General features: G+C 39.8%; 1 protein-coding gene across 1 annotated transcript; it reads right to left on the bottom strand.

Moving 5' to 3' along the window:
* Positions 1-49,317: 49,317 nt before the first annotated feature.
* Positions 49,318-125,891, bottom strand: MBD2 (methyl-CpG binding domain protein 2). Its single transcript, XM_004266110.3, has 7 exons — positions 125,132-125,891; positions 110,099-110,258; positions 84,060-84,197; positions 59,120-59,210; positions 57,635-57,812; positions 53,447-53,585; positions 49,318-49,793 (listed from the first exon to the last, which is right to left on the bottom strand). The coding sequence occupies exons 1-6, from the start codon at positions 125,665-125,667 to the stop codon at positions 53,459-53,461; spliced, it is 1,230 nt and encodes a 409-aa protein (XP_004266158.1). The 5' UTR covers positions 125,668-125,891; the 3' UTR covers positions 49,318-49,793; positions 53,447-53,458.
* Between the last annotated feature and the right edge of the window lie 18,288 nt (positions 125,892-144,179).

Here is a 144,179-nt window from a genome sequence, read left to right as displayed (position 1 = left end):
GGACACGGGTTTGAGCCCTGGTCCGGGAAGATCCCACATGCCACGGAGCAACTAAGCCCATGCACCACACCTTCTGAGCCTGCGCTCTGGAGCCCGTGAGCCACAACTACTGAAGTCCGCGCACCTACAGCCCGCGCTCCGCAACAAGAGAAGCCAGTGCGATGAAAAGCCTGCTCACTGCAACGAAGACCCAACACAGCCATAAATAAATAAATAAATTTATAAAAAAAAAAAAAAAAAAGGTCTGAGGGTTTTATCCGTTAAGAGCAAGGCCCTATCCTCCCTTATTAGAAATGCCTCTTCCTGACTCTGTTCACTGGCAATTCTTCTCTGGCACTCATTCCTGGCAGCCGATTGAACACATTAAATCAGCCCATAGGAATAAGTCAAACTCTATTAGTCACTCTGTAAAAATGCTAGGTCTACTTATTATGAGTTATTCATAAACACCAAGACTAGACTCCATAATTTAATACCACCTGCCATGATTCCTGAAAGTGGCAAGGTTTTACCAGTACAATCTGATTAATTGACCTGGTCAAACAGAGCTCCAAATCAAGCATAACTTCCCCTTGACAGAAGTATATTCATCTTCATCTAAAGGCAGCCTTCTTGACTCATCAGGGGAGAGCAAAACAGCTCATCAGCCAATTAACATCATCTGGATAATATGGACGTTCCACTAAAGAAATATTTACAAGCTTCTAATATTTCCTTAATATATATATATATATATATATATATATATATATATATATATGCACACACAAGGAAGTACACACTTTATGATTTCAACTATATAGTGTCTGAAAACACACAAATGTAATATATGCTGTCAAAAGACAGGACAATGTTTTTTCTTGGTGGCCGAGGTGGGGAGACCCAACACCTGGGACGGGGCAGGAGAGGGGCCGCTAAGGGACTGGGTGTGTCCTGGGTGCTGGTTTCATGGCTGTGGTCACTTTGTGAATACTCTTCATATGAACATTTATATATGCTATACTTTACTAAAATGTTTGCCAAAAATTAAGAAAAAAAGAAACTCATACTTAAGTAGCAACATAAGCCCGGCATTTAACTAAAAATGATGCTGTCTCAAGTCTCCCAAATTCTAGAGGCATTTTGATGGTCAAGTCACATTAAATTAGCCTTGATTTGCCCACTTGTAAAATGAGAATAATATGTACGTGATAGATGGATTAAATATGACTAAATGTATAAGCAATATATGTATATACATGTTTACATATAAACAATATATATATACACAATCTGTCAACTTGTAACTTGCTATGCAAAGTAAGCACTGTTACTATTATTATTATAATTATAATTATTGCACAATCCTTGCTTTCAGCGATAATGCACATCACTCTTCCTGACAGAGTCTGAGCAGAGAAGTCAATATGTTGATTTTTTTTTTAATTTTGTATTTGGTTCATCCAAACAGTAGTAAGAGGGTAAAACTAATTAGTTACCACAATTTTGCTGTTGTCTGTGAGTCATGAAATCCCATTGTCCATGAAATTCCCAGGCAGGGCCAGCCTTTTTCCTGGAAGAGTCAGCAGCCTCTTACCCAGAATTTTTCCAGACCTTTTCCTCAAGCCTTGAAGTAAAATTCAAACATGAGTCATTCTTTTGATTGACAATAGAGAACAACACTGTTCACAAGGCAATCCTTTGGAAGAGAGAATTTCAGCCATTAACACCTTTTCTTAAATTACTCACTTTTCCAGCCTCTCACCAGGGAAGTAGGGTCCTGGGGGAAGGAGAACAGGAAAGGTGGATGTATGTTGGATGTGTAGGGGCAGATATCTTGTCCTTTTAGTTCTTAGGTCACCAGTGTCTAGGGAGCCACATCCAGTTCTGAGGAAGAACACTGTAAACTCCTAGGATACTTTTTCCCAGCAGGAAGAAAAGTCACATATTTTATGTGACTTAATTCTTTTCCAAGGTATCTCCAAGAGCTCCCAGGTGATGCCAATGCAAATGGTGCAGGGCCCACACTTTGTGAAACACTGGTCTACTTTAAAGGTATATAAATGTGCCTGGCATGAATGATTCTGAAAGATCTTAAATCGGTTTGGAGGGAAATAATCTTAGAGACGTCGGTAGGATCTGAACTTCCATTTTAAGGAAACAGTAAACAGTTTCCATCAGTGTCCAGGGGCGCTCCCCAGGACCCAAGAGAAACAGTCAAAATGGCTAAAAGCAAACACAAGCTTGAGGTAGACACTGAAATGGAAAAGAATTTATTTGCAAGAAGAAATTGCTATCACAAGGACAGTAAATACTTATGCAGCATGACTAGCCCACTAATCCCTTATGTAGACCTACAACCATAATAAGGCCAAATCTGGAAAAAAAAAAGAAAAAAAAGCAGTATATGCTTTCAATATTTAATGTACCAGTCTGGCTTGACACATTCATCTCATACAGTGGAAGCATCAATACTCAAAATTCAGAATCCTCTACATTAAACTCAAGTAAGAAGATAGGCTTATTCTTAGGACCAGAAATACTCAAAGGCTAAAATCCTCCCAGCTGGACATGTCCAACGTGTGCTGTTAAGACACCACTTTTCTTGTATTTCCACAGACAACTGCCTTCAGATTGTCTCATTCTAAAAACAAAACAAAACAAAAAAAGATTCTCTCATTCTTTTCAATGATATGTTAATGCAGTCAAATCGTTTACATTCAGCGACATTCATGCCACGAATGATTGTGAATACATGTCAGGCGTTGAAGGAAACCCCTTAAGCTCCCTCCTCTTACTGGGCTTACAGTCTAGAGACTGTAAAAGGGTTTCATGGTCAGGTAAGTACAGTAAATACTGCATCGATCCACTTATCAGAGATTCACAATATTCACTAGGAATAAATAAACCTGTATTTCTCTTTTATCACCATGTCTCAAATCTCATTAGATGCTTTTAGCATGGCATACACATGAACTCTTACAGAACCCTGAGAAACAGTGATATGGATTAAAATAGCTCCAAGAATTAAGGAAAATAAGCCAACAGTAAAAACGGTGACAGAAGGGCTTACACAGAGAAAAATGAGAAATGCCTGGGTAACTTGGTGAAATTCAGCCTCTTGTTCTACTAAATCCTCCAATGTAAGCAAGCTTGGAACTGAACTGGCTTCCCAAGGACGTGCTTGACCCAAGCCTACCTGCATTATAGATTAACCGTGTCTATCTCTTGGACCTTCTAGAATGAAGCAGGAATCTGGAGGAGGAGGCTTAAAGAGGAAGAGCAGAAGATTCTGCAAATGAATGTGGCCCATTTCAGGATTTCATCTAAAGCTGGTCTGGTGGCCAGTAGGCAGCCACTAACACCCAGGATTCCAGGAGCTAACATGCCTCCCACCAAATGGAAGATGCAGTAAATCACATTTTCATCTGGCAAAATCTAGTCTGATTACTTCAAATATGCTGACAAATCTCATAAAAGGAAAGAGCTATTCATTCACTGGGAAGAGGTATTTTCTTACTTAGCAGCAATTCCATGATCCCTCATTATTCTACTTTAGAGTTTTTCTACCTAAAAAAGACCTTAAACACTACCTAGGGCTTCCCTGGTGCTGCAGTGGTTAAGAATCTGCCTGCCAATGCAGGGGACAGGAGTTCGAGCCCTGGTCTGGGAAGATCCCACATGCCTCCAGCAACTAAGCCCATGCGCCACAACTACTGAGCCTGTGCTCTAGAGCCAGTGTGCCACAACTACTGAGCCTGCATGCCACAACTACTGAAGTCCACGCGCATACAGCCCCCACTCGCTGCAACTAAAGAAAGCCCGTGCACAGCAACGAAGACCCAACGCAGCCAAAAATAAAATAAATAAATAATATTTTTAAAAAGGAAGCACACACATGCACACAATCCAAAGAAATAAATGGAAACCAACTTTATAAAAATAAAAAAAAACACTATCTAGCCCAGCGTTGATAAAACTTGATTGCAACCACCTATGAGTGAAATGAGTTCAGTAAGTCTCAACCAGCATTTTGCTCTAGATGAGATAGAATGGAATGAAATGAATTAGAGGATATCAGAGCATCAGAGGCAGCAGGAGTGATTTTTTTTTTGCAAAATTTTAATTTACATTTATATATCTATTCATATATGTATATATGCACAGTTTTATAATATAAAATGTATTTCTTACTGTGAGCTGTAACCAGAAATATTTAACAACCAGTGATGCAGCCTAATGCCCTCATTCTATGTATGAGTATATTGAAGCCCAGAGAAGTTAAGCAACTTGCCCAAAGACACACAGCTAGAAAAAGCCATACTTAGAATCTAGCAACTCTGACTCCTTGTTCAATATTCTTGGCATTCTGCCAACTAATTTTGTTCAAAAAACAAAATTATACCTCATTTCTACCTTTTAAAATAGAACAATCCTGCCTATAAGGCTTGCTAAAGATGTCTTTTCGATAACTCTCCACTCATTGCCTTAAACAAAACTCTTAACAAAATAGTAATACTGACCTTCGCTGAGATCTATGCCAGAGAAACATGAAGCCTGAGGCAAAACCTGAAGGTGTTCAATGTTTTGCCTTGTAAACTTCCTCACTAAGTATGACAGAAGGGAATATAGCCAGAAGCGCTATAAAATTCCTATTAAACAATGTAGCTCTTAAGTAGGTACTGCTTACAAAATAAACCATACTGTCCCATTTTCTCCTTTATGATCTAATTTTCTTGTCATCAGAGCTTAGATATTTTTTTTCTGAAGAAGAAGGAAAAGATTACTTCAGCAGCAGTAGTGACCTTCCCCCAACCAATGAGAGCTTATTATAAACAATAACAATGAGACCCTAAAGTTTTATAATAGCCTTTAAATTGCACAGAACTCTCTCAAGAGCTTTGAGTCAGACATAAAACCTGAAAACATAGTATTTTCAATGAAGCTGTAGATGGACAGAATTGGTAGAGAAAAGGAGGAAAGTGGATATGGCAGGGGGGAGGGTTTCTTTCTTTTTCTTCTTTAATTCTTTTACAAATAATTATGCAAGGAACTTCAAGCCGCTCAAATTGAACTCAGAGATGGCCAAAAAAAAAAAAAAATTGTGCTCGTGGGTTGTTTTTGTTTTTGTTTTCTCTTTTTGCGGTACGCGGGCCTCTCACTGTTATGACCTCTCACTGTTGTGGCCTCACCCGTTGCGGAGCACAGGCTCCAGACGCGCAGGCTCAGCGGCCATGGCTCACGGGCCCAGCCGCTCCACGGCATGTGGGATCTTCCCGGACCGGGGCACGAACCCGTGTCCCCTGCATCGCCAGGCGGACTCTCAACCACTGCGCCACCAGGGAAGCCCGTGCTCTTGGTTTTGAAAACAATTCTCTACAACAATAACTGGCATATAGGAAGATGCTTGCTGACAGGTGTTTCAAAGACAACTTTTATTTTTGTTTTGTTTTTCCCCTGGGGCAACTTTGCAAGCCATCATTTTTCTTGAAAGATTTCTCTCCCCTGAGGTGTTCCACATATATGCTGTAATAAGAAAATGAAACAGATGCAATTCAAAATGTATGTAAGGGAGAATGTGGACAGAATAGATTTTATAGTATCCCATGGTACTAGCTTGAGTGATGGGAAGATTTTCCACTGAAATGCCCCAGTCCCCTGATTTATGTTATATTCAGAGGAATAAGAATTTCTTAGTATCCGTCCTGTACCTAGTTTGTGGGCCCACAGAGCAATTGGGTTAATTAATATGACAGAATGACCTCATATGAACCATTCATTAGGCCCTGACACATCTCCAATGAAGTCAAGTCCTGACTTACCAACATTCACCTTTCACGTATTGGCTTTTAATTCAGCTATTTGCTACTAAGCTCTCGTTTTGCCATTAAAAAGTGTGCAGTGCTCACAATAACAATCATTGTAATATGTATTAAATAGTTTCTTTATGTCAGCCATTGTTCTAATTGCTTTACATGTTTTAACTCTAATTTTCACAAGCTGATAAAGTAGATGAGGGTAAGTTCTAAGAAGGCAAAGATTTTTGTCTGTTTTGTTCACTGCTTTATCTCTATCACTGAAAATAGTTTCTGGCATACAGTAGATGCTCAGTAAATGTCCACTTTATAGAGCTGAGAAAAGTGAGGCCTAGAGAGGTCTCTTGTCCAAGGTCAAACAGGTAGGAAGTAGCAAAGCCCAGACGTAAAACGTGTACCTAATGGCTCATAGTGTTAGTCAGTGGTGACTTGCTATTCAGTTATTCCTCGCGCTGTATTTTTCAAAACATCCAATTTTTAATTGAATGTTTCTAACTTAAAAGTTCTTTTCATTGAAAAGTTTTAAAATTCTGAAGATATACACAGAAAACAAACAAAAAAAATGTATCTCACTAATTGAATGATAACCACTGTTAACGTTTTGGAGTGTTTCAAAATCTCTGATAAATTTCTATGAATGTACTTATGAGATTAAAGGATATGGTCTCCAAAATATGCATTCTGAGTTTGGAAATTATATGACCCACCAATTTTTATGCCCACATAAAAAAAAAAAAAAAAAAAAAAAAGCAGGGTTAGCCTTGCCCAGTGATGATGGAAAAGGTCTGTAGGTGCCAATAATTTGCTAAAAGTACATTAGATACAACGTTATAACAAGATATTACAATTATATAATATAAAAATATAATGTTACAATGTGTTCTATCTCCTACAAACAGAGCTACTTTCCCCTGTAGTCGGGACTCAGAGTCTCCCAACAACCATTCATGTGTAGGAGCCCAGAAGTTTAACCGTCAACAACAACCCACCTAACCAAGAAGTGAACTTGGATGGCCAAGTAACCAGGTTCAAGTTACGAGGAAATTAAATCAGTATGAAGACATGCCTAGAAATCAAGGAAATGCATGAGAATGCCTAAAAGAGATAGCCTAAGACAAAATCAGACTGGTGGCCTCCAATTTTCCTTCGTTTCACCACTATCAGGAAAAGTATTTTAGAATATGCTTTTAATATAGGGGTTTTTATTATAACATATATACATGTTGGTATATTCCATTGGTATATTCTAAACCACAGGAAAAATAAATATTTTTAATGTGATGAAATTAATTTAAAAATAAATGTTAATGGGGATTTCCCTGGTGGCAGAGTGATTAAGAATCCACCTGCCAATGCAGGGGACACAGGCTCGAGCCCTGGTCCAGGAAGATCCCACATGCCGCAGAATGACTGAGTCCGTGTGCCACAACTACCGAGCCTGCACTCTAGAGCCCACCAGCCACAACTACTGGTCCCGTGTACCACAACTACTGAAGCCTGAGCACCTAGAGCCCGTGCTCCGCAACAAGAGAAGCCACCTCAATGAGAAGCCCTCCCACCGCAATGAAGAGTAGCCCCCGCTCACCGCAACTAGAGAGAAAGCCGGCATGCAGCAACAAAGACCCAACGCAGCCAAAAATAAATTTTAAAAAAATTAATTCCTTTAAAAAAATAAAAAATAAATGTTAATGTTATTTTTCCACACACCAATGGATCATTGCATATCCTGGAATACTTTCACTCTCTTATTAGAAACTACTGATGAGTTGACTGAGGCAGTCTATGTTCTTAAGGATCGTGCCTGCTTCTTTTCAATTCAAGCCATTTTGCCTTACGGTGGTTTTGCTCATGGTAGTAAATAAAGTCTAATTTTTTTTTTTCTGTTCACAGTTTTACCTGATCCAGATTTTTTTTTCACACAAAAGTCAATAAAAGACCGATAATGCCCAAAGTGCTGTGCTGGGTCCCATATCACAAAGTCATTTCATGTCATTCCCCAAAACCAAGAGAGATTAAGAAACTTCTCTTTTCAGATGAAAGGATAAAGAAGATGTGGTATATATATAGGCAATGGAACACTACTCAGCCATAAAAAAGAATGCAATAATGCCATTTGTAGCAACATGGATGGAACTAGAGATTATCATACTAAGTGAAGTAAGTCAGAAAAAGAAAGACAAATACCATACGATATCACTTATATGTGAAATCTAAAATATGACACAAATGAACTTATCTATGAAACAGAAACGTACTCACAGACATAGAAAACAGACTTGTGTTTGCCAAGGGGGAGGAGGGGTGGGGGAGGGATGGATTGGGAGTTTGGGATTAGCAGATGCAAACTATTATATATAGAATGGATAAACAATAGGGTCCCACTGTATAGCACAGGGAACTATATTCAATATCCTGTGATAAACCATAATGGAAAAGAATATGAAAAACAATATATATATATATATATATATATATATATATGTATGTTTAACTAAGTCACTTTGTTGTACACCAGAAATTAATACAACATTGTAAATCAACTATAATTCAATTTTTTAAAAAAATAATCACCTCGGGCTTCCCTGGTGGCACAGTGGTTGAGAATCTGCCTGCCAGTGCTGGGGACACGGGTTCAAGCCCTGGTCTGGGAAGATCCCACATGCCGTGGAGCAGCTAGGCCCGTGAGCCACAACTACTGAGCCTGCGCGTCTGAAGCCTGTGCTCCGCAACAAGAGAGGCCACGATAGTGAGAGGCCCGTGCACCGTGATGAAGAGTGGCCCCCGCTTGTCGCAACTAGAGAAAGCCCTCGCACAGAAACGAAGACCCAACACAGCCAAAAATAAAAAAATAAATATAAAAATAAATAAAATTTTAAAAATAATAATAATCACCTCAAAAAAAACACAAAACTTCTCTTTTCACAAATCAAATGAATACGTAATTAACTGCAGGCATTAATAGGCAATTCAAAAAAGAAATAGAAAAATTAATCAAATCATTAAAAGAATAACCAAAACAATCTTGAGAAAGAACAAAGTTGGAGTACTCATATTTTCCAATTTCAAAACTTCTCCAAAGCTACAGTAATCAAGACAGTGTGGTATGCTAACACATATATATGGAATCTAAAAGAAAAAAAAAAGGTTCTGAAGAACCTAGGGGCAGGACAGGAATAAAGATGTAGACTAGAGAATGGACTTGAGGACACGGGGAGGGAGAAGGGTAAGCTGGGACAAAGTAAGAGAGTGGCATGGACTTATATATACTACCAAATGTAAAATAGATAGCTAGTGGGAAGCAGCCGCATGGCACAGGGAGATCAGCTCAGTGCTTTGTGACCAGCTAGAGGGGTGGGATAGGGAGTGTGGGAAGGAGATGCAAGAGGGAGGAGAAATGGGGATATATGTATATGTACAGCTGATTCACTTTGTTATAAAGCAGAAACTAACACACCATTGTAAAGCAATTATACTCTAATAAAGACGTTTAAAAAAAAGAAAAAAAGACAGTGTGATACTGGCATAAAATAGATGTACATATCAATGGAATAGGATTGAATGTCCAAATATAAACACATACATTTATAGTCAATTGATTTTTGATGAGGGTACTAAGACAACTCAATGGGGAAAGAATAGTCTTCAACAAATGATGGTGAGACAACTACATTTTCACACCCCAAAGAATGAACTGGACCCTTCCTTTACACCCCACATGAAAATTAACTCAAACTGAATCAAAAATTTCAGTGAAAGAGTTAATGCTATAGAACTCTTAGAAATCATGAAAAAATATTTAAAATCACTGACAATAAAAAATAATTAGAAATTATTTCCATCTCTCTAACTGACTAAAGAAATTCTAAAGAATAGTACAGGCTAGGTTTGGAGGAAAAGGAACTCTGATGTACTTTTGATGATTATGTAAATTGACAGCTTCTGGAAAGCAGTTTGGTAACATGGGCCAATGTTAGAATGCACATCCACTTTGACTTAGTAATTCCACTCGAAGGAAACTATCCTTTAAAAAAAAAATTGATGAGAATACAAAATTGTATGTGTGAAGATGCCCATCTAGGCATTGTAAACAAAAAGAAAATTGGAAGTAAAATTGCCATCAGTTAAGGTTTGGTTAAAAACATGTATCCCACAAAATAATAAGTAGCCATTAAAATTGTTGATGAATACATGTATTTCATTGAAATGGAAAGATGCAGACAATCTATTATTAAGGTAAAAAATAAAGTAGGCACCCCCAGGCCAGATAGGGAATACAGAAAAAGGAAATTAACACCCAAAGGGAGTACCCAAGGTGCTAAAGTTGAACATTGTGTTCCTCTTTGCTTTTTCATGGGTCAGACCTGGCTGTATACATCTTCCAATATGCTAAAGGTTGATTTTTCCCTTATCAGTATTCCCCGGCTGGAAACCATTTGAACATTTGGGACCAACAATCATAGGCTAATGTAATAATTCTAGATTGGCTGGCAGATACTAAGGAACGTGGATGCATGATTAGACAGCTTTTTCCAATTACTCTAGCCAGTGGCAAGAGGTTCTGATCTTTGGATAACTGGGACTGATGACCCTAAATTACCAGATAATCCCAAAGATTCTAAATCTGTTTAAGAAAAAGAAATAGTAACAGCCAACGTTCTCAACTAAGTGGTGGTACTCCTTTGTAGTATAAAACATGAGTCTGAGGAATATTTCCATGTTCACCCTTAGTTAGAACCCTCTGGAGAAAGGGGCTGTCTGACCCAGGAATATATTTATTCCTCCCAACAAGCTCCCAAAGGACAAACATCTGTCAATACAACTATAGCCTAACCTCCCCCAAATGGAGCAAAAGTCAATAACTATGTTTCCTAGCTCCTTCAAGAGAGTGCTTAGAGTATTAAAACAGCCCATAAAAGATTAGAGATCAACTGTTTTAACACTTGTCAGCTGCCTGAGCTACATTTTGTAACAATTTTGGTCTTACCTCCAACAGTCACCAAAAATGTTCCCTGGATGAACTACCTTATGCTAAAGTCCAAGGTATCAAGCAGCTTGGAAAGCCCCAAAGAAAGAAAATGCTGAGGACCTATCTCAGACGCTCTCCCTCCCTCCCAGGTCTTAGCCCAGAGCACACACTCTCATAAATTATCCATGCATCGCCCAAGCAAAAAGGAGCTAGACATTCCAGGGAATCACTCAATCAAGTGCATATTTAGTTTCACTTCTGAAATGCTCAGTTAAATGTGGCTGTAGAGAGGAGACCTTCAAGATGGCAGAGGAATAAGACGTGGAGATCACCTTCTTCCCCACAAATACAGCAGAAATTCATCTACAGGTGGAACAACGCCTACAGAACACCTACCGAACGCTGTTAGAAGACCTCAGATTTCCCAAAAGCCACTGGGCTGACAGGGTCTTGGTGCTCTGGCCAGCTGTCAGGCCTGTGACTCTGAGGTGGAAGAGCCGAGTTCAGGACATTGGTCCACCAGAGACCTCCCGGCTCCACATCATAGCAAATGGTGAAAGCTCTCCCAGAGATCTCCATCTCAATGCTAAGACCCAGCTCCACTCAATGACCAGCAAGCCACAGTGCTGGACATACTATGCCAAACAACTAGCAAGATAGGAACACAACCCCATCCATTGGCAGAGAGGCTGCCTAAAATCATAATAAGGTCACAGACACCCCAAAACATACCACCAGATGCAGTGCTCCCCACCAGAAAGATAAGATCCAGCCTGATCCACCAGAACACAAGCACTAGTCCCCTCCACCAGGAAACCTACACAACCCACTGAAATAACCTTAGCCATTGGGGACAGACACCAAAAACAACGGGAACTACGAACCTGCAGCCTGCGAAAAGGAGAACCCAAACACAGTAAATTAAGCAAAATGAGAAGACAGAGAAACACACAGCAGATGAAGAAACTGGGTAAAAACCCACAAGACCAAACAAATGAAGAGGAAATAGGCAGTCTACCTGAAAAAGAGTTCAGAATAATGATAGTAAAGATGATCCAAAATCTTGGAAATACAATGGAGAAAATATAAGAAATGTTTAACAAGGACCTACAAGAACTAAAGAGCAAAGAAGCAATGATGAACAACACAAGAAATGAAATTAAAAATTCTCTAGAAGGAATCAACAGCAGAATAACTGAGGCACAAGAACGGATAAGTGACCTGGAGATAAAATAGTGGGAATAACTACTGCAGAACAGAATAAAGAAAAAAGAATGAAAAGAATGAAAAGAATGAAATGAAAAGAGGACAGTCTTAGAGACCTCTGGGACAACAATAAGTGCACCAAGTTTTGACTTATACGGGCTCAGAAGAAGAAGAGAAAAAGAAAGGGACTGAGAAAATATTTGAAGAGATTATAGTTGAAAACTTCCCTAATATGGGAAAGGAAATAGTCAATCAAGTCCAGGAAGTACAGAGAGTCCCATACAGGATAAATCCAAGGAGAAACATGCCAAGACACATAATAATCAAACTCTCAAAATTTAAATACAAAGAAAAAATATTAAAAGCAACAAGGGAAAAATAACAAAAACAAGGGACTCCCCATAAGGTTAACAGCTGATCTTTCAGAAGAAACTCTGCCACCCAGAAGGGAGTGGCAGGACATATTTAAGTGATGAAAGAGAAAAACCTACAACCAGGATTACTCTACCCAGCAAGGATCTCATTCAGATTTGATGGAGAAATTAAAACCTTTACAGACAATCAAAAGCTAAGGGAATTCAGCACCACCAAACCAGCTTTACAGTAAATGCTAAAGGAACTTCTCTAGGCAGGAAACACAAGAGAAGGAAAAGACCTACAATAACAAACACAAAACAATTCAGAAAATTGTAATCGGAACATACATATCGATAACTAATTTAAATGTAAATAGATTAAATGCTCCAACCAAAAGACATAGACTGTCTGAATGGATACAAAAATGAGACTTGTATATATGCTGTCTACAAGAGACCCACTTCAGACCTAGGGACACATACAGACTGAAAGTGAGGAGATCGAAAAATATATCCCACGCAAATAGAAATCAAAGGAAAGCTGGAGTAGCAATTCTCATATCAGACAAACTAGACTTTAAAATAAAGACTATTACAAGAGACAAAGAAGGATACTACATAATGATCAAGGGATACAACCAAGAAGAAGATATAACAATTGTAAATCTTTATGCACCCAACATAGGAACACATCAATACATAAGGCAAATGGTAACAGCCATAAAAGGGGAAATCGACAGTAACACATTCATAGTAGGGGACTTTAACACCCCACTTTCACCAATGGACAGATCATCCAAAATGAAAATAAATAAGGAAACACAATCTTTAAATGATCCATTAAACAAGATGGACTTAATTGATATTTATAGGACATTCCATACAAAAACAACAGAATACACTTTCTTCCCAAGTGCTCATGGAACATTCTCCACGATAGATCATATCTTGTGTCACAAGTCAAGCCTTGGTAAATTTAAGAAAATTGAAATCATATCAAGTATCTTTCATGACCACAATGCTATGAGACTAGATATTAATTACAGGAAAAAAATCTGTAAACAATACAAACACATGGAGGCTAAATAATACACTACTAAATAACCAAGAGATCACTGAAGAAATCAAAACCAGAAACAAATGACAATGAAAACATGACGACCTAAAACCTATGGGATGTAGCAAAAGCAGTTCTAAGAGGGAAGTTTATAGCAATACAATTCAACCTCAAGAAACAAGAAACATCTCAAATAAACAACCTAACCTTACACCTAAAGCAATTAGAGAAAGAAGAACAAAAAAACCCCCAAAGTTAGCAGAAGGAAAGAAATCATAAAGATCAGATCAGAAATAAATGAAAAAGAAATGAAGGAAACGATAGCAAAGATCAATAAAACTAAAAGCTGGTTCTTTAAGAAGATAAACAAAATTGATAACGCATTAGCCAGACTCATCAAGAAAAAAAGGGAGAAGACTCAAATCAATAGAATTAGAAATGAAAAAGGAGAAGTAACAACTGACACTGCAGAAATACAAAGGATCATGAGAGATTACTACAAGCAACTATAAGCCAATAAAATGGACAGCCAGGAAGAAATGGACAGATTCTTAGAAAAGCACAACCTTCTGAGACTGAACCAGGAAGAAATAGAAAATATAAACAGACCAATCATAAGCACTGATATTGAGACCGTGATTAAAAATCTTCCAACAAACAAAAGTCCAGGACCAGATGGCTTCACAGGTGAATTCTATCAAACATTTACAGAAGAGCTAACACCTATCCTTCTCAAAATCTTCCAAAATATAGTAGAAGGAGGAACACTCCCAAATTCATTCTACGAGGCCACCATCACCCTGATACCAAAACCAGACAAAAATGTCACAAAGAAAGAAAACTACAGGCCAATATCACTGATGAACAGAGAGGCAAAAATCCTCAACAAAACACTAGCAAACAGAATCCAACAGCATATTAAAAAGATCATACACCATGATCAAGTGGGGTTTATCCCAGGAATGCAAGGATTCTTCATTATATGCAAATCAATCAATGTGATACACCATATAAACAAATTGAAGGAGAAAAATGATATGATCATCTCAATAGATGCAGAAAAAGCTTTTGACAAAATTCAACACCCATTTATGATAAAAACCCTCCAGAAAGTAGACACAGAGGGAACTTACCTCAACATAATAAAGGTCATATATGACAAACCCACAGCCAACATCATTCTCAATGGTGAAAAACTGAAACCATTTCCACTAAGATCAGGAAAAAGACAAGGTTGTCCATTCACACCACTATTATTCAACATAGTTTTGGAAGTTTTAGCCACAGCAATCAGAGAAGAAAAAGAAACAAAAGGAATATAAATTGGAAGAGAAGAAGTAAAACTGTCACTGTTTGCAGACGACATGATATTATACATAGAGAATCCTAAAGATTCTACCAGAAAAGTAGCATCTGGTAGCATCCTAAAGATGATACTAGAGCTAATCAATGAATTTGGTAAAGTAGCAGGATACAATATTAATGCACAGAAATCTCTTGCATTCCTAAACACTAATGATGAAAAATCTGAAAGAGAAATTAAGGAAACACTCCTATTTACCATTGCAACAAAAAGAATAAAATACCTAGGAATAAACCTACCTAAGGAGACAAAAGACCTGTATGCAGAAAACTATAAGACACTGATGAAAGAAATTTAAAATGATACAAACAGATGGAGAGATATACCATGTTCTTGAATGTGAAGAATCAACATTGTGAAAATGACTCTACTACCCAAAGCAATCTACAGATTCAATGCAATCCCTATCAAACTACCACTGGCATTTTTCACAGAACTAGAACAAAAAATTTCACAATTTGTATGGAAACACAAAAGACCCCGCATAGCCAAAGCAATCTTGAGAACGAAAAATGGAGCTGGAGGAATCAGGCTCCCTGACTTCAGACTATACTACAAAGCTACAGTAATCAAGACAGTATGGTACTGGCACAAAAACAGAAATATAGATCAATGGAAGAGGAAAGAAAGCCCAGAGATAAACCCATGCACATATGGTCACCTTGTTTTTGATAAAGGAGGCAATAATATACAGTGGAGAAAAGACAGCCTCTTCAATAAATGGTGCTGGGAAAACTGGACAGCTACATGTAAAAAAATGAAATTAGAACACTCCTTAATACCATACACAAAAATAAACTCAAAATGGATTAAAGGCCTAAATGTTAGGCCATACGTTATAAAACTCTTAGAGGAAAACTTAGGCAGAACACTCTATGACATAAATCACAGCAAGAACTTTTTTGACCAACCTCGAGAAATGGAAATAAAGACAAAAATAAACAAATGAGACCTAATGAAACTTAAAACGGTTTGCACGGCAAAGGAAACCATAAATAAGATGACAAGACAACCCTCAGAATGGGAGAAAATATTTGCAAATGAAGCAACTGACAAAGTATTAATCTCCAAAATTTACAAGCCGCACATGCAGTTCAATGTCAAAAAACAAACAACCCAATCCAAAAATGGGCAGAAGACCTAAACAGACATTTCTCCAAAGAAGATATACAGATTGCCAACAAACACACGAAAGAATGCTCAACATCACTAATCATTAGAGAAATGCAAATCAAAACTACAACGAGATATCATCTCAGACCAGTCAGAAATAGTTCTATGCCGTTGTTCAGGGTTCTGCAGGAACGTATCTGCTTTCCCTTTGCAGGATTTTACTACCAGAGAGGATTACAGCCTCAAACCAAGTGTAATACCACTATTACTATTCATCACACTAAAGGGTCATTTTTCTGGGATTCATCTTTAGGTGTCTTCTCTGCTAATTCAATCCTGGTGAAGTCCTTGACTTCATAGGGATGTGAAGCGATAGATTTATATGAGTTGGTAGATGAATAAAAAGAAGTCATTCCAGATTATAGACTTAAAGAAATTAGAATGAAATGGAGAAAAGAAATGAAACGGGTGGTCCACAGCTCTTTCAGAAATGTATTAATAAGATGCCCCAAACTACTATCTGTGCAATCATGTCTCAATTTGTGTATTACATGCCATCTCAGAAATTGGACTGTGAATCAATACTTGAGTCAAATTCTATTTGAAATGTACCCCAGGGCAATTTAAAGAAATAATTTAGTAAATCTCCTTCTAAAGCAGAGACTCTTACAATGTGAATAATCACTTCCTCATTTTATGTCTTGTAAGTTGGAGTTTTGTCAAGTTTACTTAATGCAAGGCAAACCGCACCTTGTAGTTTATGTAAAAAAAAAAAATTACTATGAAGGAAATGGCAGCACACTGGCCGACTTTATCTCCATATGCATTCCAGTCACTAGGTTCATGAGATCAGTTGTTCTAGTTTTTAAATCACTTGTACCAGGTAGACGAGTATCCCAGGACAGAGGCAGAATAGGAAGAGGAAAACTGAGTTGCAGACAACAAAGGTAAGGAAAGGAAAGGAAAGGAAAGGAAAAGAGAGGAGAGGAGAGGAGAGGAGAGGGGAGGTGAGGAGAGGGGAGGGGAGGGGAGGGGAGGGGAGGAGAGGAGAGGGGAGGGGAGGAGAGGAGAGGAGAGGGGAGGGGAGGGGGTAGGGGAGGGTAGGAGGGGAAGGGAAGGGAAGGGAGAGGAAAGGAGAGGAAAGGAAAGGAAAGGAAGGGGAAAGAAGGGAAAGGAAGGGAAGGGAAGGGAGAAAAAGAAAGAAAGGAAGGAAGAAAGAGGGAGGGAAGAAGAAGAGGGAGGAAGGAAGGAGGGAGGGAAGGAGGGAGGAAGGAAAAAAGGGAGAGAAAGAGGGAAAGAGGAAAGAAAAAGGCATTATCTAAGCCATCACTTATCAAAATTTAATGCACATGTGAGTCACCTGTATTTTGTTAAAATGCAGATTCTGATTCAGGGGTCTGGGGTGAGGCACAGAGGTTCTGCTTTCTAACAAGTTTCTGGGTGACGCAAATGCTGCTGGTCCATGAACCATACTTTCAGTAGCAAGGGTCTAAACTGAGTCTCTAAAATAATGGTTAGAAGGATACCTTATACTATGCAGTTTATCAGCAACTTGAACATCCAGGCAAAATGACTTTGAGGTCTTCATATCAGTGAGGGAAAAAGATCAAGAGAAAAAGGAACTCACTGAGACAATATTTCCTGATCCTCATTTTTCTTTTCTATTGCACTTCCAACCCCACCCTCACTTTTGCTGGGGAGGGCTTTATTTGAAGCAGGAAGTCAGCTACCATAACACTTTTCAGAGGAGTCTTCATAGTATTTCATAACAGCAATGAAAAGGCAGGGCATAGTGGGGCTGGTCAAAGGTTTTAGCTTTGATCTCACGCAATATCATTTCACTGAGCCACCCAAGCTCACTCTCCGAGCAAAATTAAGGCAATGTCTTTTACTCTGGCTCTCTCCCCCTCCTGAGATGTCTCTGGAACAATAGTGCTATATAAGTAAAGTTTTTCCTTTGAACTAAGGCAAAGGGAGTACATAAGCCCCAGAACACCTTTGGGTTCCAAGCACTGTATCAACTTTGAAACTAACTATGAGACTATAGCTCTACATTTTTAGGAACACAATATTTACTGAAAAATTGTAGGTATGCTATTGCACCAGTTTTTTTAAAAGCCTTGGCCCAAATAAAAGCTTATAAAGAACTTCCCCTTATCAGGGCCTCAGGATAATTTCTACACCTTGATTTTCTCAACAGCCAAAGAGAAATATATAATTAGTTGTACCTCACATTGCCATTATAAGGCTTCCATTTCTACATGGTTTAGAGAATTCCGTAAAACCACAAACCAGCCATAACATTCACCAGGATTTAACTTCCTACATAGTAGAAGTAAATTGGCAAAAAGGATACTCAGAATCAAAATAGTCCCACTTAGAAATTGCACATAGCTCTTCTCCAAGCTGATGAAAAAATATCTTGAAATAGAAGTAAATCAGTATATCAGAATTGTTATTTCAAATATATATCAGGCAAAACTAGGATATGACCGCAAATGTTCTTGCAAAATGGCATGCCATGCCAATTAGTTCAACATTTATGTCTTCTTAAAATCTCCTGCGATGTATGTTTCAAAGGAAATCTGGGGTAACACAAACCAATTTCTATTGCTAACTACCCTTTCCAGGTCTATAAAAGGTCCATAAAACCACTATAAGTGAAAGTATAAGTAAAACCACCATAAGACTATACATATTCACTTAGGATAGATATCAGTGTTATACATACTAATATACCCTATAGAAGCTTATAAATATTAAAGATATACAGAGAAAGATACAGGAACATAATTTTTATGTTACATTTTTTTATTAACCTGGTCTTTCTTTATTGCAAAACATACGCTGAGTGTTTCAATAGCTATGACATATCTGCCCTCTGGTGGAAAGATGGGTTTAGCATGTCAGGCACCACTGTTGTGGATCCTGCAACAGAAATTTGCCTGCAACAAGAGGGACATCTTTATTGAACCAGCGGAAGAGTATAATTCCATCCTGACTTGATGTTAAAGACACATCTAGGGATGTCTTTCAGAATAATCAAGTCAGCCCTGCAGGGATATAGTTACACGAGAAATGGAGAAACCCTGGGTAAGAAAGAGCAAGTCCTACGGGAAGCCAGCAGACCCTTATACTTGGTTGCATGACAGTGCCCTAGAATCTGAGGGGAGGAAGAATTTTGAGTACGGCAGGTATCCTTCACTCAGAAGGTCCTGTGTTAGGGTCTTAGAAAGCTAAGGGATGCTTACAAAAACTGAAAGATCTATTTTCAGTATTATTTGGGGAGCAGAAGGTAGCACTGCCTTGGAACCAAGAGGATGCGGCAGAAAGCTAGGGAAAGGATGTCCCCTCACTTCATCTGTCCATGAAGCATGGTACTGTCGCATCGAGGGGGCTGGGCATCAAATGGCTTCAGCAGCATCAGTGCTTTAGCACAAGGCAACGCTGCAGGGCCCTTTGGGTTTGGCACAGCACAACTTCATGGGCATCAGCAGATGTTGGTACCCAGAGCAGCTCTGCCAGCAGCATCACCGGAACCAAGAGCATCGCCTTGGCAGAAAATGTCGGGATGTGTCGTCAAAGAGAAGAGACATGAGGATGCCTTGCAGGGGCTGAAAAGGATTCTATTCATGAGCAAAGTGAGATTCTCAGAAGACCCCTAGAAATAACTGGCTGTTGGAGGTTTTGAAATTGGAGGAGAGGAAAGAGCCAGAAGAGTAGTATTTACTATTATCGTCAGCATCTTTTTAAGCTCAAACTGATGTGGTCTGATAAAGTTACAACAGTCTTGCTGTGTACAGTTGAGAACCTTTAGACGATGTCATAGAATTAGCCTTGTCACGACTCACTGATATTCAACATAAATACTGTTGCTGATAAAAGAACAACAGTTCTTATGAGTGAACGTAGATCAAGAATGAAGGAAACAGAAGAAGGCTGGGAGAAACTAGTTTAGTTAAGGATGGAACAACCCAGTCTTCACAGAGAATAAACCCTAGAGAATCTTTAGTTGTATAAACTTCAAACATACAAGCAACCTGTCAGCATCTTCATTGTATTTAATCGTTCCCACCACTGGAATTCATGTTTGGTGAGTATATTTCAATAGGCCTTTCATTCAGGCATCTGATTTCTCCGTTCTGTAAACTCTATCACAATTCCTGTTATACTGGTCCCATGAGTTTCCACCTGTAAATCTTTTCTTGCTACTTCTTAATGTCATTTCCTCCACAGTGCCTGGCACAGAGTAAGGGACCAATAAGTTTTAAATAAGCACATTTTTATGAGTGAAATATTTTTTAAGACACAGAAGGCAAACCATTTGAAAAACTCCCATAGAAATCAGGTCTACCTTCACCCCTCCTGCTGTTCCACCTATTTCTTTAGAATTAATAGGCCATCAGGAATATCCCAGGAATGGGACGCATCAAAATCACGAGATGCTGAAATCCTCTTCCATAATTCCTGCATTTTCCAGGTTTTCGAAAGTAAGCATGTAGTTACTCTTAACATCAAAAGCAAAAGCATTTCAAAATCTCCCAGCTTAATTATTTTCCCCCAAACCATTTCCATCTACTTTTTTATTTTGTTAACTTGGGGCCACCACCCTCCCAGTCACCTACTGTCAAAACCTCAACTTTCCCTGGATCCTCCCTCTTTCCATTGCTTGCCTCCTCTATGCAAAAAAGTCTTCAGATTTCATTTGTTTTTTTTCCCCTCCACAAAGTCTCTTGCAAACATCTTTCTTTCCATTCCTCTGCCACTCAACATCCTTATGACCTAATCTAGACTCTAGCTCCATCCTGAAAAAACTGCCAAGTCAACCTTAATTTAAATATATATGTATACATATTTGCTTTGTTTTGAGCAAATCACTTCACTCAAAACTGTCACTGCCTTGAGTAAGAAATCCAAATGTTCTAGCCTGACAGCTTGGCTTTCACCTTCCGCTCTGGCTTCTACACCCAACCACTCCACCCCGAGAATCACCACCTTCTGGGAACCCTCTGATCCAGGCAGATGGATCTGCTCTTGGCTCCTTTATACAAACCCTTGGTTCTTCCCTCATTATATTCACGTTCACCCCCTTTTCCACACTTCAACATTTTCTCCTACCTCCTCTCACCAAATCCTCCCCTTTCTCCCCTTTCTTCAAGTCCTATAACAAGGTGCCCTTCCCCAGAGATTCTGTGACCCCTCACCTCCTAATGATTGCATTCTCCTCTGAAACTATGACATTTATAGTTCACGTTAAACATCTGACAGTTTTCCTTAGCGTGACCGTATGTCCCGGTGTGTGTGGGACACTCCTATTTTGCATCTGTATTTCTGGTGAAATACTTAATAGCGCCCCCTTTCATGCTCAAAAATGTTTCCGTCCAGATGATAAAACATGATCACCCTACTTATCAAACCCAGCTTTGCGAGAATCTTGCCTCCAGAGCAGGATTGTCCATGACTCAGTGACGAGAACTTTATCGCATTCCTCTGACACCTCTGCACGTGCTGCACATTTGCCCAAAGTAGCAGCTCAAACAGCCCTTGAAAATCAGCTGGTCTTATTTGACAGTGGGCAAGCCAGGAATGCTTATTTTGCTTATCAACAGTCTGCCCAACAGATAATTCTATGGGGAATTACCTACGCTACTCCTCACTACCCTCCCCTACACACACGCACTCACACGCACACACACTCACAGTCTGGCCAGAGTACATGTCTGAGCTCCTTCCACAGACACTATCTTTACCGTGAGCCTCATTCCAGGTGGGTGGGGCTAGGGGCGCCTTTGTGTCTTGCAAAACCCAGAACTTCTAGATTGTAAATATCTTTACTAAGGATTGGTCTGAAACATAATCTTAGCAGTCTGTTGCTGATGACACTCATTTCCTGTTTTAGCACATCCACCGGCTCCTTCATTCACAAAACAATTGATGGTCATCTGCCATGTGCTAGACACCATGCAAGGTGCTGCGGACTCAAAAAATAAGCAGACGTCCTTCCCTGTAGGAACTTAGAATTTTGGTGGCCAAAAAGACACCCAATCAGGATTCTGCATGGCACGTGCTACTGAGAAATGTATAATATCATATGCTAAGGGGACACAGAGCAGAGAATACCTAATTCTGATTGGTCTACTTGGATGAGTTGGAGAAGGTTCCACAGAAGTGACCTTTGAGCTGGGGGACCAAACAGAGAATTACGAAGAAAAGCTACACCAGCAGATAGCTGTAAGAACAATGTCCTGCACGGAAGGGGGAAGGGTAAGCTGGGACGAAGTGAGAGAGTGGCATGGACATATATACACTACCAAATATAAAATAGATAGCTAGTGGGAAGCAGCCGCATAGCACAGGGAGATCAGCTCAGTGCTTTGTGACCACCTAGCGGGGTGGGATAGGGAGGGTGGGAGGGAGATGCAAGAGGAAGGGGATATGGGGATATATGTGTACGTATAGCTGATTCACTTTGTTATACAGCAGTAACTAACACACCATTGTAAAGCAATTATACTTAAATAAAGATGTTAAAAAAAAATGTCCTGGAAACATGAACTAATTCAGTGTATAACGAACATGCCAGGCATGAGGGCTGGATGTGAAGGGGGGAAAGGGCAGAAAAATATGGCTGAAAATGTGGACTGAAGCCAGGCAGAGCCTCGGATAACATGCCCAGAGTTTTCGGCTTTACCTTACAGGCAAAGAGAAACCAGTAAAGGTTTATTAAGTTGGGGAATGGTGTGATTAGATTTATGCTTTCTTGCAGAGAACTCCAGAATTCACATACAAGAGGTTAAGGGCTGCTTTTCTGTAAGGAGAGGTTGGATAAGTATACTTAGAGTGTATGTTTTCAGGGTATGACCGGTTGGGAGCGGTGGTTTAATAAAGACTATGGAGAAGCTAAAGCCCTTCCCACCAAATAATTACCCATTTGTCATTTATCATATAGAGTCTTTGTTACTGGGTGGATTTTGAGGGGAAAGCAGTAGTGATGTGGGGAGTAGGAATGGGGTGGGTAGAGATTGAACAAAAAAGAAGAGAAGCTTCTAGCTTGGGCCACTAGATGGACTATGATGCCGTTAACAAAGTTGGAGAATACAGCAGACCCAGATTTGGGAGGTATGATGACGAGCTTGGTTTGGGACATGCTGAATTAGAAGCACTTGTAGGCATTCCAGATGGGAAAATCTAATAGGTTATAGAACTATCAGTGTTAGGGGTCGGGGGAAGATGTGTTCTGGAGATAGAGATTGGGGTGTTTTCAGCATATGAGTACTCATTGGAACTGTGGGAAGGGATGATGTCATCCAGGGAAAGGATGGATATCAAAATGAAATGGAATCAAGGATTGTAGGAGAGGCACAATTAAGGCAGGCTGAACGGGAGGTATCATCCAGCCTGCCCACTTTGATCAACTGGCAGTGTCTGCTTGGAGCCCCGAGAGAGCATGCTAGGGCCACAAACAGGTGCCAGGATGGATTCACAAGGTCGTTAGTGGGGAACGAATCGGAGACACCGGTGCCATGAGGCTACCATGCCAGGTTTAGGAGGTTGTGAAATGCAAAAGTGCAAAAGGCCAACAAGAAAGCACGTCGGAAAGAAATGTTCAACACGAGCAAGTGCCCCAGGGAGAGCTAATAGAATTAAGGGCTGAAAAAGGGATGCTGGAATTTGGACCTTTGTGATTTGAGAGTTGTCTCAGTGATGTAGTGGGGGCAGAACTGAAGAAGGTTGAGGAGTAAACGGGAGGAGTTGAAACTACTTCAATAAGGAGAGACTACGGCTCAAGAAATTCCCAGCATCCTTCACACGCTACAGTGCCTGCCCAGGGATCTCAAGTTCTCCATCGCCACCTGCCGTTTCAGTGTGTCCTGTGGCTGTTTATCGTTCTCTCCCCCAACACTTCCACACCATCTCCACTGCGCCCTAAAACTGAAATATCCTTTGGTAACACAACAAAAGAAATTAGGACTTTTCAACGTTGAAAAACAAAGGCCAAAATGACATATGTATACAAAAGGGGACACGCACACAGACACACACACACACACATACACGGGTTCTTTTACTACGAGGGAAAAAAGGGGGAGTTAAAGTGAGGTGAAAAGGCAACAGGCTTCTGCCCACCCTGGGGGTGAAGCTTTGAAAGGACAGTGGGCAACCTTCCAGGTTCAAACAGAACAGGTGAAAAGCAACATATTTGAAAACAGCACAAAGAGTCCTGAATTTCAAATTAGAGCTGCCTTTGATTGTACATGTTTAAAGTTACATTAAAGGAAAATGGCCATCTGGGGGATTGTTCTGGAGCCAGCCTCGGCAGGAAGTAATGGGACGGGTCCCTCATTATGATGAAATAGGGACAAAGCTGTGATTGAAATCTCTGGGATTCAGCTCAGCTGCGAGCCTTGGCCATGTTTTACATTGCACTGACCCCTAGAGGTTCTTCATTTCCTTCAGAACATGCTAGGCGTTTGGCTCAGGGGAAAAGAAATAAAGTATGGGAAAATGTTGCTTCGCTTTCTTAAAATCAGAAAGGGTGTGGAGAGTAGCGGTAAAGCAGAGAGCGGGATCTCACTGCCAAGTGCCATCGATGAAAACCGCCTTAGTAGGAGCAAACTTCATCAGCGTATTTCTCACGACCCGAGCACCAGCAGTTAAGCTTGCTGCTGTATTAGTCAGACCGATTGGAAACAAGCGCTTGCATTTTAAATGTGCAACTTTGATTTCCTGCCCCGTGTAGCAGCTGAGACCCTAGGCCAGCTGCCAACCACTCCAGTCCCTCCCAACACAGGGAAGGCAACCGGGAGCTGTGTCACTGCGTGGAGGCCCCGGGCTGCCTGGGATGCGGCATCACTCGCGTCACCCCTTGCCTTGCTTCATTCCTCATCGAGAAGAGGAGGTTGAGTCACACTAGATGGAAATACCAGCGCTGCCACGGAGGCTGGGGGCGCGGCGGACACAAGTTGCAGCACTGCCACCGAGTGGGGGGAAAACAGCTGTGGCGTGTCAGCTTCTCCCAAGAATCTTAATGACACACTTCTGGCAACTGAAATTTTGATTTGTAATACACAGATCACCCAGAGATCTGTCCCCATATACAGGGGGGATTGAAGGAAAAGAAGCACATGGAACACTGAGGGAGCTGAGATTCCGAGTCTGCAAGTCTAACTTTGAGGGATGGGCGATTTGGGGGGTGCATTCTAGGGTTGCAATAAGGAATGAACCCCCCTAGGGGCAGACAGCCCACGTCAATCAGTCCGGAAGGAGCTGGGATTGTACTCTGAAATTCAAATGATCCGGAGTTATGGTCAGGGAATCTACATAGTGTCACAAATAGGGACAAAGGAAAAATATAAGGAACTTTGGAAACAGCTCCAAAACCATAGCTCGATCACCCTCTAAACGTCATGTAAAGCCTCTTTAGCCTTGAAGCAGCCCAGACCTACCTAAAGGGGCCCTCCCCTTCCAGGACATCTCTGGTTGAAAGCGGCTTTGTTTGCACCTGGTTGTACACCGGGGCTCAGGGCTACCTGATTGGAACTGGAGGATGCTCCCCAAAGGGATTGCCAACTAACCTGGAGAGGTCATTGCAGTCCATGGGTGAAGCAACATGGTGTCCACTCCTCGGTCCTCGATTGTCTTGGTCTGAGCAGGCAAGAGTTCGGATGAGGTTTCTAATCTATTTTCCTCTGGGCAATAATACTCTCACCTACAAGATCGCTACCCTAAAGCTCCTTTCCTCAGCAGTGGTAATCGTTAACATCTCAAACAAAGCCAGCCTCTCCAGAGCATACACCTGGGAAGAGGCTGAATTTATTGAAAAATGGTGAGTCTGAGAAATATAATCGCAGATAAATCTCTTTATCCCTATGAACTGTGGAAGAAGGAATTTTAAGCCGGTATATACGTAGGTGACTTTTTTTCTTTTTAAAAATGAATACCTGGTGGGGGGAGGGGGGATGACTTCTCATCTAGACACTTGATTTGACACCAAAATTAGAAACATAGGGCTTCCCTGGTGGCGCAGTGGTTGAGAGTCCGCCTGCCGATGCAGGGGACGCGGGTTTGTGCCCCGGTCCGGGAAGATCCCACATGCCGCGCAGCGGCTGGGCCCGTGAGCCATGGCCGCTGAGCCTGCGCGTCCGGAGCCTGTGCTCCGCAACGGGAGAGGCCACAACAGTGAGAGGCCCGCGTACCACAAAAAACAAAAAATTAGAAACATAGACGGTAATTAAACAACTCGTGTCTTGTGGCTAAACCAGTTACCCATTTCATGAAAATAACAACTGTTAGTGTCACTATCCTTGACGTTATCCATTTGGAATTTCAGGCTGTCTTTACTACTGATACTCTAATAATTGATCAGGCAGTGATCTGATTTGATGGGGGACTAGCTGAAATAATTGGATCGACAGTTTCCACAGATGAGGGGCTTACACACCATCTTTTGCCCATTAGGATCTCATGCATTCCCTTCAGTAGATCCATAGAGCATCATAATTAGTCACAAAATTTTCCAGCGCCCCACTGCAGTCATCACTTAAAAAGTATGTCCAGAAACCAAGGAAAAGAAATACATAAGTATGTGAGCATTTATCAAATGTTTCCACCTTACTGCCAGTCTAAGGGGTTCCCACTTTCATATACAAGGAATCCTGATGCAGTCAGTCCTAAGACTTATAGCACTGATTGTGCCTTCAAATATATCCCTTTTCCCCATGTGGAGTTTGAGTTCTAAAAAAGTATCAGAGCAAGCACTTGCTACCAACTTGTAAGCCTTCATAGTTACGTCTATAATTTCTAAAAAAAAAACCTGGGAGAATACCAATCTTCCCAAATTACAAGAAGATGTGATTTATACTTACTTTCCTTTTCAATTGTGTTTTGTTAGTTAAGCACCTTTTGCCCAAGGGTAATGAGGCATTTCTAGTTGTCCTCTGGGCTTGGAAGGTAGAAGAAAGTAGAAAATACAGCAGCTAAGTAGGCGGAAAAAGCAAGTGCTAGTTGGCTAACTCCTGTACCCACCCCAGTCCAAGGATGCAATGTCTCCTTTAATTTCATCTTTTGGACTAGAAATGATAGAATGTTGTTTGGCTTGCGTTCTCAGGAGTTCCCCTGGTGAAATTCAAAACCGGCCCCAGCATGCAGAGGACAAGGAGTGACCATAGGCAGGCCACTCCAGATTGGTAAGTGGCAGGTGTAACAGGCAAGAGAACTTACCTACAAGGCTTGTCTTGGGCCGCTGCGAGACGAGTGACTCTCCGCACCTGCGCACCAGAATCTTAAGTTTATATAAAGCCCTTAATGGAGTTCAGTCACATACAGGGTCCAGGTGGTCTCAACCAGACATTACTCTCTCAAGCCTTGTTCCTTGCAACTGCTGCTAATATGAGAACAGTGGACGGGTGGAACATACACCCCAAGGACAGGGGACGGGGTGGGGAGCCTCTGATGTCATGGTCAACTGGTGGCCATATCCTCTCTGTGACCTCCTCCAATTGTATTTAAAGAAGCCTAATGCATGCACATGTATACACTACCAAATGTAAAATAGCTAGTGGGAAGCAGTCGCATAGCACAGGGAGATCAGCTCGGTGCTTTGGGACCACCTAGAGGGGTGGGATAGGGAGGCTGGGAGGGAGACACAAGAGGGAGGAGATGTGGGGATATATGTATATGTATAGCTGATTCACTTTGTTACACAGCAGAAACTAACACACCATTGTAAAGCAATTATACTCCAATAAAGATGTTAAAAAATATATATTACCTTCCTCTCAGTGTCCCTGTGAGGATTAACTGAGTTCATATGTGGGGCATTTGAAAGAGCGTTGGGTACGTTATAAGGGCTGCACAGTGTTGTGTATGCGTGTGTCGAATGTGGAGACAAAATGTAGAGTGCTTGTTATTTATGGGAAAGGTATTCTAACAACACCACCCGTATGTCAACCACTAGACCCTAGCATTTTTTGCACTACAAACGCACTACGAGTCTGATGGAAGTGTGCTCATAATGTAGGACACAAGTTTTGCTTTATGATTTCAGCATGTGTATGGACCCCAAGTAGTCCATGGGCTCCAGATAAGAAGCCTCGCCTTATGCTGAAATCAGGTTTACAGTGAAAACATGATGGCACAATGAGCATTAAGATATTTTTAAAACTTCAACATCTAAGATGTGGTATCAAGGATGTAGGGAGTTATGGACTGAAATGTGCCCCCCCGCCAAATTCATGTCCATAAGTCTAGTCATAGCCCCCGGTACCTAAGAAAGTGACTCATTTGGAGATAGGGTCTTAAAGAGGTAAATGACTTAAAATGAGGTCATCTGAGATGACCCTAATCCAATCTGATTGGTGTCATTATAAGAAGAAACTGGACTCAGCCATATAGAGAAGGAAAATGATGGGAAGACACAAGGAGAAGATGGCCCTGTACAAGTCAAGGAGAGAGGCCTCAGGAGAAATCAAACCTGCTGACAGCTTGATCTTGGACATCTAAGCTCCAGAAGTGTGGGAAAAAAACATTCTGTTGTGTCAGCCCCCCACTTTGGGGTGCTTTCTAATGGCAGCCCTGGCAAACTAACACACAGGGTAATAGAAACAGTGACAGCATTGGGGTGTGCTGAACCGAAGAGCTGAAAAAGTTGCAAAAAAGAGGGGGAACACTTATTCCTTTGCACTTAGATGTGTGAATATGGAAAAGAGGTGAAGAAAACCAGTTGCGATTATGAATTTTACTGAGACATTGTTTGAAATACTACATCCTTGTTTTGAAATTCTCAAACTGTTATCCCACGTGAGACTCTGTGAGACTGTCCGAATGCACCAACAATAAATACAAAACCTTTGTATCCGGATGAACTTAATTACGTGGCAAGAGGAAAAGATTCCATAGGCAAGTGTATGCAAGCATGAATGATGCAGATGCAGATGTTCTATTTCTGAGAGGGGGAAAACTGTCGCTGTCCTTTGTCAAAACTCTAATCACGCTTGGCCAGAGAGCAGAGATTGAAATCTCCCTGTACAATACTCAAGCTACGGCCATGCATAATTGAAGGTAATGGTAGGGCTGCTACTGCAAGCAGAAAGGACATGAATGTTAGCACCAAATGTTGCTTCTAGGAAAATAAGAGCCCAAGTCTGTGAGCCAGGTTGTTTTTCTCTTTTAGAACAGGTCCTGAAACAAAGCCCTGCGTGCCGTGGTGATGACTAAAGAGAGGGAAAGGGAAGAGGAGAGAAAAAGCAAAGAAGGAAGAGCAGCCCCATCACGTCAAGGCTTCCCTTCGATCCAGCCTGGGCAAGAATTGCCTATTAGCTCTGGAAAAGACTCAGGACAAAATTCTGAAAGAGTATGGTAAATGGAACCTCAGAAGAGTTCTCTTGGAAACTCAGCACTGACTTATCAACACGTGCTTCTTGGAGCACATTTCATTGTAAGTAATTCGTGGACATTGATGCGTGAGCTGGCAATGCTCCTCTTAAATTTTCTTGAATAAAAACAATTCAGGAACTAGCTTGCATACATTTTGTATATGATTTTTAGAAAGAATGTAGCATTCAGGAAATATATTATGTTGATGACTTATTCCCAAGAGTACAGAAAGTTTTCCATTTACCCTGCCTGGGTCATTACCTCGGCTTGGCCCATCTGAACCTGAGCTATCTCGACAGCCAGTAAAAAATAAAGGTAATGAGGCTGCCTCTCCAACCAAAGGCTAGGAAAAGCGAAGCATTAAAGAAATAAAGCATGTCATTTGAGTGAAGATGCAAAGTGCTGAAGAAGCAACATTTTCTAAAATATCTAAATGTGGCTTCTTTCAACATGGGGCTCTTGATCCTGTTTTCTTTCCGATTTTTTATTATTTTTTTTGCAGTACGTGGGCCTCTCACTGTTGTGGCCTCTCCCGTTGCGGAGCACAGGCTCCGGAAGCGCAGGCCCACTGGCCATGGCTCACGGGCCCAGCCGCTCCGCGGCATGTGGGATCTTCCCAGACCGGGGCACGAACCCGTGTCCCCTGCATCGGCAGGCGGACTCTCAACCACTGCGCCACCAGGGAAGCCCTCTTTCATATTTTGACACAGGCTTTTTCTTTACAATTTTCTTTACCATTCCCTGTTTAAATATATATATATATATATTATTGAATATGAATTTATATATATATATATATTTCTATTTCAAGTCATATTTTCTCACCTTTTCTCATTCCCAGGTCCACTACTCCACTCAGATATCCCTACTTTCCACTCATTTGAGTTCATGCCATTTCTCTCAGTTCTGGGGTTTTTACAGAAATGTTGCCAAAAAGGTTGTTCTCCCACTTTAACATAATCCATTCCTCTCTAGAACTGGGGCACTCCCTCATTCTGTTCTTTCTGTGAATATGCTAACCCGATCCACAGAGACAGAATGGAGAGGTGAAAATGGTGTCCTGAATGGACTCTGGCACCCGCTGGGTGGCCTTGATGAAGGTCCTCTAAGACTCAGTTTCCTTACCTGCAAAATGGGGATAGTAATGCCTTTCTTGCAGGGGATATTGTGAGTCTAAAATGAGTGTATGTAGACATCTGTCATTATTATATGTTATCTCATAAGCTATTTTCTGGGAGTTCTCCAACTCAGTAGGAACTGATAAGGCTTTTCATGGAAAGAAAAATGGATTGTAATAGGAAACAGAGTAATGCTTCTCCTGGAAGTGTTTGGTCTGTGTCACTTCCCTCTGTGCCAGCAGAACCACATGGAAGAAGGTCCAGTCACTGCAAAGATCATCTCCCTTCCTTACGTGACATCTTAATGTGATCACAAGGGTGACCCTGGGCTTATGCCCCATGGATCCTTACTCCCGCTCATTTGTATCTTCATACACAGTTCTAAACAAATTGGATCTTTTGAAAGCCCATCATTGGGTCAAACTGAAAGTTAATTATTAAGTTCACTAGTCCAGCCTGCCAATTTTCCATTAAACCCCACCACAGAGTGTGAAGTCAGAAGTCAGCATTTTTCTTCAGGAATTAACCAAAACCGCCACCAAAACCATCCAACAAAAGAAAGAAACTGGTCACAAGGAAGGAAAGAAATTAAAAACTGAAATTTACAATAAGGGAGATGCTATGGTAACGTAAGTTCCATATTTGACAACTGCTGACCAAGATCCATCTGCAAAGTCTGCCTCTTCACGGAGATTCAGGAGGGTCACACACTGATAGATGAGAAAGGCAACACACTCCTTTCCAGCCAGATCAGCTGGATCCACCCTCTGGATCTACCCACTGGATTAGCATCTCCTATAGGAGATGTTGCAGCCAGAAAGCCCTCCTATCCATGTTTGTTTAGTACTAGAGCAGCCAAAGAAATTCTGATTGCCAAAGGTGAAAGTAGCTAAAACAAGAAAAAGGTCACTCAAAATACTTGGTAGGGAAATGTTCAGGTGAATATACAGTTATGATTCCAAAAGAATATCATTAAGGTTATATAATAGTGTTTTTTCTTTTCCTCTTTAGACCCACAATGACTGTGACTACCAAGCAAACAGCATTCCCGTATTATGCTGGGTTAGGCCAGAGGACAAAGGTGGTGTCTAACTCATGTGCTGCATTTGGAGAGTATTTTGTACTTTCTTTACTGTATCCAGCACAATCCCGAGCATATATTAAAGTGCAACTCTCTGAAACAAAAAGCAGAATGATTAAAAACAGAGCAATTGTCTCCTATTTGAATTTGACTTACATTGAATTTGGAAGTTCACTATGCATAGAATATGATGCTACTCTTTTGTTTGAACCTCTCAGCCATAAGATGTGTTAAGATGATCAAGTTTTGATCCTAAAACAAAGTGGAGTAATGTCCTTCAACAGACGAATGGATAACCATGGATAAACAAACCTCCACAGCAATAAAAGAATGAGCTTTCAATACATGACTTATTCGCAGGTGTATTATGCTAGGTGAAAGAAGTCACTCCTGTAAGGCTACACACTACATGATTCCAGTCATATGACATTCTGGAAACAGCAAAAGGCTGTGGACATGGAGAACAGATCAGTGGTTGACAAGGGTTTAGGGTAGGGAAGTGGTTAACAACACAGGAATTAGGAAGGGTGATGATGATAGAACATTTCCATATCAACTATGGTGGTGGACATATGACTTTCTTCCTTTGTCAATACTCACAGGCCTGCACATCAAAAATTTTAGTGTGTATAATTTTTAAAATAAATATTTTTTAAAACCAAAATTATATGAAATCCTCCAGGCAGGCAGCAGCACTTTAGAATTCTCTACCCACCCACCCATCCACCAACCCCAATTCACATCTAGAGAGTGACATTTACTTGAAAGGCAAAATGCTCCGATATATCTACATTTTGACCATATGTATTTTGGAACCTCAGGACCCCCCAGAGATCATGACTCTATTGGAGAAATAATGTGTCAAGACTTGTTCTCCTGTCCTATAACCTCACTTATTGGTTTATCCCTTTTACTAGATTTTTATGCCTAGCATCATAAGATTAGCATCAAGAAAGTTCTAAGGTGATATAGATGAAAGGATGGATTTTTTAAAAGGTCTAAAAAATATTGAATTAGAGGTAGGAAAGACCTATGACTTTGTAATTGCTGCAATAATTATTATTGTTAAAGTTTAATGGAGATTATTGCTTTTTCTTTCTAGGAGGTAAAGTGTTTGCATGATTACTCAGTCTGTGGCCTTGTTGTTATTCCTACACCATTTATTTGCTCCAGATTGAGAAAAAAGAAAGCAATTATGTCTTAATTATCTTATATAACTTGTGAAGAAAAAGCAACAGAGAGATACTCTTGCTTAGTTTACATTACAAGTGCAAGGAATTATTCCTGTATAATAAGAGCAAAGTTGAAAAATAAGGTTTTAGTGGAATGGCACAAAATGCTAATTGCTGTTTAAGTATGATCATTCTATAGTATATCTAAATATTAATTTGATTATCACAGTTCTTTGCTGAAGGCTCTAGTAATAACCAGGTTAGTCTTTGTTATTAGTAAAATACTTACCATGAAGCGTGTAGTAAAGAATTTGGCCTTGCCTAGAGAAAAGAGTGGCCATTGCCCTTGGCTTCTGGGAGGTAATCTATGTATACCTGAAGGGAGTCTCTCTTTTTATGGGAAGGCCTGGTCACAATAGATTTTAGAATGGGGCTGACCATGCCACACTGTCTTATGGGGAGAGGGGCTAGCCACACCAGAAAGAACCAACCGTGTGAATTGGGTAGAGGCTTTGGGTCAAGCAGTATCGTGGAGACTGAGTTTGACCCTGTGGGCAATCAATCAATCAGCCATGCCTAGATAGTGAAGCCCCAATGAAACAATGAACCCTGAAGCTCAGGTGAGCTTTCTGGGTTGGCAATACCCAGTGCATTTTATCACGTTGATGCTGGGAAGGTAGTGTGCCCTAACTCAGCAGGGAGAGGAAAATGGGGATTTTGCAATTAATGCCAGGTATTAAACTGACAAACTCACCCCCAAATTCACTGCTCACATCCTGGAGGAACTTAACACCTAGTAAAGATGAGAAACATTTGAGGAATGCGCCATATGGAGTCAAGGGTGTGTCAGACAGTGTGTCAGACAGAGTCCTGCTATCTGGAAGGGATAGATTGGAGGGAGGGATGCATGAGAAGCACTGCGGAAAGCAACGCGATGTTCTCGGGCTTAAAGGAAATATAGGACTTGGATGATTGTGAGAAAAACAAGCTAGTTTTTACAAAGAAACAAGTAAAACTGAAAGCACAAATGTGGGGAAAGCATGACACAGAAGTATAGTGAGTCGTTTGAAGCAGGTATTGTGGTTGACTCCTAACAGCCATGTCACTCCGATATGATTAATCTAAGCCATTTGGGGTAATTCCAACCCCCTTCTTCAGTGACTAGTTTAGGAATGGGCAGGTACCCAGATCCAGCCAGTGACGTAGGGAGGAAAGTGTGTGGGGCTTTTAAAATGCAGACGTAGGAAGAAACAGTCTGTCTTCTTCCTCTGGCCACTGTCATGTCTAAACATGTCATCTGGAACCATCCTGCTACTGAGATGAGGATGTAGCTAATACATGGAGGGGAGGCCAGAAACAGAAGACTACGCAGAAGCAAAGCTGGGGGCAGCGCTGATGGTGTGCCCTGGGTGTCTGTCCTCCACTAGGATTGTCTTTAATATACATTTATTATTTAAACCACCTAAGTCTGATTTTTCTGTTACTTGTAGCTAGCAGTATGTGACAGACAGAATGGCTCCTTCAAAATGTCCATGCTCTAATTCTTAGTAGCATCCATATATTAGGTTCCATGGCAAAAGGGATTTTGCAGATGCAGTTAAAGTTGCAGACCCTAAAATAGGAAAAATTATCCTGGATTATCTGGGTGGACTCAGTCTAATCAAATGAGCTCTTAAAAGCAGAGAACTTTCTCTGGCTGGAGTTGGAGACATGAGGCAGAAGGGGAGATGAGAGAGATACAAAGCGTAGAATGGATTTGACCTGCTTTTACTGGCTTTCAAGATGAAGGGAGTCATGAGCCAGGGAAGGTGGGCAGCCTCTAGAAGTTGAGAATGATCCCTGGCTAACAGTCATCAAGGGGGACCTCAGTCCTATACTGCATGTACCTGAATTCTGCGGACAACCTGAATGCACCCGGAAGCAGATGTCCCCCAGAGCCTCCACATAAAATCTCAGACCAGCCAACACCTCCATTTCAACCATAATACTCTGAGCAGAGAACCAGCTTGTCACACTGTGCTGGGATTTCTGACCCACAGAAACTATGAGATGATAAAGAGATGCTGTTTTAAGTTTCTAAAACTTTAGTAATTTGTTACCCCAGCAGCAGAAAACGAATACACAGTGTCTGAGCTGATTAAGGGGTTTAGTTGGGAGTATCCTCACTCAGGTAAGGTGTGTCGACCAAGGGCCAGATGTCATTTGAGGAGTACACACCTGGTTCAGAAGGATAGAAGCCCACTGTACACATGACCGAGAACATCAGATTATCTAAGAGGTATAGGTGAAACATCTGGCAGCAATAGACAAAATGGAATGGAGCTGGAAAAACTAGAGGCAGGGACAGCAGATAGAAGCCACTGCAGGAATCCAGGCAGGGGTTAACAAAAGCATACGAAACCATGAGAATGAGAAGGGAAACTGGGTGGGGCTTCCAGTGACTAACTGAATATGAGTGTTCAAAGCTGAGTCTAAAGTTTGGGTACGTACTAATTAGCAATGGCTGCTGAAGATCTAGGCATCCGATCTGAATTAGGAGCATAAGTGTGGCACCAGTACATCTGTGAATGGCTATCGGGTCAGCCAACCTTCTCTGTCTGCCACACATCACATGGTTAAATAACCAAATAAGGGGTTTCCCTTTTTTGGGACTTCCCTGGTGGTCCAATGGCTAAGACTCTGCGCTCCCAATGCAGGGGGCCCGGATTCGATCCCTGATCAGGCAACTAGATCCCACATGCCGCAACTAAGAGTTCTCATGTCACGACTAAAGATCCTGCGTGCAGCAACGAATTCCGCATGCTGCAACTAAGACCAGGCACAGCCTAAATAAATAAATATTTAAAAAAAAAAAAAAAAAGAAGTTTCCCTTTTTATTTGAGAATATGAGCCAAGATTTTTATAGATATTTAAATAAGCGAGTACTAAGTGGACATATTTGTGAGAGTGTACATTTCTTCACTGTCACATTTGTTTCTTCCCCAAATGTCCTCTGCGATATCTCTGTGCCAGGTAGAAATCTCCTTGAGTGGTTTGAGTTATCTCCATACTCTACCTCTCACCTGTATTTCCTCTTGCCTCTCAATTGGTCTTTAAGGATATGGCAATGGAGTCTATCGGATTTCATTAAAAAAAAAATTCAGGGCTTCCCTGGTGGCACAGTGGTTGAGAGTCCGCCTGCCGATGCAGGGGACACGGGTTCGTGCCCTGGTCCGGGAGGATCCCACATGCCGCGGAGCGGCTGGGCCCGTGAGCCATGGCCGCTGAGCCTGCGCATCCGGAAACGGGAGAGGCCACAGCAGTGAGAGGCCCGCGTACCGCAAAAAAAAAAAAAAAAATTCAGAAGAACAAAGATTGTGATCATTCTTTGAATGAATTTAAAGTTCCAGGAAAGTTGTACGTGTTTTTGACTCACTGAATAATACTGCATTTCTCCCCAGCGTTAAGTGTTTTCAGGGTTAGGTGACTAATCCATCCCCTTCTCACAGCAGACTCTGATAAACTAAAATCTGGCTTGCTACAAAGAGCCACAATGTTATTTTTTTAAAAATAACAGTCATAGCTGTAAGCCTGTGGTTTTCTCATTTACAACATTATACTAAGTGACTTTAGGTTTTGGGGCTGACAGAAGAAAGAAAGGCTTTAAAAGAAGGCATTTATTCCCTTCGTAAATAGAACATTCTACCATGCTGCTATTCATATCTTTCCCTTTAAGTTTCCAAATGTTTCTATTTTCACACAACTAGCTATTGTTGGGTCCAAGGCTCTTCAGTGTAAATCATGCTGCGATCAACAAGGCACTCTGACAGCTGGGCACCAACCTCCCACCAACACACCCAACTCCCCACTTTGGCTCTCTCTTGCACCGAGGTATCTGTCAAGTCAGCAAAATTCAGGATAACTCCCCCCAAAGCAGATTCAATCCTGAAAAAATCATCGGGGTGTTTTTTGAGGGAAGGGGTTGGTACCATTTATGAAATACGGAAACTGTGATATGTATTCCCTATTGAGAATGTTATGGAAGCTCTGGATACCAGCCCAGGAGAAGGGCACATTGCCACAAAACTTTGCACTTGATGGCAAAGGTTAGTGGGCTCCTTGACTCTGGGGTACATGAACCCCAGATGACGGGTCCTGCACTGGAGTAGTGGTCTCAAAACTCTTTTATTTTTTTTTAACATCTTTACTGGAGTATAATTGCTTTACAATGGCGTGTTAGTTTCTGTTTCATAACAAAATGAATCAGTTATACATATACATATATCCCCATATCTCCTCCCTCTTGTATCTCCCTCCCTCCCACCCTCCCTATCCCACCCCTCTGAGTGGTCACAAAGCACCGAGCTGATCTCCCTGTGCTATGCAGCTGCTTCCCACTAGCTATCTATTTTACGTTTGGTAGTGTATATATGTCCATGCCACTCTCTCACTTTGTCACAGCTTACCCTTCCCCGTCCCCATATCCTCAAGTCCATTCTCTAGTAGGTCTGTGTCTTTATTCCCATCTTACCCCTAGGTTCTTCATGACATTTTCTTTTTTTTTTCCTTAGATTCCATATATATGTGTTAGCATATGGTATTTGTTTTTCTCTTTCTGACTTACTTCACTCTGTATGACAGACTCTACGTCCAACCACCTCATTACAAATAACTCAATTTCGTTTCTTTTTATGGCTGAGTAATATTCCATTGTATATATGTGCCACATCTTCTTTATCCATTCAGCTGCTGATGGACACTTAGGTTGCTTCCATGACCTGGCTATTGTAAATAGAGCTGCAATGAACATTTTGGTGCATGACTCTTTTTGAATTATGTTATTCTCAGGGTATATCCCCAGTAGTGGGATTGCTGGGTCATATGGTAGTTCTATCCGTAGTTTTTTAAGGAACCTCCATACTGTTCTCCACAGTGGCTGTATCAATTTATATTCCCAACAACAGTGCAACAGGGTTCCCTTTTCTCCACACCCTCTCCAGCATTTATTGTTTGTAGATTTTTTGATGATGGCCATTCTGACCGGTGTGAGATGATATCTCATTGTAGTTTTGATTTGCATTTCTCTAAAGATTAATGATATAGAGCATCCTTTCATGTGTTTGTTGGCAACCTGTATATCTTCTTTGGAGAAATGTCTATTTACGTCTTCTGCCCATTTTTGGATTGAGTTGTTTTTTTGTTATTGAGCTGCATGAGCTGCTTCTAAATTTTGGAGATTAATCCTTTGTCAGTTGCTTCATTTGCAAATATTTTCTCCCATTCTGACGGTTGTCTTTTGGTCTTGTTTATGGTTTCCTTTGCTGTGCAAAAGCTTTTAAGTTTCATTAGGTCCCATTTAGTTATTTTTGTTTTTATTTCCATTTCTCTAGGAGGTGGGTCAAAAAAGATCTTGCTGTGATTTATGTCATAGAGTGTTCTGCCTATGTTTCCCTCTAAGAGTTGGATAGTGTCTGGCCTTACATTTAGGTCTTTAATCCATTTGGAGTTTATTTTTGTGTATGGTGTTATAGAGTGTTCTAATTTCATACTTTTACATGTACCTGTCCAGTTTTCCCAACATCACTTATTGAAGAGGCTGTCTTTTCTCCAGTGTATATTCTTGCCTACTTTATCAAAGATAAGATGACCATATGTGAGTGGGTTTATCTCTGGGCTTTCTATTCTGTTCCATTGATCTATATTTCTGTTTTTGTGCCAGTACCATACTGTCTTGATTACTGTAGCTTTGTAGTATAGTCTGAAGTCAGGAAGCCTGATTCCTCCAGCTCCATTTTTCGTTCTCAAGATTGCTTTGGCTATTTGGGGTCTTTTGTGTTTCCATACAAATTGTGAAATTTTTTGTTCTAGTTCTGTGAAAAATGCCAGTGGTAGTTTGATACAGATTGCATCGAATCTGTAGATTGCTTTGGGTAGTAGAGTCATTTTCACAATGTTGATTCTTGCAATCCAAGAACATGGTATATCTCTCCATCTATTTGTATCATCTTTAATTTCTTTCATCAGTGTCTTATAATTTTCTGTACACAGGTCCTTTGTCTCCTTAGGCAGGTTTATTCCTAGATATTTTATTCTTTTTGTTGAAGTGGTATATGGGAGTGTTTTCTTAATTTCTCTTTCACATTTTTCATCACTAGTGTATAAGAATGCCAGAGATTTCTGTGCATTAATTTTGTATCCTGCTACTTTACCAAATTCATTGATTAGCTCTAGTAGTTTTCTGGTAGCATCTTTAGGTTTCTCTATGTAGAGTATCATGTCATCTGAAAACAGTGACAGCTTTACTTCTTCTTTTACAATTTGGATTCCTTTTATTTCTTTTTCTTCTCTGATTGCTGTGGCTAAAACTTCCAAAACTATGTTGAATACGAGTGGTGAGAGTGGGCAACCTTGTCTTGTTCCTGATCTTAGTGGAAATGGTTTCAGTTTTTCACCATTGAGAACGATGTTGGCTGTGGGTTTGTCATATATGGCCTTTATTATGTTGAGGAAAGTTCCCTCTATGCCTATTTTCTGCAGGGTTTTTATCATAAATCGGTGTTGAATTTTTTCGAAAGCTTTCTCTGCATCTATTGAGATGATCATATGATTTTTCTCCTTCAATTTGTTAATATGTGTATCAGGTTGATTGCTTTGCCTATATGGAAGAATCCTTGCATTCCTGGAATAAACCCCACTTGATCATGGTGTATGATCCTTTTCATGTGCTGTTGGATTCTGTTTGCTAGTATTTTGTTGAGGATTTTTGCATCTGTGTTCATCAGTGATATTGGCCTGTAGTTTTCTTTCTTTGTGACATCTTTGTCTGGTTTTGGTATCAGGGTGATGGTGGCCTCGTAGAATGAGTTTGGGAGTGTTCCTCCCTCTGCTATATGTTGGAAGAGTTTGAGAAGGATAGGTGTTAGCTCTTCTCAAATGTTTGACAGATTTCGCCTGTGAAGCCATCTGGTCCTGGGCTTTTGTTTGTTGGAAGATTTTTAATCACAGTTTCAATTTCAGTCCTTGTGATTGGTCTGTTCATATTTTGTATTTCTTCCTGGTTCTATCTCGGCAGGTTGTGCATTTCTAAGAATTTGTCCATTTCTTCCAAGTTGTCCATTTTATTGGCATAGAGTTGCTTGTAGTAATCTCTCATGATCCTTTGTATTTCTGCAGTGTCAGTTGTTACTTCTCCTTATTCATTTCTAATTCTATTGATTTGAGTCTTCTCCCTTTTTTTCTTGATGAGTCTGGCTAATGGTTTATCAATTTTTTTAACTTCTCAAAGAACCAGCTTTTAATTTTATTAATCTTTGCTATCGTTTCCTTCATTTCTTTTTCATTTATTTCTGATCTGATCTTTATGATTTCTTTCCTTCTAATAACTCTGGGGGTTTTTTGTTCTTCTTTCTCTAATTGCTTTAGGTGCAAGGTTAGGTTGTTTATTTGAGATGTTTCATGTTTCTTAAGGTAGGATTATAATGCTATAAACTTCCCTCTTAGAAACGCTTTTGCTGCATCCCATAGGTTTTGGGTCGTTGTGTCTGCATTGTCATTTGTTTCTAGTTATTTTTTGATTTCCTCTTTGATTTCTTCAGTGATAACTTCGTTATTAAGTAGTGTACTGTTTAGCCTCCATGTGTTTTTTTGTTTTTTTTTTTTTCTGCTGTACGCGGGCCTCTACTGTTGTGGCCTCTCCCGCTGCGGAGCACAGGCTCCAGACGCACAGGCCCAGTGACCATGGCTCACAGGGCCAGCCGCTCCGCAGCATGTGGGATCCTCCTGGACCGGGGCACGAACCCGTGCCCCCTGCATCGGCAGGCGGACTCCCAACCACTGCGCCACCAGGGAAGCTGGTTTGTATTTTTTACAGATCTTTTCCTGTAACTGATATCTAGTCTCATAGCGTTGTGGTCAGAAAAGATACTTGATATGATTTCAATTTTCTTAAATTTACCAAGGCTAGATTTGTGACCGAAGAGATGATCTATCCTGGAGAATATTCCATGATCACTTGAGAATAATGTGTATTCTGTTGTTTTTGTATGGAATGTCCTATAAATAGTAATTAAATCCGTCTTGTTTAATGTATCATTTAAAGCTTGTGTTTCCTTATTTATTTTCATTTTGGATGATCTGTCCATTGGTGAAAGTGGGGTGTTAAAGTCCCCTACTATGATTGTGTTACTGTCGATTTCCCCTTTTATGGCTGTTAGTAATTGCCTTATGTATTGAGGTGCTCCTATGTTGGGTGCATAAAGATTTACAATTGTTATATCTTCTTCTTGGATCAATCCCTTGATCATTATGTAGTGTCCTTCTTTGTCTCTTCTCATAATCTTTATTTTAAAGTCTATTTTGTCTGATATGAGAATTGCTACTCCAGCTTTCTTCTGATTTCCATTTGCATGGAATATCTTTTTCCATCTCCTCACTTTAAGTCTGTATGTGTCCCTAGGTCTGAAATGGGTCTCTTGTAGACAGCATATATATGGGTCTTGTTTTTATATCCATTCAGCCAGTCTGTGTCTTTTGGTGGGAGCATTTAATCCATTTACATTAAAGGTAATTATCGATATGTATGTTCCTATTCCTATTTTCTTAATTGTTTTGTGTTTGTTATTGTAGGTCTTTTCCTTCTCTTGTGTTTCGTGCCTAGAGAAGTTCCTTTAGCATTTACTGTAAAGCTGGTTTGGTGGTGCTGAACTCTCTCAGCTTTTGCTTGTCTGTAAAGGTTTTAATTTCTCCATCAAATCTGAATGAGATCCTTGCTGGGTAGAGTAATCTTGGTTGTAGGTTTTTCTCCTTCATCACTTTAAATATGTCCTGCCACTCCCTTCTGGCTTGCAGAGTTTCTGCTGAAAGATCAGCTGTTAACCTTATGGGGATTCCCTTCTGTGTTATTTGTTGTTTTTCCCTTGCTGCTTTTAATGTTTTCTTTGTATTTAATTTTTGACAGTTTGATTTATATGTGTCTTGGTGTGTTTCTCCTTCGATTTATCCTGTATGGGACTCTCTTTGCTTCTTGGACTTGACTAACTATTTCCTTTCCCATATTAGGGAATTTTCAACTATAATCTCTTCAAATATTTTCTCTGTCCCTTTCTTTTTCTCTTCTTCTTCTGCGACCCCTATAATTCGAATGTTGGTGCATTTAATGTTGTCCCAGAAGTCTCTGAGACTGTCCTCAGTTCTCTTCATTCTTTTTTCTTTATTCTTCTCTGCAGTAGTTATTTCCAATACTTTATCTTCCAGGTCACTTATCCGTTCTTCTGCCTCAGTTATTCTGTTATTGATCCCTTCTAGAGTATTTTTAATTTCATTTATTGTGTTGTTCATCATTGCTTGTTTCCTCTTTAGTTCTTCTAGGTCCTTGTTAAATGTTTCTTGCATTTATTCTATTTCCAAGATTTTGGATCATCTTTACTATCATTATTCTGAATTACTTTTCAGGTAGACTGCCTATTTCCTCTTCATTTGTTAGGTCTGGTGGGTTTTTACTTTGCTCCTTCATCTGCTGTGTGTTTTTCTGTCTTCTCATTTTGCTTATCTTACTGTCTTTGGGGTCTCCTTTTCGCAGGCTACAGGTCCGTAGTTCCCGTTGTTTTTGGTGACTGTCCCCAGTGGCTAAGGTTGGTTCAGTGGGTTGTGTAGGTTTCCTGATCAAGGGGACTAGTGCCTATGTTCTGGTGGATGAGGCTGGATCTTGTCTTTCTGGTGGGCAGGTCCACGTCTGGTGGTGTGTTTTGGGGTGTCTGTGGCCTTATTATGATTTTAGGCAGCCTCTGTGCTAATGGATGGGGCTGTGTTCCTGTCTTGCTAGTTCTTTGGCATAGGGTGTCCAGCACTGTAGCTTGCTGGTCGTTGAGTGAAGCTGGGTGTTGGTGTTGAGATGGAGATCTCTGGGAGATTTTCACTGTTTGATATTACGTGGAGCTGGGAGGTCTCTTGTTGACCAGTGTCCTGAGGTTGGCTCTCCCACCTCAGAGGCACAGCCCTGCCGCCTTGCTGGAGCACCAAGAGACTATCCTCCACATGACTCAGAATAAAAGAGAGAAAGAAAGAGAGAGAGGGAGGGCGGGCGGGAGGAAAGAAAGAAAGAAAGAAAGAAAGAAAGAAAGAAAGAAAGAAAGAAAGAAAGAAGATAAAATAAAATAAAGTTATTAAAATAAAAAGTAATTATTAAGAAAAAAATTTCAGGCCTTCCCTGGTGGCCCAGTGGTTGAGAGTTCGCCTGCCAATGCAGGGGACACGGGTTCGTGCCCTGGTCCGGGAAGATCCCACATGCTGTGGAGTGGTTGGGCCCGTGAGCCATGGCTGCTGAGCCAGTGCGTCCGGAGCCTGTGCTCTGCAACCGGAGAGGCCACACAGTGAGAGGCCCGCGCACCGGGAAAAAAAACAAAAAAACAAAAAAACGGACGGACAGAACCCTAGGACAAATGGTGAAAGCAAAGCTATACAGACAAAATCTCACACAGAAGCCTACACATACACACTCACAAAAAGAGGAAAAGGGGAAAAAATAATATATCTTGCTCCCAAAGTCCACCTCCTCGATTTGGGGTGATTCATTGTCGCTTCAGGTATTCCACAGATGCAGGTACATCAAGTTGATTGTGGAGCTTTAATCCGCTGCTCCTGAGGCTGCTGGGAGGGATTTCCCTTTCTCTTCTTTGTTCGCACAGCTCCCGGGGTTCAGCTTTGGATTTGGCCCCGCCTCTGCGTGTAGGTCACCTGAGGGCGTCTGTTCTTCGCTCAGCAGGACGGGGTTAAAGGAGCCGCTGATTCGCGGGCTCTGGCTCACTCAGGCCGGGGGGAGGGAGGGGTACGGACGCGGGGCGAGCCTGCGGCGGCAGAGGACAGAGTGACGTTGCACCAGCCTGAGGCGCGCCGCGCGTTCTCCTGGGAAAGTTGTCCCTGGATCCCGGGACCCTGGCAGTGGCGGGCTGCACAGGCTCCCCGGAAGGGAGGTGTGGAGAGTGACCTGTGCTCGCACACAGGCTTCTTGGTGGCGGCAGCAGCAGCCTTAGCGTCCCATGCCCGTCTCTGGGGTCCGCGCTCATAGCCGCGGCTCGTGCCCGTCTCTGGAGCTCCTTTAAGCTCTTAATCCACTCTCCTCGCACACCAGGAAAGAAGGAGGGAAGAAAAAGTCTCTTACCTTTTCAGCAGTTCCAGGCTTTTCCCCGGACTCCCTCCCGGCTAGCTGTGGTGCACTAGCCCCCTTCAGGCTGTGTTCACACCGCCAGTCCTCTCCCTGCGCTCCGAGCAAAGCCCGAGCCTCAGCTCCCAGCCACGCCCGCCCCGGAGGGTGAGCAGACAAGCCTCTTGGACTGGTGAGTGCCGGTCGGCACCGATCCTCCGTGCAGGAATCCCTCCGCTTTGCGCTGCGCAGCCCTGTTGCTGTGCTCTCCTCCGCGGCGCCGAAGCTCCCCCCACCACCACCCGCAGTCTCCGCCCGCGAAGGGGCTTCTAGTGTGTGGAATACTTTCTTCCTCACAGCTACCTCCCACTGGTGCAGGTCCCGTCCCCATCCTTTTGTCTCTGTTTTTTCTTTTTTCTTTTCCCCTACCCAGGTACGTGGGGACTTTCTTGCCTTTTGGGAGGTCTGAGGTCTTATGCCAGCGTTTAGTAGGTGTTCTGTAGGAGTTGTTCCACATGTGGATGTATTTCTGGTGTATCTGTGGGGAGGAAGGTGATCTCCGCGTCTTACTCTTCCGCCATCTTCTCCTCCCTCAAAACTCTTTTAATAGTAAGAGTTTAATAACAAACCCTTTTAATAATAATAAGCCCTTTCAAAAACAAAAGTATATGTCCCCAACTTATGGATATTTACTTATAAATCATGTACTACTCTCCTAACGTATTATATCTTTAATTAAATACTCATTAAAATCTCAAACAGATGAGATGAAAACAAATATTAAAAGGTCAGATATTTTCCTGTAACTGAGCAGGACCCTTTGGGGCTTTGCTGGGACAGACCCCTCCTCCATATCCTCGGCTGCAGCTCCTCTGTGAAATATCTAGAAAATAGTATCTGATGCAGATTTCCTGAGTTTTTCAGATGCTAAAACCACCACCAAATGGAAGAAATTAACTACTTGATGATCATGAGCATGTAGCCCCCAGACCTACTGGCACCTAAGGATTGATAATGTTAACCCCTGTGACACTGCCCTGTTACCTGTTTTGAGCACTAGCTTCGCTGGACTCCTTGTCTAGCACCCTGCAATAAACACTGCACTTTGCCTCACCAAGACCCAGTGTCAGTAGATTGGCTTTACTGCGCTCGGGTGGGCAGACCCAAGTTTGGTTCGGTAACATTCCCACCCCCATTGAATGCTTTCACACAAGCCCTAGATGCACGTGCCCCACTTTGCAGCCCCTTCCCCAGGCCCTGCGGTCCAGCTGCATCTTGATGCCAGACTTCTCACAGCATCAAGTTCATGAAGCACAAAATCGAAAGTGCTACAGCAGAAGGAAAATGCTAACCCCCTCAGATAAAAATAACTCCCAACAGTCTGCGACTGAGAAGCTGCACCTCTTCCCACCTCTTATAAAGGATTAATCTTAGTAAAGATTTCTCAGCAGAATTCAATGGAAAAGCTTTGACTATTCAGACTGAAAAGAACTAAGTTTCCCATAAAGAGTCACTCTGCCCTGTGTAAGCTTTCAGGCTACAGTCACACTGTACTTGATAAACCCAACTGTTTTGTTCTCTGCCACAGAGAGAAAGGCAGCTTCAGATGTGAGTGGAGAAGAGTGTTGGAAGGTTGCATGGCGTTCTGGAAACAGAAGACCTCTGCATTCAAATGCCCCTCTCTGTATCTTCCCGCTTGAGTAAGTCATTTAACTTGTCTGCTTCTTAGATTCCTCAGCTCTTAAATGGGAGTAACAGCATGTGTATATGACATGGCTTATATATAGCTTGCAATTCAAACATGACATTCATGGAGGTAAACGTGCTCTATAAATCATAAAATGCTATATAAATGAGAGGAAATAAAAACTTGTGTCCTCCTGTCGTAAACACAAAAGCCAAATAATTGACAGAGTAACTTACATGTGCCCTTCTGGAAAAATCAGTATGCAACTGGAAATCTTAAAGTCCACCCCAGACCCTTTGAGACATGCAGGTTTGATAAGCCACTGCTGTGATTCGCAATCCCATAGCTAATGCTATTTTGACTGATGTGATGACTCCACCTGTGGATGTGGTAGCCACTGAAGTAGATTTCGTATAGGGGTCATATATGCATCCCAGCAGTGAAGGCGGGCAGGACAAGGGAGCTATGACAGTCTTAGTGGAGGTTCGGAGGCTATGGCCTCACGAGGTCAAGTGTGGCCACCACCTGATTCTGTGGAGAACCCTTCCAGACCTTTCTGTTCACTGGACATGCCAGCAGCATGACTGAGCACTTTGTCTCAGTAACAAATGAAAGCAGTATCACTGGATAAGCTTGAAAGCTTAGGGGCCCTAACCCCAGTCTGAAGCCCCTATGTCTGGGAAACACAGGTCCTAGATGTTCTCCATAGATTAAGTCATTGAAGATAACTTACACAAACATTTTTAAAGCTTCAAAATTTATTGCTGTACATTTTCGCATAGCATTTACTATGGAAATACTAATAGTGCAAATATTTATTTTGGACTTCGTAGCATTTGAGGGATCACAAAGCTTTTTGATATCTTTTGCAATCATTTATGAAGATCTATATTGTTCAACTTATTTTAGAAATTCAAACAAGTCATCTTCTATTCAAAGAGATTACATAATGCTTTCTAGATCTCCTCTCTAGCACAAAAAACTACCCCGGAAGCCGCCAGGGGCATCCCTTTCTGTAATAATACATACGTCTTGCAAGATTTTTCCAACTGCAAGACGCTTTGTTCACTAATTCATTCAACAAGTATTTATTGACAAACTGTTATATGCCAGGCACAGCGCTAGGCTCTGGGGACATGAGGATGAAAAGATGCAATCTCTGCCTTCACTGTGCTTACAGTCTAAAAGTAGAAACAGACATCCAAACAATTTACAATACAATACAGTAAAGTGCTTCCGTGGAGGTATTGACAAAGTGCAGTGGGAATTTGGAAGGGGGGGAAAGAACATCTGCCTGGAGAAACCAGGGACAGCTTCAGAGGAGGGAGCTGTGACTTGACCAGTGCTCAGGAATTGGCCATGTAGACAGGCAGGCAAAGGGAACGACAGGTGCAAAGACACAGAGGCCCAAGGGGCACTTCAAAGGAGCAGGTGATGTGGTTTTTCTTGAGCCGAAGGTGCAGCGGGGACAGTGCAGGATGAGCTAGACAAGGAGGCAGGCATCAGATCGTGAAGAGGCTTTTGATCATTTGTCCATTTATTCAACACGCACTTATTGAGTGCTCACTGTGTGCCAAGCACTAGGCTAAGCGCTGGGGTTATAACAGGGAACAAGACAGACACATCCTTGCCCTCAGGGAGCTTACATTCTAGTAGATAGACAGACAAAAAGTCAACAAATAAATAAAATACAGATTTAGAAGATTTCTACAAAGGAAATAAACAGAGTGCCAAGGCAGAAAATAAAGTATCGCGGGTATTTATAAAGTGGAGGGTTATCAGCGAGTGCCTCTTGGAAGTGACACGACACCTGCAGAGATAACAGCGAGAGCGCCCGCTCCAACGATGCGCCAGGCACTGTGCTAACACTTGACAAACAGTATCTCCTTTAGTCCTCACAACGACTCTATGAGGTAGGTATTATTATTCCTATTTCACTGAGGAGGAACAGGCTCAAAGACATTAAGTAACCTGACAAGTCACACAAATGGCAAAACCAGGGTTTAGACACAGGTTCTCTCCATTTCAAAGTGCTCCTTCTTAAGCATGATTCTAAACTGCATACACGGAGAAGTGAGGAGTTTCGAGCAGGGAAATGATAAGGTCACATTTGCTTCCAGGACCATTCTGATGACTACATGGAGGAAAAGAAGGAGGGATGGAGAGGGAAGAAGGGGAAGGGGACAGGTGAAAAATAAAAGGAAGCCGCTGAAAGAGCAGAGGAGAGGAAAGGAGGCAGTGGGTGCAGGAACGGAGAAGAGATGTAGATGAAGGTGTGAGAAATGTGGTTAACAATTCTAACAGGATTGATGGGCTATTGGAGGCAAGGGGAAGAGTGGCATCTGGGATCACTCCTGGGCTTCTGCCTTGGGCAACTGGATCAGATGATTTGCTTTTACACAAGTTAGGGAATGCAAGATGGTGGTAGGTCTGGGGGATAAGAGGATGCATTTATTTTTGGACATGTCCCGCAGGTATACTGGGAACACCTGGACTTATGGGATAGTTCCCAGCTAGACACCATGTAACGGCTTTCAAACCTTGTTCTCTACCTGAGCAATGTATATAAGGACAAAAATCAAGGTTTTGTACGTGTGTGTTTTTCCTTTTACAAAATTTGTTTATAAAGGCATGTACGTCTTGGTTGGGTTGCTTTGTGAAAAGAACATATGATCACCAAGGTGAAGTTACCCCAAGCTTGATTACAAATGAAGACTCGTGAACTTTGAGGAGTCTAAGCAAAGCCTTTGGACATTCATTCTAACTAGTCATAATAGCTCTTAAAAAGAAATCAATATTATTGTTAACTTCCCACTGCCACCCCAACGGGGACAGTGGGGAGGGCCCAGAGCGGGCACCCTCTGCCACTTGTCTTCCCAGAGTCTGCAAGTATGTCTGCTTCTTTGCCAGCAGGATTACTCTGTGGAAATAGGTGGCCTAAAGCCCAGAGATCAAAGTTGCATGGAAATCAGGAATTCCAAGGTGATATCTATGTAGTTTTGCATAAGGTCCAGAGAGACAGCAGCTCAAACCTAGCCAGTCATATTGCTTTCACTGTTTTCTTTTCTTTCCCCTCCTCGGAAACCGGAAGGGTGCTGGAGGTAGTGATAAAAAAATGTACAAGTGACGTTTAGAGGGGTTTGGTCACGTCCTTGATCACATCACATCTGATTTTGAAAGAACTCAGAGTTAAGAAGTGCATAAACCCTTCGTACAGAAAGAAAACATGTTTGCTCTATTTCTCAAAATGTACTTAAATTTGCTTACAACCACTCCCTCCTTTCTTTGGCATCAGATTACCTTAAGTATGTTTTGATTTTTAAAACTCATTTCTCAATGCTATGCCAGTTTTAGTAATTAGATATCAAGGAATTTAACTGGTAATGAAGTTAACGCTTGTGAGTTTCAACAGAAAAAAAGATGTTAATACTTTGGAGGCCGGGTAGTAATTAGCAAAGTATTACAATCTGGTTCATTAAGCAACTCTGCCCAGAAAAATGCCTCTCTTTGTGGCAAAGGGTCTGACCTGCACCTGTTAACTCTGTAAGCCAGTAGACACTGGAAAATGTAAAATGTTCTAGAAAAACAGACATGGACTTCCAGTAACATCTGAAGCGCACCTGTGTACCTAACTCATGCCCATGGGAAGAAAATGCCTTATTTTTATAGAACCAACAAAAGTACTCGTTACAGGCAAGGGGAAAAAAATTACCCATGCTACACAACAACTTATAATTCTGCTGAAAGCAGCGCAATTGTCATGATATCCAGAGGCACACTGCAAATGTATGAACTATTTGCTACTACCTCCATTTCAAACCTAAGTCCCAGGGATCACAGTTGAATGTGAACCAGGAATCCTAAGGAGGGGCTATGTATTGTTGCTCCTTAACAGAAAGAATTCCAATCAGTCTGTGAATAGAATCATTTATTTGTCTTTACAGTGATGATGGAAGAATGTACAGGTGTCCTCTTTCAATAAAGTATAAAAATCTGTTTATATACAGTGAAGTCACGATAAGCTTTCATTGGGAAATTTATTTGGTAACTCCTGATCCGTTCATATTAAAATTGCGGGGGAGACGAATATTTCACGTTAAGTGCTACATTTCCAGTAGATTGCACCTGGCATGAAAAGCTCAGCTTCATCTTCAGGGTCCTGCTTGACAGATATTACAAAAGGCTAATTTTAAGTCCTGGGACTCAAAATAAACATCATTTTTGAATAATAGATATATACATCAAAAATACATCTAAAAAGGCATTGGTTAGTGCTATTAAAAAGCTCTATGTGCTTGGGTGCATTTTTTTCTTACAGGCGAAACCCAGTGGAAACGTTTTTGTTCAATTCTAGGAATTTTCTCTTGGGGAAAGTCGGTCGAAAGTTACCTGTAAGAAAAAACAAACAAACTTAAGTAATTCAGTGATTTCTCAGGTAAGGTCAGCAAAACTTGGAAAAGCAGTTAGAGGCCAAATTCACTTAGAACAGGATTTTTAGAGCCTGATAGCATTTAGTTACAGCACTTTGTACATAAAAAGTGCTCAACATTTCCCTTCATTGTTACAAGTGTTTTATTTTGAAAATAATCCTTAATACTCACTTCATTTTCAAATAAATCATATGTATCCCTTTGTATGCTTATGAAAATATTTTCTATCATTAATTAAATCAGCATAAAAAGAGAAATCACAGGGCATACAAATGAAGAAAACATAACAGACGTAGCCAAATCCAAACATACCTTTTTAGGAAAATTTCTAACAATGATTTATTTTATTTCACAATAATTTATTTTACTTCTCAGAATTTACAGATGATAGAAATGTACTGAAGTTTTATTACTGCTTAACTTGGGTGAAATGGTACTGTGCAACTGCCAATTCAACTGCTTATGTATGTGATACTCTAGCTCATTTATAGCTAAACGTTTTAACACTTTTGTTCTTATAGTTTTCTTCTTCTTGCAGTCACTCCTAAAATGTTTGATAAGCTGGGCACTCCTCTTGAGTGTAAAATCTTAAGTGACACAGCAAACCTCAACCTGCTATTGACAGTGTGTGCACACACACACACACGGGCACACGCACGCACACGCACGCACGCACGCCTGCTCGCCCCGACCAATAACAGCCTCAGCTCCGTCCTCCCTGACGGGCTCATGTGTTCCGGCAATCTCTGGAGCAGATTCTGGCGGGAGGAACACACGCAGAGGTGGGCTGAAACCACAACTGAGCCCCAGGGGCTGTGTGACTAAGGAAGCAGAGCTGAAATCTCTCCTTGCGACTGCACGAAACTTGGAGTTACACCTCCGCTGACAGCTTCCTAAACTCTGCGCCTGCCAAATATATATATACATACAAATTAAGGTCCATTTTGCTAATAAGGACCGTCAGAAAGAGCATCCATGTCATAATGCGGTGAACAGACCTAAATAGAACCGCATATTACAGGTTCCATCTCTTGGCAGCCATGTGAACTTGACCATGTCCCACCTTTAGTCAAGCTAAGTCCTACCTACTCCACAGGTTATTATGAACACCTAATTAAGTCATGTGGCAGTGCTCTGGTTTATTAAACACTTTAGGTGTACGTGGGGGGCTAAATTAGTGATTTAGGTAAATTTAATTTTGATAATTAAGAAGTACATCTAAATCTTCCATAACCTACAAGTCTAATGGCCTGGTCTAATAATACCATTCTCAAGTTTAGAATATGATACACGTAATGCAGATCTCCCCCTAGCACCATGCCAAAGTGATGGCTACTCTTAAAACCTTAATCCCTCAACTTTAATTAGTTTATTCATGCATTAACCACAGGCTCGCTTACATAGATTAGGGTGCTGCCCTGACGTCAACCTGCAAAGTAATCTGCAAAGTAAGTGAGGGTCCCGTAAAACCTCAACTACATGACCCTTGATTATTCTAAATTGTTTTCAGGAAAAAAGTCTGAAAAACAACAAAAAGCTCTGGAGAAGAAGAGGGCTTTCCCAGAGTCGGTTCTGATGTGGTGCAGGCGCAATGGTCCAGATTCCCACACTGCACTGAAGTCTCTGGAGAAAAGAAACACGCTGCAGACTTGCCTCTGAGAGACTTTACACACACTAAGTATGCTCATCAAAGTCCATAAAACACATCCTGATCGGAGTGGAAAACAAGATTCAGTGTCAACATGGCATCTTCCTGTCCTCAATATGGAAAACAAAACAAAACCACTTAAAATAGCACTGAACTCGATTTAAAAGGTTCTGCGTGGTCAGGAAACTGTGAGACCGAAATGTTGCCGCTGTCCCTGACTATGTAAATGGAAGACACTGTGATTATTACCTGATCTGTGTCACTGTGGCATGGGCCACTCCCTGAATTAAGACAAGGCACTGAGGGGAAGGAAAGACTGTGTTAACAATGAATTCATCCCCCCTGCATGCAACACCCTCAGTATGACCCTCTGAACAGGACCCCGCCCCATCCATCCAGTGGCTCCGGTTGAACACCTAGAGTCATTCGTCCCACTCTCTCAGCCTCACTAACAGTCACCCAGTCAAGTCAATTCTACCTCCAGATACACCTCAAATTGGCCTTTTCCTCTTTTTCGCCACACCCGCTGCCGAGACCCTCGTGAAGCCACCATCACCTCTTGCAGGACCACGGCAGCCTCCTAACTGGTCTCCCTGCTTCTAAGCTTTCCTTAGAAAGGACATCCTTTTTCAGGCAGCAGCCGTAGGGACCTTATAAATAAGCACATCTAATCGCTTTACGCAGCCTTCAGGGGGTTCCCAGTGGTTTCAATGACGAAGCTCAGAATCCTTAACAAGAATCCACAAGGCTCACCAGGATTTGATGCGTCTCCACACTTTCTAACCCTCCCCAGAATTCCTACATGCCAACCACAGTGACCTTTCCTTTGCTCCTTAAAGGAACTGAGTTGTCCCTGCTATTTCTCTGGATGAGAACCGTTTCCCCCTAACTTCTCCTGCTCACTCCTACCCACCTTTCAGGCTCACCGTAAATGCCACATCCCCAAATTCCTTTTGGCCCTCACATCGCATTAGCTCCCCCGCCAGCGGCTCTCCCAGCACCTTCATTTTCCCTTTATCACACTGATCACAGTTGGTGATCATACAGCTATGTGAGCATCTGTTTCATACAACTGTATGGTAAGCTCTGTGAGCGCGGGGGTGTCCCCAGGACCCAGCACTGAATGCAGGACCGACTATGAGGACGAGGTGTGAGGGGCAGAGACGGGCTCGAAGGGCGCCACGCGGTGAGACTCCCACTCGCTCCGCTCGCTCTGCTTCTCGGCCCATCCCTTTCTCCTTCCCTCCCAACACCACCACCCACCGCTCAGTTTTGCCTTCAGAGGATGCAAATAAATAATTGGCTTGGGGGTGGCAGAAAGACATGGCCCCCAAAACGAAGCAGGATAGAAGTTGGGAAGCAAGATGCCATATAAACCCTTGGAGACGGGAGTGTAATCATCTGAAGAGAATATGTACCCGACGGAACAGAGACTGTGAGACTCCTACGTGAGTTCAGGACCGGTTCATAATTTGTACTTTTTAAGGTAAATTATTTATCCTACTTTAAAATGTCCTTCTCATTCTCCCTGCACCAAGTCTGTGCTAGAGAGAACAGAAACGGAGGGAAAAAAGGAGGGATTTTGGCCAACTTTGTGACCATAATTTTACAGAGGGGACAACAGACCCCAGAGAGCTACTGTGGTAGAGGTGATGGCACCTTCATCTCCTGCAGCTGCTTCTCCCTCCCTGGCAGAGTCCTTTCCTCCTCCTTCTGCTTTTCTCTAGTGACACCTTGGAGACCAGATCCCTTGCAAGTGGCTGCAGGGGTGTGAACATCTTCACATAATGAGAACAAAAGGATGCCACGCTTATATGGTCCTTCAATATAGAGGGGCCAAACAACAGCACATGCACAGGATTTGCAGACGAGAAGGCTTTGTGGGCACTGCTGAATCAGGCGACAAGGGCAAAAGCGAGGAAATAAAAGACCTTAAGTTCCACGTCTCTCCGGTGTTGCTTTACCTGATGCTAATCTTAGGCTTCATCTCCACTGTCCATTTCAATGCCCATCTCTTCCGTATCAGCAGCTCGTGACAAGATGTCTGCCATCAGTGCTTCTTCCAATTTCTTACGCACTTGTTGTACTCGCTCTTCCTGTTTCCTTTTTAAAAACAGAGTAAAAAGATACTAATAATTTGGCCAGTACTGGAACAATGAAGCTGCCGAAATGGTTTATCTTTACTTCAAAGTCATGAAAATTCCTGAGAAACATACATTTCCTTCTCTTTAGACTTTGCAAAAGTTGCTTATACCCTCACAAAACCAAGTCACATGGGGAATGAACTCTGTCAAAAAGAGGGACATTCAGACAGGCAGATAGCCCTCATCTCACAGAGAATTCTGGCAGGAGTAGATTTATTTCAGTGACCTTTTCTACAACTTCACAAACTTCAAATATGTGAAGATTCAGGGTTATTCCTATAAAGGATAATTAGAAATAATTTAAAAGCAGGGAAGGAATACAGAAAATAAAGAAGGAGAAGAGATTTGCTCAGTGAAGCACTGAGAAAGACAGAGGAGGTGGAGGCATGATGAGCTGGGATCTCGCTGCCACTCTCTGCTGTGTCAGGGGAAAGGTAGCTGGAGTTCTCCCTGGGTTCCCCGGCCTGCTGGGAGCAGGCCGTCAGGAAGGAACCAAGACCACGTGATCCTGTACACCAGGGACAGGGAATGAAAAGACTCTGGAACTGAGATGAGCTGAGTAGGTTAAGAATATGCCACAAGTTTCCCTGTGTCTTGGGGACTCTAAAGGAACCTCAAAAGTGAGAGTGAATAACACCGAGTCATAAAAAAGTTCAGAACCATTAGGTGAAAAACAAAGCACAGGAAGAAAGGCTACTGGTATACAATTCATCTTAAAAAAGCAGGAAAAAACGGAGACTAGCTCCTTGACAGGGCAAGAGAGGGATTCCTAAAACAGTTCTAGCAAATGAAGATGGTAAATAGAAATTCGCCTCCAGAACCCAGTGGAGAGGCAGTGGTTGAAGACACAAGGGAAGGGACAAGACTGGCTAAGTAAAAGACTTAGAAAAAAGCAAGAAAGAGAGAGAGGCAAAGGCCCAGCTGGGAGGATGAGCCTTGATTAGAAAACAGGACGAGTCACCTCCTGAGACCAAAGGAAAGGTGGTTAGGATGGATACAGATGGGAGACGGAGCAGCCCGGGGACAAATAAGAGATGCAACAAAGAACACTGATGGCTCTACTGAAAGAAGTGATTTTCTCCATCAACAGTTGAGGAAGACAAATTGTAACAATGCCCCAAACCTGGGAAAGCAGAAGGGTAGAGGAGCAATGTTCCAGAAGACTCCACTAAGATGCCCTGAGTATTCACCCCTTGGGCACTCAACCAGTTGTAAAGTCGTGTTTACTGTAGTCTAGTCCCCACGTCTCTCTATGTCATGAGACCATGTCCAAGGTAGTAAAATTAACATACACTGTGTAAACACAGAAACTTTAGACGTCATCTTTACTAAACTCTAAAAATAGCACGAAGAGATAAAAGGTTTGGACTTATACATTTTAAATGAATTTTCAAAAAGAGGGGATCTGTCACTGAATTAATCGAGCTCTGTAGCCTCGATCATATTAACAGAAACTGAAGTTCAACCGATTTTCATACAGTGGAGCAGAGTCATAAAGAACACAATGTTTATTTCTAATACAGTTAGCCCTGCCACTGGCTCAGTGACTCCAGCTTTATGATAAACGGCTTATCAGTCTCATGGCAGTCTCTCATGCCTAGTAACAGAGTATAAGAGTCTACACAACTGCCCTAAAGTCACCCCATCAGGAAGACAAAGAAAATGGAAGGAATGGTGCTTTTGGCTCGAGAAGTATATCTGAAACTCTTGACATTGGCCACTGTTTCTCTTTTGTCTTGAGCACTGCTCCCCGCATTTATGAAAACTGAAATTAAAGCATCTGCTGGATGTGGTAGGCAGAATTCTAACACAGTCCCCAAGATGTCCCCACCTGCCCCTGCTTACGTTCCTAGTACAATTCTCTCCCCTAAGGGCAGGCAGAACTTACGAATATGACTGAGCTATCATTCTATGATTAGGTTACTAATAACTGACCTTGAGTTAATCAAAAGGGATTATCATAGAGGGCCTGATCTAATAAGAAGAGGCTTTAAAAGGGGCTGGGCCCTTCCAGAAAGAAGCAGGAGAGGGGATATTAAGGGAGCCATGGGGCAAGGAAATGCTGGCAGCCTTTAACTGCTGTGAACGGCCTCATCCCACAGCCAACAAGAGAACAGGGGCCTCATTCTTACAACTACAAAGAAATGAATTCTGCAACAAACTTAGGAGGAGCCCAAGCTCCAGAAGGCCTGCAGTTCTACCGACGCTTGGATTTCAGCTTTGTAAGACCCCGGGAAGGGAATCCAGTCTTGCCTGTCCCAGACTTCTGACCGACTGAACTGAGAGCTATAAATAGGTATTGTTTTAAGCTGTGAGGTTTGTGAGAACTTGTTACTCAGTATTAGAAAACAAATACACCCGTGGGTGAAAACAGTATCAAGACTGATGAAAATATATATGCTTAACGTTGAGATTCTTAGTTGAAGGTTTAATACAGACAGATTATTGGCTACCCAATTGGAGAAAGGGTAACAATTCCATTTGCAGTCATGTATTTTGAACCTGTACTAATTCAACAAGAAATGTTTGCTTAATAATTTCTGTTATGACAATGAAATCAAATGGACAATCTGCTAGACAAGTTTACCCTAAAAGGAAAGCATCCAGATTTGGCTTTGAGACAGCTTCCTCCACTGTCAAAAGATCTGGTGTTGAAGCCGTCAGCATTCCCAAGACATCACTCAGAGAACCTCAGTTCAACCCCCATAATGACCTGGAGGAATCCCTGCTGATTAACTGGGCACTCATTCCAACTTGTCTCCTGAGTAATTTCCTTCCTCCAAGGTAAGAATTGTCCAAAGAGCAAGTTGATTCCCTTCCTTGATTTTACATTTTGTTTTTCTTAAAAAATAACACTGATCGTAAATTCTATGTAATAAAGGCATCTGAATGCAACTTTGAACCATTCTACATCTTTGCAAAAGGAACCACTTTAAAACCCAGGAAAGGCTTTCCAATTATAAACCTAGCTAGACTCAGGCATTTAAAAACATTCTCATGCCAACTTTCATGGATTTACCAAAAAAATACAAATATAATACATATTTTTTAATTCAAAAGTGCCTTCTGCCGGTTTGGTCTAGGAATAATACTCCAGTAAAGCTTTCTGGTTTATATTCAGAGGATAGAAATAGTGAAGTGTACACACTGCCCTATATTTAAAGAAAATACAGTATACTACACAATCATTCTAGAGTAATAATACTGAAGTTCATAAATCCCATATAAGAATTTCTTTGTGGTCTTAAATATCTGGAATAGTTTTGTTTCTCTTGAGCAATGGTTTGCTTATACTCCTTGGGCATTATCAATCTGAGCTATATGTCTTCCTTTCAAAATTTGCTGCTAAAAACCTAATTTGTGGCCCAGCCTCAGAAAGAGTAAAAGATGTTAAAAGATGCACCTTGTGTCCGCTCCTCATTTGCTTTGTCTTTCTTCTCATTTGCTTCTTATCTGGCTTCACTGTGTGTGTGTGTGTGTGTGTGTGTGTGTGTGTGTGTGTCTTTGGAGTCACCTTAAATTTTTACTTGAAACAGGTTTAAGTAGAGATAAATAAATCTCTAAATTGACCTTAAGTGAGGTAAATATAATCAAGATGAGTAAACTGAATTTTGAAAACACAACTGAACTTAAAGTAGCACGGCAATGAACTGCTACTGCAGACAAACCCATGCAGTCAGCAATCACAAAGGGCATAACTGAATGAAGGGGTTCTTAGAGCAGAAAGGCAGAACCCCAGATTTCACAAGACACTGCAAAAATGATGTGGACAGAGTACAACTGATCTGTCCTTTGGACATCATCGTGATGATATGCCTTATACACAGCACTGCTACCTTTTTCAAGCATGTATTTGTTTTAAATGTTCTCTATCACCTTTCATTAGTTTCACAAAAGCTCCTTCTGATTGATTCATCACTTACTAGATGTGCCACGGAACCTAACAGGCAGTATAAAATGTAAAAAGTGTAAAAGACAAGCTTTTGAAGCCATGTTAAGCTGCCTTACCTAATGTCTTCATCTGTGACAATGAAAGCCTTGCAGAGGGGTTGAGACGTGTTAAGCCAAACAGCGGGGTTCTTTTCCACAGCAGCGGAGACTTGCCCTGTGATCGGTGCAGAGCTTGTGTGCAAAGCACTGGCAACAGCAGATAAAAGGGTCTCATCATTACTACCTGGACCAACTCCTGCAATTAGAAACATATATGAGTTAAAGGAAATTTCTAGATGTGCTGAGCAAACCTTATGTAACCTAAAACAACTGATATCTTTATATTCATTTGGGATCAGCTATTTAAAACTGACACAAGCCAAAGCAGCAAAGGATAATGGCGTATCTATTTAGTTATTATACACCAAAGAATTAACATTAAAGAAACAGTAACAAAATACCTGAGTATTATAATAAAACTTTAACATAACTTAAAAATACATTTTCCAAAGTATTAAACTTTTTAAAAGTTGGCTACATTTCCACAAGCAAGTTCAATTATTTTGATATCTAAGTCTCTTCTAAGGTCATATTACACTCCAGTATCCCTATTAATGTATCCCTAGGATCCTGGAATAGTTTCCCCTGTAGCTGTTTAACATTCATTTCTAGCCATATCTCAAAACTTATCTTTCTTATGTAGGGATTTCAAAGGAAAAGCCAATGCAAGTACGCTGTACCTGCACCTTTAACAGCTTTTTCAAATACCTAACAAAATATCCAAATTAACAATTAAAAACTGCACACCTTGACTACATGTAGGAGACTGGAACCATGGCTACATTTAAGTGCATTGCTTAAAGTCCTAAACTTGTTAAACCAGTTAAAGCAATAATTTCCAAGAGCATAGAGGGATGAGACAATATTCTAACCATGAATTATGAGGATTTTTGAGCAATCCACAATGTATCAAGTTTTAGAAGCCAAAGTTCCAATACTTGAAAAATAATGCTTCTCTAGAAGTTGGAATTAACATATGATATGACAAGCACACCAGCAGCTGAGCTCTCCACCCCAGATCCCACTCACTCCTGTCACTGGACCAACGGGCATCTGCTCCCACTGCTACTTGCAGCAGCAGTTTGTGGAGGGAGAGGCAGAAGGAGAGCTGTTGGCTGCTCTTTTGATAAGAGGAGGACAGAAAGAGCATGTGCTGGGGCCAGATGCTGCTTTGAGCAGGAAGCTTGGGACATCCTATCATTCAGCTGCATTTGGTTCTAAAAGCAGAACATGCGTTAATTTACATGATGAACCTAACTAACCTAAAGCCAAAATGTACACGCAGAAAAAACTCTTAAGTAAGACACTGCCCTGACGCATTCCTGCAACATACAAGCTTTTCAGGTACATTTCCTCTGGGTTCACTAAAACCCAAGAGGTACCTCATCCAGCAAGGCATACAGTCCCCAAAGCAAAGACTTGTCTCAATCATGTCTGACTCCACTGCATCTAACACAGAGCCTGGCACATAGTAGGTACTTCTCAACTGAACTTGGATAATACCTTGAAGACCTTTAGGTAGTTCCATGGTTTTTATAATTTGTTCAGTTACATCTGATGCACTAAGTCCTTGTAGCCTCTTCTCCCAGAAAAGCTGTAAGGCAAAACATCACTGTTAATAGATACATTCTTGGGACAAGAAAGTAGCGCATCGATGCTGTTGAATAATGAAATTGAAATCATTTCAGTAGTTTCCTAATTTCCCCACTTTTTCCTTACAAAAAGCTAAATGATATTCCAAACATGACTTCAACACATCATAATTCTTTCAAGTTATATTACTCAAAAACTTTTGTTATTCTATGCAACCTATTCACTTGTTACATACAATAGATATTTATGTGCTATGTACTATATATAGTCCTTTATCAGGTATCTTCCAAAGAGTATAACTTGAATTTTTTAAAGATTCATTTGGCATGAAAATTTAATGTTATAATTTACCAGGAAAGAAAAAAACTATATTACGTAATACCTCTTAATCCAATATTGTTTGGGAAATAACTCCTCCATCTATGTGATTTTTCCAAGACACTGAAGTTTAGCCCTTTAGCATACTTTAAGGGGAAAAGGCCATTTTTTAATGGAAACTTGCCTAAAATGTCTTACATACTTCCTTGCTTTTTAAACAGGATGTAATGTTCATGAGTGACTCTCTTCCTGTTGCACAAAGCCTGGGTCGCCTTAGCCACTCGGGGGCCCCAGGTCATCCTTCTGGCACCAGTGAGCACACTGAAGTCTCTTCACACCCTCTGGGGCTAGTGAGGTACGCAATTGCTTATTCAAACACTAAATGGTCCAGGACAGTTCTGTTTGATTTTATACCCTTCCTACACTTAGTTCTCTCTCCTAGTTGGCTATTACTTCTCACTAATATCATTCATCCATTCGACATGTATTTATTGAGCTCCTACTATGTGCTGTGCTTGTCCTGTGGATGCAACAGTAGATAAGATAGACAGTGTCTTTGTCCTTAAGCCTCATCTCTTTTCTAGTCTGCTTCATATTTACTACAGCCCAAAAAACAGATAAAGGAATTCCTCAGGATTCGATATACCTGTCTTTAACCCTGGATACCCAGGGCCTGTCACGTGGTAAATACTGAAAAAATATTTGTGTGAATGACTGAATGTGGGAGTAAATGGACTCAGAATCAGGATCTTGAGGGACACACAAACCCAAGTTGAGAGCCCAGCTATAGATGTATGACCCTGGACAAGTTCTATAACCTCCAGAGTTTCAATTTCCTCTTCTGTAAAATGTGGCAGCAATGACTATCACATAAGATTACTGTGGAGATTAAATAAAGCAATATATGTAAACACCTGTCACAGAGTAGGAATAAGGTTCATTACATTTACTTTTAACAAATTTTGACCACTCTGAGGGCTCTTCAGGCTTATATTCTAACTTCAGGATATATGAAAAGTATCAAATAATCGCCTTCCAGACAAATGAAAAGATACAGTAAAATACTTCTGTTTATGGCAGAACAATAATATGTTAGATTATATAATAACCACAATGCTAGCACCAAGAGTAACCTGCTTCACTGTCCTTTGAAGACCTCTGGTATATGGTTAACAGCTCCTTGTATCTCCACACAAATTACATCAGCAGCAGAATATATGGTCAACACATATGAGGACATGAATATATCAACCGTCATGAGAAAAATAGTTAGGTGAAGGTAATAATTAATGAATGTGATAAATGTCTCAAGAAAGTCTGCCTGCTTTTCCTCTTTGGGGAAATAACAATCATCTATGCTTTGAATATCACAACTACAGGAAAAAAACAAGAAAAACGAAAGTGCAGTTAATTCCTAATGAAAAAGCATACAGAGGGAGTCAGTGAATATGAGATTAGTAAGTGCTTTTATAATAAAATTATATATATATATATAATTTGTAAAAATAACACTGCCAAAAACCAAGTTTGAAAACCTTGTACAGAGATGATTACTAACAAATTACACCTAAAAATTCCAATTCTAGATAGCAAAAGTTAAATTGTTTACCCTCTATAATTTTTAATGTTTAAATTCCTATTTATTTGAAGGAAAAAAAATTTAGAAAGAAAAATTTTGCAGAATAAATCTTGGATTGAGAAACAAGTGTACAGCTCTAGATTACAAATCCTGGTACCACTACGCGTCATCTGATAGCCCTCAACTAAATGCGAAGTTGAAACTGAAAGGTTGATGAGCTCTTTATAAATGAAATGCTTATGCCATGAAAATGGAGATACATGTATTTATGAATGTGTAAGTGTGTATGTGTGTATTTCTCCCTGCCCCTACCCACCCTGAGAAGTGGGGAGGTAGTGGGAAAGTTCAGAGCAGGAAAGGAGGCTAGTTTGAGAAAAGAAAATATTTAACTGGTCAGAGGTACCACTGCCCTCCTCTCCATCCTGTCCACCATGCGTTCAAAGCTAACAAGCTTGCCTAGGTTCCATGAGGACTGGAGCTATCTTCATGAGCTAGATGTCTGTTTATATTTCAATATGTCCCTAACTCACTTTCTCTACACCCATCTTCTCAGGTTCCTGCTTGTTTTGTTTTGGAGAGGGGGGATTCTTTGTACTTTAAAATATGTTTAAAATTTATACTGAGCAGGCATTATGCTAAGTGAAGTAGTCCAGTCTTTTACATATTGTATGATTGAATTTATATGACATCCTAAATAAGAAAAAACTATAGGGATGGTTGCCAGGGATTAGGGGTGGAGGGAGGGTTTCACTGCAAGGGGTTAGCACAAGGGAATTCCTTGGGGTGCTGGAATTGTACTCTCTGTTTTTTTTTTTTATAAACATAAACTTTATCCCGCTGATAAAATTACCATTTTTTTCCCCAAGCCAATTGCTCAAGGAATGATCAACATGTACTATCTCCATTCTCCCAGGCCCAGTTCAACTTTATTACCCCACCCCCTATTCCATGAATTTCCATTAAATTTACTGTTAAAACTTAGTCAGCTCCTCTCACCAAGTTCAGTGGCCTTTTCTCGTTATCTCTGGTCACTTTATAGCCCTGAATGCTTTGGAGGGGTGCAGCGAAAGGGAGAGGTCTTCCTCTGCCTGAAATTAAAATTTCTGATCTACTCATTTATGTATTCCGTGTGTTTACTAGGTGATTAACTGTGGTAATCTAGAGTTCTTTTTACTGAATTTCCAGTAGAAATCTAAAGACGGAAATATCGAAAAGATGAATCTCCCTAAATTTGTAAGGAGTCCCCCACTAGGACAGCTGTCTTCTCCACCATACTTTCATGAACACTATTGCTTTCATAAATCCTAATCTACCCAATGAAAATCTGATTTCACCTGCCAAATCCAATAGTTTTCATGGCTTAACCTTGCTGCCTTGTGTGAGGTCAAATAATCAATGTAAGACTTTTAAGGATCTAATATTTGGAGAAACTCCCTAATGTGCTATCCCTCTCAGTTATTACATCCCTTTCTAATCGCCACTAATCAGACCCTCCTCTGATATCATGTTTTCTTTGTCACCCTCCAGTATATAAGAGAACTGGATAGCTCCCGTGTGTGCATCACTTTATATTGCCAACGATCTGGGCAATGCCCTATCCAACAAGCCAGTTGATAGAGAAGCACAGGACGTGATTAAAAGTTGTCCCAAACGAAAAAGAGTGCCTAAAATATCACTGACAGGGGCAATGCAGCTTTGGAGAAACCATCTTACTAGAAAGTGGAGTCCATCTCTACACCTTTGCTCCTCACATGAATGTAGGAAACACCTCTATGACATCAGTGGAAGCACAGCTGCAAGTACTTTATCTTAGAGTCCCAGAGGACAAGCATGATGATGTGTTATAACTAGGACTTTGGCAGACTCTTTCAACATGCCTTACAAATGATATCCAAAGATGAGGGTGAGGAAGAAATGGGGGTGTCAAACAATTGCTCATATCATACACAAACACACATCCCAATTCTGATGTGCTGGGATGTAAGGCTGATCATGTTTATTAGGACTGTCCTCCATCACCCTGAGCTTAATAATACGTACTCTGAAGGGATCTGTGCTCTTCGGAGGAAGTCAGAACAGAAGGTTTTATTGGAAAAAAGCAGTAGAGAATCCATCCAAATTACAGATACTCTTTTAGTGCCCATTATACACAAAGCACTTTGCTGGGCACCAGGGATAGTTATTAGGATAACTGGCAATCAGGCAATCACTGCCGTCTGGCTGCTTACTGTTTGGTGAAAAACTAGCAAAACTCTATGAGGTAGACTGTAATAATTGCAATAATGAAGATACAAAATTAACTTCCAATTTGGGAGAATCTGGAAGGACTTTTAGGAAGAGTTAGCATTCGAAAAATGTATAAGAATTCTATAGAAGAGGAAAGACTACTCCAAGCCAAGGAAATAGCTTAACCAAAGGCAGGGGAGTGAGACAGAGAGTATGGGCCAGTATTTCTAAATGGTTTTTATACACAAGAATAACCAGGGTGGCTTATTTTATATGCATGTTCTAAGACCTCAGCCCCAGAGATTCTGTTCAGTAGGTCTGGGGTTAGAGAGCTGGCTTTTATTTTATTTTTTTAACCAGTGTTTTAGGTGATTCTGATGCAGGCCGGGGATCTCAGTTTGAAAAAGGCTGGTCTGGTCTGTGCTGAGAGAATGGCAGTACACACACAGGGCTGTGTACACTGATCACCGAGACCCCCGAGTTATTCCTGATTCTACCAGAAGATAAAAAACACATCATGCTATCCTCTCCTCACAGAGAACAGGAGGAAGATATTTGCCTTTCTATTTTTCACTGCAGGAGGACGTGTGTCGAAGTATATTTAAGAGTATACCAAATTATTTAGGTGTAAACAGAAAAAGGGCTTGCCCAAAGTTCTGTTTGTGCCCAGGCATATCCTCTTGGTGGAATAAGAGGAGGAGGATGACAACTCCCACTTACCCACTGAGCCCTTTCCTTCAGCCTGGCACCGTGCTCAGGGCTTTACATACAGTAATTCGGTCTTTCCTACAGCATTTTGAAGAAGACATCATTGGTCCCACCTACAGTAACTCACCAAAGGTGCACAACTAGTCAGCGGTGCAGCTGGAATTAAAACTCAGGTCAGTGTGATTAAACAGTCCTGGCCTTAACAGTAAAAGCTCTGGAAGAACATTTACATGCATGGCTCTGTGCTAACAGTAACAGGCCTGAGACTCTTGTAGTCATGAAATCAAAGGCAGATGAAAGATCAGTAACTGCTAAGAAAATTGTCAAGTTGCTCTTAATCCATTTACCAACTAAGTAATGCTGTGTAAATTGCCCACTGTAGGTGACTGGTGCCGACGCCTGCCTCCTCCTCATGTAGAATTAAGAGGCCTGGCCGTGTAATGTATTTTGGCTAAAGCTGGCACAGGGTTTCAAGATGATATCAAGGGACATCCCTGGTGGTGCAGTGGCTAAGACTCTGCGCTCCCAATGCAGGGGGCCCGGGTTCGATCCCTGGTCAGGGAACTAGATTCCACATGCATGCCACAACTAAGAGTTCTCATGCCACAACTAAGGAGCTGATGAGCCACAACTAAGGAGCCCGCCTGCCACAACTAAGACCCAGTGCATCCAAATAAATAAATAAATATATATATATATTAAAAAATTTTTATTTATCTATTTATTTATTTTTGGCTGCGTTGGGTCTTTGTTGCTGCACATGGGATTTCTCTAGTTGCAGCGAGCGGGGACTACTCTTCAATGTGGTGCACAGGCTTCTCATTGCAGTGGCTTCTCTTGTTGAGGAGCATGGGCTCTAGGCACGCAGGCTCAGTAGTTGTGGCTCACAGGCTTCAGTACTTGTGGCTCACGAGCTCTAGAGCACAGGCTCAGTAGTTGTGGCGCACAGGCTTAGTTGCTCCACAGCATGTAGGATCTTCCCAGACCAGGCCTCGAACCCGTGTCTCCTGCACTGGAGGACGGATTCCTAACCACTGTGCCACCAGGGAAGTCCCCAAAATAAATAAATATTAAAAAAAATATATGTGGGGTAGCTCACATGATAAAAACCAAAGAATTGGTATAAAATATATTCTCTACAAATTACTTTCTTAGAATTAATCACAAATATCAATGACATTGAACAACACATTTTTTATTTGGTGGATAAAAATTAAAGACAGAAACCCGTACTCCAAGAAAACTCCTTCAGATAAGTCACATTAACAATGGAGTGTTAGCTCCAATGGATGTTTCATAAAACAGGAGAGATGGAGTGATTTATGAAGCTTATAGAATGGAAAACTTTTGAGTTTTTTTCTGTAAGAGTACTTTTTTAGGTTACTTATGCGAATACCTATTTCTCATGAACACAAGGAAAAGCATCTAGATCAAATACACATTTTCATCCACCATTATATTTAATTTGAAAAGCACTGTGTAGTGTTTTAAAAGAATTCACTGATTACCCTATGGAATGGGACAATAAAAACAATCTCAAATGGTTATGGACACTACATGAGGAGGTTTTATAAACACTTGAAGATAACCCATAGAGAGCAAGTATCAGTTTACTACTTAGTTTTACCCACGGCGTCTAGCACACTGTTCATCACACAATAGTACCTAGTAAGTAACTGGTCATCTTACTAAAATTAACAAATATAAACACAGCAAAAAGAGCTCGGAAAGGTTCGTATTTACAAAGGAAGACTGAGACATGCATTCCGGTCTGCCAGTCCCGCCCAGATTTTCAGCGGGGGGGGGGGGGCCTTCTTGCTACTCTAAGTATCTTAAAACCCTTCCCCTTCCTTTTCTCATCCAAGCCAGTCTGCGCCCCTCCTGGGCCCAAGGTTGGCTGGGAGAACTCTGGTAAGCTACACAGTTTGCAAGGCCCAGTACAAAATGAAAATGTGAGGCTCTTGTTCCGAAAGTTATTAAGATTATTTCATGATGACAGCACAGCACTTGACCAGGCACGGGCCCTAGTAAGGAACTGCTCAGGTCACATGCCCAGGAAGCCAGAGGGATGGTAACTACCGTGCCGGGTGGAAAGGAGGAGAGACCAGCAGAGACAGGAGACCCCCGTGCCGTGTAGCAGTACTTAGGGAAACGCTGTGGTATAATCTCATTCTGTGAATTCCTTAAAAGTAGCAGGGCAATAGAAAATTGTTCTGGCCGGATCTACGCAATAACAAAGGAAACTTCCCCTCACTCCGCGTCAAAACAGCCCAAGGATTTCTCTTCCCTCTTGTCACTCCTCATTTGGAGGACTGGAGAGAGGACCCCTGCCAAAGCCTCTGCGACTGAGCTGTACGGTAGGAAGAAGGGAAGCCCAGGGAATGAGGAAACCATAATGGGGAAGAAGGACAGAAGCCTAAAGAGGGATGAGAATTTTGTTCTATTTAAAGTACAGTGAGTGGATAACATGGAAGCTTTTCATTAAGATTTCCTGAAACTGTAATTTTCTTGTTATTTTTACTCCATCTATTTCCATCTTGTGATGATAGTAGAGCCCTTAGAGAAACCTCAAAAGGCTATGAGCTTGTTTCAAGAACAGAAGGTAGAAAAGAATCTGGAAACAAACGACATTTCTGTTCCTCAGTGAAGCAAGAAGGCAAAAATCTCAAACCAGTGGCAGTAGCCTAGAGCTGAGTTTCTCAATCTTGGCATTACTGACGTGTCAAGTTGGATAATTCTTGGTTCTCAATGTTTAGCGACATCCTTGGTCTACACCCACTGGATACGAGTAGCACCACCCCAGTTATAACAGCCAAAATGTCTCTAGACACTGCCAAACTTCCCCAGGTATTTGGGGTCGGGGCGGGAGGACAAAATCAGGTCTGGCTAAGAACCAGGGGTCCAGAGAAAGAGAAAGGGGAGAGGAGACAGGAGGTTTACAGTGGCAGGGGCCCAGATCTCACAGCTGAGACAGAAGGGAGACCCTCCCCTGGCATATGCATCACCACACCAGCCCCTTTCTTGACTTTCAAAGAGTCTCTATCCCAGCTCTCCATTCCCGGGCCTTACGAGAACCACACTAAGTGGCCTGGAGCTGGGTGCCTCTTTCGTCACGGCCAGACAGCCAGGGGGTGAGTAAGATAAAGCAGAAGTGGGAGAAACACTTCTTACCTTAAGAGTTGAAATTGAACACACTTCCTGATAGAAACATGGTTATAAACAGTAATTATTTTTAGTAATTCAGACACACTTTAGATTTAATCGTCTTTTATGGGCTGGTCTAGGACACTAGAACCATTTATAATATTTCTATTGGAAGATGTGGAGTTCCAAATGACTGAAACACGACATCTTATATCCCAACCTGTAAGTTGAAAAGCATCTGTGTGTACAGATTTTAGAGGGAGTTCTCTATTATTACCACAGGATCAGAGACCATATGTATGTGCAAAGATGTCACTGACTACTGAGAAAAACACAGCTCCATTCAGAATGACTTCAGGTGTTCAAATATAGGTATGGTAACAAAATAGAACCATGGGTTGATCTTGAACCTTTTAACTTCCACAAATTCTTAGTATGTAGCTATCAGTGGGGCCTGGCCAATATTAAATTAAAAGTCCAGGGAAAAAGCATCCCGCCAAACTGAGCCATACAAAAACTTACAACTTAGATCTTCATATAATTTTCATATCTTGTCTTAAATTACATCTTCCCTTCCCTTTTGAAATTATAATCTCCATTAGAAAAAATCAAACTGACTATATAGAACACACTGAGATTTCAATAATGAAACTAAATTCATCTAAAACTGCTATATATCCAAACTTCTATTTCTTATTGCTCATTTTAAATACCACAAGCTGAATATTAGCTCCAAGCCAAGAAGCCTGTAATAATTGACTCCACAGCTGACTAGAAACACCAGCAACTGAAGCCTAAAGGCCCCGAATTTCTTCAGTTACCCTCCCTGCCCCACAGATCGCCCCTGGACCATTTCGCCCTTCCTTTACTTTTCTCCTGTCTCGGAGGAATAAGTGTCCTGCTGTCTTTCCGACAGCTTCTCTACAATGATGCTTGGTCATATCTTCTCCTGCCTCCTTCTGATCCCGCCCATCAATTTAAAAAGTCCTCCTCTCACACTTTCCATGTTACCCCTTCCTCTCCTTGGAATTCTTCCCCTGAAGTGACAGATACACTGGAACATGGCTAACATAAAAAGTGTCCTTATTTAACTACATCTCCCTCAAACCATCTGTCTTCCTCCTTCCACCAGGAGAGAAACTTTCTTATTTCCTCACCTTCCATTCATCCTTTCCTTCTAACCTCGACTCTACTCCTACTATTATATTAACACTGACCTGCCCAAAGTCACAGTAACCTTCTAATTACCAAATCCAATTCCTGATTCAAGCCTCCTTTGCCCTACTTCACTGTTGCCACTGCCTGCTGTCAGAAGACTTATGGAAGTCTGCCTTTTATGATGCTTCTCTGTATGCGTCTGTATTTTCTATTACTGTTAGGCAACAGATTGACAAAAGATTTCTAACAAAACAAAAGACTTCTAACAGTAATTATCAAAGAAATAAGACTATAAGCAATTTTTCTAATAAAAACAAATATTTAAAATGTATGAGATGAAATACACCAGGACTTCCCTGGTGGCGCAGTGGTTAAGACTTCGCACTCCCAATGCAGGGGACCCAGGTTCAATCCCTGGTAAGGGAACTAGATCCCACATGCATGCTGCAAGTAAGAGTTCACACACCACAACTAAGAGTTCGCATTCCACAACTAAGGAGCCCGCTCGTGTGCCTCAACTAAGGAGCCAGCAAGCCACACCTAAGGAGCCCTTGAGCTGCAACTAAGGAGCCTGCCTGACACAACTAAGATCTGGCGCAACCAAATAAATAAATAAATATTTAAAACAAAACAGAACAAAACAAAATAATTATCAACATTAAAAAAAAAGATGTAATATACCTTTTAAAGTATTTGAGCACAGAAGTGTTAATACTTTGCAAAGTAGAAGAACCAAAAGTTACCTTTAAAATTTAACCATTTTATGAATTTTAACTTGCACAGTCTTCATCTCTCTCAAGAGCATGATGTGAGACACCCAAATTTCATGGGATGAATTTGTGGCTAAGTACAGGGAATACAGGGTAACAGGAAAACCACTGGTTTGGAAGTTTAATGCTTTGGTCCTGACTCAACCATTAAATAGATGTGCTGTCTTAGGGAAGTCACTTAATCGCCTTTGGATGTATCTTCACTAGTAAAATAGAAGTACTAATAACTGCCTTATCTACCTCAGAAGATAAACACTGATATAAAACGAGGAAGTTCTTTGAAAACATAAAAATTTTATTGTATTGTTTAGAATATTTTCCAACGTTAGGATTTCATAAATTCGATGAATATCTTATTCACTTTTCTAAGGCTTTTGCTAAATCTAATCAAAGAACAAAGGATCTTGTCATGTATTTGTAGACTAAACCAAAACCCCAAAAATGTACTTTATATTCAGTGATTCATGAAAAGCTAAATATGCAAGACACTGGCTTAGGGCTACACAGAAGAACAATGTTTCCTGCCCAGAAGGAATTTGCTGTCCAGTTTATAAACTGCTCTATTTCAGATCAACCCCATATGATATCTGAGTTGCTAGTTTTGGTCAGCAAAAACAACAACTTAACTTAAATACCATGGCCTGCAAACATCAAAAGACAAACATGAGATACCCTTTTATTTTGGGGTAGTGGGCTAGGAAGAAAGGGCTAGATAATGACAAGAAAATTATTATGTAAATCAAGGAAAAGCTTGACTCATGTGGCTGTGCAAACTACAGTGAGATCACTTGTGAAGGCAAAAGATAACAATTTGGGCTGGAGAGGATGGAAGGATGAAGCAAGAGGCAGTAGAGCTGAGGAGGATGGAGGTGCAGTAACCGTCCGCTGCAGCTGCTCGTCTGAACTCTGTCATGAACGCCACTTCACTTACACAAAGTTGGTAGGTAATACTTGCCAAGTACCTGAAAAGGTGCTGTTACCCTAAGATAACCATGGAATAAGAATACTTGCTCATGAGGCCTATAAGTTTTTCATGTGTTACTCCCACAGGAAAAGTTGTAACAATTTTCTTATTAATATGTAAGTCCATATAAGGATGTAGCTATGTTCCTTTATTTCTTGTATGTCACATTTCCACACAGTTGAAATTATTTGTTCAGTGTTTGTTTCCCTTATTAGATTGAAAGTTTTATAAGGAGAGGATGCATGACTGATTTGTGTGTTTGTACAGCACCTGTAATAGAAGCAACAATATACTCTGTTTAATAAATGAATTAATGATTTCAAAACCCACTCAAGTGCAAGAACTTTAATCTCTGATAGAGAGCTATCACTAGTTGTCTATCAGAAGAGAGGCCCTTCAGAAGAGCTTCCCTGAAACTAATTTCAATAGTATAAAGTAATTCCTCATTTTTATAGTGGGACATTAATAGATACTATTTCCTTTTTAATATCAGTAAATCAAGAAATAGAAGTACATACATACTATTTAAAACATGACATTGAGCAATGACTAGAACTAAAATCAGGTTACAAATCCTCAAAATTATCAGAAGTATGAATTTAAGTGGAAAACCCAGACCTCAGAACAAAAATATTAATATCAGAAAATTACAATAAAATATTAAAAACAGTATAAAAATAGAATGATAGAATCAAGACCAAACATATCTATAAAATCAATAAATATAATGGTCAACTCAGCTATAAAAGAAAAAAAGACCCTCAGATCAGATAGGAAAAAAAATCAACTGTATGTTTTATGGAAAAAAAAAATTTCTAAAAATAAAGGGACTCAAAAAGCTGACAATAAAGAGTAAAGAAATAGAAAGCAAATATAGACAATGAGAAAACAAAGGTTCCAATATTACTAGAAAATTACTTCAAGGCAGTAAGTGTCAAATAAGACAAAGCTTAACCCATTATAATTAACTAACTTCCATAAAATAAATATTATCTTAATACATTTGATGATAAAAGTAGGAGTTTGGTTTTCCATGGGGAAATGTGCATGTATAGACTGAGTTCAAAACTTGTTAAGAAAGCTCTCCCCAGTACTTCATTCCACCTTTCACCTAGATACTGCCAACATCAGAGAAAAGAGGGTATCACAGATACTACAAACATTAAAAATATTACTAGAAAATATTATGAACATCCTTATATCATTAACTTGAAAATTATGAAATGCACAAATTCCTAGAAAAACATGTTCTCAAAGTTGGTATAGGAACTATGAATATTCATCCATGTACTCATTAAATAAATTGAATCTGCAATTTCAAGGCCTCCCACTTAAAAACAACAACAACAAACTAGGCTGAGATGACTTCACAATTAAGTCTTCCAAACATTTAAAGAAAAGTACCAATCTTCCACAAATTCTTCCAGAGAATATTAAAAGAGAGATCACCTCCCAGCTTATTTTACAAGGCCAGCAAAACCTTGATACTAAAGCTTGAGAAGAAAATTATGAGAAAAGAAAAATGCACATCAATCTCTCTTGTGCAAAAAATCCTAAACAAAATAACACCAAATCTAAACAGTGATAACACAACATGACCACACTGAGCTTAATCCAGGAATTCAAGGTATGTTTAAAGGTTTTTCCATCTAAAAAAGTCAAGTCTTGCAATTTACCACATCAACCAATCACTGTAATTCACCCTATTAACATAAAAGAGATCATTATACCATTTAACTAGGTAGGGAAAATAATTTGATAAAAGTCAATACCCATTCATGAAAAATATTTTTAGTAAACCAGGAATATAGTGAATTTCCTTAATCTGACAAAGGGTATTTACCAACAAACCTACAGCAAGCATCATATTTAATGGAGAACCATTAAAAACGTTCCCTGGTATTACAATAACAGACAAGGATGTCTGCTATCACTTTTATTCAAGATCGTATTAGCATTCCAAGCCAGTGAAATAAGACACGGAAAAAAAGAAATCAAAGGTTTAAGGATTGACAAGGAAGAAATAAAACTCTCGTTTGCAGATGATATGTTTGTTCATGTGCAAAGTTGGAGAAACTCACTATCTAATAAATGAATTTAGGAAGATAACTGAATACATAGTCAATATACAAAATTCAGCTTATTTCTTCATATTAGCAACAGATAACTAGAAAAAATTTATATGGAATCAGAATAGCATCAAAAAACATCAAATATCTAGAAATCAATTAAAGATGTAAGATGTCTAGACTGAAAACTATAAAATCTTAATGGTGGGATATACCAGGTTAGTGAATTGTAAGACTTAATATTGTAAAAATGTTAATTCTCCCCCAAATTGATCTATAGATTTAAATCCTGGCAGGTTTTGAAGAAGACTGGACAAGCTGAGTCTAAACTGTATGTGGGAGACTTCCCTGGTGGTCCAGTAGTTAAGACTTCACCTTCCAATGCAGGGGGTACGGGTTTGATCCCTGGTCAGGGAGCTAAGATCCCACATGCCTCGTGGCCAAAAATAACCAGAACATAAAACAGAAGCAATATTGTAACAAATTCAATAAAGACTTTAAAAATAGTCCACATCGGGCTTCCCTGGTGGCGCAGTGGTTGACAGTCCACCTGCCAATGCAGGCGACACGGGTTCGTGCCCCGGTCTAGGAAGATCCCACATGCCGCGGAGCAGCTGGGCCCGTGAGCCATGACCGCTAAGCCTGCGCGTTCGGAGCCCGTGCTCGGCAACAGGAGAGGCCACAGCAGTGAGAGGCCCGCGAACCACACACACAAAAAAAGGTCCACATCAAAAAAAAAACTTTAAATAAATGAATAAACAAATAAAATAAAATGTATGTGGAAATGCCAACAGCCAAGACTAACCAAGATAATCTTAAATGAAGAATAAGAAAGCTGGAAAACTTACACTACCAGATATCAAGACTTTTTATAAAACTACAGCAATTAAAAGAGTGCAGTATTGAGAAACAACAAACAGACCAATGAAATAAAACAGAGTGTAGAAACAGATTCACATGTACAAATAGGGCAAAGGAGCAGAACAGATCAAAAACAGACTTTCACAAGACTTTCACACTTACACATTTCATTTATGACAGAGGTGACAACACAAAGCAACAGAAAAAGAATGGTCTTTCAGTAAATGGTGCTGGATCAATTGGATATCCATATGGGAAAAAAATAAGTCTACCTCACATCATACACAAAAGTCAATTCCAGATGGATCATAGACCCAAATGCAAAAGTAAAACAAAGCTTTCAGAAGATGACATGGGGAATATATTGATAACCTTGGGGTAAGCAAAAATTTCTTAAACACATCACAGAAATAAAAGGAAGAGACTGATAAAGTATATCCTTTACTTTTTGAAAATCATCATTGAAGTATTACGTACAGAAAAGTGTAAAAAAAACATAAGTATACAGCTCACTGGAGTTTCATAAAGTAAACACTCATGTAACTACCATGCAGATCAAGAAACAGAGTATCACTAGCACCCCAGAAGCCCCCACCCCACACTCTCCCAGGCTCTATCCCACCTCCCAACTCTCTTAAAATTATGAACTTACACTTACCAAAAAACGCCATTAAGGAAGTGGATAAGGTAAGTCACAAACTGGAAGATATGTGTGATAGATATATCTGACAAAGTACTGATACTCAGAATATACAAAGAACTCCCACAAGTCAATGAAAAAAAGATAAACAACATAACAGAACAATGCATAAAAGAGTAGGCACTTCAAAAGAAAGGATATCTATGCAGCCAATAGACATACAAACAGTGCACAGTATCATTAAATACCAAGGAAATGCAAGTTAAAATGGTAACAAATACACCTAAACACATACCAGAATGTTCAAATTTTTAAAGACTGATAATACCAAGTGCTGACAAGAATTTGAAGCAACTGCACACTACTGGTAGAAGGGTAACTTTGTATAATCACTTTGGAAAACTATATGGTAGCATCTAATAAAGCTGAACATAAGCATACTCTAGGACCCAGCACTTCTCCTCTATAAGCTCAAAACCAAAAACACATACTACAATATTCACTGAAGAATATCCATAACAGACAACAAGAAAGACAGAAACTAAAACAACAGCAACAGAATGGTCAATGCAGGGAACAGAGAAAAAGCAAATATCATACAAATAAAAAATGTCCCTATAATTAATAGATTCAGAGAGGAAAGAGTAGAGGTTGTATCCATAAAACAAGAACAGCAAAATTTTATATACAAAAGCCAAGAAACAGATGCTGGAAATTAAAAATATGATCACCAAAATAAAAAAAAAATCAAAGGACTAAAAGTAAAATCAAGAAAATAGCCCAGAAAGTAAAACAACAATAATAAGACAGAAAATACAAAAGTAGAAATAGTAGAAAAAGTAGAAATAGATGGCTAATACACAACTCATACAAAGAGAGAATGGAAAGTTAGGTGATTCAGGAGAAAATGGGGAAAAATGACACAGGAAAATTTCCCACACAAAGGATAGTAGTCAGGTCTATCACCTACTAAGTGCCTGGTGAATGAAAAAAGGCCTACAGGCACATATCAGTGAATTTTTAAAAATCATAAATATACTAAACTTTTTAAGAGACAAAAAAGAAGACCATAAAAGAGGAACAGAGATTGAGCATGGCACTGAATTTCTCTTTGGCAACTCTAAAACTAGAGAACAATGAAGCAACGCCTTCAAAACTTCAGGGAAAATGATTCTCAATCTAAGATTTCATACCCAGACAAACTTGGCTGTGTCCAGCTGGAATAAAGTTTATTTCCAATGTGCAGGTTCTCAACTTTACCTCCCATTTTATTTTATTAGAAAGCTACTAGAGGATTCGTTACAAACTGAAGGCATCTACTGAGACAGAGGAGGACAGAATTCCAGAAAACAAACTCCCCACACAGAAGCACAGTAAAGAAAATCCTCAGAGCTACAGCTACACAGCAATACCAGAGAATGCATTCAGACTGAAGAGGAGGAGAGGTGATTCCAGGAAAGACACAAGAAGGAACGCCATGGATTTCAGCATAAGGAAAGTATTATTAATGGGCATGTGGCAGAAACAAGCATGAGGAAAGATTAACTCTGTTATAAAGAAAACGTAGCATACAATTCTTAAGACTGACAACAATAAAGAATTCTGATGCTGATGGTAAAAGACATTACTTGCCATAACCATGAATAACTTTCAGTCATAAAAATGTAAACCCTGACTATTTAACCTATTTAACTAAAAATGTGATATAACTATGTTGGGAGCATGGAGCAGAGAGAGAACTATGTATTCATGTACCATTGTGGGAAGTCAAGAAATAATGTCTAAAATTAATATAAATAAAGAAATAGGATAATATGTTTATTATTCAGAAATACAGAGGTAATTATAAAGGGAAGTGACCAGAATTGAGATTAAATGCTTCTGGAAATGGAACTAAAAGACACAAAAAGTAGGAAACTACTGTTAGGAAACACAAGTTTTTAAGCATTGATTTTTTTTTTCATCTATATTCCTACGTTTCTTAGAGAAATACAAAAATCTCAAAAAATGCCATGGATCTACCCATATCGGTGAAATATTTTTAAGTGATCTAGAAAAATATATGATCATTAAAGGTCACTATGAATGAAAAATCTATGGATTCATTATTTTTTTTTAAAAAATTCACATATAATCTTTCAGCTGCAACTCTCACCCCCATAAAGCCGACAAGTCACCAAAGCAGTTTTCTCTGTAGGGCTCCAACCCAGCATCCTTTGCCTGGATCTCTTACTTCCCACAACTGCCTTAAGAGTATACATTTTCTAATACTTATATTCATATTTTATTATTTACAAAACATTTCCACATTCCAGTCAACGACATTGTTTTCCCAGTTACGTTAAATTGTAAAACTCTCCTCATAGGCACAGCTGATTCATAGATAAATTTTGTCAATTATTTTATGACCAGCATGAAACCAATCTTATCATCTATGCCCTAGCTTCCTATACTTTCTTCAACGGTCTCCTGGCCTTAAGTCAGTTATCATATTACATACAAGAGCCAGATTAAAACCTCTATCTAGGGACTTCCCCGGTGGAGCAGTAGTTAAGAATCTGCTTGCCAATGCAGGGGACACGGGTTCGAGTCCTGGTCTGGGAAGATCCCACATGCCACGGAGCAACTAAGCCCATGAACCACAACTACTGAGCCTGCGCTCTAGAGCCCATGTGCCACAACTACTGAAGCCCGTGCTCCTAGAGCCCATGCTCCGCAACAAGAAAAGCTACCACAATGAGAAGCCCGCGCACCGCAACCAAGAGTAGCCCCTGCTCGCCGCAACTAGAGAAAGCCCGTGTGCAGCAACAAAGACCCAACACAGCCAAAAATAAAATAAATAAATAAATAAATTTAAACCTCTGTCTAGAATGTCCTACCCATACTTCTCTTCTTTCAAAGACCATATATTCTCTCACTCCTCTGCTTTTTGTTTTCATTGCATTTACCATGCCATGACACATTATATATGTATTTATCTGTTTGTCTCTCTCCCTATCACTCTAGAAAGTAAGTTCCATGAGAGCAGGGACTTGGTTTCGCTCACTGCAGTATTCCCACAACTTAGAAAAGTGCCTGGCGCAAGCTGAGGGCTCAATTCATGATTTTTGAATTAAAAAAAAAATTCATTCATTCATTACTTCGACAAATATGTGTTAAGCACTGACGTAATGGAGACACTATGGATAAAGCAATGAACAGCTAATACAGTTATGATCAGAAAAGGAGAAAGGAGAAGCACTAAGGAGGGTCTCTAAACCTAGACTTCATGAATCAGGTTTCCTGAACAGATGAAGTGATATCTAAGTTCAGACTTGAGGGATGAGCAGGAAATAGCTAATTAAAGTGGGAAAGAAAGCAGCATGAAATATGATCAGGGAATGCAAGGGCAGGGTGCAGAGGGGGAGATGAATAGCACATTCAAAAATCTACAGTTTCACATGATTCAGTTGTAGAACAAGGGAAGAATGTGAGGCCAGAGAGATACACAAAAGCCAAATCATGAAGGACTTTGTAAGTTATGTTAGGTGTTTTGACTTTAAAAGTCATGTTGGGTTTTTTGTTGACCTAAAAACTAACACGAATCATCAAAACGTTTTCAGCAGAATAACACTATTAGATCATTATGTCAAACAGATCTTCAGGATGCAATATGAAGAAAGAACTGAAGAAAATAAGACAAGAAGCAGAGAGATGAAATGATAGTTCCTTGGTAGAGAGATGGAGCAAGTGAATATTTAGGAGGCAGAGTCAACAGGACTTGTTGGCTAATTAGATTTGGGGGTAAGAGATGGAAAGAGTCAAGAATGATGCTCACGTTTCTGGCTTAGGCGGCCAGGTGGGCAGTGGTACATACAGTGAGATAAAGCATATAGAAGAAAGAGCTGGTTTGAAAGGATGATGATGAAGTTTGGGAAGATGAATTAGAGATACTGGTGAGATGTCTAAGCAAACAATGTTAGTAGATTGAGTGATACAAACAAATGAAGCTCAGGATAAAGATGTAAATTTGGAAATCATTAACATATAGATGATAACTGAGGCCATGACAATGAGTGAAATCATCCATGGAGGGTTTACCTACAGAGAAGAATGCACAGTATTCCCTAGGAAACACCACCATTTTGAAAGATAGACACAGAAGGAACACAGGATGGGGATTGAGAAAAAAACAAAGAAGGAGGAAAACCAAGAGACTACAGTGTCACAGAATAAAAGACAATATTTCAGAAGGCAGATGTAGTCAAGAGTGCCTAATACTAAAACAGGTCAAGTAATGTAAGGACTGAAGTTTGCTCAACCAGTTTAATTAGGATCATCAATAATCTTGATGAGAACAGTTCAAGTGGCATAGTGAGAACAAAAGCAGTATTTCAGAGATATAAAAACTAAGAGGTAAAGTAGATAGTAAATACACACAACTCCAAGAAGTTTGACTGTAAAGGGAAAAGAAAGAAAATGAATTCTAAAGGAGACACAGAGTAAAATAAATAAATTTTTAAGATAGGGAAGATTTGAATATATTTAAATGCTTTGGGGAAGAAGCCAGTTGAGAAAGAAGTTGAAGATGAAAGGTAGCTGACATAATCCATTGAGTGCGCTGTCTGAGAAGGTAAGAGGGAATGTATCTGGGAAGCACAGATATTGGTATTACCTTTAGGTCACAAGATATGGTCAAGTTCAGTTCAGAGGGGTAATAAAAAAGCTACTTCCTTGTTCAGATCCTTTAATCATTTCTCATTTGCAAATTTAAACACAAATGCTTTAGTCTGTTCAACTTCACAAATATTCAGATAAGTGCAAATTTAAAATGAAATCGTTTTTATACAATGAACTACCAAGAAGAAGAAATATTGATAATAATACCATAGAAGGTAAGCTGAAACTGAACTGCACATAATTTGTCAATAGACTTTTAATTTGGTACAAGTCTTTGGAAATCAACTTGCCAGTATGTATCAAAAATCATAAATATTCATACTAATTATATTTCTGGGAATCTAGCCCAAGGAAATATTGAAAAATATAGGAAGGAACTTACATACATAAGGATACTCACTTGAGTACTACCTATAATGGTGAAAAACTGGAAATAATATGGAAATTATAAAGTAAATTGTATGCCAGCACAATGCACAGTTTTTGGAATAATATACAGTTAATTATAAAATTATAGCACACAAATTATATAAAACATGGATTAAATGTGTATAATACAATGTTAGGTGAAATGTTTTAAAAGTATGTGTATATACATGGCATCTTTCCAACATCACCCAGAATAATGCTTTTAAATAGTACTGGACAACATATCATCTATTTCTTCTGCCCAGGCAGCCAATTTATCTGTCTAGAGACAAGGAATATAATATCCTCCATGGAACTCTCTGCTTTAGCTTATCTATTTCTTAATCACAAAAGCATTATACTAAAGACTAAACTAGAAGTAACAGTCAGGGGTTAGGAAGGAGTAAATGTTAAAATGCCTGGAATGAACAGCAATTTTCAGGGTTATAATAACTGAATACTAAAATATTTTATAAACTTTTCACACACAATGTCTTTAAAGTGCACATTTTTAAAATTTACCTTTCACCTAAAAAGTTTCTTCTAACATGTAAAAACAGTCACTCTCGGTTATTATCAAAAAGATGAGATTTAAGTGCTGGCAAGGATGTAGAGAAAAGGGAACCCTCATTCACTATTGGTAAGAATGTAAATCGGTACAGCCATGATGGAAAACATTTGAAGGTTCCTCAAGAAATTAGAAATAGAACTACCATATGATCCAGCAATCCCACTTCTGGCTATATATCCAAAGGAAATGAAATCAACATCTCAAAGAGATATCTGTACCCCCATATTCACTGCAACTTTATTCACAATAACCAAGTTATAGAAACAAACTAAGTGTCCATCGATGGATGAATGGATAATGTGTGTGTGTGTATATATACATACATATATTTATGTATATACACACACACAATGGAATATTATCATCCATAAAAAAGAAAGAAATCCTGCCATTTGTGATAACATAGATGAAACTTGAGGTCATTATGCTAAGTGAAATAAGTCAAACAGAGAAAGCAAACACTGTGTGATCTTGCTTATATGTGGAATCTCAAAAAACCAAACTCATAGAAACACAGAGTAGAATGGTGATTGCCAGGGGCTGAAGGTGGGGAAAATGGGGAGATGTTGATCAAAACATACGAACTTCCAGTTGTAAGATGAATACGTTCTGGGGATCTAATGTACAGCATGGTGACTATAGTTAACAATACTGTATTATACACCTGAAAGTTGTTAAGAGAGATCTTAAACGTTCTCACTATCACCACAACAACAAAAAAATGGTAATTATGTAAGGTAATAGATGTATTAACTAACTTTTTCCTGGTAATCATTTTGCAATGTATACACGTATCAAATTGTCACACTGTACACCTTAAATTTACACGATGTTATATGTCAATTACATCTCAATAAAGCTGGAAAAAAATCATTAAAAAAAAGACATTTCTGGAATGGAGTAAAGGCAAGTTTCATATCCTTTGAACAAAGAATTAGCTAACAAAATAAAAGGAAAAAAATCTAGGATCAAATGGAAGATTTAAATCCACTTCTTCGGTGATTTAAATGTTTACTTTTCGGTAAAAAAAAGAATATTCTGTAAGAAATGTAATTAATATTCAAAGACTATCAGAAACACCTAAAGCCTGTAGGCTTTAATTAAAAGGAAAAAGTAATGGCTCAAAAGCTGAAGTTTCTTTGATTTGAGGATAAAAAAAGAGAAAAAGCAAGAGACCATAAAGTGTCAAAGATGACAGCATTAAAGAAATAAGAAAGAAACAGATATGTGAGCTCTTCATATATTGAAAGAAGGAAGCTAGGAAAGACACCCTTGACAGCAAAATCACTATTCAATTAGATTAAAAAGAATTAGGGGCATGTTTTACATATCTGGCCAAATAAGGATAGTTCAAAGATCTTACTGTTTGGGATAAGAGTCTTATAACTGGTAGAATTCCCTCCACCCCAGTCAAGATTTCTTTTTAATCTAATGACAAGACAAGTACATGTTAAATATGCCAATAGTATATATAAAACTGGCTGGCTACTTACCCTATCATAACCAGATTTTACAAATGCCATCTCTACCTTATCATTTTAATTGTAGGCAGAAATCACTGGTGAATTCTGTTTAATGCACTTTTGTTTACATACCTTAATTTGCCCTTTTAAAACTAAGGCATTTTCAAGGAGTCAGTACATTAGAATTTCATAATTTATATATTTTATAGAACTCAAATTAGACTGCCATATTAGACAGAACTGGCATATGATGTTTGTTATATAAAAACAGAATTATGAATTTCTATGATTGCTTCACATCTAAACTAATCACTTCAAACCGATTCAAGGTAAAAGATCTAAAAATCAAATCCTAGTTCTAGGTCTCAAAATTCAACACTCCGAAAGGAATTACAATACCACTAGCTTGAATACCTTATTAAAATAATGTGATACAGTTAAGATAAAAACGTATCTGCAGGAACCTCAAAAAAATAGAAACCTCACTGTCTAATTTATTTACTCTATGATCAGAATAACTTCTCCAAATGAAGTATTTGGCAATTTATATTACTAATCTAGTTCAATGAAGCTATGCAAAAGGTAGCAAAATTGGAAGAATCATTTTTACCTATGTATTTTATGCCAACTATCTCCTCAACAAGAATAGCTCACTAGCAGTCATCTGCCATATGTATGTCAAAATATAATTAAATCAACATCTTTCCTTTACTTAAAAACCTGAATCTAAACTGGAATAGTCAGGATGACAGATCATGATTTCAAAAAACATTAATACCAAAGTTGTCTCTTTACTATTTTCCTGCATTTACTCAATGCACAGTCCTATATTTTGAAATCCTGTTAGTGAGACAGTAGTCAAATATTATCTCAATTCTTACATTCAGGATAAAGAAGGTGGAGAGACAACTAATGTCTTAGTGTAATCAAAAACATCCAGCAAAAATTGTCAGGTGACAAGAGGATAATGTGAAAAACAGTGCAAACATTTGGAGAAGTAACCTCCAAAATAATTTTAACACTTTCTGTCTCTGAAAGCTAGAAGGAAGATAAAAACCCTCAAAAGATCTGGGTTAAAATGACATAAGTGGGGTTTTTTTGGTGGGGGCAGGAGATGATTTAGCTTTTTTGACATATTCTTTTCATTTGAGAACAATCTCATAAACGTTAATTAAAGAAGGAAAACTTACAACTACTCAACATACCAAAGAATAAGAAGCAACTAATCTGGTTACTTCAGCTTTAAAAATCTAGGTTGCCAATATCTCTACAACCAGATAAACACCCAGTAAATATAATTACTACTGTTTTTAAAATCTGTGACTGAACTTAAGTGCAGAAAACAATTAAATTCCTGTTAAAATGACCATAATTTGCTACTCGGTTTGTCTTTAACCAAAATATTTGTTCACAGACTATATTGAGAATGATTTGACAAGGAAAAGATGAGGATAAAATTTACTAAATACTATCTGTTCTCAATGAGACAACTCAAATTTTCAACATGGAACTAATATTATTAGTTATTCCACTTTCTTTATCTTTTGGGCTTTTTTTTTTTTTTTTTTTTTTTTTTTTTTGCGGTACGCGGGCCTCTCACTGTTGTGGCCTCTCCCGTTGCGGAGCACAGGATCCGGATGCGCAGGCCCAGCAGCCATGGCTCACGGGCCCAGCCGCTCCGTGGCATGTGGGATCTTCCCGGACCGGGGCACGAACCCGCGTCCCCTGAATCGGTAGGCTGACTCTCAACCACTGCGCCACCAGGGAAGCCCTCTTTTGGGCTTTTTGAAGCAAACTGTCTTACCCAATTACATACTTTCAAATTTTTCAATTGATAAAAACCTTTACAAGGAAACGATTTTAAAATCACCAAAAAGCCAAAGGACAAGATGTTCAAGACTTTAGACAGTATCTAAGAAAGAACACAATCAGGGAATGGCTTTGTCAAGGTGGGCAAAGCTCAGAATGGCAGAATTCCTTCCCTGTTGGAATGAATATACTAAAACTGCCGGTGGTTTGGTGGCTATCACTGGGTGCAGTAGTAAAACAGAAGGGAAAAGCCTGGCACAGAAAGCTGAATGGCCCAAAGAAAACCTAAGTGGTGACAAGAGCCTAAAGGCACATGCAGGTACGCATCTTTTATATTGGATGTGATACACTTACATGGCCCCTGTTGAATCTCTTGGGGACCAACAGTAAAGCAAGTTTAGAACTTCAAATCTTGAGACATCTATAGCAAGATGCTGATCCAATGTGGCTCCAAATATCTTCTGTTTTCCTGGCTCACCTGAAGAGGAAAAAACACTACAGAGGATGTGGGAACTGAATTTCTTTATGTAGTTTCTTCTAGAGCAACTGTCTGAAAGTTTTGGCCCAATCCTTTTTGAAGTCTGGAGATGAGACACTTGAGGGACTAGTGAAAAACAAAATTCACATGAAAAGGTGGAGTGAGACATCTAAAAGGGGAATACGAGAGCAAAAGATACTGGTCGTAGGTAAATCAGTGTTTCTAATCCTTAAGTGGGAGGAGGCAGAGAAAGGAGAGAAAAAATGCACCGATGTTTCTCCCTCCGCTCCCTCACCCCAATTGCTACTAAAATTTCACAAAGTACCTAAACTTTTTGACCGCAATTAGGGAGTGAGTGAGCAAGACTACTTGGAAAGTTTAAGCATTTTGTCAAGTCTCCCTCCCCTGGCTAAGCGGCATTATTAAGCAGCAGGGAGGCCTTTCAGATAATACTTTTTTTCTAAGAAAAGATTCTGGTGGAATACAGCTTGAAACAATAAAGGAAGAGAAAAATAAATGCAATTTATACAAAAATGGAAGTCACAGGACAATATACCATATTGACAAAGTTTATTTACTTCTGTTTTTCCAAAGGGGAGGGCTGCTTTCTTGTAATAAGAAATCAGAACAAAAAGTAGTTTCCAAATAATAGAAAATATTTTTAAACTAGGCAACACAAACTGCATGCTTCATCCCCTTAGGAAATATTACCCCTGGAAAGATAATCTTTAAAAAACTAAGAAGAGCAGAACCAAGTCTGATGTACATTACAACACAAAAGCATAAAAGTGGAGTCCATAAAATTAATTTTAGATTTTTTAATTAACTTAATTTTTTTCTTAAAACATTTTACCTAAATGTTGTCTTATCAGAGTTATTCTCCAGCATTCATGTAATAGCCTAGGATATAAAACAATTTTCTTTCCAAATATATTCCATTTTAACCAGAGTTTACTTGAACTGTATCTGGTAAAGATACCAGAATTTTCTGAAAAATAAGATTGGAGAACCAATTAGATCCTTACCTGACGTGGCTGTTCATTCATTCGTTGTGGATCTGATTTCACTTTATTACTAGGATGATTTGTGACTTTGGTTACCGGTTGTTTGAAAATTGATGCTGTCTGTCTAATTGGCAATGTTGTATTCAAGTCTGGCTTACCCTGTGGATATAAGTGCGTTTTAATTAATAAATATTATATATAAATACAATTAGATAAATTTTTATTAATTCAATATGTATTACTTTAACTTGGATTATTCCAAACTTCTCAATCTCAGCATTTTAAATACTCTGAAGTACACTTTAATCACTTTATTATGTAAGACGTGCAAAGTTTTCTCATAATAAAAAGCTTTCTGTATTCTTTTAAATGTAAGAAAATTCTCTAAATTAAAATTCATAATTAATTTGATTAGCAAGATACTAGGAACTTCTAGGTGAACAAATATGTTTAAGGTTAGGTTACACAAAAGGAAGGAGGGTTTTCAGGACAATAATCGGAAAGCAGTCATTTCTACATTCTGAAAATGGAGGAAACTAATAGCGCACTTGGCCATTAAAATATAAATAACCTCATGAGCTGTCAGGGGGCCAGGCTTACGTAAAACCACAAAGGTTAACCTTCCCTTTTATATTAAAAAAAAAGATAATTAGAAATGAAAGTTGTAATTCCACAAACAGAGCTCAATTTAGAAAAATGTAATAAAATAAGGAAATATCCTTTATCTTTAATATTTTATAGCACATTTAATGCTTTTTTAAAAAAACTTAAAATTGAAGTTTCAGAAGGGCAAGCAACATACTTATATATTTCTAATCAACCAGTAAAAAAATTAAGTTATGTTCTAATGAAAAGCAAATGTGGCACAGAATTGCTATTAAGCTCATTTGAAATACTCTAACATCAGGTGGGGCAGAGGCGAGGAAAAAGAGGAAGAAAAAGAACAAAATGTGATTTAATCACTGTTTATTCTGAGTCTGGCAAAAACCATAAAGGCTCCAATACACCTGAAAGCAATACACATCAGATAATTTTAGTATACAAGTATACCTGATAAATCATCTACAGGATATTCAATGAACTTTTATCTTTATAACTATCTCCAAATAAAAATTATACCAACTTTGAGACTCCAGAACAGCAGTTCTCAACCTTGAGCATGCATCAGAGTCACCCAGAGGGCTGATGAAAGCACAGGTTATTGGGCCTCACCCCCAGAAATTCTGATTCAGGAGGTCTGAGGTAGGACCTGGGAAACTGCATTTCTATTAAGGTCCAGGTGATGCTGATGCTGGTACAGCGACCACACTTGGACAACGACTGCTCTAAAACAAAGACTGCGAGTTGGTGGCGGGGAGACCAGGTCTAACCCATAGATACATGTGTTTTGTTCAGTTTTTAGTTCCTTTAGTAAATTAAGCCAACATCTACAAATAAAATTCACATAAAATGCAGAATTCTAGGCTGCTTAAAGGAGCTCCAGAGACGGGTGCGAGCCGCGGCTAACAGCGCGGACCCCAGAGACGGGCATGAGACGCTAAGGCTGCTGCTGCTGCCACCGAGAGGCCTCTGTGCGAGCACAGGTCACTCTCCACACCTCCCTTCAGGGGAGCCTGTGCAGCCCGCCACTGCCAGGGTCCCGGGATCCAGGGACAACTTCCCCGGGAGAACGCACAGCGCGCCTCAGAGCTGGTGCAATGTCACGCTGGCCTCTGCCGCCGCAGGCTCGCTCCGCATCCGTACCCCTCCCTCCCCACCGGCCTCAGTGAGCCAGAGTCCCCGAATCAGCGGCTCCTTTAACCCCGTCCTGTCTGGGCAAAGAACAGACGCCCTCAGGTGACCTACACACAGAGGCGGGGCCAAATCCACAGCTGAACCCCGGGAGCTGTGTGAACAAAGAAGAGAAAAGGAAATCTCTCCCAGCAGCCTCAGGAGCAGCGGATTAAATCTCCACAATCAACTTGATGTACCCTGCATCTGTGGAATACCTGAATAGACAATGAATCATCCCAAACTGAGGAGGTGGACTTTGAGAGCAAGATTTATTATTTTTTCCCCTTTTCCTCTTTTTGTGAGTGTGTATGTGTAGGCTTCTGTGTGAGATTTTGTCTGTATAGCTTTGCTTCCATCATTTGTCCTAGGGTGCCATCCGTCTGTTTTGTTTTTTTTTTCTTAATAATTATTTTAAAAACTTTATTTTACCTTACTTTATTTTATTTTATCCTCTTTCTTTCTACTTTTTCTCCCTTTTATTCTGAGCTGTGTGGATGAAAGGCTCTTGGTGCTGCAGCCAGGAGTCAGTGCTGTGCCTCTGAGGTGGGAGAGCCGAGTTCAGGACGCTGGTCCACAAGAGACCTCCCAGCTCCACGTAATATCAAACGGCGAACATCTCCCAGAGATCTCCATCTCAACACCAACACCCAGCTTCACTCAACGACCAGCAAGCTACAGTGCTGGACACCCTATGCCAAACAACTAGCAAGACAGGAACAGAACCCCACCCATTAGCAGAAAGGCTGCCTAAAAGCATAATAAGTCCACAGACACCCCAAAACACACCACCAGACGGGGACCTGCCCACCAGAAAGACAAGATCCAGCCTCATCCACCAGAACACAGGCACTAGTCCCCTCCACCAGGAAGCCTACACAACCCACTGAACCAACTTTAGCCACTGGGGACAGACACCAAAAACAACAGGAACTACGAGCCTTCAGCCTGCAAAACGGAGACCCCAAAGACAGTAAGATAAGCAAAATGAGAAGACAGAAAAACACACAGCAGATGAAGGAGCAAGATAAAAACCCACCAGACCTAACAAATGAAGAGGAAATAGGCAGTCTACCTGAAAAATAATTCAGAATAATGATAGTAAAGATGATCCAAAATCTTGAAAATAGAGAAAATGCAAGAAACATTTAACAAGGAACTAGAAGAACTAAAAAGGAAACAAGCAACGATGAACAACACAATAAATGAAATTAAAAATACTCTAGATGGGATCAATAGCAGAATAACTGAGGCAGAAGAACGGATAAGTGACCTGGAAGATAAAGTATTGGAAATAACTACTGCAGAGAAGAATAAAGAAAAAAGAATGAAGAGAACTGAGGACAGTCTCAGAGACCTCTGGGACAACATTAAATGCACCAACATTCGAATTATAGGGGTCCCAGAAGAAGAAGAGAAAAAGAAAGGGACAGAGAAAATATTTGAAGAGATCATAGTTGAAAACTTCCCTAATATGGGAAAGGAAATAGTTAATCAAGTCCAGGAAGCACAGAGAGTCCCATACAATAAATCCAAGGAGAAACATGCCAAGACACATATAAATCAAACTGTCAAAAATCAAATACAAAGAAAACATATTAAAAGCAGCAAGAGAAAAACAAGTAACACACACGGGAATCCCCATAAGGTTCACAGCTGATCTTTCAGCAGAAACTCTGCAAGCCAGAAGGGAGTGGCAGGACATATTTAAAGTGATGAAGGAGAAAAACCTACAACCAAGATTACTCTACCCAGCAAGGATCTCATTCAGATTTGATGGAGAAATTAAAACCTTTACAGACAAGCAAAAGCTGAGACAGTTCAGCACCACCAAACCAGCTTTACAACAAATGTTAAAGAATCTTCTTTAGGCAAGAAACACAAGTGAAGAAAAACACCTACAATAACAAACCCAAAACAATTAAGAAAATGGGAATAGGAACATACATATCGATAATTACCTTTAATGTAAATGGATTAAATGCTCCAAAAGACACAGACTGGCTGAATGGATACAAAAACAAGACCCATATATATGCTGTCTACAAGAGACCCACTTCAGACCTAGAGACACATACAGACTGAAAGTGAGGGGATGGAAAAAGATATACCATGCAAATGGAAACCAAAAGAAAGCTGGAGTAGCAATTCTCATATCAGACAAAACAGACTTTACAATAAAGACTATTAGAAGACACAAAGAAGGACACTACATAATGATCAAGGATCGATCCAAGAAGAAGATAAAACAACTGTAAATATTTATGCACCCAACATAGGAGCACCTCAATACATAAGGCAAATACTAACAGCCATAAAAGGGGAAATCGACAGTAACACATTCATAGTAGGGGACTTTAACACCCCACTTTCACCAATGGACAGATCATCCAAAATGAAAATAAATAAGGAAACACAAGCTTTAAATGATACATTAAACAAGATGGACTTAATTGATATTTATAGGACATTCCATACAAAAACAACAGAATACACAATTTTCTCAAGTGCTCATGGAACATTCTCCAGGATAGATCATATCTTAGGTCACAAATCAAGCCTTGGTAAATTTAAGAAAATTGAAATCGTATCAAGTATCTTTTCCGACCACAACGCTATGAGACTAGATATCAATTACAGGAAAAGATCTGTAAAAAATACAAACACATGGAGGCTAAACAATACACTACTTAATAACGAAGTGATCACTGAAGAAATCAAAGAGGAAATCAAAACATACCTAGAAACAAATGACAATGGAGACACTATGACCCAAAACCTATGGGATGCAGCAAAGCAGTTCTAAAGGAAAGTTTATAGCAATACAATCCTACCTTAACAAACAGGAAACATCTCGAATAAACAACCTAAGCTTGCACCTAAAGCAATTCGAGAAAGAAGAACAAAAAAACCCAAAGTTAGCAGAAGGAAAGAAATCATAAAGATCAGATCAGAAATAAATGAAAAAGAAATGAAGCAAATGATAGCAAAGATCAATAAAACTAAAAGCTGCTTCTTTGAGAAGATAAACAAAATTGATAAACCATTAGCCAGACTCATCAAGAAAAAAAGGGAGAAGACTCAAATCAATAGAAATGAAAAAGGAGAAGTAACAACTGACACTGCAGAAATACAAAAGATCATGAGAGGTTACTACAAGCAACTCTATGCCAATAAAATGGACAACCTGGAAGAAATGGACAAATTCTTAGAAATGCACAACCTGCCAAGACTGAATCAGGAAGAAATAGAAAATACGAACAGACAGATCACAAGCACTGAAATTGAAACTGTGATTAAAAATCTTCCAACAAATAAAAGCCCAGGACCAGATGGCTTCACAGGCAAATTCTTGCAAACATTTAGAGAAGAGCTAACACCTATCCTTCTCAAACTCTTCCAAAATATAGCAGAGGGAGGAACACTCCCAAACTCATTCTACGAGGCCACCATCACCCTGATACCAAAACCAGACAAGGATGTCACAAAGAAAGAAAACTACAGGCCAATATCACTGATGAACATAGATGCAAAAATCCTCAACAAAATACTAGCAAACAGAATCCAACAGCACATGAAAAGGATCATACACCATGATCAAGTGGGGTTTATTCCAGGAATGCAAGGATTCTTCAATATACGCAAATCAATCAACGTGATACACCATATTAAATTGAAGGTGAAACACCATATGGTCATCTCAATAGATGCAGAGAAAGCTTTCGACAAAATTCAACATCCATTTATGATAAAAACCCTCCAGAAAGTAGGCATAGAGGAAACTTTCCTCAACATAATAAAGGCCGTATATGACAAACGCACAGCCAACATCATCCTCAATGGTGAAAAACTGAAAGCATTTCCACTAAGATCAGGAACAAGACAAGGTTGCCCACTCTCACGACTCTTATTCAACATAGTTTTGGAAGTTTTAGCCACAGCAATCAAAGAAAGGAAATAAAAGGAATCCAAATCAGAAAAGAAGTAAAGCTGTCACTGTTTGCAGATGACATGATACTGTACATAGAGAATCCTAAAGATGCTACCAGAAAACTACTAGAGCTAATCAATGAATTTGGTAAAGTTCCAGGATACAAAATTAATGCACAGAAATCTCTGCATTCCTACACACGAATGATGAAAAATCTGAAAGTGAAATCAAGAAAACACTCCCATTTACCACTGCAACAAAAAGAATAAAATATCCAGGAATATATCTACCTAAGGAGACAAAAGACCTGTATGCAGAAAATTATAAGACACAGATGAAACAAATTAAAGATGATACAAATAGATGGAGAGATATACCATGTTCTTGGATTGGAAGAATCAACATTGTGAAAATGACCATACTACCCAAAGCAATCTACAGGTTCAATGTAATCCCTGTCAAACTACCACTGGCATTTTTCACAGAACTAGAACAAGAAATTTCACAATTTGCATGGAAACACAAAAGACCCCGAATAGCCAAAGCAATCTTGAGAACAAAAAACGGAGCTGGGGCTTCCCTGGTGGCGCAGCGGTTGAGAGTCTGCCTGCCAATGCAGGGGACACAGGTTCGTGCCCCAGTCCGGGAAGATCCCACATGCCGCGGAGCAGCTAGGCCCGTGAGCCATGGCCGCTGAGCCTGTGCTCCACAATGGGATAGGCCACAACAGTGAGAGGCCCGTGTACGGCAAAAAAAACCCCAAAAAAAACAAAACAACGGAGCTGGAGGAATCAGGCTCCCTGACTTCAGACTATACTACAAAGCTACAGTAATCAAGACAGTATGTTACTGGCAGAAAAACAGAAAAATAGATCAATGGAACAGGATAGAAAGCCCAGAGATAAAGCCATGCACATACGGACACCTTATATTTGATAAAGCAGGTAGGAATGTATACAGTGGAGAAAGGATAGCCTCTTCAATAAGTGGTGCTGGAAAACTGGACAGGTACATGTAAAAGTATGAGATTAGATCACTCCCTAACACCATACACAAAAATAAGCTCAAAATGGATTAAAGACCTAAATGTAAGGCCAGAAACTATCAAAATCTTAGAGGAAAACATAGAACACTCTATGACATAAATCACAGCAAGATCCTTTTTGACCCACCTCCTAAAGAAATGGACATAAAAACAAAAATAAACAAATGGGACCCAATGAAACTTCAACGCTTTTGCACAGCAAAGGAAACCATACACAAGACCAAAAGACAACCGTCAGAATGGGAGAAAATATTTGCAAATGAAGCAATTGACAAAGGATTAATCTCCAAAATTTAGAAGCAGCTCATGCAGCTCAATAACAAAAAAACAAACAACCCAATCCAAAAATGGGCACTAGACCTAAATAGACATTTCTCCAAAGAAGATATACAGACTGCTAACACACACATGAAAGAATGCTCAACATCATTAATCATTAGAGAAATGCAAATCAAAACTACAATGAGGGCCTCCCTGGTGGTGCAGTGGTTGAGAGTCCGCCTGCCGATGCAGGGGACATGGGTTCGTGCCCCAGTCCAGGAAGATCCCATGTGCCGCGGAGCGTCTGGGCCCGTGAGCCATGGCCACAGGGCCTGTGCGTCCGGAGCCTGTGCTTCGCAACGGGAGAGGCCACAACAGTGAGAGGCCCGCGTACCGCAAAAAAAAAAAAAAAAAAAAAAAAAAAAAACTACAATGAGATATCATCTCACACCAGTCAGAAAGGCCATTATCAAAAAATCTAGAAACAATAAATGCTGGAGATGGTGTGGAGAAAAGGGAACACTCTTGCACTGCTGGTGGGAATGTGAATTGGTACAGCCACTATGGAGAACAATATGGAGGTTCCTTAAAAAACTACAAATAGAACTACCATATGACCCAGCAATCCCACTACTGGGCATATACCCAGAGAAAACCATAATTCAAAAAGAGTCATGTACCAAAATGTTCACTGCAGCTCTATTTACAATAGCCAGGAGATGGAAACAACCCAAGTGTCCATCATCGGATGAATGGATAAAGCAGATGTGGCACATGTATACAATGGAATATTACTCAGCCATAAAAAGAAACGAAATTGAGCTATTTGTAATGAGGTGGTTGGACATAGAGTCTGTCATACAGAGTGAAGTAAGTCAGAATGAGAAAGACAAATACCGTATGCTAACACATATATATGGAATTTAAGAAAAAAAAATGTCATGAAGAACCTAGGGGTAAGACAGGAATAAAGACACAGACCTACTAGAGAATGGACTTGAGGATATGGGGACGGGGAAGGGTAAGCTGTGACAAAGTGAGAGAGTGGCATGGACATATATACACTACCAAACGTAAAACAGATAGCAAGTGGGAAGCAGCTGCATAGCACAAGGAGATCAGCTTGGTGCTTTGTGACCAACTAGAGGGGTGGGATAGGGAGGGTGGGAGGGAGGGAGACGCAAGAGGGAAGAGATATGGGAACATATGTATATGTATGACTGATTCACTTTGTTATAAAGCAGAAACTAACAGACCATTGTAAAGCAATTATACTCCAATAAAGATGTAAAAAAAAAGAAAAGAAAAAAAAAAGAGAAGAAAATGCGGAATTCTAGCTTCTCTTAAAAACTCAAAGATCTAGAAATACTGGACTGATGTGGCCAAAGCAGGCCATTATTGATTAGTAATGGCTGCCACTAGAGGTGTCAAGTTTTGTTCTTTTGCAAAAGTCTTCAATTCACATTTGCAAAGCTGTCTGAGCCCTACAGGTACTGAGTTTGTGATCTCTGCTTAAAGAATATCAGGATGACTAGAAAGGTAAGGATCACAATAGATTAATCTGATCATTATTACAATTACAGTATTATTTGGACTATTAAATATACCTCTACCCCCAGCCCCACACACACACACACACACACACACACACACACTGATCTTCTGTACCTACTGGGCATGCTTGTCATTTCTTGCACTCAATTTTCTCCCCATGTATGTGCTTACCTTTAAGAGACATATTCATCTTTAAAAACTCTTAATATTATTTCTCAGGCATTTCACTCTCTTATCTTTATGGTTTTCCAAAAAACTTAGAGGTGTGGAAATTTGACCAACAGGCTGCAAAATAACCACTTAGGATGCCATCTCTGAAAAGTGTGAGGCCCAGAAATGTGTATTTTTTAAAGCTCTCCTGGTAATTCTGTGATGCACCGGTTTGGATCCCTCTGATTTATGACATCTAGAGCATTCTGAGGCCCTAAGTGAAGCCATGCAACCTATAACATAGTCAATATTCAATCCTAAGGAAGTTTAACACATAAATGCTTATGAAGAACTTGTCCTGTCACTGATTAGTTATAATTAGTATCTTCCACTAAACAATATCTTGTTTGGTTTTTAATGTTTTTGTTCTTTAATAAAGAACAATAAACTCTGCTGGTATTATAATGAAGATGGCATCAGTAGACAAAGTAGTATATAACAACTGTTTGTATGAGCAAACACAGTCGAGCGGGTAAGATTCTCATTGTTACAAAGAATGACTGGAGGAAGCACAGACTAGCCTAAACTATTCAAAACTATAAAATCCTGAATCCACACAGACTGGAAGGAAGCATGGAACATGTAAAACGACCTGTGCTACAATGGTTAGATTGATATTTTTTTCATTAACTTATGTTTGTGGTACAATTAATAAAAATTTATTTACTGGCTAAAAGTATTCAAAATACACCATTAACTTCCATTGTCTGACAATGAGACAATTCATTTCCCAGTGGCATGGAATGAGATTATTCAAGAGTGTGCTGCCTTGCTCTTCTTTTATCTTATTTTGGTTTCTATTATTTTTTCTCTTTTAAACTGGCCTGAAAGCTCTGAAGACAGAAAGAATTTTTTACTAATTAATTTTGTATTCTACAGCAGTATCGTGTAGAATAATCTGAGAAGCTGGACGAACTGGTTTTCCCAGAAACTGTCACAAAAACAGTAAATTTTATTACCATTCTCCCCTGAGGACTGTCAAAGAGTCACTGTTAATTCACGCCCAGTTGTTGTCTGAGTTTTTCTAAATAACTACCAATCTGCCATGAACTTAGGAGTTATAAAGCCAACACTTTTTTTATGGGACAAGTTAAAGCTATTCATATATTTGAAATCTTCCTTTCAATACAAGAAAAAGTAAAATATAAGTTCCTTATATCATAAAACTAAACCGACAGGGCTTCCCTGGTGGCGCAGTGGTTGAGAGTCCGCCTGCCGATGCAGGGGACACAGGTTCGCGCCCCAGTCCGGGAAGATCCCACATGCCGCGGGGCGGCTAGGCCCATGAGCCATGGCCGCTAAGCCTGCGCGTCCGGAGCCTGTGCTCCGCAACGGGAGAGACCACAACAGTGAGAGGCCCGCGTGCCGCAAAAAAAAAAACAACCTAATTTGACAAACACACACATTCTAATAAAGTTTCCAACCTTTGATAAATCTTCTCAGTATACAGGGTAGCACTCAAATCAAAATTTAATGTATCTTATAATAATGTGTATATTAAGCTGGAAGTATTCAAATAACTCAAATAATTGTTGAGGGTTCATTCTATCCCTCTGGGATGAATACAAAAATAAATCTTTAAAAAAAATTTTTTAATTTTTACTTAATCTCTTTCCAATAAATATCTGAGATGGCTCTTAAAACTCACAAAGGACAAATACGCAATAAAAATTAATTTTAAAATTAATTTTTAAAAATCAAGGAGAAAACAAATTTCCTTTTGAAAAGGTTAACAGTGATTGATACTAGAGCTGAGCATCAAATGTGGATCTGAACTTTCTAGGGGTGTGGATGAAAAAAAGAAATATTAAATTACATAGATATCACACTCAGAAGGGAGGAAGCATACCAATTAATGAGGAAAACAAAAGCTGTCCTGGTATTAAACCTAGAAAAAAAATTAAAGACACTTAACATCACAACAAATATTTAGCAGATTTCAAATGCTTTTTCTTTCTCCAATGACCTTCCATAAAAGCCAAGAACATATTTAAAGGACAACTCAGTGAAGATGATTCTGAAAAGGACTAAACCAGAGTGTTCGGATTACTGTGTAAACTTTCAGTGATCTAACGTGATTAAGGCTAGAAAAGAGGATAACTAAAGAGGTGATGCAGAGCATGTTTCATAAACCGGTCGTTTTCAAATATTGTTTCATTCCTACCCTTAAAAATTTTTTGCAAATATATATACCCCACCTACATTTTGAAGTATTTCACATTTTAATGTAAAGAGTTGGGGAGCGGGGGTGGGGGATGAATTGGGAGATTGGGATTGACATGTATACACTAATATGTATAAAGTAGATGACTAATAAGAAGAACCTGCTGTATAAAAAAGTAAATAAAATTAAATTTAAAAAAGTTGGGGAGGATGAGCTAAGGTATTTTAAATACTGACACTTTAATAATAAACTGTTACATCATGTTAAAATGCAGCTAACAGAATCTAAATATACCCGCCATCAGCCATGTATACATAAACAAAATCTTCAGTAGTAATACATTTATTATACTCCTTTTTCCCTTTGAACAATTCCATTCCCAGAATTATTTATTTTAAACTTGAAAACCTTTAATTAATCATTTATACATCATAAAGTTATTTTTTTAAGTTTCTGTGACCTTAAAGTTCTTAGTGATAAAAAAAATTTTTTTCTGGTTTATTACAATTATTAGTATATAACTGACCCAAAACAGTAAATTATACATTTTAATAATTATTAAATATAAGAGATAAAAACTATACATGCAAATAATTTATTTAAAAATTAACTCCATAGCCTTAGATGAGTAGTCCCAATTGCTAGAACAGAATAAGATTTAATACCGATTCTATTCCTATTCTTCATTTTTTGATAGATATAACACTAAGAAACCTTGTTCACATAAATGAATAGTTTTAGTCTGTCTGTCAATTTTTTGGACTTCTTTTGAGTTATATGTCAAAATATCACATAGCAAACGATCAAAAATTTCAATAATTGACATCTACATTAAGTCCTCTGTAAATTTTATTGTGGGCAAAGAACTGTACTAGTAGAAAGATTTGACAATTGCCAAGTCATTCATTTTCTCAGTATCAACACCAATATTTCAAATTGTCCCTTTACTGGAGGTCAAACATTTTATACCATGGTAAAACTGCACACAAGCGAGAAGAGTATTATATACTCTTCTATAAAATGGGAGAGAGTTGACTATGGAAGAGGAACTGGGGAAAAAAGAACCTGTACCTCTATCTCAGGTACATTCTCAGAACCTAAGGATACAGAAATAATTCCTTTAAAACCACCCATGCTGTGTATACCATGTTAAGCCTCCACATAGCATAGTTTGAACAGCAGGAACTTAAACTATATATTCTAAATACCACTTTCCTCAGTCTAGCTTTGAAACAGTATGATAGTTCAGAACTGTACATATTCTATAACAAGCGCCTAGGGGATTCATTTTATCTTTAAAATGCATGCAAATTTTGCATTTTATTTTAGAAATTAGCCATGTTTGTTTTAATGTAAAAATGTTACTCTCCTATCCAAAATGCTTCAACAAAACTGGACACCTCCAATGGAATACTACTCAGCCATAAAAGAATGAAATTGTGCCATGTGCAGCAACATGGATGGACTTGGAGGGCATTATGCTAAGTGAAATAAGTCAGACAGAGAAAGACAAATGCTGTATGACGTCACTTGTATGTGGAATCTAAAAATACAACAAACTAGTGAATATAACAAGAAAGAAGCAGACTCACGGATACAGAGAACAAACTAGTGGTTACCAGTGGGGAGAGGGAAGGGGGAGGGGCAATATAGGGGTAGGGGACTAAGAGGTACAAACTCTTAGGTATAAAATAAGCTACAAGGATATACTGTACAACATGGCAAATATAGCCAATATTTTATAATGGCTATAAATAGAGTAACCTTCAAAAACTGTGAATCATATATTATACACCTGTAACATATAATATTGTACAGCAACTATACTTCAATTTAAAAAAGCAACAACAAACACAAAATGAAAAAAAGAAAACTGATCATTTAAGTATCATTTTAATTCTGTGGCTCTGCATATCCCCAAGAGATATTCATGCCCCAATTTGAGAAGCAAAGACTTTATTTTTCTAAGGTCACTTTCCTCATCTGTAAATGAGGGTAAATACAATAACTATTCATAAGATTCTTATAAAGATCAAACAAGATAATTCATGTATGATAATGAAAGCTCATGCAGCTTTCATTCAGTCACTGAACAAACACTGAGTGCCTACCATCTGCCAGGTACTGACCGTACGCTGGGTATAGTATCACTCACAAAACACCAAAATCCCTCAGAGCTTACATTCTCAGGGTAGAGATAAGATGACAATTAACAAAATACGTGTAGAGTTTATAGTCATGTTGGCACATGAATTCTGAAGAAATAGGAGCTATTTTTATTATCAGCACTAACATGTTATTGAACATGCTACTAAAATTTAGAAACTTGACCTATTAAGCTTTCCCATAAGGGAAGCCATCTGCTACTTCACACACAGAGGAGCCTGAGTGGTATCTTCAGGTCGAAACAAGATTATCCTCAAAATGTAATTTCGGACTTTCTCCAGAATATGCACAGTAGCCAACAGCTAATGCGTTTCCACAAAAATCAAAAGCTTTACAAAGTGCTTTACAATCCTTCGGTTTTTTATATAATTCACACACCATAAAATTCACCATTTTAAAGTATACAACTCAGTGGGTTTTAGTAGATGCAGAAGGTTGTGCAAGCTTCATAGGTTTCTGCAAAAAGTAAAGAAAAATATACCTGGGATCTATGATTTTGTACTGAAAATCCACTTCATGTAATATCCTAAATGAGGAATAAGATATTACCTTTTTAAGGAGATCAACGGAATATTAAAAAAAATAATGAAATGGGTGTACTATACTTTGAGCTCATTAAAAAAGGACATATACTTGTAGTTAATTGAAGAAGTGGAGGTTTGAAATTCATCATTGAAATCAAGTTTTGAAGACTTTTGTTTGAAAAAATAACTTCTTGGAGCTTTAGTTAATATGGGGTCATTCAAGGACAGATGGCAAAAGATTAATGAGTTTCAACCAGAACAGCTCTACTCAAACTAAGGCATCAACTGCATGGAATTCATTATCTCCTTTACATCTCTGTTGGCACTAGCTGAGTACACATCCCTAGAATTATGGAAACAGTCACCCAAATCGTTTTCTGTAGGGCTTCATTCTCTCGCTGACCTAGCGTCTACAAAGTCAGCTAACTCTTCAAGACCTATAAAACCTGGTGAAATTCACTCAATTGTTGACAGAAAACCAAGCATCCAAAATAAATCTTGACAAAACCATACCATGGGCACCTATGTCCCCAAGTCTACCTTCACTATTAGCACAAAGGCCAAGCCAGACCCTCCCAAAAGGTCTATTGTACTTTGATACCTTTGAGGTACTAACTTATAACATGCTAAACCTGCTCTCATACTGAACAGTATACTCTCATCAGCAAGTCTATTGCTAACATGGCTAAAGTTCTTCTGTTCACTTTCTGCTTCCTAGCAATCTTTATACAATCCATACCTAAATACCTACCTCAAATCAGCCAAAACATGGACCAGTGCTGTTAGTTTTTAATAACTTGTTCATTATCTTCATTCATCAGCTAAAGATAAATATCCTTTATTTATTTATTAAGGATATTTCTGCATATGAGAAAATCAGAAGTTCTCTGGAATACTAAATACAGTTGACCTTTGAACGACGCGGGAGTTTAGGCGTCAACCCTCTGCACAAATGAAAATTGGCATATAACTTATAGTCAGCCCTCTGGATCCATGGTCCTGCACCCACGGATTCAACCAACTGCTGATCGTGCAGTACTGCAGTATTTACTATGGAAAAAAATCTGCATATAAGTGGATGCATGCAGTTCAAATGTGTTTTTCAAAGGTCAACTGTAGTTCTAGTGTCTCTTGCTACATCTTACTCTTTCTTTATTCATTAAACGACCACTGTCCAAGGCATCATCATCCCAGCCTGGGTAAACAGCCTCCTGCTATAACTGGCCCGCAGCTCCCACTTCTACACCTCTACAGTATATTCTCCACACAGCAGCCAGAGAGCATATCGCTCCCTACATAAAGTCCACAAATAAGCATTCCATACCACTCCTTATGGTGGCCTCCCAAGTCCTGTCATTAGGTTTGTCTTCTTCCTTGACCTCACCAAGTACCCCTTTCCCACTCACTAACCTCCAGCCACCATGGCCTACTTTCTCCCCTCATATGCTAAATGTATCCGGCCTTGAGGATTTTGCACTGGCTATTCCCTCTGCTTAGAACACTTTTCCCTCGGGGGTTTATTTTTTGTTTTGTTTTGTTTTGTTTTTGCGGTACATGGGCCTCTCACTGTTGTGGCCTCTCCTGTTGCGGAGCACAGGCTCCGGACGCGCAGACTCAGCGGCCATGGCTCACGGGCCCAGCCACTCCGCGGCATGTGGGCTCTTCCCCGACCGGGGCATGAACCCGCATCTCCTGCATTGGCAGGCGGACTCAACCACTGCGCCACCAGGGAAGCCCTTCCCTCTGGTTTTTATAGAGCTGATTCCTTCTCATTCAGATCTTGGCCAAAAATCACACCCTCCAAAAAGCTTTCCTGATCACTCAGCCTAAAATAGCCACCTAGTCAATCTCAACCATTCTTACTTAATTTACTGTGTAGCATTTAATACTTAAATTGTGTATTAGTTTGTCATACCACTAGAATAATAAGCTCCACAAACACATAAGCTTCCTCTACTATATTTCCAGAATCTGGAATAATGTCTGAGCACACAGAATGTGCTAAATATTTTTTGTGGAATAAATGATGCATAAAATGTCTGTTACATGTAAGGTCTTGTGTTATGCAGCCCTTACTCCTGAATACTCATTGTCAGCCTGAAACGTACCCACGCTACTACGTTAAGTGGAAATTATTAACTCAACATGGTCTATGATATCCATGTCAAAATTATTAAGCATAGTCATCTGTATTATATACCTCAAGATTACCAATGTAAAATAATCCCCAGACTTGTTCCATTTATTAGTATTTAACATGAAGTTATGCTTATAGATACACAGCCAGTCCTACACAAACATCCCATGGGAAAATAAATCCTCAGATGGTGCTTTTGGCAAAGTCACTGTCAATTATAGTGATGTTATACCATGAAATAATGGGAAATAAAGAGTACAAAAAACGTATAACTCAGCAGACTGCCAACATGAGATTAAGACATCAAAACAAACTATACATTGGCAGAAAGCATGCCATATTGCTCCTAGAGAGCCACGGTTTAGGAAAAATGTTCTTCATTATGGATCTGAAAACTTCGATCATCTCACTATAACTTACTGGCCATAACAACTTCTCATCTGTATAGTAAAATGACCTAAAATTTAGCAGTGGTCTAGATAAAGGAGACTGGTATGGAGATTAAAACCTTGGGCCAAAGTGCAGGGTTAACAGGATGTCAACAGGTAAGTTATAGAGATGAGACAGGTTATCTCTTGGTTGTTACACCAACTCAAAGTTGGTGTAAGTTTCATTGGTAAGAACAATAGGACTTCCCTGGTGGCACAGTGGTTAAGAATCCGCCTGCCAATGCAAGGGACACGGGTTCGATCCCTGGTCCAGGAACATCCCACATGCTGCGGAGTAACTAAGCCTGTGCGCCACAACTACTGGGCCTGCGCTCTAGAGCCCACGAGCCACAACCACTCAGCCTGCATGCTGCAACTACTGAGGCCCGCACGCTTAGAGCCTGTGCTCCACAGCCAGAGAAGCCACCACAATGAGAAGCCCACTCTCCGCAACTAGACAAAGCTCTCGCGCAGCAATGAAGACCCAACACAGCCAAAAAAAAAAGAAGAATATTAACTTGGAGATAAACAGAGTTAATCAACTTGAATCCTAAAAAGTTTAGTGAGAATTCAGCCTGTCCCAAATGGTAAAACTATTCTCTCTTAGGGAGGTAAGCAAAGGTGTTTAAGGAGCCCATACTGTGCTGAGTAGTCCTGTAGCAGATCACTCATGTAGGAGGCTGGGAACTAAGGCAGGAATAAAGCCTGTTCTTTTGGGGCTCAGAGTTCCAGACAGGTCCTACCTGCCTAAGAAAGTTCTTCTGAGTTCACTTACAATAGTTATCTGGCAGAGGTACATGTACCTCCTTTCTAAAAAGTCAGGACAATAATATTTCAAATGTTTGTATACTCTGCTCTAGCAATTATCAAAATTAATCCCATCACACCCCACATCCTATCTTCATAATAACCAAAGAGCCAAGTCCCCCAGATCATAGGTCATCACCCAGTACTCATCTCCAAAATATTCTGTACATCCACGTCATAGTTCAATGGCTCTCAAACTTTTTTGACTTTAACTAAGAGTAGAAATATATACTTTACATCATGACTTAGTATACACAAGGGTGTGTATCACAAAAGTCACCTAAAATACTTATCCTTACTAAGTGGGATGGACACTATTTTCTATCCTATTGCATTTCATACCTTAAAAATTCCAGTCATGAACAATTACATTGATTTAACCATCTGACGTTTGAAAACCAACCCCCCACCTTACCCATCCTACCCCCCCAGTCCTTGCACTGTACACTCGAGTGACTGATCAGCAGGCTCTCCTATACCCTCAATATTTTCTTTAAACATTCTTTCAAGATGCTGGGCTTACTGAAACTTGGCTGTCCCTCAAAGATCCTATCTCCCCTAAAGTTCTTTCAAATTTAAAGAGAAAGAGTTTTTTCTCTCTCTCTTACAACTACATATCTGAGGGTCAGGAAGTGGTAATTGCCTCCTTTCTCCCCATCTTTCTCAAATCATCTATTTTTCCTCCTCCAAAAACAGGAGCTCCTCTGAAGCTCATAGGATCTGACTATACTACTGTCTACCCTTTGTCCCTGCTTTCTCCTTATTCACTAAAGACTTTAGTTTCTGTTTCACGTTTTCCTCTCCACCCCAACTCTTGTCATTCTTAAAGGCCTCACTATCCATGTGGATATTCCACCCAACATCCTGAGTCCTCTGACCTATTTGTCCACCCAACCTCGCCCACCTAACACTACAGGCACAGGCTTCCCAACACTAGTAACTGCACCATCTCCAATATCTCAATCAAGCGTCCAACTCTCCAATTTCTACTTCCTATCCTTGTAACTCACAGAGGACTTACTCTCTGCATTCCTTGAACCCATCAATATTTCCCATCCACTGACTGATCATATTTCTTCCTCTTCCATAACCTCTTTCACATTCCTCCCTACCCAGTATAGATTCCATGGTCCATCATCATTGTTATTACACTGCAAATATGCTTAACTTTCTTGCCCTCTGTGGTTTTTCCACTTGTGCTATAGACCCCATTCTTATCCTTTTGACAATCATTAAAATGGGAGATTACCCAAATCAGCATCCCTTTCATCTACTATCTAGTGATTCTCCTTCCTAGCCAAGAAAATTTATTGAAAGAATTGTCCATGCTGACAATTTTAACTCTCATTCACCTTCAGCCCAATCCAATCTAGCTTCTCTTCCCACTGAAACTACTGCTATCAAGGTTATTAATAACCTTCATGCTGCCAAACTCAATGGAAATTTCTGTCTTCCTCCATTCAAACTTTCAGCAACAATCAATGTAACAGACCACTCTCTTTTTTGAAACCTTCTCCTCTTCTATGTCTCTCCTACCTTACTAGCCATTCTTTCACAATCCACTTTGCTGATTCCTTCTACTCTAACCCAATTTTAATTACCAGACTTTCTCAGAGCTTTGTTCTGGATCCTTCTATCTATCTATCTACCTATCTATAAACTCCAGTCCCATTACTTGGAACACTACTTACGTGCTAATGACTTTCCAGCTCAGACCTCTCAATTAGTATACACACATGACATGACATGTCCATTTGGATGTTTAATAAGCATCTCAAACTCTGCATATTCGAGGTTGAAATTATTGTATTCACCCATATAAATTCTTTCCTAAGGCAATCTCAGTAGATGGCAATCCAATCCACCCAGTCACTCAATCTATCTAAAATCTAAGGGCTCACACTTTGAGTCTTCTCTGTCATCTTTCACAACCAATTCATTAGTAAATTCTGTCAATTCTATATTCACAACAGAACTAGGGTCTATTCACTTCTATTAGCACATGTGTCTAGGCCATCGTCGTTCCTCATTGTGCTACTGTTAACAGCTACTTGCTCCTCACTTCCGCTTCTGTCAATTTCATTTCCAATTAACAGAAACCTGTTCTCAAGAGTGGCCCACACTTAAGTGAGATGCCAGTAATCCCCTGTAAGGACTTCAAGGCCTAGAAATGCTGGATTCATCAGCTGTAATCTACTCTCTCCTCCTTCCACCCCCAACTATATCCAACAGAGAGAGACCAAAAGACACTCTGTTCAGCAAGGGCTTAACACAGTGATGAAAAAAGCACCAGCATCTTTGGGAAAGATTTTACTTTCCCGATAGGCCAGGAATGTTGATATAAGGAATGAGGTCTCTGTTTTCAGTTTGGATGGAAAGATTCTAGGAAGGTAGAAGCCAAGCGGTACTTCTTACCACAATACCAGGAGTTGGTAATCAGACTGATCCTACCACAGGGCCCTTTAGTGCTGGTTGACAATGGGGTCCCTAGGACAGAAATAAATCACCCCTCTAAGGTGCTACTTCAATAACTGAAAAATTCCTAATCAGTTAAACAAATGCCTAATTTGAGCTACAGCAAATGAGCTGGTCTTTTAACATCTTCTGCCAAAGCCTTGCTCCCTCTTCCTGTCTGTAAAACAGTAGTTATTAACTTTTTCGGCTACAGTCTCCTTTAAGAAGTTGATGAAGATAGACTTTTTCCTTAAAAAATTCATAACAGGGGCTTCCCTGGTGGCGCAGTGGTTAAGAATCTGCCTGCCAATGCAGGGGACATGGGTTCGAGCCCTGGTCCGGGAAGGTCCCACATGCCACGAAGCAACTAAGCCCGTGCACCACAACTACTGAGCCTGCGCTCTAGAGCCCGTGAGCCACAACTACTGAAGCCCGCACGCCTAGAGCTCGCGCTCTGCAACAAGAGAAGCCACCGCAGTGAGAAGCCTGTGCACCGCAACAAAGAGTAGTCCCCACTCACTGCAACTAGAGAAAGCCCACATGCATGCAGCAACAAAGACCCAACGCAGTCAAAAATAAATTAATTTTTTAAAATTCATAACAGAAAGTATTACACACATTACAAAGGTTCCTGAAGAGCATCCTGAAACGTGGACTCTCAGGTTAGACACCTCCCTAACTCTACTGGTTCCTGCCAAGTTGGCCTCTTTCAACTTTTACAGGAAAAATAATAATAATAATAATGTTCCTTGATGGTGCATTCTCTTCTGAATATTGTCCTCTTTCCTCTACCTCTCATTCAAGCTTCACAAGAGTAGTCTAACCATTTTATGGGGAGATGCAGAAATGCACATACGCGTACATGCTTGTAAATGCACAGAAGCTCTGAAAGGACATACCAAAAACCCCAACTGGTTAACAACAGTTTCCTCTAGGGAAGAGGCTGAGCTTGAGAGACTGAAAGAGGAGAGAGATGTTTCTCACTGAATATCCTTTCTACCATGTGTGCAAATCCTAATCAAATAATAATATCAAATAAAATTTTTTTAAACTTTTAAAACAGCAGGCTACATTTTTGCTTCTAATACCTCATTTCCCAGAAACTTTCTGGCATTCTAAATATGACTTCTGGTCCTTCTATCCCTCAAAAGCTGGTTATATCAAAGTCACAAGGTGACTTCTAATTTGAAAATCCAATGAATACTACAAAGTCTTTATCCTCCTTGATCTCTCCACGGCATCTAACCAAAAATCTTTCCTAGGCTTTTATAACACCACGTTCTCTTCATTCTCCTACTACCTTTCTGGAAGTTCCTTCTTACTCCCCACACAACTAATTTATTCACTGCCTACAGTGTGACAAGATACTTTTCTGTTTGCCCCTATGTTGGGCGATCTCAATATGTTTTAGCAAACCACTATGACAGGAGTTCTCGAAGTGTGACCTGGGAAACCCTGGCGGTCCACAATTTCTTTTCAGACGTCCAAGAAACAAAAGTATTTTAACTCAATCTTCCTCACCAACCCCCTCCCCAAACCTGCTCTTCTTGTCCTACTTCCTACTGACCCCTGTCCCAAGTGACTCAAGCCAGAATTGTAGCTAGCATCAACAATTCCCTCTCTCTACAATCATCAGGTACTCATATCTACTAATTTCTGTTGACTGAGTCTCACACCTTTTCATACCTCCTAATACAGCATTAATTCAAGCCATCATTATTTTTCTGGACTAAAACAACTCAAACTGCTCTCCCTACTTCAAGTCTCCCCTTTTCCCAAATCACACCTACTGGATATTCACCTATCCAATACCCAATCTGACTTCCACCATTACCACCAGCTCACTTAAGTTTCTCAACTTGCACCAATATTGCTCCCAAGATACATTAGCTCTCTACAAGAATTTGTTATTATTTTGTTGAAGATAATTAAAGCAAACACCTGCTAGATGGTTTGATTAAGTACTTAGGACACAACCATACAGAATCCAATGCTGTGTTTATAATCACAATAGCACAGTACCATAAACCAAGGTAATTCATGAGAAAATAATGGCAGACTTATACAATTAATTCCTTCAAGAGAACATAATGCTCTTTATTTCCAAATGTTTCAAATGTGTGAAATGTGATGAAAGAACTGAGTCTTTCCAAGGTATTAGCAGAGTTGACAAGTCAGGCTAAAATACAATTTGTTCCACACCATATTCATATTGTGAGCAAGCTGTAAAATATATCCACGTTAATGTTAGGGAACTGGAATTTTATTAGTTTTGTAGATTTAATTCATAAACATTTCAGTATTGTTAAGAGCTAGAAACACAAGGAATTCAGTTTAATATTTACACATCTGAAACATTAAAATAAATTCCTAGCAAGAAAACCAAGCTGCTCAAGTTCCTTAAACATATCCTGTGCTGAGAAACACCGTACTCTTCTTTACCCAATCTTAAGACTGTTCTCTAATTCTTAAAGAAATGTATCTTTTTAAGAAATTAACTTCCTTCATAAAATGTTGAGGATCATATCTCTAAAACACTGAAACATCTCCTCTTTGAAAAAGCAAAGCCTGCGTAAATACCTAGACAATATTCAGCTTTCGAAGCAAAAGTTGTATTGAGAGGCATAGCTCTAGAACTGTGCAGTCCAATACGGTAGGCCCTAGGCACATATGGCTACTTAACCTTTAAATAAAACTAAAAGTTCAGGGCTTCCCTGGTGGCGCAGTGGTTGAGAGTCCGCCTGCCGGTGCAGGGGACACAGGTTCGTGCCCCGGTCCGGGAGGATCCCACATGCTGCGGAGCAGCTGGGCCCGTGAGCCATGGCCGCTGAGCCTGCGCGTCCGGAGCCTGTGCTCCGCAACGGGAGAGGCCACAGCAGTGAGAGGCCCGCGTACCGCAAAAGAAAACCCTAAAAGTTCAGTTATTCAATCACACTAGCCACATTTCAAGTACTCAGCAGCCAAATGTGGCTGGTGGCTAAAACGTCTCCATCATCACAGAAACTGCTATTGATGGTGCTGCTCTACAACTTCTCCCTCTGAGTAAGCTTTGAGAAAGCTGCTCATGACTTCAAATATCAGCTCTAGGTTGATGACTTCCAAATCTGTCTCTAGTCTTTTTCCATTAACCTAATGGAATATCTTTAGTAACATACTCGATATTTCAATTCTGCTTTATCAGCTGAAGAGACGGAAGTAGCGGCTGGAAATAATCAAGGCAGTGGCAAGAAAATCAATAAGGTACAATGTGATCAATAATGGAACAGATTTTCAGGGTAAGGTTAAGACTGAGTTTGAGACAAACGGGAATAGATACTGCAAAAACCTTAGTAAGTATCAATCGAAAGATAATGTCCACTCCATTGTACCCACCAATCCTAAAAGAATTAAAAACCATTTTGCAAAGATCTTCGAAAGATATTTTTCCAAACACACCTGAAGATATTCACCCAGTAAATTCCCCTTTGATATAAAAGATACATTAAAATCACAGTTTATAATCAGTCAATATAAACAATTTAGCCTGTTTCAAAGTTTATTTTGTTCATTACATTTCTAATTCTTTAAAGATACGAGTCTTTAAAAAAATTTCACTCCTAGGTATACAGCCAAAGAAAACGAAAGCACTAATTTGAAAAGATACATGCACCCCAATGTTCACAAGCAGCATTTACAATAGCCAAGATATGGAAGCAACCTAAGCATCCATCAACAGATGAATGGATAAAGAAGATGTGATATATAAAGATACAGATACACACACACGCACACACACACCCCTGAATACTACTCAGCCATAAAAAAAGAATGAAATTTTGCCATTTGCAACAATATGGATGGACCTGGAGGGTATTATGCTAAATGAAATAAGTCAGACAGAGAAAGACAAATACTGTATGTTATCATTTACATGTGGAATCTCAAAAAATAAAACAAACCAGTGAATACTAAAAAATAATAATACAATTAATAAAGCACTTCAGCCAGGTTCACAACTACATAGCAAAACACTACTTCAGATTCCTGTTTATCACTTTAATCTCTCAATTTTCTCTATACTGTATTATTATAAAAAAATACCTAATATAGTTATTATTAATTACCCACAAACATGTTTTCTGCTTTATAGAGATATTTAATGTTGATGTTACTCCAAAAGAGAGCGTACTTGAAAGAAAAAAAAAAAAAGGAAAAACTCCATCTTCTGTCTACTCAACTAAAATAAAATCAGATACAAAAATAAATCAGGCCCCCCAAAATTCAGACAGAGAGCTTCAGAAAACAATGATAATAAAAGGCATTTCCAAAATATGCATGGTATATTAATTTATTCAGTAAACATTTATGACCACTATAAACTTCTGGAATGAGGTGAATAATACACAAACATTCAGCAAACATTTATTAAGTACCTACCGTATGCTAGGCTTTGGACTAAATATACCAAAACAAAACAAAAGACACGGACCCTGCCCTCACGGAGCTCACACTCTAGCTGAAGCCGACAAGCGATCACAAATACAACGGCCAAGCACCAGGGAGGCATTATGGAAGGAAGGACTGGTTCTGCCTGGAGGGTGCAGAGCGGGCTTCACAGAGACGGAGACAGTGGAGCTGGGCCTTGGACGAGGAGCAGTCCAGCAGATGGAGGGGAAGGGGGAAGCACACTCCAAGCAGAGGAAACAGCACATGAGCAAGCAGAATCTTGAAAGCACATGCCACGGTGCAGGATGATGAGCAGTCCAGCGCAGCTAGAGCGGAAAGGTACATACAAACTAAAGAGACGAATTAGTTTTAGGTTTTTAGTGAATCATAACTACCAGGAAGTATATCTTCATATTACACTTAGCGCAGCTTAACTGTGATTCTGGTAACAACAGAGTAGTTTGAAAGCATTCCATTCATTTCATAAATATTTAAGCCCCTTCAAAAGACATCCAGCACTGTTCAGAGTTTTAAAAAGGCAGTTTCAGAAAAATAAATAGTGATTTTCCTCCGTACATCTAAGCAGCAAAATAAGCCCAGAATAAAGACTTTCTTAAGCTGAAATCACCCAGCTTCGCCTCGACACACTCAAGGTCCCAACCTGAGCACCCCCCGACTCCTACCCTACCTCATACCCTCCTTAACACCTTCAGAACCATCAACCCACAGTAACACCATAGTTAAGCGATACGGAGGCAATTCCAGCCTTCCCTTCCCACTCTGCCTCTAAACATGGTACTTGCTGATGCCCCTTTGGAAACCATGCCAGGTAACTAACGCAGTATGTGAGGAAACAGTGCATTCTCACCTCCACACCATTTTTTTGGAAATCAAACTATTGTTTAAAAAAAAAAAAAAGACAACTGTTAAGCTGAATTCTGAAAAAAAAGAGGGATATGAAGCAGAGATCCCATATTCTCCAGGAAAAGTAAAAGGTGAGGAGGAAGAGAGCTCAGGTCAGAAAAGTTTCCTACACTGGCCACCAGGCAACACTGTTCACTGAGGTAGCTCCCTGCCTAGGAAGCTACAACGGGAACAGGAAAGGAACTTGCTAGGTAATTTCACATAAATTCCTGTTTACTCCTCACAACAACTAAAGGAAAGATTTTATTACCTAAATTTTACAAATGAGAAATCTGAGGCCATCAGAGGTTAATAAAGTTGCCCATGACTGCATGAGCTGTTAAGAGGCAGAGCCACTACATCAAACCATGCCCGCCCCACTCCATACACCGCCCCAGTTCCTCAAGTGAACGCGGCACTCCCAAGGGGCACACAGGGCTACATTGACCAAATACCTAGAAAGAAAAGCCCTTCCTTTTCCCTCCACCATTTTCATGGTCAGTGTGAGACAACGGTGGTGGCAACACACATACGTGTGTTTCTCTGAAATTTAGAGGGAAAAAAACTGGAAAAAAAAAAAAAGGTTATCTAAGATTAGTTGTTTCGGGGCCGCGGGGAGGTGGGGAGCTTTCTCTGTACAGATAGTGGGTGCTTTAATACAATTAAATTAGCATCAGAATTCAAATGCTACTCATTTAAATTCCTGTACAATAAACCATCAACTAAGCAACTCAGTAAAAATAAGAGCTAATGGAACAATCTCCAATCACAGTATTAGAATGAGAATATTATTCCTAAAGGTCACTATCCTCAACATCATCAAAAAGTCAAAATAAAAACTGCTCTTTCTCAAATCCTAATCCTGAAAATTAACAGGTAAGTATAAACTATGTGGTAGGTAAGGATACTTGCGCCACAATAAAATTTTGCCTCTTTTTGGGCAACAGGAACTATTTTAAGGGGGGGAATAAAGGAGACAATTAACATCAACAAAGAAATCTTTTGTAAATAGTCCCAATGGGCCAAAAGTGTGATGTATGTTGGCCTAGAGAGATACTGAAATGCTGTTTTCAACTGTGCACAATTTTACTTAGGCTATCTCTCTGTAAGCCAACTACCAGAAAATTAATCAGATATATAAGTCAAAATGCTTTGGAGGGGGAGGTGAAAAAAAAACTGGGACATTCAGGCAACCAAAATTCCAGTGACATAGTACAATGTAAGATACTTTTGGGAGAGCTTCTGGAATAGCATTCATTTGCTATAAGTAAATTAACCAACCTTATTTTGATTGAGAGGATCATTCCGCAGTCTCTGTTTGTTCTTCTGTAATTTACTAGGCATCATCTTTCCAGTTCTGAAGTCAAAACTGCTGAGGTCAACAGTATTTCCCAGGTACCTTGCCAACTGAGGTTTGCTTCTGAACTTCTTACCACTTGGACTAGAAGAAAGATAACATTAATTGTACAAAAGACAACAATATTTACCCTAGATCACTACATAACCCTTTTCTTCATGCCTTCTTTTCTGCTCCCAATTACTATCACATCACGATTTTACATTTTTTTTTCAAAGAAATATTAGAAGTTTTAAAGGAACTTAATTAGAACTTTTTATCTCCTGTAAAAAGAGATAATGTGTCACCTAATATAATACTCCACTAGGTACACCCCTGGAGCACATAACAGATGTGAATACCGATTATCCCACTGGTCACTCACCCAGCAACCATTAACAGAATCCCAACCCAAACAGCATGCACAACACAATGTGCACACTGCAAACGTCTTCAATCTTACAAATTTTCCAAACTGATTTTTGAAATCTTTTTTTCTGTATTACACATACACAATGCCAACAGTAATCACAAAGAACTTCAAAACAAATTGTTCTAAAGTCAACAACTCTTGTTAACAACACATTTACACAACACTTGGAACCCATATAATCTTTGCGCTACCGATTTGAACTCATAACATTCACAACAGAAAAAAAAATGTGTTGAATTTCTGACAATATTTAAATGCTCCCTAACGTTACTGAAAGAAAACTAAGGCAAACATTTGCAAATGTGTTTGTATGATGCTGACATGACTTTTGTTAGCCTAACTTTTATCTGAGAGAAGGATATCAAGAATAACTCATTTCCTGTAAGAAAAACTGTCGAAGCTGGAAAATGACAGAAGTGCCATAATTATATAGAGGGCTAAACTAAACTAGTCTTTCCTAAAAAAATTTTTCCCATATTGCACTGAAATGTAAGAAAAATTTTATAGGAAGAATACCCCAAAGTCTCATCTAATAAATTTTCTGAACCAAATGTGCTAGAATAAACTGCAGTGGGATATGTCACCAGAAGAGAATTGTGAGAATTCTCAAATACCTCTCAAAGAAGCCAACATGTCATATTGAGAACTTAACCTTGCACCAGCTGACTACAATAAAAGAAAAATAATTCAACAGGAAGACAAAAGAGAAAAGGCTGGAAAACCAAGCAATTTACGTTTCCCTGGAACAGCAAAACTTCTCTCTGGGTCAAGTCCAAATCAACACACCCCAGTCTGTCACAAATTCCATGGTATTCTGCCACCACAGCCTTCAACACAACTGAAGATCGTATCAACATTCTTTTTCCACAATCACATGACATAGCTATTCCTGAAACACAATTCAAGGTATAGAATTCAGCCTACAGATGAAGATAACAACCAGTTAAGACCAGAATGTAACAGAATAGAAAGAAGCAAACAACAACCAGAACACAGCAGAGGAAAGAATATAGAATTATGTAGAAACAAACCTCAACTCCCATTCTAATCCAGATTTCCAAATATGCTCAGTATCACAAAATAAAATAGCACGTAACCCTCAATACTGTTTAAAACTTGAATCATTTCTGCTCACTGCAAACTTCCACCCCCAAACCTGATCTTCTTGTGTTGCCCTCTACTGTAGCATTATTGTCTACTTAGCAACTACTCTTCAAGCTAGGAGGCCAAACACAATGTTCAATGCTCCATCCCTCAGCCCACACATCCAATACCAAGTTCTAAATGTTCAGAGACTCCCCAATGCTGACAAAATAGTTTTGCCTCCTTAACAGAACATCAAAAACCTTCCATCTGTTCAGGTTTTTTTTTTTTTCCTGACTTTTTCCCACCAGCCTTGAACACACCTCACATTCTAAACTCAACATCACCAAAATATGCCATGTACCTTTGACTTCCAGCCATGTCTTTCCAGGTGGAAGGTTGAGCATAAGCAATATCCTGTCTATCATAAAACTATTAAATCTGGGCTTCCCTGGTGGTACAGTGGTTGAGAGTCCGCCTGCTGATGCAGGGGACACGGGTTCGGGCCCCTGTCCGGGAAGATCCCACATGCCGTGGAGCGGCTGGGCCCGTGAGCCATGGCCGCTGAGCCTGCGCATCCGGAGCCTATGCTCCGCAACGGGAGTGGCCACAACAGTGAGAGGCCCGCATACCGCAAAAAAAACAAAACAGAACAAAACAAAAACTATTAAATCCTCCAAGCCCAGCTAAAATATCACTGCATCTATGAAGTTGTCTGTGATTCTGAAAGCCCACTTAGAAATAATTCGACTATCCCTCAATTCTACTTCATTACAATTCTAAACATTCCCTTGATTAGTAAACAACCAAAAATTACGATGTCCCTTATTAAAACCCTCAAACATAACGTATACAGCCTAGTACTGAACAAAGTAACTTCTGAGAGCAAAAAAAAAAACCTCTCAGTTGAATAGTTAAGAACATGGTTTTCATTTGCAGACACAATGGAACAGAAAAGTCTATGCTTATATAAAACTTACATTGTCTGGAATTTAAAAACTGAACTGGAAAATATTTTCATGGTTAATCTTATACTACATAAAAAGTATTACTGAAAAACCCAAGTTAATGAAAAATCGGTAAAGAGTACCCTGTTATTATATCCTTATATAATTACGAATAATTTTAATTAAGCTAAAATAGGCATATAGTCCTTATAATCAGATATTCCAGTTACTGGTAAATAAGATTCTGATAAACTACTTGATATACAGATACAAGCATCTGTAATGCACAGCTACAAGTACTGGTCATACACACTGTTGCCTTCAGAACGTGCTACAAGTCATTTTCTTCTCCGTAACTGCTATAGCTTGTGCTTGGTGCTTTAAGGAAAGCCAACCTGGCTGCCCCAAGGGATTTTAAGACCATGGACCTTCCTCTGCAGGAGATGAAGGCAAGCATATTAGAAAGGCAAGGCCCATGGGAATGGTTAAGCAGAAATTCTGTCCATAGGGACCACTGCACAACGGCAAAATGACTCTGGAAGTGGTGGCCGAGGAAGTCAGTGCTAGATAAACAAAACAACTGTATGTCACTAAAGTGACTAAGTTATCATCTGTCTGCCCTCTAAGATGGCTGCTGTTAGGTAACAGTCTCAGACACACCAGGACTTAATGTGACTAAGCTTTTATTCTAAAAGCATCAAGTTGTAACTCAGGGAAATTATTTTTTTTTAAACTCTAGTAGACTAGTGAAGGATATTAGTCACTTTCAGTTTTCTCTGCCCAAAGCGATTACTTCTAATCCTGGTAATGAAATACTAATATTTCACTTTCAACCACAAAAAATTTCCCTACCAACTGCCCCCTAGATCTGCCTATCCTGAGCCAACCTGTGATCTCACCTTTAACTTGTCCTCCCCACTAAATACCCTGAAGAAAAATAACTATTAAATGAAAATCAAAAGCATGAGTTACATTTTTCTGGTTCATATTAGAACATTTCATCACTTGAACTATGTCTTTGCTTGCCTTCATTTTGATTAAGCTGTTTAAAGCAACTTTTTTTTTAATTGAAGTATAGTTGATTTAAAGCACTTTTTAAACCTAACTCTACCTTAGAGGTTTCTAACTATAGATTATCAAAAGGAAAGAAATTTTATTTGGCATCTGACTTTCAAATCTAAGAAAAAACTTTATTGAGATACCAGAAAGACTTAAATAACGGTCACCTTAACTTAGTAGTATTCCCATTATGTCACTCTATGAACTCATCTGTAAACGGCATTACTGGAGCTAGACAACCGTAATATGCCCTGCCAGTCTATGATATGAAAATTTAACTCTCTGAAGACCGCTGCTTGCATGTGAAACTGCACTCTGAAAATGAGTAGTAGAGCAAACGTATTTTTTCATGTTACTTTGGTAAAATGGATAATCATGATGTCCAGTCAAGCCATTATGAGGAGACCAGAGGTCTGAGCAAACACAAGTATAACTTCAAACCAGTTTCTAACAGGATGAACTGTGGGGGTGGTGACAACCAGAGTGGAAGAAGATGGACCGGCCTATCAGCAGGAAGGAGCATCGTGGACGGCAGATGGTTAGGTCTATGTCTCAAGGGTAAGTTCTAAGGTGTATGGCTCTCCAACAACATCAGGAAGTGCTTTGTGGGGAATAATAAAAATTCCAGAAGCTACAGCACTGGAAAAGTTTGGGAATAAAGAAATGTCAACTTTCTATTTTTTCTATCCCTCTAAGTGTTAAAGTTTACTTGTTACTTACAAGAGTGTTAAGTATTGAAAGATTTCTCTACCTTTCAATAACAATTGTCTCCAGAAATCAAATTTTAGCTGAGACTAAAAATCTGAAATTAACATTATCTTTTTGTACCTTAGTACAATCAGAAAACTGCCAAACCAATTAATTCGAAGAAATATATACCAATTTTTTCAAAACTACATGACATACACACAGGAAAATCCATCTAAAAGTCAGCTCCCAGTCCCCCTTAACCCCTTTCCTCCCAAACTTTAAATGTAGGCCTTTCCTAAAATGAACATCCTCAGCCCTCCTCTATAGTTTGTCCCAGGCAGAATTTATCTACTCTTATCTTACTATCTCCCATCTCTGATCAATTACGAAATCCAGTTCCTTCATAATCACCTTTGAATCCATCCTTCCTTTCCATTTCCATTGCCACTGCCTAAACCAAATCTTTATCACCTCAAGTCTCAATCACCACAATAGGCTGATTTTCTATTTGCTAGCCTCTTTGCATCCTAAACTAGCCAGACTGCTCTTCCTCAAACACCACTATTACCAAACTGCCAGTTTAAATGCCTTCAACAGACTTCAACCCATTAGCAAAAGAGAGCCAAACATTTTAGCCCTGCATTTAGGATTCTCTGTCATCTAGTCTTCTCTTAACCTTTCAACCCTATTTTCCACTCCTCTTACCCAGTGACTTCTGCCATATTGGTTTATTCAAGTCTATTCTGAATCAATAGGCTGAATGATTTCCCTCTTCAGCCCTATGCAAACCATGTATTTTACTTGGTCCAGCATGCGTGTCTCCACCCGCAATCCCCAAGAGCCCAGAAACACTAATCCATCTTATACCTCTTCCATAAAGCCTTAACAGAACAAAGTAATAGGAATTATGTAAATAATCATGAACCGCCTGTTGGCATCTCTTTTAGTTTGAAACACTGAGTTCTGTATGGCTGTAAAACTTCTACAAGTTCAAATCTTATCTTCACAAATAGCATACTGAAGTATAGTTATTAATGAATGAAATGATAGGACGTCAAATGTGCTTCAAAATAATGAAGGCTGAGTCAGGGTAGTAGATGTGGGTATGGATGAAATAAGGCTGTCAACTGTTGAACCGGATACTTGGTAGTTCTTTATATAATTCTACTTTTGTATATATGTTTGAAATGTTCTATAATAAAATTCTTAAAATATAAACATTAAAGTATGCAAGCTATTTCCCCATGAAAACTGAAAACTAGTTTTTTTTAAATATGAAGAGTTTGGGCAAGTAAATTGGAGCATGAAAGAATTTCCTTAGCAGCTGGGGTGGGGGCTGGGGTGGAGAATTATTTTTAAAGTATCAACAAGAAAAAAAGTGTATTTACAATTTGGCTACTGGTAAGATAGGACAGCATTCCACCTTTTCCCTCGACTTAAATGTTTAAGGAATCACCACACAATTTTAAATGGTATGAAAGACCTTTAGTAGAATTCAAATTCTGTACCAATCATCCTTATTCCATAAACTAGCATTTATTTAACAAAAATTATATGCAAAGAGTATATTATTGGCAGCAAATTCTATTATCTCTATATCATGGTTACGAATATGGTTAAAAATTCAGGGTGACCCACTAAAAAATAAAAAATGAATGAACATAGAATTCTACCTAATCTCATCCCACTGCCACAAGCACTCACCTTCTGAAAAAGCAAAAACACTGGTTATTTTGGTTGAATTGGAGACTGAACACTGCTATGGAAATGTCAGAAATTAAGCATGTCTGCAAATTATTTCAAAATATAACGGGAGAGGTGGGAAGGGGACTGCATATTGATGAAACGAGACTGGCCAGGAGTCAATAATTGTTAAAACTGGTAGACAAGTACAGGAGGAATTCATTACACTTTTCTAACTACTTTTGTTTTTGCATATGTTTGAACTTTTCCATAATAAAAAAACATACACATAGATAGATAAGAACACCCAAAAAACAAACTATATTTCTTAAAAAGAGGCTAGGGGTCTCTGGAAAAGGCCTTTTTAAAGAAATGCATACATCACTGCACACATGTTAAAAAGAATTTTAAATTCATTCATCCTTGCTTTAATCTATGGATTCCTCCAGTATGAAAAGAACTATGAAAGAACATATACACATATGTGTTGGGGTGTGTGTATATGTGTGTGCACAGACAAATATATTCAGAAAACAGAATGGAAGACAATGTGTCAAAATATTAACAGTGATTCTCTTTAGAACTATATAAGGATTGTCATTTCTCTTTATGTACTCTTCTCTATTTTCCCAATTTTCCACACTGAGCATGGGTTATTTTTATAATCAGGGAAAAAATGAAATATTTTTTAAACCTCTGATGAACGTGTATAACCTAAGCTCTACCCTAAACACATTTCAAAATACAACAAAATACTGCAAATCCTCACATAATTAACAAGCACATGCATCTATTTATGTTGGGTAATTAAGTGAAGAGAAAGGAACAAAGATTTTACTGATCTATTGACCATCTACTACACGCCGAATGCCTTACATGTATTTTCATTTAATCTCACAAAATTCCATGAAGTAGAATTCCTACCCAATTTACACTTGAGAAATCGGAAGCTTACAGAAGTTTAAGAATCTGTCCAAGTTAAAATAGTAAAGCAAGATTCAAGTCCCAATCTTCTGACTCAGAGTCCCTATTTTTATTCTAAACCAGTGCTATGCAAGTATAGTTTACGGACAGACTTACTTCAAACAAGGTCTTCAAATAAGTACAGAAATGGAGAGAAAGCATTTAGAAACTGCTATGGCAATATGACATGGCAAATTTATGACTTCTGTAGCATCTAACAATAAAAAGTTGCAATGTGTATTTCATATATCCACTTTTGTATTATATTGCCCACTTCTGCTAGGGGCCTCCAGGAAAGATCTTTCTTTTTTAAAGAGATGCATACATCACTGCATACACATTAAAAAGAATTCTAAGGACATTCATTTTTGCTTTAATCTATGGATTCTTTCAGTATAGACAGAAGAGGAAAAGAATACCAAGATACAGTAGTCAGAAATCAACAAGAGGATGATGTTCTTCTTCCGCACATTTGTAAATCACTAATAATTGTTCCTGACAAATGCTAAGTGTTCAATTTTTAACATCTAATTTTAAATTATATTTACTATCATTTGCATTTACACACTGCCTATGTAGTCAAGTTCCCAAACAAACGAGTTTGAATTTATACTCTAATAAGATAAGGCAAAATCATAAGATCCACATATATTATTCAAATTTCACCCTATTTCATACTTCTACTTCCTTGAGAAGTTTTAGTTTTTAGAAGTTCTGACAAAATTAAGTAAAACTTTATTTGTCAATTTGTCTAGTTATTTCTTAGTGGAAATGGCAAACAACAGTAAAAGATCAACAGACAAGAGCTGCAAGTAATACCTATCAAGTCAAACAGTAAATCCATGAAATAAGAGTCGATGACTTATTTCTTTCTTTTTTTTTTTTTTTTTTGTGGTACGCGGGCCTCTCAATGTGGCCTCTCCCGTTGCGGAGCACAGGCTCTGGGCACGCAAGCTCAGTGGCCATGGCTCACGGGCCTAGCCGCCCTGCAGCATGTGGGATCCTCCCGGACCGGGGCACGAACCCGTGTCGGCAGGCGTACTCTCAACCACTGCGCCACCAGGGAAGCCCTTGATGACTTATTTCTAATTCATCATGCTGGGCTAACAAATTTCAAATACAAGCTAAACATTATGAATCTCTATTAGTCCCACTATAAAGTGTAAAACAAAAACAAAGCAAAAAAAGTCATCATCAACTTCACAAATCATCTGCTTCTGTTCCACTAATTAAAGTTAAATTACGAAAACTTAAATTGTGACTCTATATCTCACAAATGAAATTTTAAAAGCAATTTGAAAAAAATCATACATCAGTTTCTGTTGGAGATTATTTTTAGAATGTACGTGTATCAGTTCCTTTTGAGCTATGTATTTCCTCTACTACAGGTATTATGCGTGTTCTGGCAGGTGAGACTTTGCATGTCAAACTCTAAAAATCGGATGTAGGACAGATGGCAATGTTGCAACCTAACAGAAATCCCTCTAGCACATCACAAAAAGATGTGATGGTACAGTTGAGAAAAGAATTATCAGAGCACAATTTCCACCACACCTATGTCTTTTATTTCTGGATTCAGGCTTTAATCAGGCATCATCAAGAAAAGAGACTAAAAGCAAGTTAAACTTTCAATTACGCAATAAGAATTTAATAAATATTGTATTTTTTTCCTTTCTCCAACTAAAGGGATTTTTTTTTAAACTGGTCTGTAGGATACATTTCAACTATATCTTAACTCTGAAAGAAACATATAAAGCTTTTCCCAGGAACCATATAAAACTATCTCATAAGCTGCATTTAGCCTGCAAGTTACAATGTGATTTCTTCTAATTTAAGTGAAAGCTTTTAAAATGAAGAAGATCTATATAGCTTGCTCCTCAGCGAAAGTGTTGCCTATCTGAATATCTGATAAATAAGAGGGGCAATCCTAGGATAAACAAGAAAAAGAGAAAGAGAGATATTTCTGAACAAAATGGTCACTTCTGTTACCCAGAGAAAAACTGCTTTAATTATGTTAATTTACCACAATTTTTCCATTTTTTTCCCCCTTCAATATTACATAGAACTGGAAGATCATCTTTTGGTACAACAGCTTCACTGCGAAATAGGATTTAAAACGTACCCCTTGTCAACTTCAGGATGCAAGCATAACAGTACATAATTACATTATTTTAGTGGTACACCAAGCTTAATAAAGTAGACTAGGCAAGAGATGTTGCAATATTTCAGAATATAACTAGAGATCTCTATGTGAGGCAGCAGCAGAGCAGGGTAGCTAAGAGTTGTGGGGTTAAACCACCTGCATCAGGATTCTAACTCTGCACCTACTAGCAGTACAACCTCAAGCCTATTACTTAACTTCCCTGTCCTAACTCCCCACCTATAAAATGGAGATAATTGTACAGCACAACATCACAGGTAATATAAAGCAAAGGCTAAGAGGTCATTTAATCCCTGTTTTACAAAATTTTACATGCCATACATCAAACACTTATCTAGTATCTGTGTGTTCAGCACTGTGTCTGGCGGGAGGAAGACAGCTAGGTGAGAAAGCCACTGGTCCTAGGGGAATGAACAACAGAGTAATACAGGAGACACCACGTTTAACTACACAGGGATGACCAGAAAGAAAATATTATGGAGAAAGACAGTTTACTGAACGTCAACGAGACTTCAATTAAGTAGTGTGACCCTTACAACTATACTCCAATAAAAATTATTTTTTAAAAAAAAGAACAGTGACCCTTGGTCCACTGAGCTAGTTTTTTCCAACAAAGACTACAAGGGAGAGTCTATTATTTTTAAACCAAAAAAAAAAAAGAGGGAAGGAGCCTAGTTGAACTTTGACATCCTCAATGATTCAGAATTCATGCCCTCAAAGACCATACCAGCCTTTCATAACAAATGAGATATGCCTACAGATTTTTTTAAACCTATTTATATGTTCAGTCCATACAACTTGAGTTATTTAATGAACTGTTTTCCTTAGTTAGTCCTTAAACATATCCAAAGCTTTAAGGGATCTACATATTTATTTTGGTGTTCTAGAATTGAAACCTTATAGCACTATGAGGCACAGGTACAATCATACCCGCTTTACAAACAGAGAAACCACAGCACTGGGAAGTGTAAATGACATGCTCGAGGCTGCACCACTGGTAAATGCAGAGGTAGAATACCAATTCCAGACCTTAACCCCCTGTGCCCTGCTGCTTTCCCTAGAGACTCCTACTTTTATCATCTCACTCATGATTTAAAGCCCTCAATTATATTGCCTCTGAGTCCTCTTCTTAATGAAATCTCTTTAGTCTCTCATCATGCATCTGCTCCTTAATGATTATTTTAATTGTTCTCTGACTCCATTTTATCTTTTCAGAGAAGTGATCAGGTGTGAATGCATCATAATTTGATAAAAGAGTCAAAAATGGTTACTATTATGTTTCCAATACCCAACCAGATGATATTTTATGGCAGCAGCTGTAGCAGTTTACCATGACTCCCAGGCCTTTAATCCAGTTATAACCAGAAGTCTAGAACCCAACAAGACATCGATACAGAGCTCACACCAAGGTTAAGCATAGACTTGATTTTAAAAAAGGCATAAGACAGCTACTAAAGGTTCCTCTGCAGAGGAAAACAGTGTTTCAAAAATATCAATCTGCAAGTGTAAGAACCAAAAACTAGAAATGACAGGAGTCAAGTAGACCGGTAAGAAAAGTATTGTTCAAATAATGGGCTCATATGATGGCAATGAACTTTTTCAGAAACTATACCAATGGATCCAACGCTTGATCAAACCACACCCTTTTAAAAAAGAAACTTTGGATGATCATATACAAACTGCCACAGTACTATCAATAATCCTGACAGAAGGCATAATTATATTGCTTAACTAGCAACCAGAGGCATACCTTCCTATTAGAACTTGGCAATCTCAGGAAACAGCAAGAAAAGAAAAAAATTCTACCAAAATCTGAGGCTTTCTCAATGAGCTTAATTTAAGTCCAATTAATAAGTGTAAAGGCTTCCCTGGTGGCGCAGTGGTTGAGAGTCCGCCTGCCGATGCAGGGGACACAGGTTCGTGCCCCGGTCCGGGAAGATCCCACATGCCACGAAGCGGCTGGGCCCGTGAGCCATGGCCACTGAGCCTGCGCGTCCAGAGCCTGTGCTCCGCAACAGGAGAGGCCACAACAGTGAGAGGCCCACGTACCACAAAAAAATTTAAAAAATAAAAAAAAAATAAGTGTAAGACACACCCTGCATTAACAGGCACAGATTTGTTTAGATTAATCTTCCCATGGGCAAGCTAAATCAGAAGTTAGCATTATTAGAATCTATGTGCACACAACTGTGTGCAGGTGTTCACATTACCAACAGAAGAGTTGACTCTTAACCCACCTATTAACAGATATGGCTAGTATTTTGTGAGCTACTGGTTTTTAATGAGTGGCAGGTGTACAGGGATGCTAATATGCAAAGCAGTGACACTGCGGATTGAAAACTAGTGTGTTCACCTCTAATACGAGTAGGTGACTTGCAGCATTCATCACTGAAAGCAGAAGTCAAACTTAGAGTAACTACTATATCACAAGTATCACATCACACTCTATGCGTCCTCCTGTCTCAGAATGTAACCTCTCAGAATGAAATCAAGACTGGATGTTACAATCTTGTACAGTAACTAAGCTTTGTAGGTGGACAACAATAGACAACAGTCCCTCCAGCCCTGAACTAAGCACATGTGGCACAACTCTGTTCAATGTGTCTTTTCATTTGGCATAAACAAGTAAAAAGCAAATCATGTTGCTCTGTCTCATAAAAAGACTTTAAGGGACTTCCCTGGTGGCTCAGTGGTTAAGAATCTGCCTGCCAACTCAGGGGACACAGGTTCGAGCCCTGGTCCAGGAAGATCCCACACGGCATGGAAAGCCCGTGCGCCACAAATACTGAGCCTGCACTCTAGAGCCCGCGAGCCACAACTACTGAGCCCTCGTGCCACAACTACTGAAGCCTGAACGCCTAGAGCCCGTGCTCCACAACAAGGGAAGCCACCGCAATGAGTAGCACGCGCACCGCAATGAAGAGTAGCCCCCGCTCGCCGCAACCAGAGAAAGCTGGCGCGCAGCAATAAAGACCCAGTGCAGCCAATAATAAAATAAATAAATTAATTAATTTTTTAAAAAGACTTTAATTTTATAAATTTATTAAATAAATTTATTTTTAAAAGACTTTAATTTTATAAATTTATTTATTAAATAAATTTATTTTTAAAAAGACTTTAGGGGCTTCCCTGGTGGCGCAGTGGTTGGGAGTCCGCCTGCCGATGCGGGGGACGCAGGTTCGTGCCCCGGTCCGGGAGGGTCCCACATGCCGCGGAGCGGCTGGGCCCGTGAGCCATGGCCGCTGAGCCTGCGCGTCCGGAGCCTGTGCTCTGCAATGGGAGAGGCCACAGCAGTGAGAGGCCCGCGTACCGCAAAAACAAAAAACAAAACAAAACAAAAAAAGACTTTAATTTTATAAATTAAAAGCCCGGTGCGTGGGCTTCTCATTGCAGTGGCTTTTCTTGTTGCGGAGCATGGGCTCTAGGCACGCAGGCTTCAGTAGTTGTGGCACGTGGGCTCAGTAGCTGTGGCTCGTGGGCTCTAGAGGGCAGGCTCAGTAGCTGTGGCGCACAGGCTTAGCTGCTCCACAGCATGTGGGATCTTCCTGGACCAGGGCTCGAACCCGTGTCCCGTGAACTGGCAGGCGGACTCTTAACCACTGGGCCACCAGGGAAGCCCAAGACTTTAATTTTAGAGAGTAATTATTACTATACTGGTTTGTGATTCTTCACAGAATGAATTTGTTAAGAAAGTTTTAGATTGATTACATCAGTTTTTCTACCATAAAATAATCTATTGGGCTTGTATAAAAAAGGTAACATCGAAAATTTACAACACATTAAAAAAAAAAAAAAAGGTGACCACACATCAGAATGAGCGCTACAGCAATCTGCCTTTTTAAAATAACTTTTCCAGGTACTGAAAGAAGAAGAGCAAGAAAAAAGCTTTGCAGCAACCAAAAGTAAGTTCCAACAAATACATCATCCCAAAACCAAACAAACCATATCCCAAGAGAAATGCCACAGGGAGTGAAATTCAAAGTTAAAGATGCTCTACTGAGAATAGACTAGTCACTTATTCCTCAAGGAGTTCAATCCCAGACACAGAATGTTCTTGTCACGTATAACTGGCTAAAAGACATAATACAGAGTTCACATAAAGGTTATGCATACTACTTGCTTAAAAAGAAAACAGAAGGAGCTGTTAACAAAAGAATATGCAAAAATGAACAATTGTGAAAAGCACTAAATGAAACAAGTGAACTTGAGAGTAACCATTTGTTCCACAATAACTTTCTTAGTATTACTGAAACAAATTTAATATGTAATGATGGGGAAATACAAAACAAGATTATCACCTTTGTATGTTTAAAGTAAGTTTTCTAATTATCATTTAAGATTTCAAAATGAGTGGTCTCGGATTAAGTGACAAAATAAGTTCTAGTGCAACACCACTTTCATTTTATTTTTTTTTTTACTTCAATAGGTGAAATAACTTCACCGAAACTACTCTTCTATATATTTGAGCAACTATCAGGAATATGTTCATATTTACATGTTATACCAGTAGTGATCACATTCTTGTGTATATGTATATATGTACATACTTATATACACGTATCTTTTTAACCTCTTAAATCTATTTAAGAGTATTTCCTTTCTTTTCCTTTTTTTTTTTGCAGTGTGTGGGCCTCTCACTGTTGTGGCCTCTCCTGTTGCGGAGCACAGGCTCTGGACACGCAGGCTCAGAGGCCATGGCTCACAGGTCCAGCAGCTCCGCGGCATGTGGGATCTTCCCAGACCGGGGCACGAACCCGTGTCCCCTGCAGTGGCAGGCGGACTCTCAACCACTGCGCCACCAGGGAAGCCCAACAGTATTTTCAATTCATAAACATTGGTGCGTGTGTGTGTGTGTGTGTGTGTGTGTGTGTGTGTGTGTACTTTTACCCAGGAGTAATGTATGGAAAAAAGGAAATCCTTCCTACAATACTCCAATGGCTAAATGGCAGACGACATCTACTCCAACACCCATATATCGTCCCTGAAAATGATTAAATTAGCCCACAAACATGGCCCTCCAAGCCACTGAGTATAACATGTTTATATTTATACTCTCTGAGAAATGGGACTGTTTATAAGAAAAGTTAGTAAATTTGTTGTTAAGAAAATTCCATTGGTATCAACAGCCAAAGACATTTCCCTGAGCTTACTGGGTCGGACAGCATGATTACAGGATTCACCATCAAGCTGAAACCCTGTTATCATTCAGACCAAGTTTTCTCAATCCAGCACTTGTGACACCTGGGGCCAGATAATCCTTTGCTGTGAGGGCTGTCCTGTGCATCGTAGAATGTTTAGCAGCATCTCTGGCCTCTACCTGCTAGATGCCAGTAGCACCCCCTTCCAAGGTGTGACAACCAAAAATGTCCCCAGACATTATCAAATATGCCCGGAGGACAAATTTTGGTCTAGGAGTCTAACAACGTATTACAGTGTTTGGTTTCAAAAGGGAGTAAATTCTGCAACACCAAGAAACTACAGGCATTCTAAGTGGCTACTTCATAAGAAACTTTCGTGGATCCCACAAAGCAACTGAAACCTTGTTACTGCAGATACCTTTCTTCCACATGTGCATGATTAAACACTCTTGTGATGATGAATCTGGGACAGGAGCCAACAGTGACTGGTTTTATAGTTTCGATGAATTACACCTTCTTTTAACCCTTCAGAGGAATAATCATCCCTGCCAGAGTAACCCTTCTTTCCACAAACCATTTTCCCCAACACTTTACCCATAAGAGGCCCTCCTATGGGCTCTCACCATTCAGACACTGTGACTGTCACTGCACTGGGGTCAACTCTCACCCAAGGGCTCGGGCACCTTCTACTACAAGGCCAGTCTGTCTCTGCCACTCCCCTCTGGCCCCTGCTCTCCTCTTGACATCCCCTACCCAGGTCAGCTCTCGACCCTTGACCCCGGCCTGACCCTGCCGCCCCCTCCCCGCCCCCAAGGCGGTACCTGAAGTAGTAGACATCGCTCTTGCCGGCACTGAGCCCAGATTTTCGGATCACTTCCTCCTTCTTCCATCCGGGGGGGAGGGCCGGGCAATCCATCCTCTTCCCGCTCTCCGTGGCCCGGGGTCCCCTGGGCCCCGGTCCCGCGCTCCCCGACGGGAAAGGGACCGGCTCCCGCCGGGGGGCGCCGCCGCCACCGCTGCCGCCGCAGCCGCCGCCGTCGCCGCCAAGGCCGCTGCCGCCACTCTGGGGACGGCCGCGGCCCCGGCCCCGGCCCCGGCCCCGTCCCCGGCCACGGCCCCGGCCCCGGCCACGGCCACAGACGCCGCCGCCCCGGCCCGCCTGCTTCCACCGCCCCCGGCCACGGCCGCCGCCCCGAGCGCCTTCCCTGCGCACGCCGCTCACCGGGGACGGGGCGAGCGCGCAGCCCTGGCCCCCCTGCTCTATGGCGGAGTCGCCGCCAGCGCCGCTGCCGCCCGCCGCGCTCTCCCCCTCCTCCTGCTCCGGGCAGCAGCGGCCTCCCCCCGGGTGCGCGCGCATCCAGCCCCCTCCCCAGCCGGCGCTGCGCTTCTTCCGTAACCGAGCCCTTGGAATCCCGGAGACCCGCCCCGCCCGCAGAGCGGCGCGCGGGGGACGCGCGCAAGCATCATAGAGCGGGCGCGCACAGAGAGGCCCTCCCGCCCGGGGCGTGGCCCCAGCCACCGCCTCTTAGGTCCTCCAAGCGGTCAGGGCGGCCATCTTGTCTCCGCCTCCTCGAGGACACGCCCCCCAGCCGCACCCGCTCCGCCCCCGGCCGCGCCCTTCCGGCCCCCACCCCCACGAGGCGGGCGGTTTGGGCCCAGAGTCACTTGTAGAGAAATGTCAGGACTGCGGTTTATTTGTTTTAAACTGGGTTAACCTCTCTCACTGTATGATTTTACCTACGTTTGCTTCCCAATTAAAGAGCAACAAACAAAATGTATCTCATATTTTATGTTTACTATATAAATATGAGACTATTCATTTAAAGGCATAGAAGATACCCCTTTTTGTGCCTCGACATCGTAGCTTGCCAGGGAGCTCAGATTGATGGATTGAGTCGAAGTGTCCCCATAGGGGAGTATCACTATACTCCAGAGTCTGGCTTCCGGGCCTTAGGACCCTGGACTGATTATTCTCTTAGAACTTTGTAAGGCTACAGGAAGGTAAGTGACAACTTGGAAAGTTCCCTCCAGTTCTACAGGTTTTACCGCTAAATTCCCCATAAAATGACCAGAATTCCTGAATCCACCTAGAATTTACCAAATTTCTCAGATCTTTTCTTAATTTATACTTCCTTGTCTAATGACCTTTGACAAATATCAATGGCCTTTGACTTGGTAAATACACCTTTATGTTGAAAGACCAATTTAACCCATTGTCACCAGCCTTTAGGAATCTGGATGGAATTCACTTGGACCTGCCAACTCATTGTTCAGGAGTGATTTTTAAAGAATAATACCAAATTGATTAAGAAAACTGATTTCCATTTCGGAGGAGCACAGTTTCTATATCTTTTTTTAACCTTTTGAAATTTAAGATGATATATTATGAAATGTTTGGAATACTGAAAATAGTGTTCAATTATCTTCAGTTTTTGCATATGTAGGACCTAAAAGTTGAGGGCCAAGTTTAATGGATAGAAAATATTGATTAATACACAATAATGGAAAATCTAAATTTATTTAATTTGCCTTTGCAGCATATTCAAACACCAGCTCAAACACACAAACTTGTCAATCTCTGAGCTTGATCTTAGACTTCTTTTAATGTCCTTGAGTTGAGATACGCTAAGCTATAGCTTCCTCCATGAAATCTGTCTAGAAATGTGTCTAGCAAAGAGTTGGAAAGTCAAGTTCTCAGGAGAGAGGTCAGTGCTGGAGACATGCATTTAGAAGTCATCTTGTGAAAGTGACAATTGAAGGAAACCCTGCAATAAGATTGCCAAGGAAGAGTATGCATGGTAAAATAATCAATTAATTAATTAATTAAAATCTTTAAAATAATAATTAAAAAAAGAAAGAGGAACCAAGAACTGAATCTTAAGGAACACCTACGTTTAAGGCTCAGGTGAAGGAGTAAAAGTCAGAGAATTATGAGATCAAAGTTTGGATAACAGGGAATTCCCTGCTGGTCCCGAGGTTAGGACTCCATGCGTCCACTGCTGGGGGGCCCAGGTTCAATCCCAGGTCCGGGAGCTAACATCCCACAAGCCACGCAGTTCGCAAAAAAAAACCAAACAAACAAAAAAAAGAAAAACAGAAAAAAAACCACCTCTGTAAGAGGAAGGGCTTTGACATTCACACCTAATTAAAATCAAAAGGATAAATGTGAGCAAAAATCTCAGTAGAAATGGTAGTTGAGATAAGAGATGGGAAAAGATATACTTTTGGAAATTTTTACCTTTCCATGCTGTGTCTGACAAGGCTATAGATCAAATGATGTAATGGATATAAAAGCATGTTTAAAAGAATAAATCACTATCATTTTAAGGTAATTACTTTGACTCCTATTAACAGATTCTATATGCTAAATCCCACTAGACATAGTGGAATGTTCCCTCTGTTAAGAAAATCTCATTTAGAGCATTTCAGAAGCTTTTCTGGTCACATTTGAATTTTTCTGTTGTGATACCATAAACCAAAGTATAAAAACAAACAAAAAACATTTATTCTCCCACTAAAAGAAGAAAATAGTGTAATTAAGTAAACATTAAATTCTCACAGGGATTAGATTGACACCTAAAAGTATTGAGGATAGATGCTAAATACCTAAGAGATAGGTCCTTTTGTTTCCCTTAAAATACTGGACAAATAATAACCCTTTTCTAATTCTGGGAAAGTGCATTTTGTATCACTCCTTGAAGAATAGCAACATTGTTTTTCTCAGGCAGGACAGCTGTGACCAAACTTTTCAATTTTATCTCTCTTACAGTGGAAAAGGTCTTGCTGGCTTCACCTAATGGAAAAAGTGAAAGACAAGAGAGAACTATGTATGAAATCTGGCCCATTAAGCAAACAGAGATTTAACCACTTCTGATCTCTTACTCCCAGGTGTAAAAGCAGGTGCTGAAACACCAACTGTCACCCCTGGAAGACTACCTATTCTTTAAATTATTTTCTCTTTGTTATTTCCAGGAAAAACTGAGTTTAAGCCACTACAGAAAATGCAGTTTTCAAGAAAAATAGGTGTTAGTTTGGATTTTTATTAAGAAAAATAGAACAAATTCAGGGAATGAAACTTAAAAGAACGTGAAGTAGTGGCTGGTTTTGAGATCTGTATATTAATTAACAAATACATACCCTGCATTTGAATTTTCGAGTGTGATAAGATACTAAGTAAATGAAGGATTTAAATGTTGGAAATTCTTCTTGTTTCTAATGAGCATATTTGCATCAAGTGATAACAGGGGTATAACTTTCCCTCTCTTAACAGAGTCCAAGCAGTATGGTCAGAATTCATCAAGACATTAAATAAGAGTGAGGGCATAGCCAAAAACCATTTTCCAGCTCTACTTAGCAGGTTTTATGATTCACTGAGTTGGCCCAACTACCGTTCACCTAATTCCCAACTAAAACAAAATGCTTGCTGGCATGGCATGTCAGGAAACCAAATGACACTTTCAAGTATATGCAGTGTAAATAAAGTTGTTTTTTTGTTGTTTTTTTTTTTTTAACCTGCTGCTTGGAATGACTCCAGAGGAATCTTACACTGCATAGTTCAAACTAAAAAGAGAAGAGTTAATTACCTGAAAGGCAAGAGAAAACAAGGAAAGGTAAGTTTTGTACCAAGGGAAATTATTTCAGAAGATGGTGTCTGGTATTATTTTAAATTTTCTGCTGGTTGTTACATTAGCCATAGGTAAGTGGCTGGTATTAAGTGTTTAGGATTAAGGGGTGGAGAGATGCTTATTTGATTTAACATCCTAAAAAATAGAAAACACAGTACTAGGAGTAGAAAGAAAACCACATTTAGGTTTCAGAGTCCTAAGATACCACTTAACATGCCAAACAGTGGGGTTTTTTAACTTAATTCTGGCTACAAAACACCAGAATGCTCAAGCCCAAGTTCCTAAAGGGTGGCAGCTGCAAACCTCAGGGGACTCGCCTACATTGCTCACCCCAACCTCGGGAAACGTGCTCGTGCCCACATCGCCAAGGGTCTCAGGCTCTGCCGGCCAAAGTCCCAGGCCAAGGCTCAAACCAAGGCCAAGCCAACTGCAGCTGTGGCTCCAGCTCCGGCTCCAGCTCAGGCTTAGGCTCCAGAGTAGAGGCCTTTGTGAGGACGGAATGTCTTGGTGAATTCCGCCAATATGAGGACAGAAGGACCAGTGTGACCCCTGGGCTGCATGGGGCTGGTGTCCTCCTGTGCTATTTGTACAAATAAACCCGAGGCAGACAAAAACAAAAAACAAAAAACCACCAGAATGCTAGGACACGTGATCCAGAGAAATAAGGGCTGACCATGGCTGCTGTTCACGAGACGTAGAGGAGTAGTAACTGAATCAATCAGAAAACGCATCTTGCCAGGAGATTTTGTGCTGTTAAGTGGCTTTCCCAATGTCTCACGTATGTCTCAGATGTAACAGAGCTAGGGATAGACCCTAGTCCTCCTGACTCCCAAGTTTAGAGCTTTGTCTGCTTAGCTGCTTTCAAACTGCCCCGTTGTCTCTGGTTGTCTCGCCCTTGAACTTGTTCCTACTTCAGAGTGGAAAAAGCTCCTTTGCTTCTACCCCCACTCCCACCCCAGCACCTGTCTTTGGCTAATTCCTATTTATCCCTTAGGTCTCACCTTAGACATCACTTCCCCCAAGGAGCCTTTTCTGACCTCCCCTAACCCTCCTCTCCTGCACCCCCCTGGGTTGTGTGCTGGATGCCACACTGTCCTTAAGTATTTCCCCCATCCATTTCTTGTACTTTATTGTAATTTGTTATTTGTCTTTCTTCCCCTACCAGCCTAGAAGGCCATTCTTCATGTTCACCATTGCATCCCCAGTACCTATGACTGGGCTTGCGTGGAACATGGGAGAGGTTATTAGATACTTGATGAATAAATCAAATTAATGCATTTTGTAAAAATTGTGCACTCTCAAAATAATGGGTAGCATATTTTATTCTTAATGGAAATATATAATCACATGGATTATGTGAAATCAGAGGATTAACAGCTGTTCTTATCTTAGAAAATATGAATAGGTTTCCATGTCCCAAGAGTTATTTAACAATAAATTTGACTTAATTAAAAATGAGGCTTAAATTTATTTTACAAACATGTTTAATTATAAAACAGTTATAAGATTTTTTTAGGGTAGTCGCTCCTACATGAATTGAAAGTAACTATTCATCGGTTCCTCAAAAATTTTGAGGAATATATATCATAAAAGAATCACAAGATAAGAGTCTACTTCTAAACAACCATTCCTGAATTGGTATATTTATCTACATTTGTTTCTCCTCTTTGACTTCGAATAACTTGACTCCTCCTAATAGTCTGAGATTATATGCACACATATATTTCAATGTCTTTTTGTTTATTTTGGAATCTTTTACAAAATTCTCAGAGTGTTTTTTGTTTGTTTTTGAGTTGCTAATTTCTGCCTTACCCCTAATCTGTGGTACTTCTTAGCATAGCTTATAAAAACTAAGAGCAAGCCCATGATTTGGCCTTTTGATTCCATTCTGAAATACTTTCAGATTTTATATCCCAACCTTTCAACTACCTCGACTCCCCAACAAGTTAATCACAATTGTACAGACAATCTTGAGTCCTCATATTGCTTATCTCCAAGCATCTATTATTAATGTCACTTATTCTTCTACACAGCCTGGAAGTCTGTCCTCTGAGATGGAAGGTGGGAACAGCAGTGATCCAGCAGCTGTCTGTCACCATCTGTGGCAGACACATTGGTTGATCTAATGCAACACCCACTACCAATCTCCCTTGCCTGCTTCTATTATAAAGACTAAAAAAATCTAAGTGCTAACTATCCCAGTGTAGTTTAAATGAGAACAGGGAAGAACTGGCAGTGGTTCTGAGAAAGTCTTTACTTCTGTATTAAAGCAAAACAAAAACATGATTGGCACTACCCTCGTCCCTTTGTCCCTGCCTTAAACATGGACATGATTTCTGAAGCCTTGACAGCCACTTGCAACTGTGAAGCAAAGAACAGAAAGATAGACAGCAGACATCCTAAGAACAGTGAAGCCAGAGGATGAAGCCTGAATGGCCTTATTGAGCAGCTGAACCAAATCTTGCAAACTCTTTATCACCAGACCTTTGTGTCATTTGAGAAACTAAACCATGTTTGGATTAAACCACTTTTGGGTTTTTGGATAACTGAAGTAGAAAGCATTCTTTACTGAGATACGGTTCCTACCTTCAATGAAGTGTGTGTATCTTGCTGGAAATTGGGCAGCTCCCAAGCTTAAGATCACTGGGTAAGAGATTGCAAAGGGTAAGGGAGAGAGTCAGCGAGAAGGGAAGAGAGAAAGCAAAGGAGAATGGATGGTAGGCTTTGCCCCTAACAGTAGCAAACCAAGAAAGGCCTCCCTTTCATACTCTGATAGAAGGAAAAGCATTCCAAGAGATCCCCACTACTTCGGCTCTAATTTTTATCCCCTTGCTTCACACAATGACAGGTCCAGCTCCAGAGAGTATCTGGAGTTCAAGTTGTCTTTGAACTTGATCATTTCATTGCAACTGTCATCTGAGCCCTGAGTAGAGTAATAAGTATGGGGAGGGAGAGCCTAGTCAGTGTTTCTACAGCTGAAAATTCCATTTCAAGAGAATCTTTTGTTTAAAAAAAAAATCCCTAACGTAAGAATAAACACCTGGTGTCTGAGTCACGCCACCTTATTTCACTGCCCAAGATTCATCTAGTTGGTAACAGTGCTGTTTTGAATGACATTGACTAATGACAAAGGGAGGGACAGTTGCCAACTTAATATGTGAATGATGAGGTTGTGCCGTATGAAAGCCAAATAACTTCAGGGCACAACGAATAAAAAGTTTTGCTCTCTTTCAATGAGAGAAAAGCGGTGGGAAAGCTTGTTACTTGACGAATACAGTGGTGTTCATAGGCCAAAACCCAAACTATCTGACTAGTGGCAAGAAGTGCCATGTTCACATGAAGTCAGTAATTTGGCTTCAGGGAGGGGGAACGGACTTTGGAGGGTTTGGGAATCATCCACAATAGTAAACTGAGTTAATTTGATAATTTTACTTATATTTAACTTATAAATTTGTTCATTTTTAATTATATAAGAACCATAAGCATAATGAGGTTAAAACAAGTTTCATATTTTTACATATTTAAGTAACATCAGAACAATAATTTAACTCAACACAGGGAGGGGAGGGTCCTCAAGAATTTTTTCCTTGTAAAAGAAATATGTGTATTTCTCAAGGTTAAGGAAAAGGGCCCTAATTTGCAGTCTCCTAGCCATATCCTTTCTTCCTAAGCAAAGAGATTTCTGAGAAATTGATATTCGTCTCTGGTGACCTCCTACTTCTTGAAATTCTGTCCTTCCTTGACTTATGAGACATCATACTCCTCTGTTTTCATTCTATCACTTTCCACTTGCCTGTGGTATAGCTTCTTTCTTGAATAGTTCCTTAGATAACGGTATTCTTTGAGGTCCTTCTTTAGGTGACTTGTCTTCTCATTCTACATGCTCTCCCTTGGCAATGTCACCTACTCACCAGATTTAGCCACAGGAGCTGACCCCTGTCCTCTGATGCCGACATGGCTTAGGCAGCAATGCTAAGATCATCCCACTATAGATACCGGATAACAGTTTTCCAGGTGAAAAGGGAATCACACTCATTGGCTTCTGGTGAGGCCTTGAAAGGCCCAAAGCCTGGAACCTCTCTATCACTCTTGAGTAGTGAATCTAATAAAGAAATAAGAAAAGGAACAAGAAAGATGATGTCCAAAATAACTCCTTTCTCACTGAGAAAAGCTTGGCTAGAGGACAGAGCATAGTGTGACAGCTGAATGGGCTTAACACAGAACCCCAAAATTTAATAGACTAACCTGCCTGGTTAGGACTAGACTATATAGGGGCTCTCCCTCCACCCCCAGGGGCCTGGTTTTTAATTTTAGTCTTTATAACCTGGCCAAGAACAATCAAGAACAAATGGGCTGGACAGGCATCAAAATGCCAGAGAGGGGGCTTCCCTGGTGGCACAGTGGTTGAGAGTCCGCCTGCCGATGCAGGGGACACGGGTTCGTGCCCCGGTCCGGGAGGATCCCACATGCCGTGGAGTGGCTGGGCCCGTGAGCCATGGCCGCTGAGCCTGTGCGTCCGGAGCCTGTGCTCCGCAACGGGAGAGGTCACAACAGTGAGAGGCCCGCGTACTGCAAAAAACAAAACAAAAAAACAAGCAAACAAACAAAAAACAGTAGAAAAAAATAATTTTGGAAGAAACAGAGCAATGAGAAGAACTGAATAAACTTTAAAAAATTCTAATTAATATACTCAGAGATTAACATATTCAGAAGATGTTTCAGGATGAACAAGATGATGTTAAAAAGAAACAATCAGAGAATAAGAAAGAGCTCTTAGAAATGTAACTAAGATAGCAAAATTTAAAAATCAATAGAAGTATTAGAAAATTAAGAAAATCCCCCAGAAAAAAGATTGAAAAAAACTTAGGAATTCCAATATCTGATCAATAAAAGTATCAGAAATAAAGAATAGAAAAAGCAAAGAGGAGTAAATTATCAAAAAAAAAAAATTTAAGGAATATTGATATTCCTTAAATTCCTCCAGATTGATAGGCCCACTGAGACCCCAGCATAATGAAGAAAAAGACAAATTCTCCCCTAGGTATAGCATCATGAGATTTCAGAACATCATAGTTAAAGGAGAGATCCTGAACTTCCAGAGAGAAAAAAATTCACATACGAAGCACTGGCAATAACAACACCATTGAACTCTGGAGAATTCACATACAAAGAGCTGGCAGTAAGAATACCACTGAACTTCTCAACAACACTTAAAGCTACAAGGCAAAGAAACAATGCCTTAAATTTTTTTTAAAATGTTATTTTTAAACTAGAATTTTACACTCCATCAACAATCAATTGCAGAACTGCAGGGTAGGTCTCAAAAGTGAACCTTCTAAGGGGTCTTTCCCAGGAGGCTGCTAAAAGATGTTCTTTACCAAAACATGGGGGTGAAACAAGATTGAGGAAGATGGGGGATCCAGGAAAGGGCGATTCCAATAACACCGGAGAGAGGCAAAGGAATGCCCAGGGTGATAGGGAAAAGAGCTCCTCAGAGATGTGCAGTAGGCCCAGGGAGCAATATTTGGGCGAAAAGGACAAAGGTTATATGAGGCAAATTTCTAGAAAAAAAAAAAGAGGACCATTTATCTATGCTGATGCCTATGCAGAAAATTATAGTAGAAAGCTCTTGGAGGGACTTCCCTGGTGGCGCAGTGGTTAAGAATCCACCCACCAATGCAGGGGACACAGGTTCGAGCCCTGGTCTGGGAAGATCCCACATGCCATGGAGCAACTAAGCCCTTGCGCCACAACTTCTGAGCCTGCGCTCTAGAGCCCGCGAGCCACAACTACTGAGCCCGTGTGCCACAACTACTTAGTTAACAATAAAAAGAAGTTAGGGTTATAAATTGATTTCTTTTAGTATCTAAACTTAAGTTAGAAAGAAATGGTTTTCCAGTTGTATACCTTTTATTGTTTACACTAAAATAACATTGGAACATCCATGGTGGATTTGCTATTAGCCCCTACAACTTATAGAATACTGTAATTAACTGATTCTAAAAAATAAATAGCACTGGAGGATGCATAAGGGAAAAAAATCCCAAACTAAATTACATTTTGGAGAGAAATGGAGAATTAGTGGATGCTTGAAAATATGAGAAGAGAAATTTGTACTTATTTTAGCAAACATCTCCTGCAAATTTTTCAAAGTCTATGATTATACGAATCATGACCTAATCACAAAGGGAAAAAAATTAAACAATTAGTGAAACCACAAAAGAGAAAAATGATAAATTATGCAGTTTTTAAAATAAATAGAAAAGTATATGGTTGCCATATAGATGAGAGGTAGTTTTATTTAACATGGTGTTATATTTGGAAAAAATAAACCAAAGCCTTTTAAAAACAGTGCTCCCTGAGAAGTACTTTAGGGGTTGCCCAGACGCATCATTTCTTAAATGTCCAAGTATGTAGTTTTTTGTGTACCTTTTTTTTTTGTGGTCCGCGGGCCTCTCACTGTTGTGGCCTCTCCCATTGCGGAGCACAGGCTCCAGACGCGCAGGCTCAGCGGCCATGGCTCACGGGCCCAGCCACTCTGCAGCATGTGGGATCTTCCCGGACCGGGCCACGAACCCGTGTCCCCTGCATCGGCAGGCGGACTCTCAACCACTGCGCCACCAGGGAAGCCCTGTGTACCTTTTATTTTAAAACAATCTCAAACTTACAAAAAAATTTAAAGAACATCTTTTTCCTGACCATTTGAAACTAAATTGCAAACATGATGTCTTATAACCCCAAATACTTTAATGTGTAATTCTTACAAACAAGGACATTCTCCTCCAAAACAATAGCAGTAAAACCAATCAATTGAAATTAACATTTATATATATCATGATCCTCAGACCCCATTCAAGTTCCGCCAGTTGTCCTAACAATATTCTTTATAGCAAAAGAATCTTGTCCAGAATCATAACAGGGCATTTGGTTTTCACGTCTTTTTAGTCTCCTTCAACTGTGGAACAATTCTTCAGTCTTTCGTTGATTTTCATGACCTTGAAGCTTTTGGAGATTACAGGTTGGTTATTTTGTAGAACGTCCTTCAGTTTGGGTTTGTCTGATGTTTCCTTGTGATTAAATGCAGGTAATGTGCAACTTTGGCAGGAACACCACAGAAGCGATGCTGTGTTCTCATTACATCCTATCAGCAGACACAGGATTTCTATTTGGCCCATTACTGGTCATGTTAACTTTGATCACCTGATGGTGGTGTCTAGCAAGCTCCTCCACTGTAACGTTACATTTTTTACTTTTGTAATTTGTACGTATTTTAGTATATAGGCTAAAAAAGTTTTAATCATGGTAAAACATACTAGAATATCTTATAAATCAACTTTTAACACCTTGGAGGCCATTTCAAGTTGTTGCCTTAACTTATGTTTGCATAGAGCCTAGCCTGTTGCTTACTATCTTTCTCAGGTTCTTACAATATAACTTTGCGTGATTCTTTATAGCGTTTTCTCTTTAGCTGAGCTGAATTTTCTGAGCTAATCTGAAATCACTCTCAGCTATATCTCTGAGCTTAAAGAATTTTTAACACTGAATGACAGCCCTGAAGTGCTCACAGGATTTATTTGCCTGGGAATAAAGCATCTGTATTCATTTTTCTATTGCAGGATAACAAATTACCACAAATTTCGCCTTTTAAAACAACACATATTTATTATCGCACAGTTTCCACGGATCAGGAGTCTGGGCATGGTTTTCCAGGTCCTCTGATTTTGAGAATATTCCAGGCGTTGACTGGGGCCAGGGTCTCAATCCGAAGCCCAGTCTTCTTTCAAGCCCACGTGCTTGTTGGCAGTATTCATTCCTTGTAGTAGCCATAGTACTCACAGTGGCCTCTTTCTTCAGGACCCACAAAAGGGTCTCTGGCTTCTGCTTCTGATCTCAGGACCCTCTTTGAAAGGGTTCACCTGGTTAAGTCAGGCTACAAGGATAATCTCCCTCTTGATCAGCTCAGTGTAAACTAATCAGGCACATTAATTACACCTTGCAAAACCTCTTCACCTTTGCCATCCAAGTCAGATGCTTGAGCCTCTTGCACTGCTTTACTGGCCACTGAGTTTGTCACTCGGTTCTGACTCAGCCTTTTCTTTTCTCAATCTTAATTTAAGTTTTTGCCTGTCTGAACACATAAAACTGTACAAGTAAAGACACTGTTACAGCCTGTGTGCACCATTGTGAAATATCAGGCGAGGCTCGGGTACATCTGCTTTATGTGTGCTTACCATGAAGTTGTGCAATGAGAGTAAATGCACAGCCCCTGGGGTTGTGATCCTTCCTGTTAAGCGATTTTAACACTAATTGTAAATCTTTTGTGCTTTTTGCCTGCCTTTTTTTTTTTGGTAAGGAATGAAATCAGTTGTTAGGTATTATTGGGAATTCCACTCAGGGGCAAACCTTTATTAACATCCTCTTAAGCTTCTGGAACAGTTTAATTGAAGAGTTTTCCAGGAGCGCTGATAACAAAATACCACTTGAAATTCCTTATCTGTATGAATCTGGAATTTCTGAAAACTCGGCAATCCCAACAAGATATGGAAACGGATGCTGAGGTAGATAGATCAGCAACGATCATCCAAGCCTGTGTTTTATTCTCTAGTTACATTATACTCGTTGATAAGGATTTTACAATGTAACCTTATAAAATAAACATGACTTATGGTCATAAGTTTCTGCTTTTATCTACAGCAGGGGCAGTGATTGAGGTGGGTGTTCTGAGTGAGGTTTTGCTTGATTAAGGAGTCTATTGCTTTAAAAAGATTTGAAAGCCACAGAAGAGTTTGAACAAGATAGTATTGGGAAGACTGGGTCTTCAGCTAGCAAATGAATCTAGGAAATTCAGGAGCTTAATCAAGTTAATAATTTAATTCAATTCTTTCTTGAATAGGACAAATGGAGCTTTTATATAATTTGATCATTTGTATATCCACCCAGTCTGATTACAGGACTACTGACATCACCTCCTCTAGCTAAGGTTTGTTGAACCTGATCAAGACCCCGTTCATTCTCTGCTGCAGAGATATACAATAGCCTTTCTTTTGTCGCTGAGTAAGCCTTAAATCTGAATAAGTAAGTCTCCTACCACTAAGATCTGACTAGTCGCATTTTACCAGACAAGGTCAGTTCTTTCAACTGTCAGCTGAAGTTTTAGTTAACTGTAGGCTGCCTAAAATCCATAATACAATTTTCCAAACACAGTGTATCCCTTGGTCTGTGCCTCCTATGGGACAAAAACTTCCTCTCCTGGACTGGGGTCAGGAAAGGGCTAAATCTAAATGTCCTAAAGTGTTAGGTTTCTCAGGGGATTTCCCCCTGAATCTTATTCAGGTACAGGGGAAACGTACCAAACCACACACATCTGGAGAGTACAATTTGATCCATCTTAACATATGCACACCACAGTCAACATAATGAACCCTTCCATCAGCTTCAAAAGTTTCCGTTGCCTCTTTGTAATCCTTCCCTGCCTCCACCCCCTCCCCCAGAGAACCAGTACTCTGCTTTCCGTTATCACAGATTAATTAACATTTTCTGAAATTAAATGGTATCATCCACTATGTCTTCTTGTTTTGCCTGGCTTCTTTCACTCAGCTGACTCATTTTCACATGCATCCTTGTGGTGAACATCAACTGTCCATTCCTCTTGATTGCTGAGTGTACGGTTATACCACATTTGTTTATCCATCAATATTTTTTTCTTTTTTTAATTTTTATTTTATTTTTTATTTTTTAGGGGATATATATATATATATTTTAAACACCTTTATTGGAGTATAATTGCTTTACAATGGTGTGTTAGTTTCTGCTTTATAACAAAGTGAATCAGCTGTACGTATACATATATCTCCTCCCTCTTGCATCTCCCTCCCACCGTCCCTATCCCACCCCTCTAGGTGGTCACAAAGCACCAAGCTGATCTCCCTGTGCTATGCGGCTGCTTCCCACTAGATATCTATTTTACATTTGGTAGTGTATATATGTCCATGCCACTCTCTCACTTCGTCCCAGCTTACCCTTCCCCCTCCCTGTGTCCTCAAGTCCATTCTCTATGTCTGCGTCTTTATTCCTGTCCTGCCCCTAGGTTCTTCAGAACCATTTTTTTTTCTAGATTCCATATATATGTGTTAGCATACAGTATTTGTTTTTCTTTTTCTGACTTACTTCACTCTTAACACTCTTAACAGACTCTAGATCAATCCTTCACTATAAATAACTCAATTTCATTTCTTTTTATGGATGAGTAATATTCCATTGTATATATGTGCCACATCTTCTTTATCCATTCATCTGTCGATGGACACCTAGGTTGCTTCCATGTCCTGGCTATTGTAAATAGAGCTGCAGTGAACATTGTGGTACATGACCCTTTTTAAATTATGGTTTTCTCAGGGTATATGCCCAGTAGTTGGATTGCTCTGTCGTCTGGTAGTTCAATTTTTAGTTTTTTAAGGAACCTCCATACTGTTCTCCATAGTGGCTGTATCAATTTACATTCCCACCAACAATGCAAGAGGGTTCCCTTTTCTCCACACCCTCGCCAGCATTTATTGTTGGTAGATTTTTTGATGATGGCCATTCTGATATGCATTCAATATTGATGGACATTTGGGTTGTTTCCAATTTTGGACTATTACAAATAAACCTGATATGAACTTTCACGTACAAGTCTTTATGTGGGCATACGTTTTAATTTTTCTAGGGTATATAGCTAGGAATGGAATTGGCATATGGTAGGTGTTATGTTTAACTTTTTAAGAAACTGCTACATTGCTTTCCAAAGTCACTGCACCATTTTGCGTTCCCATGAAAAATGTATGAGGGTTCTAGTCGCTCTACAGCCTCATCCACACTTGGTACTGTTTTTAGAAGATTAGTCTTTCTAATGGGTGTGTAGTGGTCTTAAGTTACATTTCCCCAATGACTAATGATGTTAAGGATCTTTTTGTGTGAGGTGTTCAGATCTTTTGCCCATTTTCTTCCTGGGTTGTCCAATGTGTTTTTTAGTGTGTCTGGGAAAGATTTGGCATTCAAATAATCCATTTCCTCAGGTTGAACATTTTGGCTCAGAAAATGATAAGCTAACCACTTTGATCTCTACCAAACTTGAGGGGACTTATACTTTCCTCTCTGTAGAATAAGAATCTGTTCTGGACTGCTCAATCTGATCACCTAGTATGTTGGATGTCCCCTATCTCTATAGTTAGATCTTTCCTGCCAGGGCATGTGCTGCTTGTTACAATTTGGTGCCCTCTTTATTTCACATACCTTGTGGTAGATATTAGTATTGGAGACATGAGCACTAGAATTAGTGCAGGGGCTGTTGAAAGCCTCCTTGCAATCAATGTAGAGTGGAAGAAAGTTGTTTTGTGTGTGTGTTTTTGTTCCTATGGTTATCCTTCTAGGGAGAGAATGTCAACTTAAACGGAAAATTTTCTCTAACTATCAATTAGTAAATGAGATATTGCCAGTAGAAATCTAGGGGATACTTTTTAAATAACTCATATTTACCCTTAGACTTAGAATTTTCTATTTAAAACGAGAGAGGCAAATTGAAAAACAATTAAGCTCTCGTTGCTCTCTCCCATGCTCAGGGTAGATTCTTTGGACTCTATAGACGGTGACATATCTCCTTACTCTAAATCTTGAATAGCTGTCTCTGAGCTGAGTTGTGTGCATACTTAGACTTTGAAATCTGTACTACCTGCTAAAACAAAATACAGATAAAAAAGATGGAGTCCCATCCAAAATAATAGCAGTGATCTATTTTTCACACTATTGCAGATGTGTATATGGGGGTGGTTTGTTAAAGATTTGCTCTTAACATTTTAATAATGAAGAGGACTTCTGCTCTGCTCTCCCAGAGGCGGTGTATTTACTTTCCTTCTCTCTTTTACTCTCTTCATCCTCTCTTTTGTCTTCCCCAAGGCAAGAACAGTTACTTATTTAATTAGTGGGGAGAGCCTGACAATCCTAAAGCCAGGTAGGCTCAGCCTTTAGAATCCTTCCTGGACCGCCTCCCCTGAGGCATTGTGGGTTCACTGTGCTTCCAGGTTCTAATCAGTAAGTTGGCAGGTGTGTTTAGCCTCCTGCAGGCCCTGACAGGCCTCTGTTCTCTGAGAACCAGCTTCTTACCCTGTTCCTGGGTGGAAAAATCAGCGCGGCTGTTCATATTTGGTTGTTTATCTTCAATTCATGGTGGGTAGGGCAATGTGGGAGGTAGGGGAGGGGCCTCAGAAAAAGGCTTTTTACTTCAAACCTAGTTTTACTGCTAATAAAATTTTGAATCAAAATGTCTTCCATCTCCTTGGGGCTGTGTTTGAGTTAGCAGAATCTGGAGGGGATTTGAGCTATGGCCTTTGAGATTCAAAAAAAGACCTTGCATTGGCTTATGTGAATGTGTGGTTCCCTTCTGTTCCCTTCGTGGAAGTATGGCCCAGTTCAGAGGTTCATGGCCAGCTCTGTTTTTTGCCCCACCCTCTCTGACATGCCTTCAAAATCAGACTCCCTCCTCTCTCCCCTAATACTTGAATATTGAGATACCTTGTAAAAAGTCTGGGTGTTACCCAAGCATTTGCTGAGACTTGCAAAAAACAAAGGAAAGCATAAGAAAAGAAAACAACAGTAAATTTTAACGTAGAGAGGGGTGATTCGAAAACATTAAATAGTTATAATCTGATAACATGCTGTTAACTTGTATATCTACCTCAGCAATTTTTCCTGAATAATGGATAAAGGCAACTCAGGAAAAGGGTGACTTACTGGAGGAAATATTTAATGCCAACAAATCTGATTTCTTTCTAAAGCAGATGCCTTCTGCTTTTATTTACTGAGTTAAAAACACGTATCACATTTTTATGATGTGCATTTTTCTCCTCACACTGTATATTTTTGTGTTTAGGATCATAACCACAGTGGTTTTGCCAACCACAGTACTCTTTAGGAATTTAACCTCCATAATTGATAAAGGATTGCCATATTGCTTTTATATTGGGGGAGGGGAGGGAGTTATTAAGTTAAAAAAAGAAGACTTAAATGACCTGGTTGAAAATCATGGGCTTTCAAATTCTATTATTTATTGAAATTTCCCTCTAGATCTCAAAAAACAGATCAATAACAACCTACAACTGACGTTATCCTTCTCAGGTTTCAACTTCCACGATTGGTAAGTCAGAGGCACAATCTGGATGAAGCTATTTGAGAACTCAGTAATTTTCAATCTTATTATAAATGTGCTTTCTGTAAAAATATGTGTAAAATCTTGGATCTTAGCATTCAAACCTTTGCTGAGAACGGTAGAATAACTCTGATGTGTGAGATTTTAGAAGCCCGAGCCCTGACAGAAACTTTGGAGGCCTTTTTCAGCTCTAACATCCTAAGATAATTGCTCTGAACTTTGCAGACTGCAGCCTTTTCTCTTGAAACCTAGGAATAACTCTTCATATATTTCACTGGAATAAAAAGTTTGATTTAAATAGGGTACACAGTGAAGACTTTTGCTATGAAAACAGTTCAAAAATCTTTCTAGATTCATGAGCTTCAAACTTTGTCTCCCTTTATACCTTATTAAAAATTCTATCAGTGGGATTCTGTTTGAACAGACACAGAATAGATTCAACCCAATGTCCAGGAGTATATTCTTCCAACACTCAGCACTATCAACAAACGAATCTGTTGCCTGTTTTGTCTAAAAAGTATGCTAGTAGCCTCTTCAATGAGTGTGTCTCAATTTTTAGAACAATATTGAATTGAGCTTTAGGCAGAATATGCCACTGTTAACCTGTTATACTGTGTTTGCATGCTTGTAATAAAATCAGTTGACAAATGGGGATTATTGACAGCTCATATTGGACATTTATTGACCTTGAACTGAGGGCTAATCTGTTCAAGCTTTACATAGATCCTATATGTTGATGCTTTTACAAAGCCTGAACCTCAGTGAGCAAGAATGATTTCTTAACAGATACTTCAAATAATGTCAGATAAAATTCTGTCACCTACCAAAATTCAAAAGGAGTCATGTACCAAAATGTTCATTGCAGCTCTATTTACAATAGCCCAGAGATGGAAACAACCTAAGTGCCCATCATCGGATGAATGGATAAAGAAGATGTGGCACATATATACAATGGAATATTACTCAGCCATAAAAAGAAACGAAATTGAGCTATTTGTAATGAGGTGGATAGACCTAGAGTCTGTCATACAGAGTGAAGTAAGTCAGAAAGAGAAAGACAAATACCGTATGCTAACACATATATATGGAATTTAAGAAAAAAAATGTCATGAAGAACCTAGGGGTAAGACAGGAATAAAGACACAGACCTACTGGAGAACGGACTTGAGGATATGGGGAGGGGGAAGGGTGAGCTGTGACAGGGCGAGAGAGAGGCATGGACATATATACACTAACAAATGTAAGGTAGATAGCTAGTGGGAAGCAGCCGCATGGCACAGGGATATGGCTCTGTTCTTTGTGACCGCCTGGAGGGGGGGGTAGGGAGGGTGGGAGGGAGGGAGACGCAAGAGGGAAGAGATATGGGAACCTATGTATATGTATAACTGATTCACTTTGTTATAAAGCAGAAACTAACACACCATTGTAAAGCAATTATACCCCAATAAAGATGTTAAAAAAAAAAATTCTGTCACCTATAATCCTTGTGCATTTTCTTTAAATTGTCTCCCTCTTTCTAAACTTGAGGTTTTTTTTAATACTCTGCACAATTAGCACTTTACAATTTTTTAGCACTTGGGATGGTGTTCTTTACAACCTCAAAGCGTAAGCTTGAGCAACCTGAGAGGTAGACTCTGTCTAGGAAGATAGTTTGCTGAGATTAAAAACCACTGGTTTAGGAATTAAGAAGCCTGGCTCTGCCAAACAGCTCAATGACTGTGAACAAGTTATTTAATCTTTCTGATCGTTCATTTCCTCGTCTGTAAAATGACCCAGTCATTTTAGTCTCTATCATCCTTTCCAATTCAGAATATTTGAATATATACTGTTTTTAAATACCCTGGCATTTCTCATATAGCCCTTTCACGTACATATCATTTCATCCTCAAAAGAATCATTAAATTCGATAAGGCTGGTCTTTGCAGAACAGATAGAGAAGGTGGGTAACATTTTAACTGTGGTAACGAAGATTGTGGGAAATTAGGTGATTGGCAAAGATTACCTATCTGATAAATGGCAGAACTGGAACAAGAACTCTGGTCTTTTGACTCCAGCAAACGCCTG

The sequence above is a fragment of the Orcinus orca genome, chromosome 15 (genome assembly GCF_937001465.1).
Source record: "Orcinus orca chromosome 15, mOrcOrc1.1, whole genome shotgun sequence".
Taxonomy (NCBI): domain Eukaryota; kingdom Metazoa; phylum Chordata; class Mammalia; order Artiodactyla; family Delphinidae; genus Orcinus; species Orcinus orca.
This window is presented reverse-complemented; position numbering and strand designations above follow the sequence as displayed.

What these genes read in the sequence shown, in the direction of transcription:
- MBD2 (XM_004266110.3), bottom strand. Translation starts at nt 125,667, where the DNA reads ATGCGCGCGCACCCGGGGGGAGGCCGCTGCTGCCCGGAGCAGGAGGAG. An exon ending in ATCCTCTCAATCAAAATAAG is followed by an intron (nt 84,198 to 110,098) that starts GTTGGTTAATTT and finishes TTATATCCACAG; the next exon opens with GGTAAGCCAGACTTGAATAC. An exon ending in ACTACCTAAAGGTCTTCAAG is followed by an intron (nt 57,813 to 59,119) that starts GTATTATCCAAG and finishes TTCTAATTGCAG; the next exon opens with GAGTTGGTCCAGGTAGTAAT.